At 32.8% G+C, this 128699-nt stretch overlaps 19 protein-coding genes across 42 annotated transcripts in view; 13 read left to right on the top strand and 6 right to left on the bottom strand.

Annotated features, from left to right (window-relative positions):
- LOC123005098 (putative cyclin-dependent serine/threonine-protein kinase DDB_G0272797/DDB_G0274007) overlaps positions 1-3259 on the top strand; it is a 4668-nt gene extending 1409 nt beyond the window's left edge. Inside the window, exon 2 of the mRNA XM_044398711.1 lies at positions 1820-3259. Within this exon, the coding sequence (XP_044254646.1) occupies positions 1820-2908 (1089 nt within the window). The 3' untranslated portion in view covers positions 2909-3259. The remainder of the gene's footprint in view (positions 1-1819) is intronic.
- Positions 3260-8041: 4782 nt separating this feature from the next.
- On the top strand, positions 8042-11796 carry LOC123004926. Its single transcript, XM_044398456.1, has 2 exons — positions 8042-8194; positions 10645-11796. The coding sequence occupies exons 1-2, from the start codon at positions 8192-8194 to the stop codon at positions 11545-11547; spliced, it is 906 nt and encodes a 301-aa protein (XP_044254391.1). The 5' UTR covers positions 8042-8191; the 3' UTR covers positions 11548-11796.
- Positions 11797-13655: 1859 nt separating this feature from the next.
- LOC123005004 (facilitated trehalose transporter Tret1-like) lies at positions 13656-16001 on the bottom strand. The gene is made up of 2 exons (XM_044398590.1): positions 15935-16001; positions 13656-15887 (listed from the first exon to the last, which is right to left on the bottom strand). Exons 1-2 carry the CDS (start codon positions 15984-15986, stop codon positions 14557-14559), a joined length of 1383 nt encoding a protein of 460 aa, XP_044254525.1. The 5' UTR covers positions 15987-16001; the 3' UTR covers positions 13656-14556.
- A 2138-nt stretch (positions 16002-18139) lies between these two features.
- On the bottom strand, positions 18140-19828 carry LOC123004693 (zinc finger protein 143-like). Its single transcript, XM_044398078.1, has 6 exons — positions 19671-19828; positions 19311-19607; positions 19149-19265; positions 18935-19101; positions 18694-18889; positions 18140-18636 (listed from the first exon to the last, which is right to left on the bottom strand). The coding sequence occupies exons 1-6, from the start codon at positions 19672-19674 to the stop codon at positions 18242-18244; spliced, it is 1176 nt and encodes a 391-aa protein (XP_044254013.1). The 5' UTR covers positions 19675-19828; the 3' UTR covers positions 18140-18241.
- LOC123004694 (soma ferritin-like) lies at positions 19691-20804 on the top strand. The gene is made up of 2 exons (XM_044398079.1): positions 19691-20363; positions 20411-20804. Exons 1-2 carry the CDS (start codon positions 19869-19871, stop codon positions 20648-20650), a joined length of 735 nt encoding a protein of 244 aa, XP_044254014.1. The 5' UTR covers positions 19691-19868; the 3' UTR covers positions 20651-20804.
- LOC123004695 (soma ferritin-like) lies at positions 20662-21875 on the bottom strand. Its single transcript, XM_044398080.1, has 3 exons — positions 21715-21875; positions 21221-21445; positions 20662-21165 (listed from the first exon to the last, which is right to left on the bottom strand). The coding sequence occupies exons 1-3, from the start codon at positions 21817-21819 to the stop codon at positions 20974-20976; spliced, it is 522 nt and encodes a 173-aa protein (XP_044254015.1). The 5' UTR covers positions 21820-21875; the 3' UTR covers positions 20662-20973.
- Positions 21876-21923: 48 nt separating this feature from the next.
- LOC123004692 (tetratricopeptide repeat protein 17) lies at positions 21924-28799 on the top strand. 2 transcript variants are annotated; one of them, XM_044398077.1, is made up of 9 exons: positions 21924-22086; positions 24858-25738; positions 25787-26314; positions 26365-26614; positions 26663-27197; positions 27309-27434; positions 27479-27635; positions 27687-28088; positions 28133-28799. In XM_044398077.1, exons 1-9 carry the CDS (start codon positions 21976-21978, stop codon positions 28383-28385), a joined length of 3243 nt encoding a protein of 1080 aa, XP_044254012.1. In that variant the 5' UTR covers positions 21924-21975; the 3' UTR covers positions 28386-28799. The 2 variants fall into 2 exon arrangements, with proteins under 2 accessions (XP_044254012.1, XP_044254011.1); XM_044398076.1 differs by having other exon boundaries at positions 27243-27434.
- Positions 28800-44225: 15426 nt separating this feature from the next.
- LOC123005734 (troponin I) lies at positions 44226-51300 on the top strand. Of its 14 annotated transcripts, none has more exons than XM_044399646.1 (13): positions 44241-44339; positions 44670-44706; positions 45469-45486; positions 45596-45724; positions 45775-45898; positions 47197-47297; positions 48492-48535; positions 48587-48728; positions 49575-49613; positions 50072-50408; positions 50467-50730; positions 50829-51122; positions 51201-51300. In XM_044399646.1, the coding sequence occupies exons 2-13, from the start codon at positions 44692-44694 to the stop codon at positions 51209-51211; spliced, it is 1518 nt and encodes a 505-aa protein (XP_044255581.1). In that variant the 5' UTR covers positions 44241-44339; positions 44670-44691; the 3' UTR covers positions 51212-51300. The 14 variants fall into 14 exon arrangements, with proteins under 14 accessions (XP_044255585.1, XP_044255587.1, XP_044255584.1 ...); XM_044399648.1 differs by lacking the exon at positions 47197-47297 and adding an exon at positions 46775-46875; XM_044399645.1 differs by lacking the exon at positions 47197-47297 and adding an exon at positions 46394-46494.
- Positions 51301-51427: 127 nt separating this feature from the next.
- On the top strand, positions 51428-64180 carry LOC123005736 (CD151 antigen-like). Of its 2 annotated transcripts, none has more exons than XM_044399660.1 (6): positions 51428-51598; positions 60052-60156; positions 62973-63164; positions 63214-63387; positions 63438-63593; positions 63643-64180. In XM_044399660.1, the coding sequence occupies exons 2-6, from the start codon at positions 60085-60087 to the stop codon at positions 63817-63819; spliced, it is 771 nt and encodes a 256-aa protein (XP_044255595.1). In that variant the 5' UTR covers positions 51428-51598; positions 60052-60084; the 3' UTR covers positions 63820-64180. The 2 variants fall into 2 exon arrangements, with proteins under 2 accessions (XP_044255595.1, XP_044255596.1); XM_044399661.1 differs by lacking the exon at positions 51428-51598 and adding an exon at positions 52445-52601.
- LOC123005733 (sorting nexin lst-4) lies at positions 54692-59798 on the top strand. The gene is made up of 3 exons (XM_044399644.1): positions 54692-55560; positions 58401-59126; positions 59171-59798. The coding sequence occupies exons 1-3, from the start codon at positions 55071-55073 to the stop codon at positions 59554-59556; spliced, it is 1602 nt and encodes a 533-aa protein (XP_044255579.1). The 5' UTR covers positions 54692-55070; the 3' UTR covers positions 59557-59798.
- On the bottom strand, positions 64067-66572 carry LOC123005735 (transmembrane protein 237). Its single transcript, XM_044399659.1, has 4 exons — positions 64923-66572; positions 64645-64881; positions 64428-64596; positions 64067-64381 (listed from the first exon to the last, which is right to left on the bottom strand). The coding sequence occupies exons 1-4, from the start codon at positions 65777-65779 to the stop codon at positions 64229-64231; spliced, it is 1416 nt and encodes a 471-aa protein (XP_044255594.1). The 5' UTR covers positions 65780-66572; the 3' UTR covers positions 64067-64228.
- Positions 66573-71830: 5258 nt separating this feature from the next.
- LOC123005820 (DNA-binding protein D-ETS-4) lies at positions 71831-77664 on the top strand. 2 transcript variants are annotated; one of them, XM_044399807.1, is made up of 5 exons: positions 71831-72079; positions 74016-74967; positions 75428-75582; positions 76132-76255; positions 76703-77664. In XM_044399807.1, the coding sequence occupies exons 1-5, from the start codon at positions 72044-72046 to the stop codon at positions 77044-77046; spliced, it is 1611 nt and encodes a 536-aa protein (XP_044255742.1). In that variant the 5' UTR covers positions 71831-72043; the 3' UTR covers positions 77047-77664. The 2 variants fall into 2 exon arrangements, with proteins under 2 accessions (XP_044255742.1, XP_044255743.1); XM_044399808.1 differs by lacking the exon at positions 71831-72079 and adding an exon at positions 73132-73231.
- Positions 77665-77693: 29 nt separating this feature from the next.
- LOC123005819 (mucin-2-like) lies at positions 77694-95701 on the bottom strand. 8 transcript variants are annotated; one of them, XM_044399806.1, is made up of 14 exons: positions 95458-95701; positions 86241-87911; positions 86066-86188; positions 85613-85918; positions 85426-85563; positions 84638-84778; positions 82655-84580; positions 81953-82303; positions 81794-81886; positions 80736-81602; positions 80634-80687; positions 79583-80581; positions 79368-79510; positions 77694-78150 (listed from the first exon to the last, which is right to left on the bottom strand). In XM_044399806.1, exons 1-13 carry the CDS (start codon positions 95521-95523, stop codon positions 79391-79393), a joined length of 6855 nt encoding a protein of 2284 aa, XP_044255741.1. In that variant the 5' UTR covers positions 95524-95701; the 3' UTR covers positions 77694-78150; positions 79368-79390. The 8 variants fall into 8 exon arrangements, with proteins under 8 accessions (XP_044255741.1, XP_044255738.1, XP_044255734.1 ...); XM_044399803.1 differs by lacking the exon at positions 81794-81886; XM_044399799.1 differs by lacking the exon at positions 81794-81886 and having other exon boundaries at positions 82655-84778; positions 95458-95584; positions 95634-95700.
- A 3189-nt stretch (positions 95702-98890) lies between these two features.
- LOC123005038 (E3 ubiquitin-protein ligase DZIP3-like) lies at positions 98891-103417 on the top strand. Its single transcript, XM_044398628.1, has 11 exons — positions 98891-99047; positions 100681-101036; positions 101086-101238; positions 101289-101553; positions 101601-101920; positions 101975-102131; positions 102181-102356; positions 102406-102449; positions 102505-102773; positions 102825-103121; positions 103173-103417. The coding sequence occupies exons 2-11, from the start codon at positions 100690-100692 to the stop codon at positions 103263-103265; spliced, it is 2121 nt and encodes a 706-aa protein (XP_044254563.1). The 5' UTR covers positions 98891-99047; positions 100681-100689; the 3' UTR covers positions 103266-103417.
- A 109-nt stretch (positions 103418-103526) lies between these two features.
- LOC123004652 (protein cornichon homolog 4) lies at positions 103527-104272 on the top strand. The gene is made up of 3 exons (XM_044398007.1): positions 103527-103716; positions 103789-104111; positions 104159-104272. The coding sequence occupies exons 1-3, from the start codon at positions 103639-103641 to the stop codon at positions 104223-104225; spliced, it is 468 nt and encodes a 155-aa protein (XP_044253942.1). The 5' UTR covers positions 103527-103638; the 3' UTR covers positions 104226-104272.
- LOC123004651 (elongation factor 1-gamma) lies at positions 104269-106402 on the bottom strand. Its single transcript, XM_044398006.1, has 6 exons — positions 106242-106402; positions 105974-106123; positions 105703-105918; positions 105210-105504; positions 104603-105060; positions 104269-104547 (listed from the first exon to the last, which is right to left on the bottom strand). The coding sequence occupies exons 1-6, from the start codon at positions 106251-106253 to the stop codon at positions 104392-104394; spliced, it is 1287 nt and encodes a 428-aa protein (XP_044253941.1). The 5' UTR covers positions 106254-106402; the 3' UTR covers positions 104269-104391.
- Positions 106403-107795: 1393 nt separating this feature from the next.
- LOC123004824 (cleft lip and palate transmembrane protein 1 homolog) lies at positions 107796-109978 on the top strand. Its single transcript, XM_044398275.1, has 2 exons — positions 107796-107986; positions 108036-109978. Exons 1-2 carry the CDS (start codon positions 107903-107905, stop codon positions 109725-109727), a joined length of 1776 nt encoding a protein of 591 aa, XP_044254210.1. The 5' UTR covers positions 107796-107902; the 3' UTR covers positions 109728-109978.
- Positions 109979-111035: 1057 nt separating this feature from the next.
- On the top strand, positions 111036-117406 carry LOC123004823 (glycogen phosphorylase). The gene is made up of 5 exons (XM_044398274.1): positions 111036-111642; positions 114639-115167; positions 115217-115847; positions 115899-116874; positions 116923-117406. Exons 1-5 carry the CDS (start codon positions 111400-111402, stop codon positions 117091-117093), a joined length of 2550 nt encoding a protein of 849 aa, XP_044254209.1. The 5' UTR covers positions 111036-111399; the 3' UTR covers positions 117094-117406.
- Positions 117407-120507: 3101 nt separating this feature from the next.
- LOC123005108 lies at positions 120508-121650 on the top strand. The gene is made up of 2 exons (XM_044398723.1): positions 120508-120919; positions 121002-121650. Exons 1-2 carry the CDS (start codon positions 120523-120525, stop codon positions 121475-121477), a joined length of 873 nt encoding a protein of 290 aa, XP_044254658.1. The 5' UTR covers positions 120508-120522; the 3' UTR covers positions 121478-121650.
- Positions 121651-128699: the final 7049 nt, after the last annotated feature.

Genomic DNA, 128699 nt, shown 5'->3' with positions numbered 1-128699 from the left:
AGAACTCAGAAACAATAAAATTTCGAAAAGTTTTATTTTTGATAAAACATCACTTTTTTATAGTACTTTATCTTTCATTAATTAGTTTTTCCAAAAAATAAACAGTTCCATACTTTTTAGTCACCTGATATTTTCAAACAAAAGTTGTATTAGAATTACATTGCATGTGCTTTTAACATTGCAAGCCTAAAACAGTGCAAATAATTTTTACAAGTAGACAGTTTATAAAAACTTATTTTCAACGTGAACTAGTGACTGAATAAATAAAGTTTTTAAAAATACGTAGGTAACAAATTAAGTAAAAAACTGTGCCAAAAGTAGCATGTAATGATTTACTTTCTAATATTACTCTTAAAAAATTAGGAGACAAAAGAATTAAGGCCAAAGAAATTTAAAAGCAAACGTTTTGCTATTCAGTAATATATTTTTTTAATTATGATAAAAAAATATATATATAAATTTTAATAAATGAGAATTGAGAATAATTAGGTATCCAATTCAATAATAAATTATATTCAATCGTTTACGAATTTATGATAATTGAATAATTTTACTTCTGTTAATAACGATGTACGAGTACATCTGACTATTTGAAATGTGTTGTTTCTATTAAAACTTTCACTGTTTCATCTTGTCATAACAATAATTAATTGGCGTACTTTTAGAAATAAATAATCATTTTATAAAAATATGTTCCAATCAAGTTGTCATAATGTAACCTGACATCTTAGTTATATAAAAATATATACTGCATATTTATTTTATTTTTACCTCTTCCAATTAATTATACATAGTAAGAACAAACATAATAAAAAATCACGATTAAAAAAATGTGTTTACAACAATAAATATAACGATTACAACAAGAACGAAATCAAAATAGTAAAAGTAATTTTAGTAATAATATTTTTAGAAAACGTTCATTTGAAAATCCTGTGAAAATTTGATATTTCATGGATTATTAATCAAATTTATGGAAGTGCTACTTTTACAAATCCCTGAAACAAAATAAATATTATTTGATATTTAATTTGATAACTTTTGCTTGATTACCATGAAAAACATATTTGTTTCTTAAATTTTTACATAATAATCATAATTTTATTTACGCGTAATTGATAAGAATTGTTGTTGCTCTTGATCTCTTATAATTCACTTAAGTAAAGCACCGGAAATAAGCCAATTACTTTACTCTTTACCATTAGAAACAAGAAATCAATTTATTCTCATCATTAAAATCCGTGTAATTTGAATTTAATTTAAACTAAAAGCTGTAATTTTCTTACTCAAACTTATTTTTTTAACAACAATGCATACAACCAGTAAAACATTCCGGTGGCGAAAGCAGAACTTTTGTTTATAATTTAGCGTTAAATTATTGCGTGAATTCATTATTTTTGGCAGCTGCAACAGAAAGTGTATTTGAAGTGAAAGTGATTCAGTCCAATTTACATTAACATCTGTACCTTCTCTTACCGCACCCAATATTTTTATTTTTATATTTATTGAAATGTTTCTTCCTATAATTATAAAAAATAGTACGCGCCTAGTTTGTCTAAACCGATAGAAATGTTAGTTGAAATGAATAAAAAATAATAATTTATTGCTTTAGATTTTTGAACAATTACGACAGGATTGCTGCCTCTTTCTAGACATTACCTATAATTTTGATGATAGTAAATTACATGTTTTCATGCCAAATCGCAAACAGATTATTACCTATGTGACATAAATTGCCTCCGGTAATTTAAATGTGTTTTATGTTTCATCTTCGTCACCTTAATTATAAATAAACCTAATATTTTTTTTCTTTTTTCAGGTCATCATTCCTTTAATTCTGTGCATCGTCCAAGCTAGCGCTGTAGACAAACAAGAAAAAGCAAAAACGACTTCATCTCCATCCAACACAATTCAATCCAACCAAAAATATGAAATGTTCTACCACCCCATAAAGTACCAACAACCAGTACAACAGTTCCAACAACTTCAACTCCAGCCAGACCAACAACCCATTCACCAATACCAACAGCTGCAACAACTCAATCAAAAAACCCAATACGTCCCTGTGCAAATAATCCAAAAACCTTTCTTCGTGCCACACTCCCAACCCCAAGCCATGATCATCATCGCTCAACCAGCCCTTGTGCCACAAAGTCTAGTATACAGCAACCCCACACAACAACTCCTCAACTACTTCCACAGTAACCCCCAAGCCAAATACCAACTCCTCCACGGAAACTACCAACAAACTCAAACCCAAACAGGTCAAGCACAAACCGTTCAACCGACTGCCACTTACATGCACCCGGTTTTGGCAACCCCATCTAACTACATCTTAACAGCAGCCCCCCAATACCAACAAGTGGCAACCCCTCAATACCAAACTTTGGCACCACAACAACAATTGGTTACCCAAACTAGCCCCATCCCCACTCCTGCTGTTCAATATTCGACTCAACAACAGTCAACTCAGTTGAGCCAATTGGCCCAACAATCTCAACAACAACACCAACATCCAGCTCAGTTGAGCCAATTGACCCAACAATCTCAACAACAGCACCAACAACCAACTCGGTTGAGCCATTTAGCCCATTTGGCACAGCTTGCAGCTCAACAGTACGTTTCAACTCAGATGAAAACGGCCCCTGCTATTGTCACTGGTTTCGAACATTTTACCCCTGAACAACAGGCCCAGATTAAGGCGCAGTTGAGTTCGCATTTAGGGACTAACTTCCATGCAGTCTCGAGCCCTAACCAATATTCTGCCAAATATGTCGCAGAGCAAGACAACAACAACAACAGCAATTTTGTGCCAAGTCCCCAGATTAAGTCTGAACCAGTTACGACAATCAGTTCACAAACAGGAGGAGATATTCTGAAGACGCGTTATGTCAAAGGAAAAAATTAAATATTTGTAAAAATCTTTCGTTTTTGGAACAGTGGCGTAGCTAGTCTTTGTAAAATAGAGGCACATTATTTATTAAATTTTCTGGATACGCCACCATTTTTTGGGAGTTAACTGTGGCTTAAGACTGATGGAGGTGGTAGTTACCTGGTAGCAACATGTTTAGCCCGTTGTTCGTAACACAAAGGGTGCGTTTACCTTACAATATTCAGATTTTCATTGTAAATAATTCAATCAGTATTCCATTCTCTTGTAAAATTTAATGAAAGGTAAATGCACGTAACTTGCACTTAGCTATTAAAATGCTTCTTAGATTATATTTTTATATTGCTGTTAATAAACTACTAAAATTTTGTTGTTTGTTTTTATTTATCTTGTCTTTAATTGAAAAAAAAAAAACTCGAACTTGTGTAATGTCTACTATTTATTGGTAATTTCCGTGCCTACACCTGTGGTGATGGTCAGAGCATTAGAAATTTAAAAGGGAATGGCCACCGGTTGCAATAAAAATATATTGAGAAATGTAGAGCTGAGAAGAAAGTTGATCATCTGTAAAAAAATAATAAAAACTGCCTCTTACTAGGCATGTTGACTATGTGAAACACGTAATCGTGGACGTTGCAAAATGCTTCAGTAACTTTTTTAATTGTTGATCTTCCAAATGTAATTATAAAAAGAGAACTTTCTAACTGCAGATTTTCCTACCCTTTAATCATTTCCAGTTATAATTAATTGCTACGGATGTGTAGCGAATTTCACTGTGATAAATGTTGAGGACGTTCATTGACACAGACAATTCCAAATAAGTAGGATTTCTAGTAATTTATTACTCATAAATGTAAATACTTTATTGATCTTCGGTGAGAAGTTGGCGAACGAATTTTATTACCAATCAGCAACTTGAAACATTATAAATAACGATTTTCATCTTTCATTTTCAAGATTGATTAGACCAGAAACAACATACTTAATATTGAAAGTACTTTCTTCTTTATAATGCGTTTTATTATAAAAATCTCGGTGCAACCTAACTTGGACTTTTACCAATTATTAAAAATTCTTTCCCTCAATGTTGCTTCCTTAATTAATGTCAAGGAGAGTGGTCGAAGGACATTTTAGTTGGCCATTTCATTGTCATTTATTTTATAGATTCTTGTCGACAATTAATGCAGAAAAAGAAAGGTGAAATATAGTCACAAATGTTCAGTTATTGCAATATCTTTAATTTAAGGTACATTTTAATGTGACGCCAGAATCTTGATGGAAAAAAAAATATTCATCGATTTAATCTTTATTGCATCCGCGTTCTATTAAGTGTGTTACAATTACTCGCAAAAAAACAGAACGAGAGATAAAAAGAATAGTCAAGATTACAGCGTGATACAGGAAATAACTTTCTCAGCCCAGCTAGTTATAGATTTTTTTTCTTTTCATATTGCACCCGTTACAAACAAATAGAGCACAACAGGATGTGCTTGTGGGAGAAATTACTACTTACTACACAAAAAAACCATCTAAATCACTTAAGAATTACGCAAATTGGTCTAATTGGCCAAATTTGAACATTTCTTCTTACACAAGCCATCAAATAATTGACAAGTAACAAATGCAACTTCCAAATAAGTGTAATGTAATGAAACCAGGAAATTGCTAGACCTTCATACAACCGTTTAGTTTCATTTTGTCACTAAAAGATTGATGATAAGTAGATGAAAGTGAAATGTTTGTGGGCATCATCCATTTCAGTAGTTGAATGGAAAAATTAAGGCTGCAGGTGATAAGATGACCTTTCTCTTATAGCCGCCGCGGGATACGACATGTCGATGGTCATCGGGAATATTTAATCTCAAGTGAATTACTTTTTTTTACTTTCTCGTATTCGTCACCAAATTACCCGTGAGATTCAAAACCGGACTTTGGATTTTTGTTAAAACGGAAATTGTAGACGTTTCATTTCATTACTTGTTATATAATCACTGTTTGTTATTAATATCGCGTGTTATATATAATCTCAACTTTCTTTTTTCCTTGTGTTATCATCAATATTTCAGAATTTTTTCTTTATAATTATGATAATTTAGTAAAACCAAGCCTTAATGTACTTCAGCATGTGGAGTGTGAATTCGTGATTTCAGTTAACACTTCTTATTTCAAACTAATGCAACTAATGGTAGGTAGTTGGGTTATTAATGATGGTCGCCTTTCTAAGTATTCCTTTAATTATAGTTTTCGGACATTCACTTGCATTTTCTCACAAATTGTAAAAAATATTGCTGTTATTATAAATTCAATTACAAATTTATTCAAAACAAACTTTGCTACTGATCTTTACTCGAAAACGAGGAAACTCCAAGTGGGTATTGCATCCAAAGGTTAATTATAAAAATGAAAGCTGATTTAATTATTACGAATTTTCATTAGTTGCAGTAACGAAAAGGTAGTTTTACAATGCGGAATGATTTTCCCTTCGATTTCCATATTCATTTCCTCATGAATATCTAATGAAGAGCGAAAAATTTTAATTCCTTGTTTACATCAATTTCGCTCGTATTAACTAAATGTTTTTAAATTTTGAAATATTTCATGGGATTTATTACCAAATAAAATGCAAATTAATTGCATTTCACAAGCGCAACAATTTTAGTTTTTAGTTCATTCAGTTTTTCTATTCAAAAATGTGCTGTGCTAATGGGTGAGCTAAAAGTAATTAGAAAATTATTCATTAGCAGGGCGTTGAAAACAATTTATTATGAAATTCAGGTTTTTATACTAATTATTTAGTATTATTTTTAATATTTTGTGCAATTTGTTGATATTATGACATAAATACAGAAAAATAATCGAATTTGAATTAGAATTAAAAGAGTGATACATTATAAAATTAAAAATTTACAAACATCTATCTACAAGGGTGTTATGTTAGGTAATAATAAAACATTAAAATACACAAAAAAAACATATTATTAAAAAAATATGATCATTCAAGATTTTTAGCTGGAAAGCTAAATCTAAAAAGCAGTTTTGACGAGTGAAGTATTTGAGGATAAAGAAGTGTTATTAGTTTAAAACAAAATTATATTAATTTTAAATTGTTCTGAATGTTGTGATTAAGAAAAAAAATTTAAATCAGTGTTATATTTTTCTGAAACGTTATTAAATATCAAATAATTTTTTTAATCCACCTGTTTCATGTTTCAAAAACCTGATTATATTTTATTTTTCTGAAGAATTCTATAGAATAGTATCCACATTTTACTCAAACAGGAAAATAGTCGCTACTTAAACTGTAATCAATTTTATGGCAGGTTAAATAGCTATCTTAAAACAAAATTCGAAATTAACAACTTAGATAAAAGTAGATGACTTCATAATTCTGCTAATTTACGACTCAAACTCAATAAGATTCTTCTGCAATGATACTGCTTTCACCAAGTCCACCAATAAACGAGAAAAGCTCCTCCCGCAGATAGCCACTAGAATATCCATTCTAAAACATTTAATTTGCATATTTTTAGTGTATATTGGCGTGTGTTATGATTTCCGATAAGCTGAGTTTTCTAGTTTTAAACATCTATAAATAAAATTTCTAGAATTAAAGTGACACGGGAGATTATAATATACCCATCTTAACATTTATGTAAATACCACGACTTTTTCTTATTTAAATAAAATTTGCTTTCTGATGTTTGAATCATTAATAATAGGGCATGATGAAAAGAGGAAAACCATCATACTCAAATTTCATAGAGTATGTAATTTAAGTCATTTTCGGCAACACCTATAATTAAAGAGGCTCCCAGCTAGATCATTTTAAACCTAGACTAAAGCACGAATAATTTTTTTTTGGAAAGACACACCCAAGGGCGTTTGTATGGACAATGGCACTGAACTTACAGAGAGAGTAATCTCCTACAGAAAAAGGATTTGAGTGGTGAATGGATAATCACAAGTGTCTTCATTAAAGACAAACATTAATGTAGTGCAATGGTAAAAGTAAAGGGAAATTGCTGATGACTATAGGATCATAACAGGATGCAACTTGCAAAAAAGAGCAATTTCCATAATTTCAATTAAGTGATTTACATCACTTTACGTAAACGGAGTTTCAGGATATTGGAAACATTTGAGACTGAAAGTTTTCATTAACGGGTCACTAATCATAATAATTATTTATTACTAGTTTGACGGTGGTTTCAAACATAAAATTAGTGATTAGGTGACAGCTAACCGCTTAATTTGCCAAAATTAAGGATTTTTAAGCTAAGTAGCTATTTCCGTTTTTTAATTGGTTTTATAGAAACCTGATTTAGTTTTAATTGTTGTCTAGAAATTTGGTCAACTTTTCGCATTAATAACATCATGAAGGCGCAATTTGTTAAGACAATTACAAGCACACTAAATGTTTCTGTTATGGTAAATTAACACAGGTTTTTTTGTAGAAACAAAGAAATTGTTAAAATTCAAAACAAACAAATATTGCAATTGACACAAGAGAACAAGACGTGGCTTTGTGTCGGACCTTGACATGACTTCTTGTAATAATTAATAGTGCACCTTGCCTTTCTACAATTTTTCTTCATGATGAGAGGCAAATAATAGAATCGATATCTTGTAGGTACACTCTCTTAATTATAGATTTTTCGCTGGCAAAAGGAAGATGATTCGAGAGAAAGGCAAAAAGCTGAAAATAAATAACGGTACTGGAATTCATCAATACCTTCAATACAAAACTAATAAGCGAATTAACACCTTCGGAATCATGATTACGCTGAAATGTAGAATCGTAAAATTTTGCGAAACTGCAAGTCATAAAGCTCTGTAGCCAGAAGCATCGACCATCTGTGGTGATCCAATTACGTAAGTGTAGGAAAAATGTGATTTCCACACTTGACCGGCGAATAATACAAACAGGAAGCGCATAAATGGAAGACTGAGATTTTCTGCGCTCCAGTTCAAGAATTTGTAAAATTAACTGTCTGACATTTTTTATCACTTTCTTCCTTTAGGTCAACGGACAATAATAAATATCGCGCAGACCCAACCTTCATTAATAAATCGCCGTCAGGAAATTTACTTTTGAAATGTTGTAGCTTAAGGCCATGGAATATGGGGAGATTACCGTGTGACATAAAAATACGTACCATCCGGTCATCCGAAGATTCCATGTAGCTTTTGGTAGGGTGGTCTCCGTTCACTTAAGAAAGTACAAATGGAAGTTCGTATGGTAGAGGATCATTATTTTGTGCCGATCCTTCCACCGAACTGTATCATTTCACTTTCGCAGACATGGTAAGTTACCGCTTTCATGTTTTTTCAAAAGTGACAATTGTGCCAGTGTTGTGATAATATACCAAGCAGTGATTACCTAGTTTTGAAATAAATTATAACCACTTGTGAAAATTATATTTTATATAATGTAATAAATGTGGCAGATATTAAGTGATGGAATTACTATAAACGTAATATTATTTTACTTCCACTCATTTGTGTTTCTAATGTTTATGGTTAAAATGTTACGTTAATTCTTTAGAATAATAGAATGACTTGTTTTTACTTCACTGGCCTATTGTTGCTTGATAAGCGCGTAATCCAACTTAATACAAAATTTCTGTTTCGACTAAAATTAACTTGGGTAATTTATTTTAAGAAAACTGATACTTATACTAGCCATAAATGGCTTAAAAATTAAAAATAAAGTTATGATAGAAAACTTCTATTTAAAGCAAAGTTTTTAACTCTTTTACTTACAAAATAACACGTTAAATACACGTAATAGAAATAGAGCTTGTAAATGATGTTTTCAAAAACAAACACAGAGTTGGTTTAATTTTTTTCAGTTCATAATCAATAACTCAATAACTACAAAAAAAGTGATAATTATTGCAAAATACAAATTGCAAAAACAGCAAATTAAAAAAATTAATAGCTATTAAGACAATTAGAGTTTTATAGACAGTTTGAAAATCGAGGTCGTAGTTTAAATTCGAGCGATCGGAGGGAGCTCAGATTTTTAAACTATAAAACTCGTGTTGTCTTCAAGATCTTTTGCAACACTTGAACCAGAAATTTTACTAAATTCAGAAATTATTATAAAAAAGTATGTCAAAATAATGTCAAAATTGATAAAAAAAATATGCATTAGCGTATTTTATAGACTTATAAGATACCTTGCTATTGACTTTATAAATGAAGCGTATTTTAACGGCAACATGAGAGGTAAGCACCATAGAAACAGTATAAGGAATTAGTATTGTAAAAAGAGATATAAATAAGCTTTGTATGTAAAATCTGATAAACAAACGTAAACTGACATAAATTATTGAGAGTATAAACTTTTATGATGTATGTTATGTTACGCTTTTACATATCCAATAGTTCCCACTGTTATAAAATTGCATTTTCTTCGTTTAAAAATTTACAACTAAAAATTCAGTCATCCACAGAAGCAAAAAACCGGAATTTAATTTTTTTCCATTGACTGGATTCACTATACACGCAAATTCAACCAATGAAACCAAATTTGCAATGCTGCATTTCTTCCTTTACACAAAACTATTTCGACATCCTACCACCTCTCTTTTCATATAGAAGGTATATTACCTCGTAATTAAAAATTCAATTTCAAATTATGATTTAATGTAAAAACAGTGAACATTTTTTCAATTGACAATTGGGCAAAAAGTTTACAGTCTTTTGATAGCACTTCTGTTTTGTTTAATAGGAGTGTGAGCACCTCTATGACACACTAAATAGGTATCTAAGCATCATAAATCGTTTTAATTTAAAAATTTTGAAGAAAAAATTAAAAATAAATATGCACTCCATTTTTTTTTATGAAACATGTTCAAGTTCCATGTAGAAAACGATTCAATTTTTCTTATAATGCACAAAAAATGTAAATATTCAATAAGTGGGACAAGTATGACTTATTAAGAGAAAATACATAAACCTTACAAATAAATAACTTCTAATGTAAAACTAGAGAAATTTTAGAATAAATGATTAAACCAATATTTCTTGAAATATCTTAAAGCCCCAAATTGCCTAGTTTTTTATTGGAAAACAGGTATACATATTTTATTTTGTTACCTTTCTATAAACATATGTATAATGAAGACAAAAAAAAGTTTTGAAACACAACATTGCGTGTTATATTTCATTCGGCCTCTCCCATAATCTGATCACCAGGTATCCTAATGTTTCCGACAAGACAATTATATTACAGAATCAGATATAAAAAATGGACGAGACACTTTCTCCTCGTATGCTCTTATTAAATTAACAATGATATCACGAGAAAGAATGTTATTTTTAGTGACACATTAGAATTAATACAAGATGACGAATGCAGAAATTACTAGTTGAATTAGATTTCTATTGTGTTGTATTTTGCATTAAAAAAGTTTTAGGTCATTAGTAAAGCTTGCAACTTTCGAAGCAGATTTTGTGCAATAAATTGCACCCACTTAATTTCTTGTAGAAAAACACGACATCACTAAATTATTCACACTTGTCCGACACGATGTAAATAGAAATTTACACAATAAACCCATTATTAAAATAGTGAATTTTAATAAATTTGCAAACTGAAATGTTTCATGTGTGTCCGGCTTCCTCTTTCATTATTCCAGATACACTTTCACCCGACAGATAACTGTATGAAGAAATATAATAGCCGCATTTAATTTCCCTCAAAATATGAATGCAGTTTTACCGGTCCGTGCCACTTTCTTTTGCAGAGATACTTCGTGGTACTTTGTTGTGTGTTGGCGTCGGTCGTGGGTAAAGAAAAGAAGATCAGTTTAGAAGACATCGAAAGGGACAACTTGAAAATAACCGGGAAAGTAGCGAGAGCACCCCCAAAAATCCCCGTTGCTTCCCCAACTGATTACGGTTTCGTACCCACTAAAACAGTGGCTGACTATGCAAGACAACAACCGAAGTATGTCCAGTACGTCCCTCAAACGTACTCTCAACCGGCTCAACAGTACACACCCCCTTCTCAACAGTACGCAACAGTACCTCAACAGTACTACTACCAACAACAGCAACCAGTCAACCACCAAAACCCTTACCAACAATACGAAAACGTGCAATACGTCACTGACAACAGCATAGCCCAAGCCCAACAGCAGTACTATACACCTCAATATGTGTACCTCCAACAGTATTCTGCTCCTAGTACTGCCATTCAAAGCGTGGTTGACCCCAAAGGAGGCATCCAGTACGTCATGTATGTCCCATCGTACGTACCAAAAGCCGAACAAACCCAAAATTACGAAAATGTGGTTTATACCAATGACCAACAAGCGTATGTCGTACCGGAAACTCAGTACGTCCAAACTCAACAAGTAACGCCTGCCATCAAGTACGCACCTCAGCCTCAGGCCGAAAAAACACAACAAGTGTTCACAAAGAGTGAACCCAAAAGTCTGTTGGATTCGTACGTGCCGTCGATTTTACAAGTCCAGTATTACAAGCAACAGCAATCACAAGCTAATGCTATTCAACAGTCGTTGAAAGATGTGAGTACTGTCATCGGCAAGAGTAGCTACAGACCGACGCAAATCAGTCACAATAGTGCGGAGAGTGTCATTAATTATAATTACCAACTCCCGAGTATCCAACAACAGCACAAATAAATTTCATTGTTAACATTTTATTAAATCGTGATTTTAGTTGTAGATTTATACTCTTCCTTATTTATGTTACTTCTTGCGTTTTCTTGCCTTACTTTTTTTCGTAGCAACTGTTTTAGAACTTTATTGGCCAGTTTCTTTTCTCTTCTATTTATTTTCCAATCTTTCTCATTAAAGTGTTATTCGTTTTTATGTACAATATATCAATAATTATGTACGATTGTAAAACAAATAAAAATATTTTTAAAAATCTGCATTCTGAACTCATTTCTATACCAAGTGAGTCAAGTTTTTTCCATATCATCCCAAAAACACTTCTTTTTAATTAAATTAAAGATGTAAAAAAACAGATTTTTTTTAAATAGAAGGACGCTTTTATCAAACAAATTAATTCATAGAATAAAAATTTTTACTATTGAGGTTACACATCAAATCAGTTACTTAGTTAGAAAGAGATGTTTAAGAAGTGTGTAGAAATATTAACTCATCTGTTACAATAAACCACTAATGTCATTTAAAAAAAAATAAATAAAACAAATAAACACTAAAAACATAATAGTAAATAATAGTAGATTATGTTATTAGGAGTAAAAGTGATTGTTTATGTGGCGAAGCTGCACGTTCATTTTGCCGAACGGAGTGAGGCAAATGGATTCAGCTAAGCCACATAAACTCACTTTTACTCCAAATAACATATACTATTTTATCTGCAAACGATTCAGATGGAGAGAAAAGAGTAACACACCCATAATCAAGTAAATCACCTCAATAATCAGGACGCTTTGGAATAAAATCATAACAAACGTCACGCGTCAGTTTCGGAATTTGTGTTGAGATTTCGAAAGTGTTGATTGATTTAATTGGTGAATAACTGGTGTAGTTTATAGTGCAAAATGTCGAATGCTGATAATCTACATTGTACCTTTCCAGGAAATGCTGAAAAAGCGAAAGAGACAACAGTGGTAAATGTCAAAGTAAGTGAAAACGCCTAGGCGTAAAAACAGTATTTTTACGCCATGTCTGAAAAGTAAAACTTTTACCTGTGTCATTAAATCATAAAAGTGGTCACTTTTGTGACGTTTGCGGATAAAAATAATTTAAACAAGTTAACAAAAAACTTAATTTAAATACAGTGTCCTTTTCTCAATTTATTTTCACAAGATCTACTAGAATAGGGTCAAAATAGTATGTTATATCACAAGGTAGATAAGAGATTTTTATAGCCGAGCTGTTTAGTTCCCGAGATGCGTAGCAACGAGAGAAATAATAAATGCGAGGCTATCTACCGTGTTTTATATAAAAAAATTTCACTACTAGGACATTTATTACCCAAAAAAACAACGGTGAAAAATATAACCCTATTTAATGGACATGTCTCAGATGTAAAATTTGGTAATTAACAACTACCTACTATTTTTGTTAATTTACTATTACTTACCTACAGTAAATACTTACCTTAGTTATTGACTTAAGTTGGAAGTATTATTTTTTTCTTACCGTAAATGAAGTTATGTCATTTTTGCAACTATTAAAGGAATTTCCTAACTTCATAATATAAAATATTTGTTAAAATAACAAAGAAACTGCAAAGAAAAGGGAAAAAGTGTAAAAATTTGCCTCACTACCGATAGTTTTGTAACCACAGAACATGGTAACACTGGTAACATGAAATAAAACGATTTGTTGTTTTTGACAGTTTTGACATAGACAGAAATATTAGAGTGGGGTTATTCTGATGTTTTTAATGAAAAAATGTAAGTCTTTTTTATTTAATTTTGCATTGATTTCATCTTGAAATACTTCCATTAGTACTTATTGTGATGGTAATAGTTTTCAATAATATTCTAGAAATATTTGTATCTATGTAATACCCTCCAACATCGGCATTTACCCACCTCTAATACATTATAACCCTTGGTTTAGAATGAAAATGATTATTGTCTACTAGGAGAGAAAATAAACTTCACAACCTCTCGACAAACTAAATAATGGTATCTTTTACAGCTAGTAGTGAAAAAACAAATATAAGTGTTTTTTAAACTTGACAGAACTTTGAAATTCAGGTAAAAAATAATAAACAAAATTAACTTTTTTTAAAATTTCATTTTTTATTCAATAGGTCAATACTAGGCAATTGAAAATGTGACCATGAGCGTATTTCAATCATATTTTTTAAATATAAGACCTGTAATTTAATAATATTTGATATCCTTAGATACGAGTACTTATTTGCCTTAATTTAAAAATAGATACCTACATAATGTTATTTTAATTTTGTTATTTCTTTGTTCTTTAATTTACAAAAATAAAAAGATTAAACTACTTGTTATCAGTCTGCTAGTTCATTTTATTTTTTTTATGTTTTCTCTATCTTTCTCTATCCTTTCATTTTAACAAAACTTAAGCGTTTGATAAAAAAAGTGTTTTACTTAGTAGGTACTACATATCATCAATTTTCAAGATTCTTTCATTTTGAGTATTTATACCCACTATCCTCTAAAAGCCGAACGTTAAAAAAGTAGATACATCTGTATTAACAACCTTGAGGTGCTCTATTAAAATTGCGGTTCCAAACGCCATTCTGTTACAGAATAATAATACTAATCACAATTTTAAGAGAAAGCACAAAGAGTATATTAATTTTATATCGTACGATGAAATATAAATTTGGAGTCAAGTCGACTTTGAAAAACAAAATTCAAGTCTGCTTGAAAAAAAAATTATGTACTGTCACTATTTTTGAAACTCAAATAAATTCTGACAAGTACCAAAAGACCTTTTTCAAAGATAAATTGTCACAAGCTGTGTTTTATTCGCATATAATTCAAAAACTTATAAAATCAAAGTTTTTATTGATTAATTTTAATTATTTTTTGTTTGACAAATGGTAACAGCACAAATTTTTAAAATCAAACAAACTCGAATTTGTTTGGCAGAGTAGACTTCGACCCTAAATTTATTTGTTCACTCGATATAATCACTATGGTTTATTACTGCTGTTCTGTCACGAGTTTAAAATCCCGTTTTTGTCTTTTTTACCCCTAGAGCAGCTTGAATTTCTTCCAAAGTTTTTCCCTTTGTTTCAGGTACAAAAAATATAACAAAAACTAAATTAACAGCTGAACAAAACGCAAATCCATAAAAAGGTAAATACATCCCGAACGAGTCTCGTAAAGTTTGAAATAGTTTAGAGACCAGAGAAGCTATGATACAAAAATACACTTCCGAAAAGCAGGACGCTAAAGCTTTAACATTTGTGGGGAAAAGCTCCCCTTGGATAAGTAGCGGGATCGGTTGGGCACCGATATTGAAAATAATTACATATCCTAACAGTGCTACAAGTGGTACAAAATTAAAAGAACTAATATCAATGTTGGTAAAGTCTTTGATGTAGAAATAAGTCCCTAGAACAAAAAGGGAGATTGCTGAACCGATCAAAGAAGCAATCAATAGAGGCCTTCGACCGGTTTTATCGATTAGTATCGAACATACAGCAGTCATGACACACTGAATGGTCACGTAAATTACAGTCGCAGTAAATGGTGATATAAAATCACCCGCTTCATTGAAAATTGACAAGGTATAGAAACTTATAGCAGCCACACCACTCATCTGTTGCGAATTTCGAACAATCGCCACGATTCCTAAAGCCTCCTGGTTGTTCCTCTTTCTGAATAAATCCCAAACACTTGCGTTCTTCTGATTCTGATTTTTGACAGCTTCTTGGAGTCTTGTTAGTTCATCCTCGACGTCGCTTCTTCCTTTAAATTTCCGCAAAGCGACCCTTGCTTTCTCTATATCGTGCTTCATTATCAAGTGGTATGGACTTTCAGGCATCCAAATAAACGTCAGAAGAAGCAGAATTGGAAACACTGAGCAGATTAAAGCCGTCGTTGAAATACTCAAATATGCTCCTACCACGTTGATAAACAACATTCCAGAGATCCACGAGACTGATATTCCCGCTGCTAGCAACCCCCTCATATTTGCTTCAGCAATTTCAGCAATGAATATTGGTATAGCAGTGAAAGCAATACCATCTGATACCCCAGCTAGGAGTCTTGCTGCACCCAACATCAGTGCAGAGTTGGCAAAAGCAATCATTAGCCATGCCAAAAAATACGGAATGGCAGATAACAAAATTGAGTTTTTTCGTCCAATTAAATCAATAATAAAAGCACCGAGAAAACACGACGGTATTGGAGAAATTAACTCCATTATAATAATCCAAGACCCTTCATCATTTGTAATTTGAAGAAAACTCGAATTGTTGGAAGTTAATTGTGGAAGTGATGGTGATGGCCACGCATAATGCATGCCACCTGTTAGAATCGTTAATAGTGCTAAAAAATTGGAATAATTGAAGTGGAATGATTGAAAATTAACTCACCGGTAACAGTTGTTAAATATTGATAAAAATACGTCGGTTTATACATTTTCATGCGTGCTTCTTTACATAACTGATTTCAAAACTTGTAGTTTACAATGTTTCTAACTTGATCTTTTAAATTAAACAAATTCAGTTAATCTTAAGTAAATGCTCTGGGTAATTGAAAATTTCCCTTAAATGTTTAAAATATAAGCACACAATGGGCATGACGTGTGTCGAATGAAACGTTATCAATAGCAATGAGTTTGTAACACTTCAATCGAATTTAAAAAATGTTTTAAAAACTAAATTCTTATTTTAAATGTTGCGGCAACAATGGTAATTGTAATTAGCAATTCCGTTGTTCCTAAAACGCTTTGTTACAAAATCACATGTGTGTGGACCTCTTACTGTGTAGCAGATTTTTCAATTATTATAATTAGAATTCATTATTTTGGTCGAGCGAGGGGCCACTAAACTGAACAATTAAATTTATACAGGGTTTATTCATAAATATGAAGCAATATTTGAACCTCAAAAATGGCCTATAAAATAATGTTAATTTAAATAAAATTCATGTCCTATCTCTACTGATAAGAATTTTACAACCTTCGGAATGTGGGTTTGGAAATTTGTTTTCTTTGTAATAACTTCGGAACCATTTGACCAAATATTATAAAATTTGGAATAGTTATACTTACTGGTATATACATTTTAAACTGGTAATCACGAAAACCGGATACATCTCCTCAGTTTTCAGTTGTAGCAGTTGCAGGTCATACAGGGTTATTCATAAATATGAAGCAATATTTGAACCTCAGAAATGACTTATAAAATGATGTTAATTTAAATAATAACTCGTGTCCGATCTCTATTGCTAAGAGTTTTACAGCCCTCGGAATGTGGGTATGGAAAGTTTTTATTTTTTTGTAATAACTTTGGAACCATTTGACCAAATATTATAAAATTTGGAATAGTTACTTGCGAGGACATACCCTTTAGGCTAGTAATTATAAAAACCGGATAAGTATACTCAATTTTTGACCATAAATTTTTGTGATTTTTTTATGAATTAAATGGTTTGAGATCCATTTGGATTTATTCTAAGTTATATATAGAGTCTGAGGTAAACTCTTTTGTTAAATATTTTCGATTAATCGTCTAATAATCGTCCAATCTGAAGTTGACAGATACCTGACAGCAAAATATGTGACCATGGTCACTTGTTGCCGTGGATATCACTCATTCAAAATTCATACTTTTTGCTTTCAGTGTTGTGTACTTCTCACTTTAAATTAAAATATCTTTAAAACGGTCCATTTTAGAGGTATTAAAGGTTATGCGTTTTTTATTCAAAATTGATTACTCTATTGTTTTGACCAAAAAAAAATAATGTTAAGAGGCAAAAAAACACAGAAAATATGTCCTGTAATGGATAGAACCGGAAATTGAGTAGATCTATCCAGTTTTCGTAATTACCAATTCAAAAGGTATGTTCTGGTAAGTAACTATTCCACATTTTATAATATTTGGTCAAATGGTTCCGAAGTTATTACAAAAAAAAAACAAATTTCCATACGGCTGTAAAATTCTTATCAGTAGAGATAGGACACGAGTTATTATTTAAATTAATATCATTTTAAAGGTCATTTTTGAGGTTCAAATAATGCTTCATATTTATGAATAATTGAGTATAAGACACCCTCAAACATGATTGGTGAGATCAAACAATTTCAGGAGAGGAATAAGTATGTAGTCGAATGTGCAAAAACTCGAACAATTTATAAACTAATGTATTTAGCAAAAAATTAGTGAATCAATAGCATATTATTCAACGAATATATATGTATAATGATGGCTATTATTCCCGAAGGTGAAGTTTAAAAAACGAGTCGGAGACTGGTATAAATACGCCGCCCTTTGATTTTTCGATTTGGTAAATCATTGTGTTTTTCGGCATCCATAAAATTGGGAGAATTCCGAAAAAAATGACAGTTTTTAAAATTGGAGAATCTTTCCAGAAACGGACCTTCGCATTTCTGGAAATAGCAATTGCCATTTTTCATTAAACTAATTTATTTTATTAAAGTTAATTAATAAAGATTGATAAGATGTCATAAAATAACGGCCGTGGCTGATAAATTTTAACGACCGTGATTGTTTTGATCCACATAGAGTTCTGATAAAGCACATTTAATAATATGGTATTATGAAAATTATTATACAAACAGTTATAACATATTGTATTTATTAGAGATACAAACGAATTAGTTATTTTCTACAATTGATAAATAGTACGTTTGACAAAAACAGAAATAAATTTTCTTACTATTCTATTTTCACAATAATTTCAGTACCGTCTTTAGTCACAACAACATTATGTTTCAACCTCTTATGCAAATTTAATGCCGATTCTTGTTTAAATCGCTGGCCACAAAAAATGCACATGTGTGGTCTTACAGGCATATGAACAGCATTGTGTTTGTAAAGCGATGAATATTCGGTAAAGCGTTTCCCACAGCCTTCCACTGTACAAACGTAAGGTTTTTCACCGGAATGTATCCTTAAATGATTTTTGTAATTAGTTGAAGACGTGAATGCTTTGCCACAATCGCAGATGTAAGGTCTTTCCCCAGTGTGTGACCTGATGTGGACTTTTCGGATGTTAGAAGTTGTAAATGACCTACCACATCCTTCAATTGGACATTCAAATGGTTTTTCGCCTACAATGAAAATAAAAATTGGGGTATTACACAATATTTCGTAACTATGTGAATTACCGGTGTGAATTCTCATATGTTTCTGTAAATCCCCCGAAGTTTTAAATTGTTTAGTACAGACAGAACATGCATATGGTTTTTCACCAGTGTGAGTCCTAATATGTGATTTAAGAGAGTAATTTGTTGAAAATTTTTTCTCACACCCGTCAATAGAACATGGGTAAGGTTTACAGTCAGTGTGGCTCCTCATATGGACCTTCAATATTAATTAATAAAAGAAAACACTAATAGATAAACGTACAGTAAGATGGTAAGAAGTGGCATAAACCTTGTCACAACCCTCAAACTGACACTGAAACTTTTTAACTTGTTTTGGAGGCTCTTCTTTTACTTCATCGCTTTTTATTTTATATAATGTGATAATTGCTTGAGAGCCGTCATCTAATTGAAGCAATTGATAATTTACATCTAAGAAAACGAGTTATTTAACTAAACTTTCTGTGTCGTAAATTTACCAGAATTGTCAACAGATTCTTCTTCGTTGGAAAGTTGACCAGATTCTGTTATTGTTTCAGTTTCTTCAGGCGTTTCCACAATCAATGACTGTGTTTGTAAACTTTCCAAATTATTATCTAGAAAAACAATTAAGCCAAAGTAAAAAATGAATTAGATGAAACCTGTAGTCACAAACATCCTCCCATCTCCAAGTGTTATAAGTTTAAAATCCGTGCCATTGAATGTGCTGGAAGAATCATTCATATTATCCATAACCCCACCTTGAAGAGAGTCGTCCGGATTGGGATCCTCTTGTACCAGTTCATTATTATCAAAAGTTAAATAAAATATTTCTTTGTTATTTATATTGTTATCCTCTGGTACTTCAGGTAAGTTCAATATATCGGAGATATTAACAAAAGTTTCCTCCTCATTTTTTAAAGTAAAATACTGAAAAGTGGCTTCTTCTTCTGCTTTGTCTACAAAAGTAAGATTTTTAAGGTTTCTATTTTGAAAATAAAGTAATGAAGTTGGGAAATTACCCATAATGAACCTGAAGAAGAGACCTCCATTTGCGTACACTACACACAAAGAGTTACACGCATGCGCAAATCTCTATTCAACAGGACCGGCTTTCAAATTTTTAAAGAGAACAAAGATAAAGTACTAAAAAAAAATGTCACCTGTTATTTTTTTATTCGTGTCAACGTTATATCAAATATGTGACAATTATTTTGGTTATGGCTTTTGAAAAATTATTAAATAATATCGCACGTACACTCATTTCATCCCAAATAAAACCGCAAATTTGTCGATTGCCCCTTTTGCAAAATCAATTCGTAAAATCACAATTTTCACGCTTTTACAGTTCTGATAAAAATAACAGTGGGAAAAAGCCGAATCATCGAGAAAACAAATCATTTCGTCACAATTATTCCGAAGAAGTTGAAGCTGCTGTTAATCATCAAATTTTATCAGAATTGAATGCTAGTATGGTCTACTTATCAATGTTTTGCTACTATGGGAGAACAGATATAGCCTTGCCTGGATGCCAGTCATATTTTAAAGCAATGTATCATGAAGAACAAGACCACGCACTTGAATTCGTTCAGTACCAACTTATGAGAGGTGGACAAGTAAGACTTTTTCCGATTACGGTACCTGAGGATGGTAATTGGACAGATATAACGATTGCTCTTGGTGTAGCACTTGGACTGGAGAAGAGGGTTAAAGAAGTAAGTGGAATATTTTTATTTCAATTTAGTATTTATAGAAATTATAGCAATTAGAGGATCTTGCGGAACTTGCAGAATGTCACAATGATAAACAACTAGTGGATTTACTGGATTCGAAGTTTATGAAAGAACAAAATGAATCAATTTGTGAACTGAGTCGTCTTTTGACGAAAGCGAAAAGACTGGTGGACACTGGCGGCGTCGGGAGACATATTTTCGACAAAGAAATTTTCAAATATGTGGCTAAAAAACACCCACATATTAAGCTCCCGTTTGATACTATATAAAAATTAAACAGTTGATAATTGACGTTTTATTCATCACATTTTAGAAGATTACATAAGCACTTATATACTGTGCTAAAAGTCATTTAAAAAATATTTCAGTGTAAGCATGAAATTCTATCAGTCCTCGGACTTGTTATTTCAATCAACATTCTCCATTATCACACCGTGGTAAACATCATAATATATTATTTTCTCTAGAAATATTTGCAAACTTACTTTAATTTTTTGCATATATCTCTGTAACATTTATAAATATAAGTACAGGTTGATTATACGATTCTAAACTATTGGAAACGTATAGGTGCTACCAAGCATTCAAAAAATCACTCATTGTCACCCAAAGTGCGGTCAAACATGTACACCCCTAGACCTTCCCCAACGCGCTTCAAGTTAGTCACATGATCTGCGATTTCTTTAATGGCATCCACTTGTTCTTGCAAGTAATGTGTCTCCAGGAAGTCACACAGATTGACATCCATGTGACCTGAAGCGGTACTGTGCAACACTAATAAGCTCTGAAACATATATTTTGTAATTATGTAGCAATCATTTTTTTGAATCTTATCATACTTCATTAACTTTTTTTTCAAGTTCTAGAGCCGAACACATTGCTTCTTGTGCTGTCCCCCAGTCCTGTTTTTCAGGAGCTGGAATCTCCGTCAAAACTATATGACCCCCTCTTTTATTCAAATACTCCATGAGTTTATAGGCATGGCCGCGTTCTTCGTCTGAACAATCCTTAAAATATTTATGCAGTCCTGGAAGGGCTACATCATCCTTTTGGAAATGATAAGCCTGAAAAAGCGCGAAATTTTAAACGACAAGCAACCTTGGTTTACAAAAAAATGATTATTATATTTATAAATAGAAGTTACGCAAGAGTAAACAAAATTTCAGGATGGAAATGTACCGGTTTATTTTACAAATTCCTGTCTAGACTCTAGATTAAACACATAAAAATGTTGCATTAAAAAAAATGTATTTCCTAATACGTAAATCAATAAATTTACACAATATGGTTTTTGACATGCTATTTATTGACTATAAATGTAAAAAGTGCTTACCATTGACAGATACGTGTAAAAAGCATTCAACTCGACGTTAATTTGTTTATTTATTGCATCTTCACAGTCTTTATGAAAATTTTGACGAATTTGCGAATGAGCCATTTTTTCGATGTCAGGCAACCACTTATACACTTATTTTATACCTGGTTAGTTGGCGTCGCGTCCGTCGGTTTCTTGTTCTTGCGCAACACATGTTGCATACTAGATCTGTCATGCGTTGAATTGTCACAACACATAAATGTCAAAAGATTTGTAAAAATGGTGATATTAAGGTTGTGGACGATTTTTTTTGTGTTTGTTAAATTTGTTTTTAAAAGTAATGGGGCCACGCATTGGGTTGTTACCGAAAAAGGAATGATTCAGTCACATGTAAGTTACGAAACGGGTTTTAATGAGAATTTTAGGTTATGTTGCGCTTGTTGTTCTGTTTTTATTCTATAATTTTGGCAATAATTCATAGATATTAATGTGAAATCGTGTTTTTATTGATATATTTTAACTCAAACGGCTTGGATTAACATAAAATGAATAATTCCCATATTTCCTTTTACTAACTGGCACACACTATGTACAATGATAAATTATCTAGATAACAAATTATATCAAAATAAATAAGATATTGTGTTTTGATTCTAGATAACTATTTCTGCAGTATTCAGTTAAATAAAATAGTTCCGAAAGGGTACAGAGTTTCACGTGCTATCTACAGTTTACATTTTTACATAACCAAACTATTATAGAGTTTAATCAAATTATACACATATTTAATGATTACAAGAGAAATTAAAAATTTTAGATGAGTTGTTTTTGAATACTTTTATTTCTAAAAACATTGTTTTTTTTGTTTGTTTATACTTTATTGTTTATTTTGTAGTTGAATTGCATTTTGGCGTCGGAAAATTTATCAAAAAAATGCAGTATAAAGAAAGTTTTCATTTTTTTTATACTTTATTTCAAAGCTTACATTGCTAATAATAAATTCTGTAGTATCTTTGCCAACAAAAAATTGATGCAAAATTGCTTTTGATAATTTTTTTAATGTGGGGACACTTTTTTTTTCTGTGCCTGTTGTTAATGTAATAGATTTTGAAAAACCTTTGAAAATCATAATTATTTGTTTACAGTTTGTTGGTGAAGTGGTTGCGTGCCTCTTTAAAATTTATTCGACCACTAAAACCTTCCATTGTGCCCCGGATAGATGAAATGACTCTTGTAAAAGATTATAAATTCTCGATTTAAACTTGTATTTTTTAGGGTTTAGTCTTGCTTGGATAAAGACTAATTTCTAACAATTTAGTTTTGAAAAATCTAGTATGGTATAAAGTTTCTTTTATGTAGCAAATACGACAAGAAATTATTAAGAAAAATTGTTTAGAATCAACATCTAGGCCTCTACACCAAATTTCAAAATCATCGGCCAATTATGATTTTTTATTTTCTTTTGAAGTAATAAAAAATTGTTAAAAATAAAATTCTTTGATTTGTGAAATAATAAACATAAAACACAAAGTGAAGTTAAAAGTTGTGCTGAAGTTAAAGGCTATGCCCTTTTAAGTTTATTCGACAAACAAAACTCTGTATCTCAAAAAACCAAATAGTATAAACATTCGGATAAGACAAAATGAGTTACTTTGAGCTCTACTATCACCTGTTAAAATATTTGCACATTATTTTAAGGTTAAAATCACTCTGTATACAAATATAGGGTGTTTTAATTAAGATTTTCTTGATGTTTGTGTAAACTTATCAGAGAATTTCAACTTCAAAAAACGCAATATCAAATGGAAATTTTATTTAGGATGCACTCATATTTCTTTAGCAAAATTTTTTGTAAAAAAAACTATTGACGTATGAAGCACATCTAATAAGTAATAAAGTAATTTTACAAAGATAAACGTCGAAAATAATTGCATTGTAAGAACTGGCAAGAATCTTTATATGCATATACATATTAGTTTTATTTTTAATTTTTTTGTTTTTAATTGTGAAACAAGGTTCTGTAAAAAAACTGCTTTAGGAAATTAACTAAAAAAACAAAATATTGTTATGGGACCATGGCGTAACTGCAATCTTTTTTTTGAAAATAATTCACTCTTAATTTTTTCCCTAAAACACAATAAATTTTACGATACGTTATCTTGTCCTATCATTTTAAAAGACCAAACACACACAAAGAACTTAAAACGTCAAAATTGTGAAATTTTCAGATGCAGTAGGCCAGCGAGAAACCATTCGTTGATTTTTTAGACTTAAATTTTATCAACGATTTTTTTAAAGTAAATCTTACCTAAAACTCTGTCAACAGTGTGAATTTTGTTTTCTGTTTACATACATTCTTTTACATTTTTACTTTTATGTACACTACTCCAAAAAATTAAAGAAACAAAAAAATTTCCTTATTTTGTTGGTGATTTTTGAAGGGCGGTAACCATTTTGAAGCTTTAAGTTTCTAGTTTTGAGATCTTTTGGCAAATATTTTTTCTGTGCTACGATTATTACGCAATTCTAAGTAATAGCGCGAGAAAAACAAAAATTTTTATGTTTTTGTTTTGTTTTTGTAAGATAATGACAATTATTTCAATTCGAGTAGGATGTAAAATGTTACTTCTGGACAAGGATATTTGGCATCTTAGAAAACATGGTAGAATCCTAGAAGTTTAGCTGTTTGTCCAAAAGCAAACAACTGAAAAAGGTGTAAAAGCTTTTAAAAAGCATTAATGTTTATGCACCCCAAAAGTACCCGAATATCTTAATTTTTTCCATAAAACATACAATAAATTTTACGATACGTTGCCTTGTCCTATCATTTTAAAAAAACAAACACACGACAAGAACTTAAAACGTCAAAATTGTGAAATTTTCAGATGCAGTGGGCCAGCGAGAAGCAATTCTTTGATTTTTTCGACTTAACTTTTATCAACGATTTTTCTTTTTTAAGTTAAACTTACCTAAAACTTTGTCAACAGTGTATTTAATCGTCAAAGTTTGAATTTTGTTTTGTATTTACATACTTTTACATGTATGTTTTGTATGTCGCTCTTTGACCGTTTTTTGAAAGTTTAAAAGTCGATGGTTAATTTTGTTAATGAGTTTTTTTTCCGTTATTTTGTTGTATGTCGTCGAGCCGTTTTTTTTTTCAGGTGGGGTCTCCTCTTGATCTCCGTCGTCCCTACGATTTGATCTCGCTTCTGGACCAAGAAAAGCGTTGGAATGAGGTCCAAACCGTTCTCCAAGAACTCATGACTCGTAAATCGACCATTGAAGAAAAATGGTCGAACTTGCAAGGAAATCCAAGCATGGAGTCAAAAGTGGCACTTAAAAATTCGGATTGTTTGATGAACGGCAAACTTTTAAACGCTATTGACATTTATAATATTGCAACAAACGGAAGTGAACGCGTTAAAGTTGATTTAACAATCGAGAAAGACGGTGTAACGAATTATCATATCCCTGATTGTAGTAAATACAGTAAAATCGAGTTTAGTATGCCGGATTATGAACGGTTTCCGTCTTTGCATAGTGATGATAATATCACCTTGGTTCCGGAAGATTCTCTGGAGAAGTTGATGCCGGTAACGTCGGTTAAACTTTTTGGCCATGAGATACATAAAGAATTAGTGAAGAATTCGAGCTCGTGGGTACATTACAATTTAGGAGCGTTGTTTTGGAGGATTAAAGGGAACGGACCTAAAGCTGTAGACTGTAGTAGAAGGGCACTTCATTACGTCCCTAAGATCTACAGAGATATCCCTTTACATAACTTAGCAGGCATTCTGCATAAAGCCGGCCGTTCAAAAGAAGCAACTTTGATGCTTCACACCGCACTTGAGACTGCATCTAAGCAAAACTTGCACTATCTTGCTTTAGGCAATATTTACTTCGCTATGGGAGATTATAACAATTCTCTTTTATACTACGACAAATTCCTTGAACTTGAACCTGAACATAACGAAGTTAACGTAATGAAACAAGCAACTCTTTGTTTCTCTAAACTCGAAACTCACTTAATCGACTTTCAAGAGTGAGTATTTGTAACTAGAAGACAACAACGATCGAGGAAATTTTTAAGGAATGTTTTAGGCTACCTTCAAGGTATTTTGTCTGATTTGCACGATTTTCATAGTCTACAACAGCACTGGTTGAGGCTGAGTAAACGGTTAATGTGGGAGCATTCTTCTTATGATGAGGAACTGGGAAATTTTCAGGATGATGTGTTTGATATTTCGAATTTCGGGAAAAAGAGTCAACGTTGCGTCAAAAAAATGTCGACAATATCGTGTGATCTTATCGACAGTCCAATTGCGGATTTCGACACGATGAATCTACAGAATTTATTTCAGTATGTCGAATCAGAAACACAGAAAATTAACGAACGAATGGCAAAAAGCAATCGATTAAATACTAACGAAAACAAAGACGTAAATACGCCACAAACGTATCCGAAATTTCCCACAACTATGTCAACATCCGGAGAAAAATATTTCGATGTTGCCGGGTGGCCGCAAGAAGAAGAGTGCAAAAAGTGGGACTTACCAATCAGTCAAAAAGAGGATTTAAAGTTACCGATTTTCTTGCCGCCGGAAAATAAAGGCTACGAGTAATTTTTTTCTTACTTTGTTATCAGTAAGTGATTGTTGCGTTTTCTAGTATAAATAAAATTTTGTCGGATTCGATCGGTTTGCCTAATGGTTCGGAACATAAATTACCTTGGTATCCACCAGTTTGTGACGATTCGAACGCTTTTGGGGAAAAATACGTTCAACAATCCGAACGTCATTTTCTTAACAATGAGATTAAAAGTAATCAGTTTTTGAGAAACCATTTTATTAAATATGTTAATAATGGTAAAGCCGACGAGGCTGAGATCGGTCAGAGGATTATAACAGCGATAGAAAAGGTTTGTTTTTAAAAAAAAATGACTCAACTTGAGTTTGGTTAATTGTAGAAAAGTGCTCCAAATTGGATTTTGTCAACTCTTGCCAGTCTGTATTGGCGAATTCGGGGCAACACTCGTAAATCTCTTGATTGTCTAGATCTAGCTCTAAAAACTGCACCGAAGGACCAGACTGATGTGATTCTAGTTTCAATTAGTTCGATAGTGCATCAATTAGGTTTAGTGAATCAAGCATTGAAGTATGCGAATTTGGCATTTAAGCTGAATTACGTAGAACCAAGTACAAATTTTTTACTTGCTCTTTTACACTATGAGAGTAATCCGTTAATGGCGATGTATTACATGAAGAATGTTTTACGTGTCGATCCGGAATATTACGACGGCCAGGCTGAATTGTTGCTCAAAATATGGGGCTGTCGTGTCAAAATGGGTACTTACAACACCGTAAAGAAACCAAACGAGAAGTTACCACAGGAGATTTGTTCGGAAAAGGAGTCGTTTAAGGGTCAAGGTATGATCTGTTCGGCCAATGGAGATGATTGCAAAACTGCTTCGATTCAGTGTTTCCATACGAAAAGTCTTGAAGGTGATTATATGTTTAATTAAAGCTTGTGTTAATGAATGTGTGTAGATGGTGTTGCCAAATTTAAAACAGGAGTTAAACACTCATTAATTTCTACTATCATTGCTGCTGAAGGTTCCGGTGATATTGAACCCGACCAGTCACAGTTAGAGCGGATAACAGATTCACCTCATCCATTCCACATGAGGATTTTACTAGGAGATGACCAAGTTACTCCCGGCCCTACACCGGAGTTTTACGGTAAGTTTCCCGGAGTCATCCTCCGCGCTAATAAAGCCGGTCAGTTGGTTTTAGCGATGATTCTACTTCCGAAACCGTTCTCCACGTCTATGACAAATCAGGAACTTACTCTTTATCGTCTCAAGGATGTAAGCAGATAATAGAGGCCGATTGGGTACACTTTACTTCAATGTGGCAATCAATCGCTGCTAGAAACTTGGAGTAAAAATTTCCCGTTTTTGTGTCACACTTTTAGTAAAGTGGAAGTTTCAGTATTGGACCCTACTTGAAACCGTTACCGAAAAATACAAAAAAGCGTAACACTAAACCATATTGCAGTGACGCCAGTTTCAGTGAAAGTGACAGTCTTTTGGTACAATTTACGAACAAAATTTTACGTAGCATATCTACCACTTCACCTGATAAGAGTTTAGCCGAATGGTTGGGTATCATGGCCGGTGACCAGAAAGCGTCAGTTGAGGAGTTGGGTGCGAAAATTGGGCTAGCCTTGCAAGAAAATACAACTTCCTGGCTTTTGGCTACCGCAGCTGCGATTTATTGGCGCGTTGTGGGCAATACTGAAGAAGCCATTGTGTGTTTGCGGCTAGCTCTTAATCATGTACCCGACGATATGAAAGATGTGCCATTAATAAACTTAGCAAATGTTTTGCAAAGGTTGTGGTCTTGTTGTTTTGGTTTGTTTTGAGGGTGTTTTCCAGGTTTGGGGTCAACGATGATGCATTGGATGTGGCTTATATGGCGCTGAAAAGTAATCCGAATTTTGTTGTTAATCATTTCACAGTTGGTAATATTTTGGCGTCCATGGGCGATTTGGAGGAAGCTATATCGTTTCATCGATCGGCTCTCGCCTTGGATTCGAATTTTGAACCAGCAAGGAATCGATTGCAGGCAATTTTATGTACACTGCTGTTTGACGAGTCTGGAACTTTGAGGAATATACCTGAAAATTAATATATATTTAATAAATAAAAGATACTATTTTTGCATGCCCTAAGGAATATATGTGTTGCCCATTCTAAAAATATAGATTGAATCCAGATTGTTTATCGAGTTGATTAGATGTTTAGGCCTTTGGTTCTTTCAACAAAAAATACATGTGATGAAATTTTCACAAGTGATATTTTTATATTTTTTATTTTAGTACTTAATTGCCAAAGATTTGGAAATGACTTGTGTTCATAATGCTAGAAGTAGGTTTTTTGCATACATTCCAGCTGGATGATTTCTGACTTAATTGCTATTTCATTTATTTACCAAGTTTTTGGTATGTTTTACTTAGTGACAAAAAATGAGAATCTCCTGTTTTGTTCCTATCATTTGTAAAATATTGTTATCACTGTTTAATTACAATGACTTTTAAATGAACTGTGTTTTACTACCTAACCTTTGAAACATAAGTATTTGTGTAGGCCACGGAAGTAGGAATTTCTGTGGAAAAAGATCAAAAGGAAGATACTTCATAAGAAAATGTCGGATTAAAAATAAATGTTACAAAAAAGTGTGAGCATTCGGGCGGAGCTATCTCCGCCTAACGTAGGATGCTCCGCCTACTCATTTAAGGACATTACGGAATCTATGATTTTCAGTGTTGTTGTAAGCTGATTTTTTTTCAAAAACGAATAGGTGTTTTGTTACAGACAATCTTAACATAAATAATAAGTACTTAAATAAGAAACTATTGATAAATAACTAGGGCTACAAGTACATACTCTAAGTAAAAAGTTAATGATAGGTCATTAGAAAAAATTGTACAAAAAATAGAAGCACAGTTTAATATTTGAGTTCACATAATGAATAAAAAATCGAAAGAAGCGTATGTTTTTCATTTGGATATTATACCTATTCACTGTCTGTTTTATAAAGATAATTTATTATTGTCATAAGCAACATTTCGTTTGTTTTCAATCACAATGTTCGTGTTTTTTTAAGTTATAGCTATTAAGACAACAAGAGTTTTATAGACAGTTTAAAAATAGAGCTTGTGCGAGCATTTAATAAACCGAAATTTTTAAACTATAAAACTAATTAAACCTTGGGATTTTTTAATTACCGCACTGACAACGTCACAACTGCGTTGTTTTGAGATGAATCATCACAAATATTTGATTTTTGTGTAAAAGAAGAATCTGTTTTACAAATGGACTTTCCTGGAAAATTTAAAGCCAAAAAGTTTCACTCTTTCATACAAAAAAGCCTTGTGAAAAGTACCAGATTGGCAATATAGAAAAGTCCCGAGATGTATCTTTTATTTTACTATAAAAGTTACTTCTTCTGTAAATGTATGTCCCCGGATTGAGTTTACAAGAGGAAAAAAAAATTAATTTTGATTTTACGTCAAAAAGGGAAGAACATTTTTTGCTTTACCTGAAACGAGCAAATCTGTAATTAAAACTTCATTATTCTAACTCTGTAGAAAGAAAAGTTCATTTTTTTCTTGATTTTGAACTTAAAATAGTTTTTTCTCTGCTTTTTAAGTCCTATCAGCCTATCACATTGGCGGTTTTATCATTTTGACAATTATGTCACTGAGACAAATGAGTTTACGCAAGTTAAATAACAAAAATGTTTGTGAAAAACATAATTTTAATAAATGGCAACTCAAGAAACAGCTTTAAGATAAGAAACAAAGTCACTTTTAACAAGAACTATCATTATTTAATTAATAAATTAATTATCACAGTGACATATAGTTGTCAAATAAAACCGCCAATGTGATAGGCCTTAAAAAGCAGATTTTTTTTTCTATTCACTGAATCAGAATATGAAGTTTTAAATACAGATTTGCTCGTTTTAGATGAAGCTAAAAATGTTTTTCCTTTGCAGTTTTGGCATAAAATCAAAGATAAAAAAGTTTTTCCTCTTGTAAACCCAATCCGGGGACATACTGTATACTTTGAAATTGAAACGCTTATTAAAAATTATAATTACTGTTAAAGTTCTTATCTGTGCTGTAGTTCTTTACACTATTTAGATACAGTTGTGGAATTAAAATTTTGGACAGTACTGTCATTTTCATAATGTATAAACTCTAAAACAACCTTTACATTAATAACCTCATTTTTTACTCTTGTCATGTTTATGTCATTTTGACTTAAAAAATAGCGTCACTGACAGAAAAGTTTAATTGTCAAATCTCAGTCATGATGACAATAAAAGATAGTTTACAGTGAACTTTTTGAAGTGAATGAATTTTAATATCGTAACTGTACCTTTTTTCGACATAATATTTTGATAAATTTTTTCTAAGTGGAACATTTCAAGTTTCCAAAATCCAGATTTTTGACCAACCTAAAACCGAGTGTGTTTCAGTTTTATGAGTCCAACACCTAATGTTTCTTATTATTATTAACAAGTGGACAAATTACAAAAGAATATGAAATTTTTTATTATTTTTGATCCAATTCGTAACAGCTTATACAGGAAAAATTATTTTCCAAGTTTTTTTGCTACAGGCTATTAGAAGAGGAAAGAAGGAAGTTGTATCCTAAATTGTAACTCTGTTTAATGTTATTTGTGGTTTTTATTGGCAAAATTTTTGTACCTAAATAATTATAAAAAAACATATACAAGATTATTAGCATTATTAAATAGATATAAAATAAATGTCAAAAGTCAAAAAAAATTGACAAAATTTTTTTACAGAATTTGTAACATTTTTTTTCTATTTTGCGTTTAGAATAAGTCTATTCCAGCACACAAATGACGCCATTTTAGTGCTTTAATAATTGAAATGTGAAAATAAGAATTACTTTGATTTTTTGCAGTCGCCTAAAATTATTCCACATAGATGTCGCCAACCGTCGCAAAATTCTCTAGAAAAAAAATTAAAAATTTCGTTTTTCAATTTATAAAATGATATAAAGTGGCAAAATAGAAAAAATAGTATAAAGCACTTGTTGTTCTTCAAGCACTCATTTGTTCCTCAATTTGCCGCTACGCGACTACGTTTCGGAATTTCAAATTTGTACTTTAATATACTATTTTATTTGAATACAATTGCCAAATTTGGATTTTTGCAGGAGAGAACAAAAATTGTCCTTCTTTTAAGAAATAATTTTAATTTTTTATAACAGTGTGAATAAATGTGAAAAAATATGTACAAACTGGACACAATTGGACACTACTTTTACGGCTGGAGTACTTAGGGATTTTACAAAAGAACTTTGAAAACCTTTATCTCAATTCACAAAAACATGGACAAACTGCATTTTGAAAGTTTTCTCCTCCTCAAATATTAAAATACTCCTATTTTAAATAAGTTATACAAAAATTATGGATATTAATCTTTTGCATCACCATAATGCAAATAACCATCTATTTAAGGACATTCTTGGAGAATTATTAATTGCTTTCAATCTAAAAATATAACTTTTCGATTGCTTTTGATTGAAGCAAAGTACTTCGTAACAATTCTTGTAAATAATGCAACTATTTACAACTTCGAATGAAGAGTCTCCACGTAGAGTGTGTTCGACTCATCAAAAATTAATTATAATTAGACAGTATGCAACGATTACTGTCTAGCGGCTACAAACAACATATTCGTGCCTGATAATTTTTCTCCGAAACATAATATTGTTTTCTTCAATTGTTGATTGTTGAATAGGAATACCCACAATAGCCGCTGTCACACGCACAAGAGTTCTAAAATATCTAATCTTGTGCAGCGTCCAGCAGCTGCAGTGAGATTCTGCCAAGTCTTCACAAAAAACAACTATCATTACAATTTCCAAAAAGTTTCAAGACTAAGAAATTATACGCTGCCTTCGTGACATGGTGGATGATATAAAAATTGTAACATGTAAGACGGGTAGACGTTGTTCATTATAAATTTTTTAATAAATTATGTAAAGACTTGAATATAAATCAATATTAGGGTCAGTTGAACGATATTCCTTCGTAATAATTATAAGGCTGTATCCTAGGGAAGAACAGATGGTTATAAAATATTTAAAACACACTTGTCCCCAACTAGCCGACACGCAATCCGTATTACCCCAGACACAATATTTTTTTGTCCGCCTATATATTACAATAAATAAGTAAGTACTTCTTGCACCTGAAGGAATACGTGGCGTTCAACCGTTCAATAACACAACAAAAAATAAGGATTTTCCTGCATGATTGACAAATAATACAATTAAATGATTATGATACCGTTCAAAAATTATCACTTGCCACCTTCGACTCTCGCACTGTCATCAAGTGATGTCAACTGAAGACTTTTATCAGGTTTCATCCCTTATATAGACGTTTACCCCCTCTCCAGTTACCGGTAAAGCCAATATCGTAATTATAGTTACTTATCTGTATTCAATACTCGAGTGGTGGCGTTTTTTCTTGCATTTTTCCCTCCGAGGAAAATCAAAACGGCTCAATCCCAATCATGGTCACTTTCCAAGTACTGAGGGCCAATCAAATCAAGATGATTTGTCTATAAATAAATTAAACAGGAAGGAACGGGGGAAAGTATCCCTTGTCTTCCGTTGTATGAAACCGCAAAAATGCAGTCTAGCCTTATACTTTTACAGGATTACTGCGAAACCTTTCAAAGTCCGCTAGTGTTGAAGTTCCGTGTGCAATATCCAGTTACAAACATTAATATTAATTACTTGTATCGTCGAAGGTTGGATGCGAAGGAGCGAACCCGTCACAGGCAGAAATTTTTCAAAGGTACAATTTCTGGCCTAGGACCGGCCGCGTCTCTCGCACCTGTTTAGTTCATTCAAATTTATCACTTGGAGAGTTTTTATTGCAATTATATGGTGTTGCAATCGATAGGCTGCATTCTGGTTCGCTGCGTGTTCTACCATTAAAGTTTCCAGCTTTAGCGACTGACGTCATTGCATTGCATTGACGTCATTCTTCTCTGTTCTAGTTGACTATGCAAAATTTGCGGATTATCTCGAAGATATTTCGGGCCAAACTGATTTTTTAATTACATTTAGTAACGACATTGAGTTGGAAACGTCGTAATTAGATTTGTTTAATGTTTAGGATAAATAATAGCTTTGCGATTTGTTGGGTTTGAGAGCTTATTCTATTATTAGATATACAGTATGATGAAAAAAAGGCGCCCGTGTTAACCCAAACGTTATAAGTGATCTTTTATTAAAGATGAATTCGAAGACCAAAATTGGATTTGTGCTCTTATCAGTAAGATATAGACTTTCCTTTTTAGAAAAGAGAAATCTATATAAGTAACAGTTTTAAAATAATTTCATTGTTAAAGTCTAGATTTTGATACTGTTGACGGTGTTCTTAAAAAAATGTGTAAAAAGTCTATTGAAATAAACTTTATTGAAGATGTTTGGATACCATTTTTTGGCTCCAAAGAAAATTTATCAATGTTGCAACATTGCAAATATCCTAGGATATAGAAAATGTCCAAGTAATATTCAATTATTGGAAACGGTAGCAACAAAAAAATCAATTTTCAATGTTGTTTGTTCTGTAAAATTTGAACGATTAAAGTCAAAAAGGTTCATAGATACGAAAAATACTTGAGTGAAATAGCTTTTTAGTAAAAGAAATTTGTGCAATATTGCCGCTTTGTGCTGTTAGACAAACTGTTTAAATTTTAAAAAGAATCTATTTAGACTATTTTTGGAATGATGGTCACAATGTTTCAATAAAAAAGGACACGCCTGTTTCAATCGTGGGCGCCTTTTTTTCATCACCCTGTATGTTTTTTTATATTCAAAATGTTATGGTAGCCGAAGGGGACATGTGAGTTGATTTATATAGCCACCAATTATTTTAATTTTTATTTATTATACAAAATAAAACATTAATTAAGTATTTAGTGTCTTATTTCTACAATTCTTGTTGTTACAAAAAAATCAAATAAACTTTGTATATACGTATTCTGTATACCTATAGATTTTATTTTTTTTTGATAATTTTTGTTTATTCCTAGGTACAACAAAAATAAATCTCTGTAAATTTATGTGTTAACACTACGAATTGCAAGCGTAGTTATTTTATTGATTTTTCTGTGTAACTGACATTTGTGTGGGCAGAGGTTCGTCTTTGTTGTTGCAGTTGTTGACAAACTGACGGTAATAATAACTATTAATAGTAATTAGAAGTAAGTTATTAATTCATTATTATTTTATTATACGACTTTCTGTGTGCTTTAGTCTTTGGTTAGTTGGTTTTGATTTGTTTTACCCGGATTTAATTATGCAGGGTGTGTCAGAACTCGCGCTCCAGAGAAAAGTTTCAAGTAAGATAAGATACCAGAAATATGGAAAAAATGTTTAAAAAATTTTGTCAAAAAATTTTGACATTAATTTTTTCATATTTGACATTCTTTTATGTCTAATTATTGATACTGATGATCTTGCGTATGTTTTTTTATAATTATTTATATCCTGCACCAAAAAAAAATATTTTTACAACAAAAATAAATAGTCAAAGTGTAAAATTTAAACTCTCCTAACTTCGAAATTTCTATAGACAGAATTTTTTTAACATTTTTTCAATGTTTTTGGCATCTAACCATACATGGCATTTTTCTCTGGGACTCGAGTTTTATATTTTTTTTAAATATTATATTTTGTACCACCAGGTGAATAAAAAGTATGGAACCAAACGTTTTTCCTTTAAACTACGAGTATGTATTTATTTTTTGAAAAAAACTAATTGTTGAATGAGTACTATACAAGTACAAATGACGTTTTATCAAGAATGAAAATTTTCCAATTTTTTGATTGTTTTTTGTTTTGCAAAATTTTTTTTTTTTAAATGGCAGCCTAATATAAAACCTTCTTTACAAAGGCTATGATCTAAGGATTACAACTCTCTACAATTTATTTAATTTTCATCGAATTGTTTTTTATTTTATAAGATTTTTATGAAATTTAATTTAAATTTAAATTTAGAACGTGGAAATTCAATCAGTATTGACAAAATTACCTCAAGATAAATAAATAAGGAGAAACTACCATGTATTATATTGTAAACCACTGAAAAATAGACCTATACAGAAAAAAATTAACTAAATCACTCGTCTGAATCAATGTTGACGTAATTTTTGAAAGAATTTTATTAAAGTTAACTCTAAAACAATAGCTTAACGTCTCCAATAAGTACCATTTTGTACAAGTCTGAAGACCTGTGGTAAATTAAGTTAGAAACCTTTAGAACTTTTAGAATCATTGATACCAATGGTGGTAGCACCTTTGAGCTTCTTTTCTTGTATTGAAATGCTTAGTACAATAAATGCAGTTCATTGTAGCCCGACAGTCATGGGTGATCAAAATTCGGTAATATTTTTTTGTAGCCGCCCATGGTTTTTCATCTTTATTCACTTTTAATCCAATTTTATATTTTTTCTTGTAAGCGTTAATTAAAATTGGTGGCATTTTTTCCAAAACACTTCGCTTTTTCTTAACTTTGATCAACATGTAAAATTTGATCATATCATGTGATAGAGCGCCTTGTAAAATACGATGACAGATTTAGATTTCTTGTAAGAAAGTGCCTCAAGAACGTCCAAGTTAAAAACGTCTAGGTTCTTTAGTTTTCGCTTGAAAAAATAAAAACGAATATTACAATTTTTCGTTTTTTTCCAATCATTCAAAAACTAAAAATGACACATTAAATTTTCTTTCAGATTATTGTTCAGCATGAAAATGCGCAACTTTGCCTTATTTAATCGACCTCGTATGTTTTATAATAACTCAGATCCTCATGGTGGAGCTCGAAAAACAAAAGACAAAAAATTTAAGAAGTTTGTTAAACGTTAATTACATAACAGATTTAAATAATTAATAAAAATATTAAATTATTAAATACAAAAACAAAAAATAGTGTGTTCTATTTAAATTTTTAAGTTATTTAACTTCTTTATTTTTATATCTTTATAAATACAATACACTAAAAAAATGTTATAGCTTTAAAGTTTATACTTGCACTAGTAAAAAATATGTTTAGCTGTCTCAGTTTTTGTGAAATAAATTTTCAGAAGCGTGTATACAAGGTTATTCACGAGATCGTTATTTCTGAAATTTTTTTTCCCGCAACGAACAATACCAATATCACTAACTGCTAAATTAAATATCTTTTTTCTTTTAAATTAGAAATCAAAGTAAGTTGGATAGATTTGCTGGAAATATCAGATTGACAGATAACCTATATTTAATCAAAATTTAACAAATAAATTAACAAGTTAAGTTAATGTAAAAAGTGTTTCTAAACATCCGCCTAGTCTGTTGGTAAACGATAATAAAACATGTCGCATCCTTGAGAGATGATTTTTTTACTTTAATGTCAAAGAGGCAAGACTAATAACAGATATCGATAATTATTTTCGATATTTGAAATCAAGAAATTGTTGCAATATGTATAATGGGTTGCGGCAATAAAAAGATTCAGAAATAACCCTCTCGTGAATAACCCTGTATGTAAAAACAACTTACTTTAAAAAATAAGCAAAAGCGGCTGAATAATTGAACTAACTTCAGACGGTTCACTAGATTAGTATTCACTAACTTTTTACTTTACTAACGCAAAGGTTACACTAAATTATTGTCGTTATTAGGATGTTTTACAAATAAGTAGGATAAGGATAGTCGTGTGATGTTTACACCAGATTTTTAAATATTTTTATAGCTATTAAGACAACAAGAGTTTTGAACTATAAAATTCGTGTTGTCTTCAAAATTTTTTCTAACATTAATAAAATTGAATCAGAACTTTTACTAAATTTAGAAGTTGTTATAAGGAAAGTTTTATAAGATGACCTATTGTCGCACGTAAGGGTTTGGGGCACGATAAGCGCAGCGAGGAGTGCTCCAAAGGATTAAGTGCGACAATAAGTCTTATAAAACAAGTGTGATACACGATTTTTTCTACTTTGCCTTCATTTTTTCAATAAAATTTATAAAATTGAAAAATCTTGCTTTTTTATTCATGTCATGCTGTACAGTTGGTTGCAATCAAAACGGAAAATCGAATTTTCCTTAGATTGAAACAATGTTGTCAATTTGTCATCTGTCACATTCAAATGTTTTTTTCTGCAATGCCGCACTTAAATGCCGAAAGCATCAAATGCAAATCAAGATAATCAATTAATTGAGTACTTACGTAAAAATCTAATGAGTAGTGAGTACTACAGATTAACTGCCAGTTCTAACTTAACCTTTTAGAATTAAGCCATGTTCATTTTCTTTTATAACCAAGTGTACCTACTGACAATTTAACTTAATATCATAACAATTAAAAAAATGTTGAATTTTTGGCTGTTGAAATGGAAATCGAAGGTAGATGCACTTCAGCGGAGCTGTAAAGGTGTCAGAGACCACTAAGAACTACTTGCTAAACTGTGTACCTACCTCCTGATAGACACCAAACAAACTACTTTAGTTTTTAGAACAGATAAATTGTTGCCGCTAAATACTGGAGTTTTTAAAAATACAAGACCATAAAAAGTGGTCGAGAACAGCGATAAACAAACTATTACAATTTTGAGGTTATATTAGTTTGTTAATTCATTGTGGTACGGGTTGAGTTACCAACCTTTGTTAATACAAAGTTGCGTATCATAATAAGCGTCTTTATGAAACGCAACAGGAATGCATGAAGTTGTTAGAGGCGCAAAGTAGAAAAAATACCTTGTGATTAAGAACGTACTTTATCGAAGAGCGTATATTGATGGCAACATGAGAGGTAAGCTTAAATGCATCATAGAAAGAGTATAAGATATATTAGTTTTGGAAAAAAATCTTAAAGCTCAATAATGGATTTTACCAACTTGCTGGGACACCCTGTATAAGAATCGACCAGCGTGATTTTTATTCAAGGGCTAGTTTTTACTATTGTCAGTGATCACGTCTTATTTAAAACTTTATAATGTAGTTAACATTTCCTATACTTTCTTTCTGTTTAATCATTTGTTTTGAAATACATTTCTGAAAAGTAAATAAAAACATGAAGGCATAGGTAAGATATACGCCGGTTATTGAATGACCCATTGAGCCAAAGCCCTCGCAGAGTCAAAGTGGGGGAGAGCTTTGACCTAGTTTTACATCTCTGTGCTACGCAGCCAAAATAAACAAACACCCTTGCTTTTTTCTTAAGTTCAAGTGACTAGAGATATAATAATTAAATAAAACAACAAATTCGGAAAAGTATTTGATTTTGATTAATTAATTGTTAATTTTGTGTTTGAGGTTGACGCTCTAAGTTCCTGTATTCCTATCCTATCCGCACCCGTGTCCTTTTTCCGTCTCTCTCCGCTACAGACTAATCCTGTGGCTATTATTAGATCGAGGACATGCTATTTTTAGCTCGATTATATAGGTTAGCTGGGGGGTGTGGCGCTTGCGCTCTACACTATGACGTCATAGATATTCCAGATCTGGATCGCCTCTCCTGGCGTACCGCTGGAATTGTTCATCCATTCAGATAAAAGGAAATATTGTCCAATTTAGTTACATCAAATTTTAATGGAAATTTATAATTGGATAAGGAAAAATTTCCAGCCACCCACCCGTTCTTGAAATCAAATCACTCGTAGTTCCAGACGCTATTATTGTAGCAAATCAAATAATGTTGGAAATTGCGTCCCTCGTTTTGTCAGAATATGACGGCGTTGCTAATTTACGTCGTTAACAAAATTTTGCACGAATTTACAAAAGCAACGAGACGAATACGTGGGCGGAATCGCTGACCTACAGCACTTGAAACGTGGGTGAAAGTTTAGAGGCGGAAAACCCATTGCTTCTATAACACCCACGCACCAGCTGGAGCGTTTCGTCACAGGAAAACTGACGCCACACGTGACTAACAAGTCTTCCCAAACATTAAACAAAATAATTGTTGCAAAATGGTGGATGCGCCGGGAAATTACCAAAAAATGGTGGAGGCGCCGGGTTAATAATTTAAAAAATTAAAATAATTTACTTACTTTTAATCGTCGACTTTGGAGTGGTGGTAGCTCTGCAGAGTGGCCAAATAATAAATTTTGGGGTGAAGTAAATTCACATTAGTTAACTAGCCAATTGTTTAAATAATTTTGTTGAGCGCATGGGTCGAGTGTTGCTTCCATTGAGGCTGCAAGCTAACTCTGAAACGTGTGCCGCGGTACTGAAGTAAGATGAATCTGTAACAGGCACGGTTGATGGCAGTGAATGGATCCACGCTGCGATTGGTCGGTTTTCCTCTGACGTCATTACATTGATTGTCAAATTTCACGTGTAGTTCAGACTGCAGGGTCATAATACTTGCAGGAATATTAGAATGGGACTAATGTTTCAGCAATTCTCGGATTGATAACCTTCTTTTAGAAGAAAATTATACACCGGACAATAGCATCAATTTCAAGACGAAAGTCTATTCTGGACACAATGCCAATTATGGACTGAAATGGCAGGTTTCTTACAATTAGGGGGATTTTTATGAGAAGTTTCTCTTACTAATGCCAGCCAGAGTTTAGATTTTCTATTTCTGTATCTTTGGACCGACTTGTATTATTCTTATATAAACTTCGTTGTTTTGTGTTTTGTTTTTTTTTTAGGAAAATGGTGGATGCGCTATTTATACAGAAATCTGAAAATAACCAAATTAATAGTTTTGAGAGCACTGACATTTTGTGCCTGTGTTGAAAATGGTGGAGGCGCTGTGCGAAAATGCATTCACTCAAATCTGTAAATACAAATCAATTATTTGTATTTTTCAATCTGTTTCTAATACATTGTAACGTTGACAATGTTCGTCCATTCAAAGTAACAAGTAGGTGTAGATGTTGTGGGTGTAGCATTTTGTGGCATTAGTGCCACATTTCGAAAATACGTCACAATTCAATTGAACTCAACTTCCTGCTTGAACAAATTTGATTAGATTGTAACATGAAAAATAGTTCAAATTAATATGAAAAGGTCAAGCGGTGCTAGAAAAAAGAATTATAATTGGGATATCTATTTCATATCAGTCGTAGAAATAGAATACGTTACCTAATCTACTTTGACCTTTTCCTAACAAACCTTTATTGCATAGTTTCAGGACAGTGCGATAAACATTTAATTAATTACGAGTTCTAGTTATTGAAGTGATTTTTGTTGTAAAAACATGTATGTTACTATGGATTATTATTATTATTATCAATAAGAAATGATGAATAAAACAGTATTAACGAAATCGAGTCAAAGTGAATCAATTGTTGCAATTGTTGGATTGCAACTAATTAAGCTTTTTATATTTTATAATCGAGTTTGATTAATTATAAACAAATTGGTACATTGATGCGAGAAGCAGTATATTGAACTGCAGGTCATAGACCTGGTTTGCACCCCTATATTGACCTATTTACCCCCCACTTTGACACACTTTGCAACAAGTATTGACGCAACCCTCCCCACCCTCCAATTGCTATGACGTCATTGCATCTCTTCACCCTGCTTCATTTAAAGCCCCAATGTTTGTTTATTGTTATCTTTATTTTCCAAACAGTGACCAATAGCTTTTTAAGTTTTCACTCATTGAGAAGCAACCTGCGAAAATGGTGGCTTTTTCAGACTGGATTTTTTAATTTTTGAAATACCGTTTCCTGATTAATTTGAGTGGATTTAGGGAGAGAAAAACAGCAAGGATTAGTGTCCTGATAAAGGCGAGTTAATTGCAGGAACAGCAATTCTGATATTTTAGAATGAAATTGTCCCACATTTGGAATGACGTCAGTCTGATGTCATTGATGTGGTGGGGCACAGGGAAAAGTGGGTCAAACAGGGTGCGATGCCCTGGATAGCAGGTTCGAGGACGCTGCACAGGATTCATTCTGGCTTTTGGGCGAATAGCTATCCTAGCGAGAAACGCGCTTCTCTTTCAAAGCCTCTCTCTCGCCTCAGCTCACCATTTTATGAATCAAATATCGGTTTTATGAATACATTTTCAATTATTACATATATACGACCTTATCTAAGCAGGGGTTTTGATGAATAGAACAACAAGAAAGGGTAACAATGTACACATGTTTAGGATTTAAGTGTAAACTGAGCTTTTGTAATCAAAGTTTCCAATTTCAGTTTATAAATGTTTTTGGTGATGATTTTGGAATTTGAAAAAACTTTGGATTTCTTTTAGTTGATGCATGAGCCAATGGTGTCAATCTAATGCTGCCATTAACCTGTTGGCATGACAACCACTATGACGTCATAGCCCAGTCACGGCTCTAAGGTTATATAGGTCAGCTATTTTGAGCTATCTGCACACTTTAAATATACCTGAAAATACTCAATGAACTCACATTTAATCAACCATACATTATTAAAAAATATTAGACTTAATTCTGTTAAGAAAAGTCAAATTAAACAACTAAAATTTTACTTCTGAAAAATTCGACATCTTCAAGCTTCTCTTAATAGTTGTTATGACAAAAATAAAATACTATTTTTTTTCTTTCTTTCATTTCACAAAATTGTTTTACATAAATCACTTATAAGTAATATAGAACTGCTTGTTGATTAGGAACATTTACTTTTCTTTTTTCTAGTCACATTTTAGTTCACATTCTGAATATTGTGAAAATTTTACGTAATCATGTTTTACACAATTTATTCAAATGAGAAATCCTATAAGATGTAATAAAACTGTATAGAACTGTGTAGAAAACTGTGATAATGCTCTTGAGAATGTTATTGTCAGTATTATACAGTAGGTCCCCGGATTGAGTTTACAAAAGAATTTTGGAATTGATTTTGGAATCATTTTTATCTGCTTTTTAAGTTCTATCACATTGGCGGTTTTATTTACTTGACAACTATATCTCACTTTGACAATAATTTTTTTAATTAAACAATGATAGCTTGTGAAGTGACATTGTTGTCAAAAAAATAAAACCGCCAGAGAAAAATTATAGTCCAAAATGAAAGGAAAAATCAACTTTTTTTCTACTGGGTTAGAATAATGAAGTTGTAATTACAGGTTTGCTCGTTTTAGGTAAAGCAAAAAATGTGTTTTCTTTGTAATTTTGGCGTAAAAAGTACTTCTCTCCTCTTTCTTCTCTCTGTTCTCTTTTTTCTTCTTCAAAAATTGTGTTTTTCCGTAGTTTTGTTTGAAAATAAAATTTACTTCACAAACGAATGAACAATTTTTTATACTCTCTATTTAAGACTTTTTTTTTCTTGTAAACTCAATCCGGGGACATACTGTATATGGAGGCCTTAAAAGCCAATCTATTTTTCCGAAAATGATTTATTTGGTTTAAATGACACTGTATTGTTAAATTTTTCATTTGGTAATGCACGTAAGGCATTACTTTAAAGTATAGCCAATTCTCTTTCAATAAAGATTTTGTTTTTCACCTTAGCAAGCTTTTTATATACTACAAAAAATTTAAAATGCTAAACTATCTCATTTTTAACATGATTTGATTTATATTAATTGGCTTCAGAACCCTCTATGTAACAGTAACAAAATTATGTTCAATTATCTAATGCTCTAATTTATTACGAGAAATTTACTTCAAAATTTTTAAAACTTGTAACAAATTGCATTTTGTTTATACCTGCGGTCATTCAACTGTTGTAAACAAAGAATAGTTCCGGCGTTTGCCGTTTCAGGAACGCATAAGCGGCTCTGAAAGCTGAAAGCTCGGTGATAATATCACAAACTGTTTCAGGAGTTTTCAGACCTCTACGAGGCCCTCTGTTAGAGAAAAGTGGTTTTAATCTATTATTACATTGAATTAAATTTATCCCTAGAATAGCAGACAATGTAAATACTAAAACGATATAAAAATATTCCAAGACTTTTGTTGAATTTTACGAATTAAAGATAAATTTATCTAAATTGTAATGGAAATATTAAAAAAATAAATGAATCGCAGATTTAATTAATTTGGTGTTTTATTTCTTGGTTCTATTAATTATATTTTTTTTGAATAATTTATTAATATAGGTACTAATAATAGTTATTTTCATTACAAGTACATACCTACATACAGTATTTGCAAACGAGTCGTTAGGTCGTAGCTGTTTTTAAAGCTCATTATTTTCGAGAACTTTTTTCTTTGATATTAATTATAAAAATAAGAGGTGTGAATGTGTTTTTGGAAGGTTTAACAGAAAAATATTGTTGGTAACACGTTTCTGCGGACTCATTTGCTATTCCAGATCCGGAAACAGCAACTATTAACTATTCGTTTGCAAAAACTGTTCTAGGTACTTGCAACAAAAGAAACTATTTTAAGTATTTTAAATGATTTAAATCAGTTCGTAAAGTTACTATTTTTGGGAACGTACAGAAATTTTTTTTTTGTTTTTAGTTAAAAAAAACGGTGTAGTTGTTTTAAACTACAATATGCTTTCAGTTTCGTTAATGTGATTGACGTTTTGGTACAACAAAAATAAAACTTCTATTTTTATTTTATTTCAAGTAAAAATTTAGGCTAACTATTTTTTGTATAAGTTCTATTAGGACATCTAAGTCAGTTTAATGCGTAAAAAATACATATAGTCTCTAATTTCTCCTTTAAATCTATTTATAAACTGAAAACAAACTGTATTCGCAATCGCTTAGAAACGTTGATCGAACAAGTTGTTTATCAAATAAGGATAAATATAGAAAATATAAATTGTATGCTCTAAAAGTTATTATCAAATAATATGTTTTTGCTAATATTTTTATTTACGAAGTGATCTGTCATCACTAAATACCTTGTATTATTCTACTTTTTCTCCAATAACATTCGAGAATAACTCGCTTTCTGCAGAAAGAGGTATCAGATCACCCCAAGTCTATTTTGGTGGCGAGGTAGTGGAACCTACCTAAATGGTCGACGAAGGGGGGCGTCGGGAATTTGGTGGGGACTTGACGATCTCGGCCAGAGTCCTTCAGGAAAATATCCAACAGTCACCACAGGGATCTCTTGTTGGCTGCTCACTGTTCCATCGTTTAACAAAGGTACGTTGATGATTATATAACTCGAAAGTGCGAAAAGTTGAGTGAAAGTGAACAAGTGAAATAAAAAAATACACTTTTAATCGCATATATTTTTTCTATTTCCAAATAAAAATACTAAATAAAGAAGAGTGCAGGTTATTTTGGGAGTAATTGGAGAAATGTGGAAGTTGTGGATGCCAAATTAGGCGCCCGGTCTGCGGCACAGTTATTTTCAAACCGAGCTATAAATAGATTGGCTTGAATTATGCGCACTTACGAGATCCCGTATAGAATTTTAATTTTTAAATTATTTTTTCAGTAATAACTAAAGAAAAATATTTCATTTTTTAGAACAACAAAACAACCCTTCACCATGGCGGACGATGAGGTTAGGTAAGTAGAACTGCAATTTCAAAAATGTATCCTATTTTGTAATTTATTACGTTACTTATTTTATTTATTTATTTTTTCATGTACTTTTTGGAATACTACAGTATGTCGATCGGATCTGCTGTTTTTAAAATAGCAGGTAAATATCATGCATGTCTACAGTGTGACACTAAAATTAATCTACTCAGTTTGACAAAGAGTAGAAATTTTCGCTTATAGTTAAAGTAAATACAGAAACAAATACACAATTCTACCTACAAGTAGCTTACAGTTTAGAGTGTTACTTTTTAAAGTTTTCTAAGAATACACTACTACGAACCAATGAACACTTGTAAACCACAATTAATTTTTGTAGAAGTAGTAGAGTAAGTAGCAGAGCTACGTGTAGGCTTTTAGTTTTTTTTTCTCCTATCTAGTTTAGTTGTAAAATAGTAGAAATTTGGAATGTCGTGGATTATGAGTAAGTTAGTTGCTTGTTGATTGTTGTGACTAACCACACATAAGTCTTAAAAACACATTATTTGTCCCTAATTTAGCACATTTCTGTGATTAATTTTCTTTAAATGCACTGAATCTAATATTCACAAAACATCGAGTTTAATGTTAAATTGTGAAACACCATTTTTGTCACTAAGCCATCAGTTTTTGCAATTTATTGCACTGCCCTTAATCTTCCAAATACGTCATATAAAGTTTGTCACTTAATTTTATGTGACGTCGGTTTCAATTCTTTTGCCTAATATTTTTGTTTCTTTTACAGAGAAAGAAACTGGAGGAGGCATGTAGAGAAAAACTTCAAAAAGGGAAAATTGAGTGTACAAAATAGCATAGACTATGCTATTCTGTATACTTCGGGTAGGTATGCTAATGTATTTTGGTAAAAACAGGAAAAGAAGAGGAAACAGGCGGAAATCGAGCGCAAAAGGGCCGAAGTCAGGGCTCGTATGGAAGAGGCCTCTAAAGCCAAGAAGGCCAAGAAAGGTTTTATGACCCCTGAGAGAAAGAAGAAACTTAGGGTACGTAATAGTTAATGTGTGAAACCAGAATTGTCAATTGTTGTTTACAGTTGCTGTTGAGAAAGAAAGCCGCTGAGGAATTGAAGAAGGAACAAGAACGCAAAGCCGCCGAAAGAAGACGCATTATTGAGGAGCGTTGTGGTAAACCCAAGATCATCGACGATGCTAATGAAGGTATGAGTTATTTGTGTTTGGTGTATTTTGGGCGTTCTCATCAGACAAAGTATTTTTGACGTCTGTGGTTGAATCTTCGCCAACGTAATCTGTATTTTATTTAGATGAGTTGCAAAGTATCTGCAAACAATATTACAACAAAATCCAAGATTTGGAGGGAAGCAAGTATGATTTGGAACGTATCGTTAGAATGAAAGATATTGAGGTTAGAGTAATTGCATACAGATGGTATTGTAACTCTATATGCATGTTTTAAACTGCAATTCGTAGGATTTTGCTTTTTGCCGGGACAAACGAATGCAGTTGGCTCTGTTTTTGAACGTATTTATACAGTGTACGTCATTTTTTTTCTACGCTATACTTGTCTCTTGTACGCCTTTATACTTAAGTAATAACACTTACATATACACCCATGAGAGGAAAGTGGATCCAGTCATTTTGGCTCGACGTTCCTTTTTTAACAACAGTTTAGTAGACACACATTATATATTCTAGGAAGCCTTAAGGGTATTTGCCAACAATATCATAAACGTATAGGAGAACTTGAAGTTCAGAAATATGATCTTGAAAAGGAGGTGGAATTCAGAGATTTTCAGGTAGAATGGGCACTTAGGAGGGCATGTACGCACATGCATAGAGAAAGTTCACTCACACACTGTAGAGCTTATGCACAGTTAATAGTTTTCGGATACGAGACGAAACAACTAGACATGAATTTTTGCAATTTTGTAAATACACAATATGTACCTACACATTTTTATATGTCGAAACCTTTGAGCTTCGCTTTTCCTTTCTACGTTCCTAGACCAAGAAATGTTATACTCTGTGCTCCACAAACCTGGTCCTTTGTTGTGATAACTGTGTTATTTCTTCTAGCTGAACTTCAAACTATTTGTCAAAGCTATCACCAAAGAATTGCGCAACTTGAAGGGGATAAATATGACTTGGAAATAATCGAAAAGCAAAAAGCCCGTGAGGTACAACTATACACGATACACAGGCCTTGCGATTTTTTAGTTATAAGAATGGCATTATGAGCGATACCAACTTAAAAAATCGTTTGGATTTTTTAGGTTGGTTGCTATTGCAATGTAAATATGTTGCCGAGCTATGTATTTAGGACTACAGTTGCTGTTCTCCTATGTTGACTTGGAGAATAAAATCCCAACCAACCAATCCTATCTACACAAGCACACACCTTGTTCCCTCGTGCATCATTCCGAATTTTCTGAATCATGCACATGGGCTCTCAGCGGTTGTGTATTTTTGCTGACTGCTGGTTCCCTTTCCGATTCTAGGCCAGCTGAAGAAGATTTGTAAAGAGTATTATGATCGAATGTACATTTGCGAGGAACAGAAGTGGGATTTGGAACGCGAAGTCCGAAAAAGAGATTGGGAGGTACCGACCACACTGTTTTACGCTTCACATCATTACATACAACGATATTTATTTCATCCTTTGTTTTGATCAATTTTAAACACTAGTCAGTGTTCAAAATTTGTCAAAATGTGTCAGTCCTGTGGTATTTCAATTGACCATAATTTACCTCCGTCAGAATACATGAAGTGTTAAGCCGTATGATCCTCTCCTGCGTAACACCACCGTTTTAACTAACTCTACTAATATCGAGTAAACCCAGGGCTGCTCTCATTCTACAAAATTCATACATTTGTATATACTCAGATTTAATTTAATCCGTTGCAAATATGTTTTCAACAAATTTGTAACAACTGCTGGTCCTGAAACAACCAACGCTTTTTCCTCCTCCTTAGAGGCTCATTCAAAACGCTTTTTAACATAACAAAGCTTCCAACCTGGCAACTTCGTCTCCTCAAACGGCATGGCTCTTCATGCTTTGTTTTAAACCGTGTTTATTACGTTCCAAATCGCCAGTTTCATGACAGGAAGGAATCGGAACCTACGGGAAGTGCCATGCTCACTCCTTTTTTCCAATCCTTCAGGCGTTTCAGGATCGGTTTAACTTGTAAATAATATTATTAGGTTTTGGTCAGGACAACACGGCTGTGCTGTTCTGAACATTTAGTAGCTAGCTTTCGGAAACCCTGAGTATGACCAGATTTCACTATAGTCGACTATCCCTCCGGACTCATCATCGTAACTTCAATTTTTCAATGTTTTGTAGTGTTTTTATTACAGATTTTGCAACGAAGTTACGTTCCCCTACCTCACCCTTATTTTCTCTGAGAAATAATTTTGTATTTTGAGATTTCTCATGGCTGTATATTGTGTATATTTTTGTAGTAGATGATTTTGTTAATTACAGGCGGTATCCCCACATTTTTACCCCACCTGTTTGTCTAGTCGTCTTGGTATCTTGCCTAGCTTTTCACTCGTGCCTAATTTTCCTTTAGTCACTAACAGTATATGTCGATTTTTGCAACATTTCGTTTTCTCGTTTGATCTTCAGCGAGTGATTTTGTTTAATTGCACCGCATTACTAATTTTTGTCAGTGCCAATGTTGTTCCATCTGTTTCACAAAATATCAGTCACTGTATAATAAATCATCTGACAGAACAACATTGACTATCATATCATTTATCAGCACAATATTCAAAAATTTTCATGTCTAGATCTCCGACCTCAACAGTCAAGTCAACGACCTTAGGGGCAAATTGTAAGTGTAGTACACATATTCTCTACTTTTAATAAAAAATGCCGTTACTAGCGTCAAACCAACCTTGAAGAAGGTTTCCAAATATGAGAACAAATTCGCCAAATTACAGAAGAAGGCCGCTGAATTCAACTTCAGGAACCAACTCAAAGTTGTGAAGAAGAAGGAGTTCACTCTTGAAGAAGAAGACAAAGAGGTGAGAAAAATATTTTAAAATTTTCCACAAATATCAATTTAAATAGGTTCTTGTTTTTGCAAAATTATCTAGACACAAAAAATAAGTGGTCATGATTGCATTATCTGATCCTGACCACTTTCTGTATTAAAAACGTATTCGAATATAAATTTATTTTCGCAGCCCAAGAAATCTGAAAAGGCCGAATGGCAGAAGAAGTAAATTAACGAGCCGTCATCATTTTTACCATGATCTAACGATATTTTAAACACAAATTATTAATAAAGTATACACAATTACACAACTTTGCAATTATTTTCTTTTCTCGCCTTTTTTACAATTTCTTCTTTTTTTAATATTCTAAATTTTTTATTGCACTAATTTTTCGTGCATTGATTTTTGAAAGCTTTTTCCTTCTGGAAAATGAATAAAAGGTGAGCTATTGGCTTTGCTAATTTTCGTTGCCTACGCATCTAAATTTGTCGCTAAATTGCTCTTGTTTGTTGTTCAATTCTCAATTTCTGTGAAAACTTGTTTGAAATGTTTAAAATTGTCGCTAAACTGCTTTAAATAACTTTTCAGAACGCTTCAAAAGCTGAACATGCGCCTAAGGTAAACACCTACCTAATTACACAGCACTCCTGTAGTATTGCAATTACCTTTCGAATTTCTGTTTTTCTTGCAGCATTTTTGCTCTTTACACATATTTACCCTATAGGTGTGGTAAACTACGTTTTTCGATGTTTTTTATTTTTTATTAGATGTTATAGCACTCCTAGCATATATTGCTGCATACTTCGCAATATTTGCTCTTTTTTCACACAATTTACTATTTATACAATTTTCATTTATTTTTTAAAATTGCAGAAAAAACCAGATTGGTCCAAGAAGGGAGAGGAAAAGAAGGTACAAGAAGTCGAAGCATGAATCCCTTAACTCCTTTCAACCTTTTATGGGATTTTTATTACCAAAATATATTTTCTCTAACCACCAACACTATGTTTGTGTCTTAAGGATGTAACTGTCCTATTGTCAAAATATGTATTTGTAAACCTAAGTTATTAAAAAACTTTCGTCTTAAATGTGTTGTCTTGTTCCTTGTTCTACTTTTGTCTACAACATCCTTGTCTTTTTGTTTTGAATTTTTGTGTCTAATACAGAAAACTATTCCATAATAAAAAACTATAAAAAAACACAATTTTAAAAACACATTATTTAATGTATTACATTGTATCTACATCTCCAATTTATGTCTTGTTATGATTTATTCGTTTCAAGTTGACGTTGAATGTATAAAAAACCTTATTTGTGTTTATGTCATTTTAATAAAACAAATACTTACCGTAAACGATAAAAAATCTAAGGAAAATGGGGAAGAAGGTGAAGCTCCTAGCGCCGAAGCCGCACCTGCAGAGGGACAACCGCCAGAAGCAGGCGGTGCTGCTCCTGAAGGAGCACCTCCTTCTGAAGGTGCTCCGCCAACAGAGGGCGCCCCGGCTCCTGAAGGAGCCCCACCGGTTGAAGGCGCTTCTCCCGCTGAAGGTGCTCCTCCTGCAGAAAGTGCTCCACCAGCTGAAGGCGCGCCACCTACAGAAGATGCCCCACCTGCTGAAGGTGCCCCACCTGCTGAAGGTGCACCACCTACAGAAGGCGCTCCACCCGCAGAAGGTGAAGCCCCTCAACCTGAAGAACCAACAGGCGGTGAGTATCTAAGGTGACACCGGTCACCTTACAACAATGATGTTGCTGCTCATTTCAGGATTCGAGACTTTTAAACAACTTGTAATACACGAAAATTACGATATAATTGCTTTACCTGAAACAGTCCTAGCCCCCACTGAAAACAAAGAAGTAGTTTCTATCCCCAATTATTCTTTAGTAGAGAATCGTAAGGGTAGTGGCGATGGCGTGGTTTTGTACATAAAAAATTCACTTAAATATAAAGTTGTTGATTTGACGAGTGATAACCCGGAAGAGCCTCAGTTGAGTTTAGATCAACTCTTGGATAAACTGAAACAGAGTGGTAAGTGCTTCATGATCACGTCATCATCAAGCACTCCACGATCGTCTCCCATGCGAAACTCTGTCAATTCCAGTTAATTATTCATATTTTATATGTAGCTGCAGCAGCCCCAACGGCGGAAGGTGAAGCACCAGCGGCTCCTGCTGGAGAAGCTCCTGCTGAAGGAGCTCCTGCGGAAGCGCCCCCTGCAGCCGAACCAGCGGAAACACCAGCAGTGCCAGCAGAAACACCAGCTGAAGCACCACCGGCTGAAGTACCACCAGCTGAAGCTTCGTCTGCTGAAACTGCACCTGTTGCTGAAGCCGCTCCTGCAGAAACTGCATCTGAGCCTCCCGCTGAAACTGTAACTGAGGTGCCGCCAGTTGAAACACCAGCAACTCCCATTATAGAAGGTACAAATCGATAATTTTGCTTATCAGTATCGAATAAACTGTTATCAGTTATCACATTTATATTATATTTTTTTACAGCTGCCGCTTGAAAACGAAGCTGTATCAATGCTATCGCCATTGTTCCATTTTGTTTTATTTTATTGTAGTTTTGCAGAAATAAAATATTTTTAAGACTTTATCAATTTTTTTTTTGGCGGAAGTATCCGAAAATCACTCCCATCCCATGGTCATAAACCCATTGTTGCGCTTGGTCCTACCCATCAACTACCAAGTCACGTGATGTAAGAGCACGCGTACGTTAGAAATTTAATCCGTTCCTCCGTCAGTCGCAACTGACAAGCTAAAGTGGGATATTTTGTGCTGTGTTGCTTGAAAGAAACATCGTGGGTTGAAATATTAACATAAATTTCTTATATGCTTAAAATTGTGGCAATGTAATATTACAACGTCTTTGAATTACAAAAAAATCGTATCAAGTAAGTTGTAATAATTTTTCCTTTTTTTAACAAATCATTCAACAATTAGATGATTAATATGAAATGCTTAATTTAAGTTCTGTATTGGTTTGTTGAGGTAGCAATAATTGCTTGTCTTGCCAGGTTTTTATTTCACCAAGGTTAAACGATGTATAGTACATTTAAATTTATGCAAAACCTTTTTTTAACAATTTTTTTGTCAATGAAAAATAAACAAAATGTAAAGCAGACGGTTAAGTCACAAGAAAATATTGCATTTGTATTTAACTTACTTTTATTTATCAAAGGTTATAAATTATCGTTGATAAAAGGTCGATTGTGACGTAGCGACATAAATTTCTATTATTAATAATCTTTTAAAGTTAATAAAATTTTAGTATTAATTAAGTTGGCAAATTGCAATAGTTACTCACTTCTGAAAAATGTAAAAAAAAGAAAAAAAGTAACACTTTCTTATTCATAATAATTTAATTTACATGATGACACTCTTACTAGTATTTGTTGAGCCTCCACCTTGAGTAAAGATATTTTTTATTTATTTTAAAAATTCCTTCCCATTATGAAACAGGAAAATATGACAAGTTTTCTAATTTTAACACATACGTGAAAATTAAGAAATTGCTTTTTGATAATGTATCTCCAAACATAGTTAATAAGTTCATGTCTGAAACTAAACTATTTCGATGTTCAAGATTTAAAATTATCCCCTGTATTGAGTTGCATTTTGTAATAATTTTATTTCTGTATGCGAAGCCAGTGGAGAGGATATAATCTTAACTGGCAACTTTGAAAATCTATTGGACGTCCAAATTTACTAGCGCTAAAATTGTGCCAAGTAGCAAAATGATAAAAGGTTTCAATGCTTTCCTGCACGCGAAATAAATTGTATTTCAACGAGTGCAAGTCGGATTAAAGAACGCCTAATAAGGTTTCCTTACATCGTTAAAAATCTTAACCAGAACTCGACTTCGTGGTTTTATAAATTTCTACTGTATAACCGCTGGTATGTCCGTTTTATTTAAATCAAACTAATTATTTTGTAAAATTTGATGAAAAGTTTTCCGCGTACTGCAACAAACAGGAGTTGAAATTTGTTTATGTTGAGATTTTGGTTTTTCCAGTGATACAAGATAAGTCATACATTGTTTTTATGTTAATTTTAGTCGCTTTTTTGGATGTCTGCCATTTAAATTTTAAAATGCTTGAACGACGAAATTCGTAGTTGTGACATTTAATATTCATATTACACTGAATTGAAGATCCTAAATCAAGCATTTAAAATGTATATACCAAGGTGAATGAAAATTATGGAACCAAATATTTTTTACTTAAAATATTTACTTTTCAAAAACAATATTTAGTGCCTTTTAAAGTATTTACTACAAAAATGTTTTTTTAAGAATAAAATACAAAATAATATACTGCTATAAATTTAGATCTATGTATGTTTTTGAAAATATTTACTTTAATTTGGGATAAAAATAATTTCTGGTATTGATTTTCAAAGTCAGAGGATTTCGATTGATGACAAACATTTATTTTGGTGCCAGGTTGTATTAATTTATTCTCTCAAATAATTACTAAAAAAACTAATTGATGAATGGTGAAGTACTATTAAAATGTGACGTTTCTCAAAAATATTTTTTTGTATTTCTTTTGTTTTGTTTTTGAGTTCTCAATTTTTAATTTTTTCAAATGACAACCTAATATAAATCTTGCGCCTTTATATGTCTCTATAGAAGTGGCCTTTTTTGTAACCGAAGTTGAAATAGGTACTTCAAGTCCTAATAGTTGAAATGTCCACAGGAGGCTGGACCGAGTCAAATATGAGGTCATTTGGAACATTTTACACAGTGAAATCACGACTCACTTCTACTCTTAGTGACATAATCTACTATTTCTTAGATAGGCTACGATCTAAGGATTACAAGTATCAACACTTTTTTCAATTTTTATCGAAAAAAATTTCATACAAGTTGCTATTTTAAAAACATCGCATAACTAAAAACAAAACAGAATTTCATTCTCAAAACACTATGAAATTTTTATAGGACTTTAATTTATATTATTTATTATTTTCTGAAGGCAAAATAAACGCTTGGTTTCATACTTTCTTTTCCATTCTTTCAATTTGGTGTTAATAATTTGGTAACGGATCTATCATTCTGAGAACAAATCAAATTTGATAACTATAACAACAAAATAAATTATATAAACAATTAATCTTGAGTGTAAAAATTAAAAAAGTGTACTAAATCTTTTGAAATTTGGTATATTCTTAAGTACTACAATTAACAATAGAAGTAAAAAATGTTTTCACACTATAGATACACTTTTTCTCTGCTTATCAACCTAAAAAAACTTTCTTATCACTGGTTTATTGACAAAAGATTATCAAATTTAGTATTTTGTCAGACATATTTTTTATTTTGATTTTTTATAAAATTATTACTGTTTTGAGTTTTTATGCTTTGTAAAAATTAATACAAATAATTGAATTATGAATGTTTAAAATATTTGTTTATTTATTTTGTGCTAAATTTTTGACATTTTTTTGCATAACGATGATATTAAATTTAAGTATGGAAGAATTATTTTAATCTTGTACCTAGCAGGCTTTAAAAAGTCGCATTTATAATTTCTGTGTTTGGAAGACACAAATATATGTTTTTTTTTGAATAATTGAATCGACTTTTTATAATAATTCAGGTCATTATGAAATGTCTGAAGCTTATAATTATTTTAATCAGATATACTAAGATTGAATTATTAAAATCAATATGATAAAAAGACCATCGAACAGGTGGTACTCCTTAAGTAGTCTGTAGTGCATTTTTTATCAATCAATCACTTCTTAATGTTTTATTCATGTGAATAGAAGAGGCGTACATAATTATTTGTGAACAAACCAAGTCCGCTCAATCTGATCTCTGATGTAAATGTTTATAACTGAAAATATATGCAGCAGTAAATAGTTCTCGACTATTTCAATAGCCAAATAAGCAGATGGTCCATAAAACACTCCGATTAAGCAAGATAAAACTAAAAGGCGGCACCGCTTATTTTTTCATTGCATTTATTTAGTTTTTATTGAACGAAATATGACTCAACAACCTGTCCATTACAATCCGACCTCGAATACACAAACTGCGAAATTAATGTTGATGTGTAGTGTACTCCCGCCGTTGTTAGTGGCGCCCCCACACGTGCCTCGCAGTAACCACCTGCATTTGACAGGAAAGTGATGACGATCGCTAAAGATAAATAAATCCGCCTAATTCGTCCTGTATTTTCCACTTTCCTGGAAAAATCGAGCTTAAATTTACAATCCGCAGCGCGACAAGTGCCTTAAACCTAAGTGTAGTGTTGTGTGTTCAACTGTCAATTTATAGGTTATCCAAGTGTCATCGTGAAAGTTCAAAGCCTCCCACTTAATGCCATTATTTGACATTTTCGAGTGAATCCCTCCGTAATGGCCCTATTCAAAGTCCAAGCCCTTTACGACTTCGTCGGCGAGTCCAACTCCGCTGAGCTCTCAATTACGGCCGGTGAAGTACTGACGGTTACGAGAATCGACATCGGCGAAGGATGGTGGGAAGGGCTGAACTCCCGTGGCAAGTCGGGGCTCTTCCCCGAGGCCTATGTTGTTAAAATGGAGGAGGCAGCGCCGCCGAGTATGCCGCCCCCAGCCCTGCCGCCGCAGAACGACTGGACAGGGGCGCAACAAGACGACGATTGGGATGACGAGTGGGATAATGATGACACATACAGCGAGATTGCTAATAATGCACAAAGGGAGTCCCATTACACTAACGAGCCCAACCAGAATCAGTTCGCGTATGGGAGTGGACAAGTGGATAATATTTCAGAAAGTAGTTATAATGTGGATAATAGAGTCACCAAGAAGAGTTTAAATATTTTCTCGTCCTATGTCAAAAGTGGATTAGAAAGCTATATTTTCGGTAATATTTGTTCAGCTAGGAAGTTGCGTTAGTTTTGTTGGTCTTACTCTACTGGGGCATTAATTATACCATTTATTATGCTTAAGGCTCCTTTGGTATGCAAAAGATCAATATTTGTTTTGCTCTTGAGATATAAATAAGATAAGAATTGAATGTTTTACTGAGTTTGATAATTGATTATGAATAATCTTAAATTGAGCGGTTTTACACGGTCAATATTTAACAAAACACAAAACAGCTTAAAGAAATCCTTCAACAATTTTTTTCATGAATAATAGTAAACAGTGTTTAACAATACCTAAAACTTATGATACAATGTGGCACTTTTTTCTTGAATGTTTCTTTACAGCTGCAATAATCTACTAAAGAAAGAGACCAATTTTTTTTAAAGAAAGAAAATCTTTAATTAATCGACAGCGGTAAATATTTTTTAAATTGGCTCACATTGTTCCGTTACAACTAAAAAATTTGCTTTCTTTTATGAGTAAGTTTCAGAACTCCAGAATGTTTTTTTATGAAACTCGATTATCCATTCTATTACCAATAAAGTTTTATCTGCACACCCCAAAACACTTTTTAATTAAATAAACCAAAATTAATAATAAAATTACTACACTAAATTAATATCTAATCTTGCTAGGATTAATTATCTATTTATTTGTTCCCTCAAACTTAAAAAAAGTGATGTTACCAAAAAATCGCATTACCTGTCTTTTACATGATTAAAAATGCGTAACCGAATCAAAATCTGCAAAAATTTAAATTTTATTTAAAAAAAAAATACTTTGAAACAAAAAAAAATTAACTTTAAATTATAATTACTTAAGCAAATGTCATTAAACCAAGTGTACAAGTGCCTAAACATTTTAAAATTATTTTTCTGATTCCGAAAATTACCTAAATAATTACCTGTTTAATCAGAATAAGGGGTTTATCGGGGTGCGAATACAACTTGAATCACAGGAAAAGAGAAAAATTCTGTCAAGAAATTTTGACATTTATTTGTTTGACATTTGACATTTTTTATGTCTATTTAGTGTTACGAATGATTTGCAAATGCAAATTTTGAAATAATTTTTTTGTTTCAAAAATCACCAAATTTTTTTTTAATTAGAATAAGGGTTTTATCGGGGTGCGAATGGAATTTGAATCACAGGAAAAAAAGATTCTGTCAAAAAAATTTCACATTTATTTTTTTGACATTTGACATTTTTTTTATGTCTATTTAGTGTTTCTAATGATTTGCATATGTGTCTAAACATTTTAAAATTATTTTTCTGTTCACCTAATCACCTAATTTTTTAAATTAGAATAAGGAGTTTATCGGGGTGCGAATAGAACTTGAAACATGCAGGAAAAGAGAAAAATTCTGTGAAAAAATTTTGACATATTTTTGACATTTGACATTTTTTTTATGGCTAGTGTTACTAATGATTTGCATATGTTTTTTCATAATTATTTAGTAAAGGTATAAAAATTTTGCCAATAAAACTCACAAAATAACGTTAAACATAGTTATGTGCAGTTGCGGAATTAAAATTTCGGGCAGTATTGTCATTTTCATAATGTAAACTCTAAAGCAACCTTTACATTAATAACCTCATTTTTTACTCTTGTCAAGTTTATGTCAATTTGACTTATTTACTTTCGAAAATAGTGATTTGTGACATAATAACGGGTAGGTAGCAGATCAAAAAAAAAAGATTTAATTACACTTAGTTCAATTAATAAATTTCCTAAGATAGACAAACTGTTTAATTAACAATTTTAATAACAAAAAAAAAGTTTAATTGTCAAATGTCAGTCATGATGACAGTAAAAGGTAGTTTACAGTGAACTTCTGAAAGTGACAGAAAAATACTGCCCGAAATTTTAATTCCCCAACTGTACTTACAATTTAGGGTACAACATCCGTGTTTCTTCTTCCAATAGTCTGCAGCAATTAAACATGGAAAATTATTCCAACAGAAATAAATAGAGTCAATGTGCAAAATTTAAGTTCTCATAACTTCGAAATTTTTAGAGACAGAATTTTTTAAATATTTTTTCTATGTTCCTGGTATCTTACCTCATATTAAGTGTCATTTTTCTCTGGGCCGCGAGTTCTGAAACACCCTGGATTTAGTACACCATACGATTCAAATTTTTTTAGGCAAGAGTACAACTGCTTAGAAAAGGTATGGCGTACTTTATTCACTCGGTAGAAGTTACTTATTATAACAAAGAATACAACAGTTGAACTAAATTTTTTTATAATTTTTTTTTCAAAGTAGGTAAAATTTCTAGCTGGCGTTTTATTTTTTCCAATGGAACATTTTAAATAAAGTCCTTTTTGTAATTTTCAAAATGGGATGCTATATGATTTTTTATTTGAAATACTCTAGGATTTTATAAGTGTTTTTTTATTATTGTTTTTTTTTTCAAATTAAATGGGCAGCTTTTTAAATTAAATGGGAATATTTTTATCCGTCTATTTTACTCTACCTCTGAGTGTTTTTTAGACAGGATAAATGTGTCAGTGTGTATTGTTTTGTGAATTCTAAAGTAACAAAATTCAAATTTAATGTTAATTTATACACTCGCTTGTTATATGTACATATATTTTAATTAAGGACTGTTAGCTTAAATTTAAACATAAATTGGTTAGTGTCCATATTATTAACCAATCAACAGTTGTGAAACATAAATACATAAATTTGAATAGGATATTTTGAGCTTTACTCTTTTCTGATTGTTTTTGCTAATTAATTTGTTTTTTATATTTCGGAGAGCAAAAAATCTACAAATCTTTTTTATACCGAGGCGCGAACGTCGGCCCTCATCGATCAATCGCTTTTCAGGCACCTTGAAAGACATCCCATCCCACACAAAAATTCGAATCTTTCGCGAAAACGACAACGTGTTTCGATGGGAACTGATCCCGGATCCTTACACAGTCCAAGTAACCTCACCAAAAAAGGCATCAAAAATGGGGGGCCTCAAGTCATTCATCGCATACCAATTAACACCATCGTTCACCGGAATCGAAGTATCACGGCGTTACAAACATTTCGATTGGCTACACGACAGACTCTCCGAGAAGTTCAACATAATCGCGATTCCCCCGTTGCCGGATAAACAAATCTCGGGCCGCTACGAGGAGCATTTCATCGAGCATCGGAGAGTGCAGCTGCAGGAGTTTGTCAATTATGTGTGTCGACATCCGGTGTTGTCCACCTGTGACGTTTGGAAGCATTTTCTCACCTGCACGAATGAGAAACAGTGGAAGGAAGGGAAGAGAAAAGCGGAAAGAGATCAGCTAGTCGGAGCGAATTTTTGTCTGTGTATCGAAGCCCCAGAGAAGGATTTATTAGCGTCCACTATTGAAAGTAAAATTGAGAGTAGCATATCGTACATTACCCAAATGGACCAGTGCATAAAAGGCCTGATGCAGACGGCGTCCGATCAGCAGAAAAAATGCGAGAATTTGTATAAAAGAGAGCACACCAAAGTTGGGGAAAGTTTTTTCCAACTAGGGGTCGCGTTTGAGAATCGAGAAGGTGGATTATTCTCCGATTTGGCCACAGGTACTGCATTGATTTGGAGACTTGGAATAATTCGATTGTTTCAGATGTGAAGAAGATTGGGACCACTTATATTGAAATCGCAAAGTTGTGCGAAGATCAGGCTAAAATCGACTGGCAGCCTTTAACCGATAAGCTGTATTTATACAGAGGGATCACGAGTTCGTATCCTGATATTTTCTCGATGCAAAAACATGCCGAACAAAAGAAGAAAGAGTGTGAAAGAAGTACGCAATTCTCACATTTACAAATCACTGAAGTTAGGAAACGCACTGATGTTTTAACTTACTCGGTTTTTGCCGAACTTGATCATTTTCAGACTGAGATGAATACCGAATTTAGGTCAGCCATGAGGTCATTTTTAAAAGAACAGGTTAATTATTATAAAAATATAGTGAGTAGATTGGAAGACACTTTGAGAAAGTTCGAGTAGTTTTTCTTGCCTTGTTATACATCTATCGTGTTTATTTCCAAGCCAAAACAATTGTGATTTAACTTTTTATTATATTCTGTTATGTTTACTCGTACGTGCTGTGTATACTACGGAAATTCCAATATTTACATTAATTTTTATTTTATAAAAAATCTCCGAGACATTTTGTATATGATGTGAAATGTAATTGTATATTTCTATATATTTTGTTAAGTCAGATGTAATAAATGTGCTTACACGAATTGTTTTATTCTTGTCGCGAGACAAAAGATCATTACTCTCCGTCAATTGGAAATCGTGACCTTAAACCACTTAAGGAAAACGGAAAGGACGCTTCTGTAATCATCAATAAAAACGACCAGCTTTGACCATATGAGGAATTAGAAATTGACCTGACGTTCATTCATGCTATTTTCAGGATGAATCTGGCAGGATTAGCTATAAAATTTTACGACCCAAACAATTCCTATAAATAACGAAAAATATTTTTCACAGATGGAGGCGAAACGGCATTAACCTACCATCGAAATGGGCAGCAGAGAATGCTGCGGCTTGAACGTTATCAAAAACGTTTTAAACTTCTTCAATATAATCTTTTTGGTAAGTGTGATAATGGTCGTTCAACTTTTCGTAAAGTCACGCCCACATTAGTTCCTTATTTGTGAATGGGTGCATTCTGCATTTTAATTATCAATTATTAAATTCGATGAGATTCTCACAGTAAAAAGGCACTCCTTTATACTCATCGATGGCCCTTATTATATAAGTACACCTACAGACGGCACGCAAACTCCTCCAAATTATATGTCTACAGAGCCGCCATACGTATTAAATTCCTCTCAGACGTTATCTGAGCTGTTTATTCACTTTTATTGTACCTTATTTCGAAAAATGTTTACTTTTAACTCGGTAATAGCAGCTGGTGCTACCATTGAACCCACGACGAAATCAAACAATAAAACTTTCATACCTACCTATCCAATCATAACATTTTTGTCGGGATTAGGCCACCCACCGACAATCTCGAAAATGAAACAATCTGTTATTGTTTCCTTGCAAAAAGAATTTGTTTTAATATTCGAATAGTTAACATTTATGCTTATTAATTTATGCTAACTGGGCCGTGAGGTTTTAATTGTTGCAGGCCCGTAGCTAAAAACAATTCAGGTAGGGCGCCCAAAATTATTAGTGGGGCTAGAACAGTTCTGCAGTTTTCTATAGTACACATTTATTTCTAAAGGTTCCAAATTTCGATATAAAAAAACAAAAAAAGCAGCACATTGAATCAAATTTAAAAAAGATAATGATTTTTAAATTGTAATTGTAAATAATATGAATCTTCTATATTCTTTTTCATATTAATGTGCATCAATTAGGTTGTAGAAATCTAAATGCATCTTTAATTTAAAGGCCGGTTCACACAAAAGTGTCATTAATGTCATTCAGAACAAATTTAATCACATTAATAATGGCAAAAATCTTTGTTTGCTACTCTATGTTAATTACGTTGTTAATTTTATTTATTTTTGCTATCTGGGGTACACATTTATTTAAGAAAAAATAATTTTTAGAGAAGTTGATGTTAGGATTGTTTGAATTTTCGCATGGTTGCCACCTCAAATTGTTCCTTTTCAACGACTACTTTGATGCACATAATATGAAAACGAGTATATTTTCGTTTATCAATTTCAAAACGAACAAAAGTTTGCTTAAAAATCAAAATAGGTACATTTTTTTGTTTTAACGCCGTGATCGAGAATGCTTCACTTCACCTTCAAAAATTTATAGTTTATTATTATCAATCTAGACTGAAGATGGGACTAGTTAGCGCCCGAAACATGTTTCAACTAATATAAGCTTTAATTTTTGTGTAAGAAGACTTTATTTCCTGTACCTCCTTCGAACATTTTTTAAGCCTGAATTTTATTCAATTGCTAATTGCTAATACAGACTGAACCAAAAGTTAAGCACAAAATTCATATCTTTGTTAGCGGTCGTTTTACAAAAAAATCTTTTTCTTTTTGTTGTTGCCTTATTTTATAAAGGGCAATTATTTTTTGTGTATTTTTTAAAATAATTAGCATGAAAACACTTAATATGAAACCTAAACACAAAAAAATAAAAACAAAAAACAATTACCCCTTATAAAATAAAGCAAGAACATGGTACAGGTGTCCCACGAGTAATAATGAGCCTGATTTTTTTTTTGAAGCAACCAACATTACATTTCAAAGATAACATGGATATTAAAATATCTAGTTTTAATAAATTAAACATAGTGACCAAACAGCACACTTCAACTTTGATTTATAAAAAAAACAAACCTTGAAGAATTTTGTGAGAATTATTAAAATGTTGCCGAAAAGACCAACAAGATTCTCATTTGTGAAGAATGTTTGAAAACGCTTAAAAATACGATTACTATGTTTAACTAATTAAAACGATATACCAGGTGAATAAAAAGTATGGAACCAAACGTTTTTTGCTTAAACTATTTATTTTTTGAAAAAACTAATTGATGAGTGCTAAAGTACTATAAAAATGTGATGATTTAACAAGCATAAAATTTTTCGAAATTTCCTTTTATTTTTGAGTTCTACAAAAAAAATAATTTTTTGAAATGGCAACCCACTATAAAATCATTTTTTTTATAAAAGCTATACTCTAAAGATTACAACTATCTGCTTTATATTTAATTTTCTCAAAAAATTTTTTTCACATAAATTGCAATTTTGACAAAATAAAATCGCATAACTCAAAAACAAAACAAAATTTCGTTATGAAATTATGATCACATTTTTTATATTACTTTAATTTATATTAATTATTATTTTCCGGAGGCAAATGATTAAAAATAAAACCGCTTGGTTCCATTCTTTATATTCAGCCTGTATATTAATATCCACGTTATCTATGAAATGTAATGTTGGTTGCTTCAAAAAAAAATCAGGCTTTTTATTACTCGTAAGACATCCTGTATAAAAATTTCCATAACGTTTTGTTTTTTTATTTTATTCTTTTTTTGCATTTTTTTTCCTTTATTTTTTTGAATTATTTTATGCTTACCAGATAGATAACGATATATACTGTCTAAAACAGTAACAAAAATGTCGGTTGACATAAAAAAAAATAAAATGATGTCATTACTCGAGCCATATATGTCACTATAGTGTGAAGATGTACTCGTAGCATTTAAAAAAATAAAATCGACCTGTTTGAGGATTTTTTTGAAAAGTGACTCAACCAATGATATGAATTTTGCGCGTTACTTTTGGTTCGTCTGTATAATAATTTGATGCGTTATTATTTCTAAAGAATGTTGTTAAAAAAGGTAAAGTTTTAAACTAGGGCTCAGAATATTTTCCCTCCTAGCTACGGATCTGATTTGTTGACAATTTGTAGTAATTATTTTTTAGCTTGCAGGTTTTGGGGTCGTTGGAGTCGCAGTATGGACGATGATCGACCGATACCAATATGTAACCCTTCTAGCATCTCTAACTTACCCCATCATCGTATATTTCCTTCTGGCAGCAGGAGGTCTAGTCATTTTTGTCGCAATTATGGGCTGCTATGCCGTGCTTAAAAACAACCGACTTTTATTAGTTTTTGTACGATTTAAGAGAAACCAAATTTCCAATTTTTACAATTTTTTTTCAGTACATTTTTTCACTTGTACTTATTTTTCTAATCGAAGCCATGGTCGGCGTCGTGGCTTACATTTACGAGGAGAACGTGCAAACCGAATTAGAGATGAGTTTAAATAACACACTCCTCAGCACGTACAAAATCTCAGATGATAAAACCGAAGCTGTGGATTTTTTGCAGGAAAATGTATATTTCCACATTCCATTGTTTGAAATTTTAACCGAAATAAATTTCAGTTTCGCTGCTGCGGCGCTGTGAGTTTTACAGATTGGCAGTACAGTGAGTGGTTACAGACTGATCACGAAACTGAAAATGTTGTTCCTGATTCCTGCTGTAAAACTGTCTCGAAGGGGTGCGGTAGCAGTGACCATCCCTCTAACATTAATTATTCGGTAACTTCTATTTTTATTTAATTTAATTAATTTAACTGTTTTTTTTAAGGGGTGCCTCGACTTGATGGCTCTTCACATGGAAAACCATTTATTTATTCTAAGTGTCGTAGGACTTGGAATTTGTGTTGTGCAGATTTTTGGAATTATTTTTGGATGCAAGTTGTACTTTAAATTGAAGAATTTGGACGCTGTGGAGGGTCCGACTGATAGGACGACGTTTCTTTAGACTTTTGTAGCTTTATTCTGCGTCTCTTTGTGATAATTAACTTAGATTTGTACTCAGGTTACTATTTATTTACTTATAAAACGTTTTTAACATTTTTACTATACGCACAATTCAGTGAATATTTAGAAAAAGGTGTGTAATGTTGAATCAGTTGAAACGAAGCACACCAAATATAAACAATTTTAATGGACTTCCGTTGAAACCCTTCTTGGCGTCTATTGTGACATAGTTTACGTCAACATTTTTAAATGTTGGTTGTAATTTTTTAACTCTAGCTCGATGTTTGAAAAATTAATTTTTTATTAATGCAAGTTGTTATAATTCTTTATTAACTAGTCAATAAATGGTACAGTCTTCTTTATTTATTTTTTATCACATCGTAGACTGACGAGGAAAGAACATTCAAGTATCATTTTTGTGGAAGATACTTTTCCATATTTTTAAGATTTATATAAAACATATTTTCTTGTGGGGATAAGCCAACAATAATCCAAGCAAGAAAAGCTAAAATCGAACGCCAGAGCGATAAATGGTTCCATTGAGTAAGCTCACTTCTTGTTATCTGAAAACAACTATGAAATTTTTGTAAACAATTACTGAAAACTTACATTTGATATGGTGTCGTTGTCATATGATACTAAACCTAATTTATAGTCTATTCGGGCAGCTGAGAGGTGCACAACCAGACAGGTGAAGTAGATGAGTATCACTGAAGAACTCTTCTTAAGTTTGAATAAATTTTTAAATTGAGCTCCTTCAAAATGAGCAAAATCGATTCTGGAAATGTAAAATTTAACTCCAGTTACAAACTTGATTTTTTCTTACTTCTCAAATACGGATATGAGGCAGATGACACAAAGGAAATAAAAGCACGATACGTAAGTATCACTAAAGTGGGAGTAGTGCGAAATAAATTCGCTATCTTGATTGTAAATATTGCTAATAATATACAACCAATGGCCTAAAGCCAGCCCCCCTAATAAACCGTGACAAAACGTAGTTAACCGCATCCAATATTCCTGAAATGGGATGGCCAACTCCAACGGGTGATATGTCTGAAATCTAAAACCAATTTTTGCAGATTTTGATTTCAAAAGTCTTACTTTTTCCCAGATATGTCTTCCTCAAGCTCGTAGGCGCTTTGCCGGTTTAGATTACTTGGTTTGGTCACAGCTTCGAACTTATTTTTCTTTTGGACGTAAATCTTGTCGGACTTTTTCGGACTCTTTTTGATTTTTTCGACTTTGAACTCTTCATTATTTTCGAAGACGTCATCTTGGAGCTCTTCTAGTGCCACAGTAATGTCGTTCTTCGGCTCGAAATCATCATCTCGTTTTTTGTGTTTGCGTTTGGCAGTTGGTGAAGATTCCCGTTTCTTTTTCTTGCTTTTCTTCTTCTCTTTCGGGATCATCATTTCTCTGCTGTCACCGATTCCGGTTTCTGAGTCCCCGTGTCGTTTTTTTCGCGATTTTGACTTTTTCGTAGATGATATGATTTCATCTCCGTCTCGACTGTTGTACAAATCTTGAATCACATTATAAGCGTTCATTTCGTCCATGTCCATTTGGCCGTACTCTCGCCGTCTCTTATAATGTTTTCTTTCTTCAGGACTTAACAATTCTAGATTACCTGAGAGCTCCTCTGGCACTTTTTCGTCCTCGTAGAAGCTCAAACTTTGGGGCCTGGAATCGGTAAAGTGTGAGTGTTTGTTGGCATCTCGTTTCATTTCACTTTCAATGAGCGAGAGAATTTTTGAATTGATTTGGGACTCCTCATCAACGGAGATTTCCCGACTTGGTGTATTAGTGCTATAGTTGTCATTTTTATCTTCGTTTAGTTTAGTCTTTTCATCGGAACTTGTCTCAGATTTGACTGTTTTATGTACTTGGACCACAGTTTCTTGCTTCATATCGTCTTTGTGCTTGTGTTTACGAGGACGTGTTGACATTTTCGAACTCATTTTGAACGATCGATTTTTCCGCGCTCGCGCGGAGTGTAATGTTTGTATTAAAACAGCCCCAAAGACACAACTTGTAACGTTTTGAAACACATTATTTTCACTCTTCACATTTGTGTTTAATTTGATTAAGTTGTCACAACTTAAAACTATCCATTATGGGTTTCAGAATAAGGGAGGATTGGTGTCTTGTGGGGTGTCCGCGCAAGACTGAAACACATTTTCAGCTTCTGCGTCCTTTGAGTCATTTTCTGTGACCTGTTGAACTTTACGTTTCCGAAAATAAATATACATTTTGATTGTTTGACCGTGTGGGTGTTTGATTATTAATAATTAAATTTGCAATTGTATTACTGGTTGCCTACCGTTGTTGTGGGTGGCCTAACTTTGTTTAACATTATTTTATTTGTATTAAATTAACAGTTTTACAAGTTTATGAGAACCTGGACGGCCTTGTCGAACCGGTTCGCTTACCGCACGATATAACAAAATGTTGATCTGCTTTCATATATCCATTCTCGCTTCATTTTATTTTCCGGTATTTTTTCTATGATAGGTACAACCTTGAAAGTTTCTATAACTAAATAAAATCAATCGATTTTAACCGCAATTCGTAATAGTAATTACAACGAATTCTAAATTTAGTTTGATGAATGGTAAAATGGAGGTATTGTCATGGGAGGTGCCAGTGATACGTCCTCATTACGTGTATAATACTTTTTAGCACATGGGGATTAACATAATTCTTTGCAAACCGCAAAGTTTGACGTTGTGAAATGACATAAGAAATTAAAACGATCCTAATATTTGAAATGAAAGTAGTCGTATATTTTTTAGTTTTTGGAATATGTGAAAGTTATGATTTACTTGATTGGTATTCAAGACATATTTTTAAACGCATGTTGTTTTTAAACACACTTTGATTCATACATATTACAAATAACGTGGAATTTAATTTAAAATAACGAGAAAATTATTTTATAAAAGTTTGTAAATATTCAAGGTTTATTATGTACCATATAAAGATGATGAATATTTAAAGTAAGTAGTTGAACTTTACGTACTGTACATTTCTCATATTAATTGCAGAAGATTGCTGATATTTTGTTACTGCCATTTTCAATCATGGATAAAATTAATAATTAATAAACATTAGTAGGTACCTATACGTAAAACGTTTTTTGACTTTTTTTAATATCAATTTTTTATTGCGTATAACTTAAATGTTACTTCGCATATTATGATAAATTATTCATTGTTTTGACTAAATGGATTAAGTAATTGAATAGAGATAATTAATTATTTAAATAATGAAGCAAAACAATATTATTTGTCTTGCAATAAATTTCCAGATAAAGTCTTGTGTATAATTTATTATGGCTTTTATTTTTTTATTCACAGTGACTATAATATTATGCCCATCTTTAATGGTCCAGAAACGCGTCGTTCCATCCCTTGATTGGGAAATGATTTATTTAGGACTGACAACCTTGAGAGCCTATAGAATTTATATTAAATGACGGTTTAATTTTTATTAAAAGTCACGTTTTTATTTTCTATAGTAATTGATGTCTTAATAAGAGCAAGTAATAAGGATTAGGTAATTAAGGGATGTTTTATATCTCGTAAATTACATATCGGGTGAATAAAAAGTGCGGAACCAGGCATTTTTACATAAACTAATTTAAAAAAATAATAATTAGTGTTGTTTAAAGTACCTACTATAAAAATCTGGTCGTTTTTCAACAATATAATTTTTCGAATTTTTTTTTAGTTTTCGAGTTTTGCAATTTTTTTTAAATGGCAACCCTCTAACTTAATAAAATTGTTTTTTAACAGGATTTTTTTTAATACAGGGTGGCCCAGAGAAAAATATTAAGTTAGATAAGATACCAGGAACATGAAAAAAATGTTTAAACACATCTCTTTCAATTTTTTGCCATTTATTTTTGACATTTGACATTTTTTATGTCTATTTAATGATACTGATGATCTTGTATATGTTTTTTTATAATTATTTGGTAAAGGTACAAAAATTTTGTCAATAAAAGCTACAAAAAACGTTAAACATAGTTATAAATTATAATTTAGGATATAGCTTCCTTGTTTCCTCTTCTAATAGCCTGTAGCAAAAAAACTTGGAAAATTATTTTTCCAACAGAAATAAATAGAGTCAAAGTGCAAAATTTAAACTCTCATAACTTCGAAATTTTTATAGGTAGAATTTTTTTAACATTTGTTTTCATATTCCTGGTATCTTATCTTACATGGCATTTTTCTCTGGGGCGCGAGTTCTAAACAACGCAACATTTTTTACGTAGAAATTAATTCGGAACAAGCATTTTTTGGCAAAATGATGAAACATTATTTTGGCAATTTTTTTGCAAATGTGGAAAATGGAAAACTGATGTTAGTAAAAATAAGCTCAATTAACTAAGCACTAATATCAAAATAAATGATACATTGCAAACGTTTGATAATTTGCGATTTGATTGTGAAATAAGATTGCGAAACAAAGATGTGATCTCTGCAATTTTTACACGTGGAGTGATAAGTTTGGTCACAAAGCGTGAACTTTATGATTTCCAATACCATATCTTAAAACAATTTGAAATAATAAAAGGGATAAGATTTATTATTTCTATCTGACTCATGCATTTTGCTTTACATAACATGATAGTAAGATACCGAAAGACCCTGAAGATACAACAGAAATTAATTATTACAGACCTTCGCAACGAAAAAATGTACCCTATATAAAGACTAGTGCTAATTCTCATACCGTGTTAAGGCAGTCCAGTTCCTTGTCTAATGACATTTAAAAATTTGTGTAATTTTTACGGATAATAAATTTTTATCCATTATGCATTTAGTACCACACAGCGCCATCAACAGCTTTCTTTTCACCATGTCGAGCATATTGCATTAGCTTTCTCATTACTTTTTACAAGTTTGACGTCACATCACAATACCTAATTCATACCACATGTTGCTTACGAGCATCAATTCATAGTTTTTTATTTGCACTGCTACATATTTACTAACGTCATGATAATTGCCGTGATAATTATCAAATGACGACGGTTTAAATTTTATTAAAAGTCACGTTTTTATTTTCTATTCAAATTAATACATTGTCAAGATGAATTATTGAATTCTTATACGGCTGGTAGTTACTGTTAAGTAAATACCACAATAAATTTCAACAATCAAAATGCGGAACTGGATCGGTTTTTAAATAAATCAGTGCGTGATTAATTGGAATCGCATTTTACTACATATTTTTATTTGCGTAGTACGTGCATAAACAATTAACATAATGACATAATAGGGCATTCCAAGACACAAACAATAGTTTTAATTAGATTCAGAAACAATAGTCATTGGTAAAACCAACATTACAGATGCATCTTGGACATGTTGGGAAATTAAATACACAGCAGGTAATGTGAATTTCCACAAGGAATCGAAAAAGTACCACATTATTATCACCATAAGAAATTATTTAACTTTGGTGGTCAAAGTACAAAAATATCTGCTAAAATCTGTGATAACTTTGTTTAGTCTTTTTTTTTTTTGGTTTGATTATTTGAAATGTGCAATTATTGTATTGGAAAAATATCTCGGCTGATAACCAATCACATTCAGAGAATTTGGCTACCAATCACAAATGGTTGGCATTTCCGTGCCCTTGACTTGTATTCGAGTTTTTTTCGATTTGAGTTCCATATCGTTGTAAATGGTTCACACTTCCTTCTAACAGCTAATTATACCTGTACCAATTATAAATTTATTGTGATGTTATTGTCTTTGATATTTTTTTGTTTGCTGGGTGTGAAATAAGTTGCTTATTTGATCGTTGTAGCTATGGCATAATCAAAGAAAACGAAGGTTTGTTTTGTTCAACACCATAATTTGGAATTTAAATAATTTAATACTGTTTGTTTTTTATTCTACTAAATAATTAAATGAATCTATGGTTTGTTTGATTTTTTACACTTTAAAGTAATCCTTTTACGCTTTATCATAGTAATGCTGCAGAAAATTTACCTAGGTATGAGAAAACGAGTAAACTAAATTAATTTTTCAGGCAATCCATTTTTTTGCACACAACAACATTTAGGCATAGTTTGTTTTGAACAACTAGAAATATGTAATACAATTTTGTTTCAGCGGATTAATATAAATTACTTACCTAATATTTACTATAACGCATATTAGAAAAAATCTAAAATAAATTATACATACACAATTTTTTAATGGCAAACGCTGATTTTTCTAATTACGTTATTGTGGTCTTATACATTTTTGAATGTATGACTTTAAGTTATTTCTTTACATTATTTTCTTAATTTCTTATGTTTTTGTAATTTTAATTACATTTTCGAAAGTTGCTTTGCGACACTTTAAAAAAATTTACAAGTTTAAAAAGAATGTAAAATATTTAGTAATAGTAGGTATGGACCAAAACAAAACATGGCCGCATATACAGGGTGTGTCAGAACTCGCGCCCAGTGAAAAATTTCAAGTAGATTAGATACCAGGAACATGGAAAAAATATTTAAAAAATTCTATTTCTCAAAAAATTTTGACATTTATTTTTCAACATTTGACATTTTTTTATGTCTATTTAATAATACTGATGATCTTGTATATGTTTTTTTATAATTATTTAGTAAAGGTACAAAAATTTTGCCAATAAAAGCCACAAATAACCTTAAACAGAGTTACAATTTAGGATACAGCTTCCTTGTTTCCACTTCTAATAGCCGTAGCAAAAAAACTTGGAAAATTATTTTTCCAACAGAAATAAATACAGTCAAATTTAAACTCTTATAACTTCGAAATTTTAATAGATAATTTTTTATAACATTTTTTCCATGTTTCTGGTGTCCTATTTTATATGGCATTTTGCTCTGGGGCGCGAGTTCTGGCGCACCCTGTATAGGTATAGATCTATAATCTATCCAAAGCAGAAATTTTGCAAACATAATTTTTATTACATAGATTATTTTATATTACTTTTAAAAAATATCTTATAGTAATAGAATTTTGAAGTTGCGAGTAAATCGTCGTGTATCAATCGTCATTTACTCATATTTTGCTATATAAAAATTTACCTTTAAAATGTTATTAAAAACATTTGAATAACTTTAATCTTTAAGCTTTAAATTTTTAGCAAGCGTTTGTTTCACTTAGTATAATGTTTTTTTTTAATTCTGATTTATTAGGAATTTCGATGAACTCCGAATATTTTAATAATTTAACTTTAAAATTTTGCGAACTGATTAGCTTAGGTTTAATCTTTAAAATGTGTTAATAAGAAGTACTATTTTTAAATTTACCTACGGTAAATTTATGAAATTAATATTTTTTATTCAATGAAAATCCAGTCACTCAATGTATGTCACAAGAACTGTTAGATACAACAAAAATGTCTAATACCTTTGTGTTGTATATTTGCTCGTTTATAAGAATAGATTTATTACTCATTCCTAAATTTTTTCTTTTGATCTGTTCTAGATACAATATACCTTGCTACAATTATTAAAGTTTGCAACAGCAGTAAAATTAAATCATGCATAAAATTGAACGAATCACAATCTAAAACCTCTGATTTTATGTCTCTATATTAGTGAGCTTTTATGATTTTTTCTATTCACATAAGTTACAAAGAAATTAATAAAATCTTGTGTATTAATTTGGTGTAATAAATTAGCTGATGGAAACTTTTAATCGATGATATTTATATTACCTCCAGTTTTTTCCTGAATAACAACAAATTAGTCCACGTTTTTGGAATATTTGATATTTAATTAAATTTTAGTTATAGGCAATGGTCACAAAAGTCAGATCGAAAGAATTTTTAAATAATTCAATATGTTTAATTAGGTAATAAAGTCACAAAAGTCAGGTTGAAAGAATTTCCAAATGAGCAACCACCGAAAGGGCAAACCGCAACCACAATCTATGCAGCCACATAACAATTATCTCAGACATGATAATAGCTAAGGGAGCTAGTCAAGTTGCTTACACACTTAAATCTTTCATTTGTTTCTTGGAGGAGAGAAGCAAAGTAGGCCGTGAAGAGCACTGCCAACATTGAGTCGATAGCAATCGTAGAGTACGGTACGTTTCGCGCTTGCTTCACTTTTTTGACTCTACTGTTAAAAAATTTCGCTGAAACGTTTTTTTTTAAATAAAATCTGGATCTTGTCGATGGATACAAACTTTGTTTAAACATTTGTGCAATTTGTGCTAAACAATATGGTTCTATTACGGAAAACTGACATGAAAGACACGGTAAGTGGATTTTTACGCTTTAGAGTTAAGTCGCTTATCACACGAAGAAGCCCCAGAGGTCGAATTGAGTAAAAATTATCAACGGATTCCTCGGCTACAATGATAATTATTATTCTGTTGCTATGTATTTAAGATTTTCACGGCGCTATCGCGGGTAAATAATGTGCGAATTAATGGGGGTTTTCCCTAATGGTCTCTTCCGTTTTGCTACGCATCAGTTGGTCACTTTTGACCAAATTTCGGCCCAATATTCACACGTGAAGGTTACAAACAATGGAATATTCCAACATTTTGTTAATTTTTCTAACACTCGTTTAAAATGTAAATTGCTTAGCAGAACCATAAATACCACTAGTTATACCGCCGAGAGATAATAGCCATATTTATTACTTCATGCAAATAATTTTTTTTTTTAATTGGAACAATAGATTACGTAACAGGTACCCACCGGTATCCTAAATCTTTCTATAAAAGTGATTCACCGAAAATTCCATTAATTGTGAAATTGAAAAAAGAAAAGTAAAATTCTTGGGGCCACTTTCTCCAAAGTGACTCATGTGCTTTGGTCACTAAAGACGAAGTCATGGTCGTTGACTGCGTCTAAACGGCGCAATTATCGATTTTAATAATGCATCTGGTACTATCGAACGGTTCTTCATCTCAAGGAGTGGCCTTTGCAATTTCCTGTCAATCCTGAGCGAATTCCAAAATGTTGCGAAATCTCACGATCACGTTCGGATTTGGAAAAACCGATACAACGTAACATTTCGGTTTTTCCCCGGAGAAAGTCTCATTAATGCATCCAAAATTTTCAATTCGCGGAAATTAAATTTGCGGTGATGTAATAAAAAACAAGCAATCAAATTTCCGAGTAACAAAGGTAGCAGATACGTCTAGCCGTGATCCCAAAAAGGATAAAAGAGTGACGTAGCACCTTCCTTGACAATGCAGTGAATCGAGGATATTTTGACCAAGGTGAACCAAAAGATAGAAAGAGAGGGAGCGTTTCAAATTTTTAGATGTTAGACTAAGAAGGAAGAATTAGTTGGGTTCGTGGTTCGGTTTTGTGCACATCTTGGGTGCGTTTGGTGCGTGAGGTGTGATTTTTTCCCAAAGGAGCTCACACGACGTGAACAATGAGGTGCCATTATGGTAATTTCAGATTTTGGCCTGTTTTGTTTGCCCGAAAGGAAGGCCATCTTTGTAATCCATTCATGTAGAACATTTGCAAATTTACCAAAAATATTCCACAAGAAATCATCAGTCTAGTCAGAGTCGTCACGCTCTTAAACCCTTAGAGTCATCGACATGTTAGCGTCTCTAGACAGTTTAAACAACATTTTTGTCAAAGTAACACCTTACTTGGGTATGTACCCAAAAATTATATTTCAAAGTTGTAACAGGTGCCTAAAAATTCGCTGTTTATTATTCCAGTGTTCATCAACAATAATTTTATGAAAATGTGGGCAACAATCTAAATTTAACTTGCTTGCGCATAAATATAAAGTAAAATAAACAATAGCAGATGGCTTTAACGTCAATGTAAGAAAAATTTCATGACTAAGAATAATTCATTTTGATCAAGAATCTTGGAACATTACGCAGTCGTGTATTTTTGTGGCGAGGTATTTTGTTTGTGGTCCTTGGTAATTTTCATAAAGAATCAGGATGTGACATTTTTACGATATTTATCGCAGATTTATTAATTAAAACGTAAAATTTGCGAGTTCAGTGATTCATATCCAATTAAGATGAGTAAAGACATCTAACTATGAGGAAATAGTATAATCGACCTCGACCAAACTAAACCTTAAGCATATAGTAGATAAAGAGAAGAGATCACCGGCCTCGGTAATTGTTAATGTCATATCTATTTTTGGGTACCGTTCGCCAATTAACCTGTGGGTGCGTGAATAAGTACGAATTGTTGTTTCAGATGCCACAAACCGTTCCTTCTGCCGGGTTCACCCCACCATGTGACTATACGAATTTCGCTGAAAGTTTCGATTTGTCCCTTCTCCCCGGTGGTGAACAAGTCGAGTTCACACAGTCGCCGCCACCGTCGGAAAAGCCCCAACCGAAAATCTACACCACGTTCTACCCTAACTCGCCTGAGAACGATTTTCGTCCAGATTTCCAGACTTTGTTAGTACCAGACGCCGAGAAACCCCAGACGAACGTTTTCCTGGAAGTACCACCAATCCTATCGCCGAATTCCTACCGCCAATCGAGCGAAGCTAACTTCTACCCCAGTTCGCCGGAGTTGTCTCTTTACACACCCTCCCCGAATTCCCTCTACTCCCAATCACCAGTCGATGATTTTTTCCAATACGTCAAAAAAGAAGCTTACCCGCCATCTCCGTACAATTACAGAGTCAAAGAGGAGAATTTCCTGTCCCCTTGTGGCTTTTCATCGCCGACCAGTCCTGCCACCAGCTACTCCAGTTTGTCGTCACCAGAACAAATAAACACTCAACAATCGGAGAACACCGACGTATTGGAGTTACTGGAAAACACCGTCTTGGATAAACAAATCAAGCAAGAGAGTACAGTCGATTTTGGTAACCTCTTGAGTACTTTCCAAGATTCAGAAAGCTTGAGACGTTTGCTGGAACACGACTTTAAAGAAGCCCAACCCCAGACGGTACCTTCCAAACCGAAAGATCATCAACTGTTGAGAGAAGTTTTGAGGGATACCAGCTTTCAGAAGAAATATAATATCAAACCGATCGATTTTGGATTTATCGGTGATATTAAAATGGAAGAACCGGATGAAAACGCTCAGAGAGACCTGATGAGGGAAAACATCGAGCCTGTTTTAAGTCTAGCGATCGAACAGATGAGGAAAGATGTAGATACGACATGTGCCGCGCTTGGTATATCTCCCGGTGAGTTTTCTTGCAATTAGTGACTCCACCCAAGCGAACAATAGTTTATTTATCACAACGAACTAGTGACCTTGCGATTACCACACCTAACATTCTAAAAGAAGTTCAGATGCTTGATAATTTGTATAAACGTAATGCATGACGTTGGGTTACTGTTGTGTGGGTGACTGTGGGATAGTAATTCCGTCTTACCACCCGAAGGTTACCATTGTTTTAAGGAGTGTCAAACCGGTCTAATTTGACAATTCGTGATTGAAAACTGTTAATCGTCATTTTTTCTATTTTCGACTCTTATTACATTCCATTCTATTTTTAATCATTCCTCTTATAAACAAGAGAAATCTAAATACCGTTTCCACAAGCTTTGATTTTTCTCACTTCGTGAAAGTAAATATTGATCTGAATGCATTTATTAGACGGTTTTTTGAACGTACTTGGCCTTAATTGAGTCGTTTTGCAGATCCCACGCAATGGAGCGCTGCAGATGTGTTGTCTTGGTTGCAGTGGACATCCAGACAGTTCGGTTTAACCGAACCGGTTCCAGATCACTGGGACATGAACGGCTCGAGTTTGGCCGCCTTGTCCGAGGAAGACTTTTCAAGACGCGCACCTCAGGTAGGTGCTTCTAATTTACGGTTTTACTTTCAGTGTTGAAAAATTCAGGTCGATTTAAGGTGAACATAACGGGTTTTGCGACGCGACAATTGGAATTTTTCAGTCAATAAGACGATTTTTGCGTAATTATGCCATTATCTTAGTCACAACAGTGTGGGAACTTAATGTGTCATTGAGTGACTTCACCTCTAATCTATTGCAATAATTAAAAATGTTGTACAAGAAGTCAAGCCATCCTGGGGCAATGTCAGCGGACGTCCTTTGCATCTAATAGGGGGCATACGAGGGGGGGCTTTGCTATTCACCGCCCGAGAGAAAGTCTTTCCAAAGTGACCTACTTAACCATGTAAAAAAACATGGAATGTGTTTTAATGGATGCTTGTACAATAATTACACTGTTATTAATTCGGCCGTTCTACCTGGCATCGTTATAAAGCCTGTTTACTCATTCGTATTCTTATTATTCTTACTAGCATTGACCTTTCGATCTTAGAATTTCAAGACGAGACTCGAATATTTTATTGACAATGTTTATTATTACTCTTTCAGGGAGGAATGATTCTTCATGCACAGCTTGAAATATGGAAAGCTGCATGTTCTGATGAAGATTTAAGTATGAAATGGCAGCCTGAAACTACTTCCAGTAATGCCTCAAGTGGAGACATGTCGGATGGTGAGTAGTTTTTTAAACAAGTTAGCAACTGATTGTTCGAGGTCAAAAGCGAGGCCACTAAGATTTTAACTCAAAACATTGAAACGGAATTTCCACTAAAACAAACTGAACCGAGCGAAAAATTCAAACATTTTACTTTTATAAATGTAACATCCTGCTACTAATCATTTTTTTGCAAGTTGGCATTCTCTCAAAAATTCGACAATGAGTTGGTCGAAAACTCGCTAAACAAGAATTCCGACTTAATGATCTAACCTAATAATAACATGAGATTTTTCCAAAAATGTCTTATCCAATAATCACTGCATCAACGCGTGACCCTTGCAAAGAATGTGAAAGGTTAAAAAAGGTCACGCACGTTTCTTGCCATATTTATCCTGAATTTGTAATAAAATCATATCGATTAAAAGCCGTCGCCCTTGAGTTAATCGTTCCTTTTACTTGCAGAAGACGACGACGAAGCGTCTTCGTCGCAGACAGATCCAAGTCGGCCTACGACCTCGCGATCGGGGGGTTCGCACATCCACTTGTGGCAGTTCTTGAAGGAACTGTTGGCTTCGCCACAAACTTACGGCTCTTGCATTCGGTGGTTGGATCGCACGAAGGGGATTTTCAAGATTGAGGATTCCGTCAAAGTGGCCAGGTTGTGGGGGAAGAGGAAGAATCGGCCAGCGATGAACTACGATAAGTTGAGCAGGTCGATAAGACAGTATTACAAAAAGGGAATTATGAAGAAAACAGAGCGGTCGCAAAGACTCGTCTACCAGTTTTGCCACCCTTACAACTTGTAGTTGTACATTATTTATTTATTTTTATTTTACTTAGGGGTTTACGTCGGGCTGGTGTGGGTTTTCGTTGGCGTTTTGAAGTTATCAAAATGCAAATGAATTTTTGGCCATTTCGTAGGGTATTACTACGAAATTTTTAAATTTGTAAATATTTATTCAAAGGAAGGTAATTTCCAAATATTTCGATATAATTTAAGTAAAATATTTGCCGATAAGTAGAAATTTTGTGGAGAGTTTACTGGTGTTCAATCTTTGTGACAGTTTGGTGCTCGAGCTTATGCTTTTGAGCTCATTAGTCACTTAAGGTTAACATTGGTCTTCCAAAATTTCGAAATTCGGTGATTTTGGTCCCATATATCTATGATATATTAAGTAAGTAAGTTCTATGAACACAATTATACTTTTTAAGATTTAATAAAATACTCATGGACATATCCAGATTCGCACACAGTGTACAGTAAGTGCTATAGCTGTGGCTAAGATAAATATAATACATGTTAATCTTAATTTATTGTTATTTGTTTAACAAATGTCTTTTATTGTATGTTATTTTTAGACGTTGATAGCTTTAAGCAGTTATTGCTTGTATAAATATATTTTTAATAAAATTTATTTCTATTACCAAAATGTTTTTTTTACGAAAACACCAATTTTCTCGTCTTGTATTTTATTAATGATAATTGCTACAATTTATTTACAAATTAATGTTAAAATTAAAACCGTACTAACTAATATAACAATAATAATTTACAACACTTTCTATATACACAAAAAGCGAAAATAAAATGTTTTTCCGAGTATTTGCCATCAGCTGGTTTTCTAAAATTATGACTAAGTAGTACACCTAAATAAAAAACAATAGGAAATAAAATTTTATCACGTCGAATCAGTTGACTAATAACATTCCCATCAATCTTAAAATGTCGTTTGTGCAATTATAACAAATCAAGTGAACAAGTTACATGCAAATTAATACAATAAATAACAGTTAAGTATAGCACGTATTCTTCATCCTGGTCTTGAAGAAGCATTTGAAGAAACTTGCATTAAAGATCCCACTGCACGAGATCCGGAACCCAACAAGGACTGGAATCCAGTGGCAGCACCCTATAAAAATATAAATTAAAGCACCTTTTACCACAGTGTTAACGAAACGAATTGTGATACACTACTCCAAAAAATTAAAGGGAATTTTTAAAAGGTTATATCTCATCGAAAAATGGTCGTATCTAGATTAAAAAAAAAAAAGATTTTGGGGTTTTAAGTTTCTAGTTTTGAGATCTTCTGGCAAATTTTTTCTGTGCTACGCAATCCTAAGTAATAGCGCGAGAAAAAAATCAAAATTTTTTTTGTTTTTGTCTTTGGTGTACCGACGTGTTTTTTTTTAGTTAAATCAATGCATGAATAGCATGTTTATTCACCTTTTTTTTACGTCAATTTTTCGCTGAGATATCTGACTTTAAATGAAAAAAGGATCCTTTTGTCTTTGATAATTGATATCTCAGCAACATATGACCAGACAGAGAATATAAGGGTAATAAAAAGCTAAAAAAAAATCGTTGTTCTTATTTTGACAAGAATTAGACAATGTTCAGAAACAATATGTACAATAATTGTTCCTTTAATTCTTTTGCAAAAATTTGATCAATCGGTCCGAGAAAACAGTTCGATGAATCGATTTAAAAATTAACGGGACTATCTTGGATACATTAAGCTGTAAAAACTCCTAAAAACATTAGTCTCCTCATCAAGTGAATACGCGGTAGATTTACTAAAACAACGCAAAAAGCAACATTTTTTTTTCTTTTCTTTAAATCAATATTGAGAGTGAAAAAAAATATATATTTTTCAAAAAAATCACAAAAGGTCTCAACGAAAAATTGACGTAAATAGAATATAAAAAAAGCATATTAAATGTAAATAAACTTGCTATCCGGCCTATGCATTGACTTAACTAAAAAAAATTCCCCCACGTCCGTGGGCAAAAAACAAAAACAAAAAAAAATAGATTTTTTCCCTCGCGCTATCTATTACTTAGGATTGCGTGGTAGCAGTAGCACAGAAAAAAATTTGCCAGAAGATCTCAAAACTAGAAACTTAAGGCTTCAAAATGTTTTTTTTTCAATCTAGATACGTCCATTTTTCGATGAGATACAGCCTTTCAAAAATCACGAAAAAATGTAATTTTTTGGAATAGTGTATAATGTTGTGATTATTTTTGGTCTCTATGAATGTGCGTTAAGATGGTAGTCAGTCAATGAAAGGAGAATGAGGTTTAATAAGTTATAAAACTGACAAAATGCTCCATGCGACGAAGAATTTACCATTTTTAGAAATATGAAACATCCTAAACACTACTAGCCGCGGTAAAATTTGAAACGTTCGCTAAAACCGAACTAGAGCCCAAATAATCTCTGAAATTTGCAGACCCGTTTGCAAATAGTCTCGAAACTTGTTGGGCTGCATCCTGTAAAACATTTTTTCCAGTAGAATCAAGTTCTTATTAGATTCACAATTCTGTAATCAGATTTTGATTTACCTGTAAAGCCGTTCCTAGGAACGACGAAATAGCCCTTGTGACGTTCACTGCAGCTGTAATTAATTGGCCTCGCACCATGGTATCACCATCTTCAATTCCAGGAACAGGTCGTAGTCTCACAGGGGGTAGTGAAACCCTCGACCTTGTTGTAGTTGTCGAAACAAATTCTTCATCATCTGCAATACTATTACTGACACTCAAAGGTACAGCTGTTGTCGATTTGGCCACCCGCCCTTTGCTTTTGCGTTTTGCGGTGGTAAGAGGTGTTGTATTTGGCCGTGAAGTGGCTCCCGTACTTCCCGAAGATGTCACTTGTACCCCTTCGTCAGAATTTAGCAACGCTTGAAGACTCTTAATTTGCGAAAAGTCTAACTCTTGCGAGTTTGCTGGATCTTTCTGGATATTTTCAAGCTGTCGAATTAATTTTTGAATGTCTTGTTGTGACAATGAACTGACGAGGTTTCGACGCGGTGCTGCTGTCACTACAGGTGTGATGTGTGTGGGTTGGTGAGTTAATATTTCGTCAGGTTTCGATTGGGGTTTGGGTTTAGGTTTAGGTTTTGGTTTAGACTTTGTTTTAGGTTTTGGTCTTTTAGTGGTAGTGGTAGTTGTAGTTGTTGGTTGAGGGGCGAGAACGTTGAGTAGCCAATTTAAGCTTTGCATGAGGGGGCCTGGTGGACGTGTTGTAGGTTTGGGACGTTTGGTTGTTGTTGTTGTATGACTGTATACATCTTCGAGAACTTTAGGAGTTGTAGGACCAATTCCTTGTTCTTTAAGTAGAGCAGCTATGATAGCGTCATTGCTTTTACCGTATTCTGTGGTGATTGGTGAAGGGGTTACAATATTAAATTGTTTCACTATTTCTTCAAGTGATTGATCACTAGAAACGCTAATTTTTTTGGCTTCACGTTTTGATTCAGCGGTTGTAATCTCAGGAGATAGTGTTGTTGTTGTTGGTTTTGGTCGGTCCTTGTCTCGTTCAACTGCCAAAGCAACAATCTACAAACAGGAAATTACTTAATTGACACCACGTACGAATAACATTCCTTACCCTTTTAGCTAAATCAGTTCTGTCTGTTGTGGTCCTTGTATTACCACCAATATTCTAAAAAAAATAAAATTAATTAAAAAAAAATAATTACATAATAATTACCAAATTAGTAAGGAAGGCAAGTTGTCTAAGAATTGCAGCTTGTTCTCTTTCAAGTTGAGCTATGGCTTCCAAATCTTTCCTTTGTTGTTCCGTTAACTGTCTAAGTCTTTTTGTGGCATTCGTAGTCGTAGTTGTTGCCTCTGTTGTGGTACCACGTCTTGCATTTCTCTGACTTGTCATCCTTGTTGTTGGCGGATTTGTGGTCGTTGTCGTTGTCAGAATTGTGGTTGTGGTTGGAATTGTAGTAGTAGTACCTCGTCTTCTACTTCTAACTGTAGTACTAATAGGTACCGTGAAAGGCAAAGTTGTAGGTACTGTTGTTGTAGTAACTCTTCGAGTAGTACCAGTTGTTAAATCAACAGCAGTGGGTCGTCTAGTACTTCCAGCTGTAGTTAAATCAAACCCATTGGTATTTATGTCAACTCTTGGACTTGTGACAGGTTGAATTCTGTTTGAAATTGGTGTCACAATTGTAATTGGCGCTTCTGTTGTTGATACCCTCCTTGGACGAATAGTTGAGAACAAAGTGGTCAAAAATTGCGGGAAGAAAGTACTCGTCGGAAAACCTGCAGTTGTTTGGAATGAACTAGTTACAGGTTGAGTGAAAGGAGGTATCGTTGTTGGTCTTCTCGTTTGTATGGGTGTTGTAGTAGGAGGCATTGTTGTTGTTGTGAAAACTGGAGTTGTTGTTGGGACTGATGTTGTTGTTGGGGTTGTTGTTAATCGAATTGTTGGTGGCAACATCGTTGGTGGCATTGTTGTTAATCGAATTGTAGGTGGCAACGTCATTGGAGGCATTGTTGACGGATTGTCTAAAATTCGATTTGAGAGAGTTGGCGATGGAGGAGTGGTCGACATAAAATCGGTCTGCAAGAAATCTCTATTAGTTACCAATACTTATTGACTTTGTTATAACTTTAGTACGAAATGCTAAATGTATTTAGAGTTTTCAGTAGACACATTAGAATGAAATGTTTAGATAATTCAGAAAGTACTAAGCTAAGTGAGAAAAGTTTAGTTTCGGTTTCGGTCAGTGTTGTCATTTTTATGATCCTTGCCTGAAACATGTACGTTGAACTTGTCACTGGTTTCCATCGAAAAATAACGCCAGTTATATTTTTTAACTCGTCGGCATTTAAAACCCGATTTGTCTGATAAAAATAGTGTGTCATGTAGCAAATTATGTTGTTTAAGGCAATTTTATATCCTTTACTTACCTTCGGATCGACTTTAAGCGTCTCGACTTTAGTTAGATCGGAGATATTTATGATACTATTGAAAGCTTTTCCGGTTCTTCCCGTTAAAATTTCCGTCAGAGTTGGCAAAGTTGCAGCAGAAGTTGTGCTAGATGTTGTAGTAGCGGAAGTCGTAGAAACAGGCGCTGGTCTACTAGTACTAGTGCTTCTAGAAGTGCTACTTTCAGTTGTGCTGGTACTACTACTACTACTAATTGATAATGGATTTGCTTGAACGGTACTACTAGGTGTAGTTCCGGTGGTTGGTGGATTATTAACAGTACTTATAGACAATGGATTTGCCTCTATAGGTGGTATTGTATTTTGTTCAACCTACAAAAAGAAAGTACTGATTTTTCAGAATTTGAGGTGATTCGTCAAACCCTGCTTTGATGGTAAAGTATTAATAGCAAAATGTGTACTGTTAGGAAATCAAAGACAAAAATAAAGAACTGAGTTTTGGATGAGGTGACAGTTCTTTATTTTTATAGTCACCTGAACTTAAACTATAGGAATTAGTGGTGCATTATCTACATTACAAGCGTGCACAAATTACAACATTCAAAAGCTGTGGTATGTACATACATACAACATAAATACAACAGTTGAGATCAGGTGACCTGTAGGGAGAGATGAAAGAAGCGGCGAAAGCCCTAGCACCGAAAAGTTATTGACAATGAATACCGTTTGAAGATTTTTATTATCCGGTCGGCTGCCTTGGTCGGGGGTTACTTGGTTACTGGTTATTTCCGGTAAGGGTGGAGGGTTTTCGCGTGTATCGAATCCGCTTACCCTTATAACAGGTTCCATTGGAACAAAGGAACCATTGGGGAATTTTCTCACTATGGTGTTGTTAGGGTACACACCGACAATAAGGAAGGGTGTTTCTTTATTTGGGAATCTACTTGGTCGTTTGCGCAAGACAGTATTGTTATTTAACACGGCGAAAATGTAGTAATCTTTGTCTCGACTGGTCGTATTTTCGATGGAATTTTGTACAGAGTCTTGAACTACGTTCAAAAGGCGGCCGGAACGACCCGACGTTCTCGAAGTGATATTAGTCAGAGGAATGACAGTGCTAGTATTAGATTTCTCGGGGGAGCCTGTTGTATCAATAACGTTAGAGGAAATGTCTTGAGATGAAGTATTAGTGACAGCCATTGTGGTAGTACTACTATCAGTAGTAGTCGGATTCTGCGTTGTAGTACTCGGCGCCTCTGTGGCGCTAGGAACTGTCGTACTCATAGGAGTAGTACTAGGATCAGTTGAAGCAATACGACTGTTTAAAGTGACACTAGTTTGCGTTTTTGCGTTACTATCAGCAGAATTAGGAAAAGGAGTAGTAGTTTGAATAGGAGTTGTGACATCAGTACTCGTTTGAGTTGTTATGTCAGTTTCTGGAAGATTAGTTCTGCCTGGAATAGTTACTGTGGTACTAGGACCATCTTCTGGTGTTATTACATTAGACAAATCATTAGCAGAGAAGATAGACACGCTGCCTGGACTTACTTCAAAATTTACTAATGCTGGTAATGTTGAAGGAAACACAAAACCTGTTTCAGTATCGATAGATGATTCAGTGCTTGGTAAAGTAGTACTGATTGATAAAGAAGAATCAGTAGTAGTAGACGGTGTGGTACTACCACCCGTTTCGAACGAAAGAGGAAGAGCTCCAATTTCATTTGAAATATCTTTAGGAGTCATTGTTGTTGGAACTGCTTCAGTTCGAGAAAGTGTTGTGAGCGAGTTCATTGTGGTCGTAGGCGGCATTAGAGTAGACAATGTAGTATATGTTGGTGTTGTTGTGTATCTCATGGTGGTCGATTCTGGAGGTTTTGCTCTTGAATTTATAGACACGCCACCTGGACTCGGCGATGTAAAAAGTTGATTAGAAGTTGTTGTGGTAGTGGTAGTAGTACTTGTTGTCGTAGGTTCAGTTGTTGTGGTTGTTGTTATAGTTGAGCTTAGTATAGGTTCGATAGTTGTGGATGTAGCAATGGCCGATGTGGGTACAACACTAGTGCCAACTACATAGTTCGTGGCTTTCGGCGTAACAACAACTAATTGTGTGGGACGTGAACGTGGCGTCGTCGAAGTTAAAGTGTTGAGAAGAGCTAATAATTTACCTATGGTGCGTTTTTGCAAAGTTTGTTCATTTGAAATTTCATCTAATACAGTCAAAGGATTCACAGTGGTGCTGTATTGTGCAGAAAGCGTAGATTTAGTCACTCTAGTGATAGGTGTGGTGGACGGAGAACTAATGGTATTAAAATTGCTACCTACTTGTTTCGATTTGAATTTTTTTGTGTCCGTGGTGTTATCAGCTTGAATAGCTGACAAAGAACTTAGAATTCTTTCGATGATGGTTGTAGGTTTTTCACTAGTCACTGTCACAACAGGAATTATTTGGGTGGTTTGTGTCTTGTCAAGTTTTGTCGGTTTTTTGGTTGCCAGTTTTAAAATGGCGGATTGTTTTGTCGGATCATCAGTCGAAAATGTTAGTTTTGTTGGGTCGGGTGCTTCGGTAGTGGAAATAGCAGTTATGGAATTTATTATACTCTCGATAATTGAAAAGGGTTTTTCGGTGGTCTTGGTTTGGGATGCCGATACCTTTAGGAAGAGATTTTTTTCAGTTTCGGTTTTGAACTTGTTGTTTTGCCAATTTACCAAGGGACTAGTTAGGTGACTTTCAGTCGAGGAAGCGAGGTATTCTCCGCTAACTAGATTTGCTGAGGGTACCGTATTCACAGGGTCATCGAAACTGATTACCTCCACTCCCAAATCTTTATCTCGGTAGGACGATTTTACCTGCAAACGTTTCGAGATTAAACCCACGGCTGGGGAAAACACCTTGGTCCATAAGGTTATTTATCAGCAAACAGCGTGCGTATCTTCATATTTACAAAACTTGAATAAAAACAAACAATCCTGTTTGTGATGCTTTTTATTAGAAAATATCGTGTATAAAAATATAAAAATAAAATAGTACACCTCTTCTTAAAACTATCTTAAATAGAAATGATACAAGATACTTGTATTATATTTATACTTTATTACTGGCTGTTTAGAACTGGTGTTTGAAAGAGGTAGTTGAGGGAGAATTCAAATAATAAACTGGGATGCCAGTCAAGTATAAATATCCGTACATGTACTTACTGTTAACTTAGAACCGACACCAGTGATATATATTTATCTAGTGTTATAAGTAATGTAGAAGAGGAGTGGAAGCAGGTGATGAAGCAGTGAAGACACTTCTCAGTTTAAGCGTGAGAAAGACCAACTGTATTCAATATTTTCTTCTTCAGGCCAAACATATTCCTTAAGCAAAGATAAAGTTGTTAGAATGGGTGCCAAAAGTTGATTAATCGATTTGATTTAAGTCAAGGTGTACTATTTCAATACAAAAGTGACCAGCTTGACTTGTCAAGGATCACTTCACTTATCAACTAACTTACCAAAGTCGTTGGTGGAGTGATAGTCGGTATAGTAGGTAAGTAAGCTGGGGCATTCGTACTGGTTCGAATAGCACCTCTCGCAGCAGCGTCGTTGCGATATCTCGAACTGTATCGATTCGATTTTTTCGGCGTTGGAATCTGGAGCAATTTTTATATTGTTGTGCATTTATGCAAGTTTCACTTTTACCTGTCCTGATGGACTTTTATTTTTCGTATAACTTTCCTTCGTTTTTCTGCTGCTATATAATCCACGAGGAGGTTTCGGCGGCAAACTCCTCGCCGATTTCACTGGATTACTAGTCGTGGCTTCTGGTTCGGTGTTAAATTTAGCATGGAATCTGTGCTCTCTTGTAGATGTTGATGGCGCAATTGTGGTCGAGCGAACAACTTTACTTTTTCTCGTTGGCCTAGTGGCTTTTTCGGTGGTTTGAGTAAACCGGCGTCCTGGTTGCACTTTCCGAGGAACTAACTCATTTTCGGATTCTTCCAGCTGCTAATTAGAAATAAAAAACTGTCGCAATATGGTGCATATTTGTGTGCTAATCAAGCGTATATTTGTACTAAACTAGTTTTATCAAAAACCACTTTCTCTTTTTCAAAGTTGTTTCGTTACAACTACACAATTGTTAATTTCATTTACCTGGCGGCTTGCTTCCGATGCAATGACTGGCGTTGTTGAGCTCGGAGAAGAGTTCACGACCTTCTCTGTTGTCTTCGTGACTGCTGGAGCCGCAGTAACAAGACGATGTTGCGACCTTGACTCCTAAAACATCACCAGGTCATTGTTATACTATTATTATCCAAACAATGCTTACTTTTTTCTGTTTCTTAGCTTGTAACAATGCTTTGAATTGTTCAGGATAATTATCAGAATCGTCGATCTCTTCCTCTGAACTTGTCACACTTGATTTATTTTTTACCACGTTTGTCAACTTTATCTCAGACTTTTTCGTACCTCTTTGGACAAATTTAGGAGTTTCGGTTTTAGCCCTCGCTAATTTATTTTGTCTAGATACAGTCCGTTTTGAGGTCACTTCCGACACTTCAGAAATCACAGATTCTTTAACTACAGGTTTACGAGTTGCAATTGTCGGTTTAGGGGTCTGAACTGTGGGTTTACTTGTTTGTACCGTTGGTTTACTAGTCGATGATCTACGAGATACTTTACTAATAATTTTCCTTCGCTTGATTGTAGATTCAGTTCTGGTTGCAACAACCACGGATTCTTTAGGTGGTTTTGGGGCGATTTTTATATCATTTTCGGTAGCACTGGTTTCAACTTCTTCGGCAGAATTTATATTACGACGTCTACTATTCCTTAAGGGTTTTACAGTTTTGCTTTCTCGTTCAAAGAGAGGTAAAACTTCCAACTTTTGTTCATCTATGATTGGGGGAATATCCCTAGAACGTGTTCTAGTTCGACTTCTAAACGTTGTCGTTTCAACACTTTTTCTACTACCCAACCTACGAGATTGGGGGAGGTCGAGGGTTACTTTTTCCGGTACTGTCACTTCTTCATTTCTTCTAGCAGCAGTTCCGGGGGTTCGCCTACCGTTTCGTGATCGTGTTGGTGTTTCCACGGTTTCAGCAGTTTGTATTACTGAAGGTCCTCTAGTTCTAGATTCAACAGAAGAAGGTTCATTTCGACGTCTTGCTCCTCTATGAACTGTTCTACCGGCAGTGGGAGTAGAACTTGGTTCTTCTGGTCTTCTAGTAGCTCTAGTTCTTGAACGAACTCTGGACGCAACAGTAGGACTCGCTGTGTTACTTCTAGCTCGTCCATTACTTCGTCTCGTGGTTCTTGAAGTTATCGGAGTAGTAGTTTCAGGTTGAGTTCGACTGATATCATTATCAGGTTTAGTTATCTCACTTGCAGTTATTTCAGATGACAAAGATTCTAAACTAGAGGGAAGAGTCGATGATAAAGACACAGACGAGGAAGTTGTGTCTAAACCTTCACCGATACTTTTTATTATTTCATCTAAATTTTCGGTAGTGGATGGTTGAAACAAAGCATTGGAAGTGGGCGCATTTTGAGCTTCGTATTTAGTTTCTGTTAAAACTCTTGATTTGGTTGGTCGTCTTAAAGACTCTGGAGTTTCGTGAAACTTTGCTTCAGTGTACAATTTTGCACTACTAGGTCTCCGGATTGATTCGACTGGAAATTCCTCGAATTTAGCTTCAGTATACGATTTTGCACTGCTATGTTTTCGGACTGATTCGACTGGTGTTTCAACAAATAATTTCGATTTAGGTCTTCGTAATGTTTCTAGAGGCGTTTCATCAACGATTTCTTCGACTTCGTAACTTTTATTTATCTTAACAGGAGTTGTCTCTGGTCTTCTGCGTGAACTTAATCTCCGACTAGGTACTTCCGGTCGTTTCGGTTCTTCGATTTGAGGAGTTTCCGAAGTTAGAGTAAATCTAGCTCGTCCTCGTCTCGCTGTTTTTGGTTGCGGTTCATTTTCGGATAGTAATTCAGACTTCTGTAATAATAGGTTTTACTTCAACGAATTCTTGTAAATTCAATCAAACAAGGTCATATTAGCAAAGTCTTAGTAAACATTTTTGTTACGGTAAATGGTTGTTCAAAGTCCATTAATTCTCTATTGTAGAAAAGAAAGTTAATAAAGTAATTTAATTTAAATTTTTGTTGAGACGGCATATATTTTCTTTAAACAATGATAGTGAGGTTGGGTGAGCACTCAATACCCATGTCGGATATGTAACGCCTACGTGACACATCGTGATTCTAATAAAATTGAGGACGTCAAATAGGCGATTTAAACTCTTCCGAATTATGAGTAATGAAGTTAATTAATTAACAACCTTGGTTTAATTTCTACTAAGTGCACTTAATAGGGATCTATTTGCGAAATCAAATCAATTTAGTGACTACTACAAGTGGAAAAAATAGAGCTCAAGCGAAAGACCTTGTATCTGTCCGGATTCAAATGTCAACAAGTTTTGTGTTTACGATTCCGGTAAGATTTAAATTGTGAGACAAAAAACTGGAATTTTCGTTTCTTGAGAGCAGTGTTACAATTTTTACACGGCATTGAGATAGTAAGAGGCGAGAACAAAAGAGACGTATTATTATTCATCAGAAAGCATAAAATTGGTAATTTTAAAAATACACGCTAACCACTTGGCGAACCACTGCGTGAAACCGTTGAAAATTCTCTTTCGCAAACTCAAATCTATTCGGATTTTCGCTGTCTCAAAATATTTAAAAGATAGCCATCAGAAGTCGTACAGATCAAGGCCAAATTCTGGTAAATTACTACATTACACTGATTCTTCTAATTACCGCAATTTGTACGTAATAACTTCCAACTTTAATTGAAGATAACCGCAAGCCACATGCTTGCGTATTGTGAAAGTCTCAGTTTTTGTTCAAAGCTCCAAACATCATTCTAATCGGTTTCATTGTGCAAGTGATGATTTTTGAAACAAGCTTTATGCTAAATCAAATTTCCTTAATTAAAATTATCGACGGGTTACGTAACTAAGTATCGGGCGGTTTAAAGATAATTAAGTCACTTTCTATGCGTTGAATCAAATTTATATTTAGAACTTTCGAAGATTTTTATAATTTTCTTCTCGGTGGAAAGTCTATATTCTCATACAGATTTATTTTTAAAAATAGTAAAACAATTTGAAACGCTTTCTTCGTTACACAATATCAAAACATTTTTAAATTATTTAATTCTTGGGCGTAATTAAAATAGTATTATTATTATTATTATTATATAATGCAGAAAATCTACAATACTTTTTCGAGAAATCCTACTGTAATTAGATATGATACAGAATAATTGCTGTCTAATAACAAAGCGGAGATAATTTCTGTAATATAGCCAATTAATTGAAAGTGGGATTTTTTCAAAATGAAAAATGCCAAGGATCGCCAAATAAAACATTAGTGTGATTCACTAAAAGTGGGTGATAATCTGCATAAATCGACATTTGCATGTATGGCGAACTACATTTTGATGCATCTCCGTGTTTTTAATTAAAAAATTAAAAATTAAATATTGACCGCATTTGTCGGAAAGTGAAAGTAGCAATATTCGCTTAAAAATTAAATATAAATCATGTTCCAGTCGTACAAACCGACATAATATTCGTTCAAAATTTTTCAAGTTGCAGAAAAATTAACACAAGGATGTTTAAATGTTCTTTTGGTATTCACCAAATTAATTACTGCATGTTATGTATGTACGTGGTGTTACGAGATAATTAAGTTGGACTAACTGTAAAAGTCAGGTCGACTAATGTGCGACTGAGCGAAACACGAGGTTATGGAGAATAGAAGGTAAATTGCATTAATTTTAAAATCAATAGAAAATGTTCTTTAAGAACTCGAGATGAGGAATTAGCAAAAAGACTAATTAGAAACTGCAAATTGATTTACAGTAGTAATGCTACAAGTTGTTTTATTTGCTTGTAGGAAATTATGAAACAACACCATGCTGAAAAATTGTGCCTCTTTATCATGTAATGAAATGGTGATTTATTATTCAAGTAATAGTAAAACTGTAATTACATTGTAGGACAATCAAAGTATAATCGAATATAAAATATCTCTTTAATGGTTTTATGGATTAAAAGGAAATTTTATTGTGAAGGATATAAACGTAATGTCTTTGTTGACATTAACTCGATTCGCGTTGGTTAAAAATCAGTAAGAATGTTATTTATTTGAAATTTTAATTAGAATGTAGGTGATCGGACAAAATAGGAAAGCAATTGACGTCATCTAAAATTAAAAGATACAGTAGAGGAATTTTCTTCAATAATAACAGTGAAAGTGTCAAAAATATTCCTATACCACATGCTAACTTTATTTTTAATTTTAATTATCACAAGAAATTTAAAGTGACCGTTAAATTGCACAAATGTTGCAAGTCACCTTGTATATTGCAAAATTCCACGTTATTATTGACCCTATTTCCAAAATTTTAGGAAGTGAATAGTTTATACATTGTATAAATAAGGTTTTATTATTTAGCCATAATTTTAAATAAATGCCATTATTTTTACGACTCGACTATTTTCGTTAATACAACTTTATTGCACATAAACCTAAACATTAAAATGTACTTTCAAAATAAATAACCTTTCTGAATCAACAATGAATTATTCAGATCATACAGTTACTCTTTTGACCCACATTAGACAATTTATTATTTGAAATAAAGTAATGCCTTAGGAATATCTAATTTAAAAAAGATTGTTACCAAAGATTAAGTAAGAAACTGCCTGCAAGGATATGATATTCTAAATCAAAACGTTGCAGAATATTTAATAAAAATAAATATGACGGGTCATATATTTTACTCTTTTACTAGAAATTTTTAATTATAAGAATGTCAGAAAACACCTCTGTTGTTTTACGCACTTCCTGCGTAAATCACTATTATCGACTCTCCCAACGAAACCTATAGTCACTCAAAAATTACAGTTTTGAGCATAATTGCATTAAATCTTTGATTGTTAATAAAAAATCAAGTAATCGTTTAATATTACTGAAAATTGCTCAAGGTCTGAATTTTGGTAATAACATTGTTTATTCAAAGAAAAATTTTCTTATTGTTTTTGTGTTTTGGGACCTACATGAGCCTTGTAACTCAAAAAACAATTTTTATGAGTTACTATAGTTTTCGTTAGGAGAGTCGTTATAATGTGTTTTTTTTTTAACAATGATTTTAAAATATGCTAGTATTTTTTTTTTAAATTGTTCAATAAAATGTGCATGAAAAGTCTTTGTTCAATATGTAGACCTTTAACCTTTCTAAATTAAATTGCTACATAAAGTGTAGTAAAATTATCGACCTACAACTCAATGAAACGGTCAGTTGGCATTATGATATAATTCATATTCGCAGCAATTTACTAATGATTTATGTGATTTTTGTAGTCAGAGTGATTCCACGCTGTTACGAAATCGTAGAATTCAAAGATAGGTATTTCCAATTCTTAATTAATTAATTAGTGCAAAAATTTTAATTTAATAAATTTTCAAGATTTAGGAAACGATTCAACTCTTCCATTTTAGCATTAAAATTTATAATTTTTTTCGTCGTTATGAATGTATTATTTTATTATATAATTGCTTTACATCCTTATAGTCGATGCAGAATTTTATTAGATGTTTGCCAATATCGCGTTTGACATTTTAAAATTGTCAAGCCAGTTCATGATTCATTAAACCAACATGAAAATATACTAAATTTCATATTAAAAAATTTGAAAGTATAATAAAGTTTGTCTACTTAATTATCCCAAAAGAAAAAATCAATTTGCATAGGTCAATCTGTCAGAGAAATCCCTAATACCACATTGTTCTCGTATGCAAATCTTTGCGACAAAGATTTACAAAACTGTACAACCTTCAGTTCAATTTAATACCGGTCACGACAACGCCCTTTCTTGATAAAAATTCCGTAATTACATCTGGTAATAATTATAGATTAACACTGCGATAATTTCCCACAATTTTCTAAAGCTCACCGCTCCATTGCTTGGACTAAAAATTGCCATTTTGGTTCCATCGAATGATTTTTAGTGAAAACAGTCTCATCGGCCCGATTGTCATCTGACAATTGTTACAATTACGTGTGTTCTAATATGACAATTAAGTTTCTGCACTGTTTATTGTGGGCAAATGAAATCGAGTCTTGGAAAAATTCACAGCTCTAGGTTTGTTTTCAAGGCTATCGATTAGAATGCATGCCTTTCATTATAAGCAATATTTATGTCGATTTTGTGATAGAAATGGAGAAAAAAATCTTGTATGCGAGGGCTGAACTATGTCGGATTTCTAAAAATTCCAATAAGTTATTCCACATCCGGACACCGGATTGCATATCGTTTTGCCCAGATTAAATCAGGAGGCTCCGTCATTTAAGAAATCGGTGAAAGTTATTTATTCTTATTTAAAATTGTAGCAAGAAGCAATAACCCAAGTGTAAACTTTTAATAAATGTGTCTTGGATTTGTATCACTCGGACCCCGCCTTTCATTCGTCCTTCAGATTAAATTTATGTAAACCTAGTGCAACCAGTTTTATCACCGATGATAAAAATCGCGAGTGAACTTTAAACGAAAGTGAATTTCAGTGGTGGCATGATCAGGAAAAATCATTGGAGAAACGAGGAGAAATTCGCTGATGTTAATATGATTTTACTAAAATGCGTGCTAATGGTAATCATAAACAACGGAAATGCTGTTAACTAAGAAAGTAATAAAATGTCATAATTTGGCTGACATAATTTATTCAAATTAACTTTTTTCTAATTTTCTTTAATTTAGATACAGATCTGTTTCGGAAATTGGCTGAAAATTTGTTACGACATGTGCTTAGAGACATTTGTTGAACCTAATTCAACTTTAATGGAGATTTCGTGTCTCAGGTGCGTGTTTGCAAAAAGATGCTATTAATTAATAAAACAGTCAAAAACTTCAAACGATGTTTTAGCGTTTCGTAAAGAATTTAAAGTTTATATAATAGTAGAATGGACAACGTAATTTTTGCACGCTACTCAGGCTACAATAATCGGAATCAGTTCATTTAAACCGTGTTTTTCCTCGCATTTTTACACATTATATTTGAATAAATTAATAAAAGTTTATATTAATAAATAAAAAAATTATAAACATGTAGAATTCCAGCATTATTAATGATAAATTCCGTGTAATCCGGCTCAAAGTTCAGGGAGTTGCCCTCTTATCAATTTGATATAATTCAGAGTGTCATTGGTTTCTTTAACAAAATTGGCAATTCCACTTTCACTGATATTATTTTTAATGAGTCATTAATTTGTTATCGTTAACACAAAGGCGTTAATTTGGCATTTAGTACTCCCACAAACAAATATTTTGTGTTCAAATATCTAAACGAAAGTTTTGAAATAAATAAAATTGCTGAAAGGAAAATCTAGAACTATTAACAAATTAATAAAACGTGCATACAAGAGACTTTTAACCTTTTAAATTAGATTGCAATGTAAACTGCGATTAAAGATTGGAATAAATCGCCGACAAAGCTGACTGTCAATACTTTCTATATGTTTAATAAAATCATTATTTTATTATTTGTTTCTTAAATTAAAGATTTTATTTTTAAAAGTTTTTTTATTAATAGTAAAAAAAATTTACAAAATTTACAAAAAAAAATATTTTTTTTTATAAATTACATTTTTTTACAAAAAGAATAAAAACCATAGTTGACGATAATTTTAAAATTTTGTATAAGAACTTATGATTTTAGACAAATTTTTTTAATAATAACTTTTTGTCGAATTTGGCACTTTACTCTACAGTTTCCAAGGCATATTTAATTTTTCAAAATTAAAATTATGTAAGAAAAAAAAAAGTACCCTAACCATTTTGGCTGTTGGTTCTTGCCATTTTCAGCTACAGAATTCTAAATTACATAGTTTTTTACAAAAAAGAGGTTTCTTGCGTTTTTTCGACACAACTTACCGTTTTTGAGTAAAATCAGTTTACAATTTGTCTTACAGACTATAAAGAGAATAAAAATCAAAAATTAAATTTGTTTCACCATTTAAGACGCCCGTTATTAAAAATTTCGACAACTGATCTTTGAATTCGTTCAGATGTTATCAACTTTCGTAATTTTATTTATTCTGCAACAGTGAGAAAAAGCTATTTAAAAAGGCATCTCTTTCAGGGTTGTAGCTCGCTTACGTAACACTTTTTGATACATGTTCATAGGAAACTATTGTCTTAAAATTGAATATTCTATCACTTGTTTAAATTTGTAACAATGAAAACGGAACACCCTGTATAATTACATATTAATTACAATGTTTACAATATTTTTTGCAACTACTTCTAAATAAAATTGATGAATTCGTTTATTTGAATTGTAATAAAATTTTGCATATATTATAGTCCTTCGTATGGTGTAGGTAGCCTTGCAAACTATAACTGTTACTGCGGTTATTTCCAGTTTTCAAATGTAGTAACAGTATACAAACTGCATAAATTATAAATTAAAAACATAGTTTTAATTTTCAATTTATTACACGGTAAACCATAAGTTTTTCTTGCAAAGAAAGCTATTTGTGCAAAAACCATTCTAAAAAAATAAACATAATTGCCAGGTCTTCCAGAAAGATAAAAAAAACTGTTTTTACTGCAAAGTTGGTACTTTCATTATAAAGACATAACGTTCAAGTTATTTAAGCAAAAAGACTAGTTTAAGGTAAAAAACTTGTGAAAACAACAAATTTGAAACAATTTCGTATAATAATAATAGTTGAAATTTAAATTTAGTTAATCCGCAGACCATTTTTCCAACTAACAAGGACTGTTGAATAAATAATATCAGCATAATAAATTCTTTGAAACATTAATTAATAGTAGTAAAAGTGTTATGGTTTTATTTATCATGCAATTAACGTGAAACGTAATAAACAAAGTCGTAGTGCTTGCATTTGAGATAATATCATTACGACTAGCTGTTACATTATTTTTTAAATTAATTATGGTCTCTGAAGCAATTAGTTCAATGTTATGTATTAGGAAAATCTCTAGTTTTACTTTACACCTTGGATAAATGACTTATTTTGTAACGTTACTAAGATAATTGTGGTTACATTGCAATTTTCTGATAATCACAACTCAGATTATGTAAATTATCTGTTGCACGAAACACACATTTGCTCCACTTTAGTAAGTTGCGTGACCTAGACGTTACCTGAAACCTTCCTCAAAAGCCATTTATCCAAGAAATTCAACTCTCCGATCAAGTTCAAAGAACCGATGTGAATGGCCATATGTTTAAAATGTCAGTCGAAAGTGAAATTGTAAGATATTAGAAATTATACTTGATTGAAAGTATGAACATATCCACTAGTGGCTTAGAAATTCAGCAACTTAACGGCCAGTTGATTTTATCACAATACCGAAATTATGCAGAATTATTCTTTTGAGTTTAATCTCGTAAACAATAAAAGTTTACATAACCCGCGATAAGTACATTTCCAGTTTTTAACTCACCACCGATCTCCTCTGCGCGTCTACACTAAGAAGATAGATGAAGAAAAGCAAATAAGAAAATTTCATCGTGCACAATTATTGTCACTTATCAACACAATTTCCCCACATATGGCATTCTACTAAGATCCTGAAAATGCACAGTTAAAAATGGTGGATGCGCCAATTAACTAGCCCACCATATCGTATCCTCGCACTAGAACATCGCGCCAAGACGCCGAATAACGCACTGAAACGCTGAATGAGTAAAAATTTGTTGAAAGAACCTGAAAAAAACTGTATCAGTTTCCCTCTCACCTGCTGGTGGCCAGCAACGGCCTTTCTCCTTCTGCAAAGGCTGCGGACACCTCTCCCCCCTAGTTTGTCGCGTTCACTTGCTCTGCATGCTACTTCGAAAATACACGCCAAGACTATGTTAAATTGCAGGAAATTATGAAGATGATCCAGGCGATTGCCCGAATATCCGGAACGTACAAGTGCGAGGAAATTCCTCAGAAGCAAATGCTAATTAAAAATGTGCAGGAAATTGGAAAACTAGAACAGAAGTGAGATTACTAGGAAATGACAGAGGATATAAGAGATTAAAGAAAATTGATTAAGCACTCATTTTCCTGATTGAGTAAGTACACTACAGGATTCGAGACGAAAAAATCAGAATGAGACGCAAATGGAATAAAGTGAAATCTTAACAATGTACTTAATGTTTGATTTTATTTTTGTTGAAAACTGACAGCATTCTCCGATATCTAACTTTCAAATTTGATACTTTTGAAATTTTATGTAACCGAGTGCATAGCTGGTTCTGACAAAGCTGATTTATTTTACATATTTACTGCTTCTATTCATAACAGTTTTTGCTTTGCATTTTTAATTTTCTTGTTTATTTGCCATTAAATCAAAATGTAAAACTTATTTAGAACACACTATTAAGTAATAATCCACCAGACACAATCGCATAATAATTAGATTACCAGAATTTATGTCCTGTTCAATCTCTTTGTAAATTTTTAATTGTTAGCATTGACATTTTAGAATATGTCGACAACTTTAAATTATTTATACTCAATTATATGACAGGCCAAAATTTACTATATAGGTCATGGGTTACATTTTATAATTTCCTGCTACCAATATTGTGGACACGCAATATGAATTCTTCAGATCTTGTTTTTATGACAACAATCTAGCATCAAACAAAATTTAGAAGACAACCCACTAATTCTACCACTACAAAAAATTCAAAAAACCGCTTTTTGAAAAAAATACCTAAAAACGGAAGAGCTGTTAACAAAGTTTTTAATAAATTCTTTGCTCCAAAAATTCACTCTTATTTAGAGTAAGGAGCTAAATAGGTGTGTTAGTTAATCATCCTGATTGGTCCTACCAACACAGTGTGTAATTTTTTTGAGATTTTCATTTGCAGCGAAAACAAAGTATCTTTCAAGTTAAAGTTTTTTTTGTCGTCATTGTGAAAAAATTCAACTGACAGGAGAAATACTTAAAACTCGCTTATAATGACAAAATTAACTATTAATTTTGCTTGAATAGATTTTTTGTTTTTACACAAAAAACAGAAACATCCTACCTTTTGGGTTCTGGAATAAATTTGTTATACATAATTATTTTTATTAATGTCCTGATTTTGAATTTTTGAAATTTGTCACCTTAATGTTAGTCATTAACAAAACATTAACAACTGTGTTGAAACTATTAAAAATTATTTACTTAATAAAACCGATTTAATCTAAAGATATCTTAATTAAAAGTTTTATTTAAAATGTGGCTATTTCAAAAGCAATTTAGTATACTTACCTAATACATGCCAAAACATTTTTTTTTTTATTAAAAAGCTTTCTAAACTTGTTTTGTCAAAAGTGATTTTTTTAAGTTTCTTTTGTAAAATCTTGTTTTCTAGAGTTGAAACCCAAAAATATAATTGCTTTTGTTTAGTAATAACAAAGATATTAATCGAAAAAACTTTTGCATAGAATTTCTCATATTGCATGTCGCTTCAAAATAACTTTTTAACTTAATAAATTTCGTTATAACTTTTTAAATATTGCCACTTGAATAATAAACTGCATTAATAAACTTTTTGGTGTTTATTGTAATTGTTATCTCGGAAGTTTGAAATCATTTTCTCCAATAATAGAAACAGATGATGGATAAACATATTGTCCAACATATTACTCTTAATGAGGATATTAGCAATGAATTTTTTTTGTTATTTTCCTTTCACTGTTGCTTTAATTGATTTTGTCTGAAGGCATTTCTTAATTGACCAGTTTTTGCCACAGCACGTTGGTATATGCATAATTTTAACTTTTCGACCGAAATTATAAAAAATAGACTCAAATCCAGATAAATCATTGCCTCGCAAAACTATAATTATTATTGCTGTTGGCCTTGATCTGTCAGTTTATTTCTCGAAAAGTTTTAATATAATGTGATAGTAAAAAATTTGCATAATAGAGTCGGAAGATGGGAACAATGCTCGAAATTTTGTTTGGAGATTGTCTTTAAGGAAGTGCTCAAAACAACACTTATTTAGAATCAATTTTATGGGAACTTTTTGATCTTTGCTTCTTTATAATTTGAGATACCATCTTTTAATGGTCAGGTTACATCACACATATTGTAAAAGTAAAACAGCTTAAAACCTCTGATCTTTGCAAGTTTTGACGGGTGTGTTGAGTGAAAATTTGAAACGGGTTTTGAATGGTGTAGGTCAATTAATTTTGTTTATGAGCAAGTGCATATTTTCAAATAAAAGTTTCTACAAGATTTCCCTATTAGGTCTTAAAACAATTTATCTGAAACTAAAATTTAATGTTTGTAATTACGCAAATACATTTAAAGGTAGTTACAACTATCAGGACCCTATGATATGAGCAATTTATTACATCCGTTTGCTGTTCATTTAACTTCCTGGTTTAGAATTTAACTTAAAATTGCGAGATTGTTTAAAGTTGCATAATCATCAATCAATTATAAAGGTTTATAATTATGAACTTTCGATTTTAAAATAATTGCATCCAACTTAAGTAGAAATGTATCAGACATGTACAAGTTGAGAAATTAATATTATTGAAGGATTTTTATTATTAACATGCTTGACAAAGAGAATGTCCGGTCTCTTACTGTTAAATCCAAGACATTTAGGTCAATTGAATGAAACTGAAAGTGGACTAAAATGTAAATGAACTGGATATTTGCAATTTAAGTTTGGTAGAAATGCGCTTATTTTGCTAAACTCTTGCAAAAAAAAGGAAATAAATTTATAATTCTAATAACATTGCAACAGGAATAGTGCAATTGAAAGTTTGAAAAATGCGCAAAATGCATCACGTTTAGCGCCATCTGTCAATCGTATCAACGTTACAAGCAGAAACCTGTACCGAAAAGCCACTTAACAAATTTTCCATTTCTTATCATTTAGTACTTAGCTTTGTCTACATCACATGTTTTTGACATATTTTTGGTCATATTAATTGACGGTCGTCCCTTGTTTACGTTGTACATTAGTGGAATTTAAAGAAAGTTTAAATTTGATATCAAATAGTCAAAATTCTTTCTATAAAACTGAATAAGTGGTGAGTGAATCTTAACCTTTTTATTTTTACCGAATTTCTGATCGAAAAATCGTTGGTTACACCTTAAAACATACTGCTGTGCTCAAGTAATTGCTTAAAACCAACGATTATTTCTAGGTTTTATCTCAAACCATAGAATTAATTTGGGGACGTGGCATTTTAGTCCCCAATTTTGACAGAGAGATGACGAAACCGTTGGAAAAATGTCTCAATCACTTATTAAATACTTGATAGCGTTGATAGCACAACTTCCTTAATGTAGATACGACTCAAGCAATGTGTAAAAAAAGTAATCGTGAATTAAGAAAATCAGAAATTCCTAAGCGAAGTGGCCCATGATTTACAAATTAAGTTGGTAACACCTAGAAAATAGAAAATATAAGATTTTTCATATCTACTGTCTATAATTTTCAGTCTAGCCAACTTAATTTCAAAGCCATAGGCCACTTTAAGTCATTTGAAATTTAATTATCTGATCTTAGCTTAGCAAATCAATAAAACTCGATTTGCAATTTTTATAAAAGAGTGAAAAATTATTTCAAAAAATCGTTATTTGAGGCAAAAGTACATATCATATTTTCCTCAAACTTTCCTATTGCTTTTTACATGTATGTATTAATCAGCATCTCTGTTTTTTTTCGCAATGTGGGAAAAATAGAAAAATAAATAATGAAGCTCATTATTTTTATTATAAGGTGTGTTTTAAATTGATTGTTGTTTTATTTTTTGTAAAATCTGCTACATTTTTTTTGCGTGGCGATATAGTATCTATGATATAAGTACAGTTGGAGACAAAATACTTTGGTCGTCACTGTCACTTGAGTAACATTAAATTGTAAAGCATGCTTTAGGACTGTTAACCTTATTTTTAGCTACTGTCAATTATAGTTGACAAGTTGTATGTACATATTTTTGATAGGAAAATATAATAGCTGTTATTAATTTGAAATTGTTATTCATTTTAACGTTAAAGCTTGAATTACATTAAAGTGTCAGAAAAGTGACGACCAAAGTATTTTGTCTCTAACTGTACCTACATAAATTGGTACATATCTACATATATCGTTTCTGTTAAAGCATAGTTTGCTAGTATTATCGTTTATCAGCACAATACAAAGTGCTCTTCAAATATCGTTACTCAATAAGTCAATAATACGAAGGAAAATAAGTCATGTTAAACTTGAAAATAAGAAAATTTATTACTTGTTATTTGCTGCTTTAGGGGCCGTTTGAACAGGTTAATAAAACACAATTTTCTTGCCGACGTTTCGCTGATTTTAATGTTTTTCAGCTTCATCAGGACATTATGCTGTAATTTATTGGGTCGGGGAATTGCATTATACCACCATTGATAAATTCAGTGTTCTGATGTATGAAGCTAAAAAAGATAAAATCAGCGAAAGATCGACAAGAAAATTGTTTTTTATTTTATTAATATGTCCAAACTCACCCGAAAACAACAAATCAATAAATTAGACGAGAACTAAATATGTATAAAGATTTTTTTACGTTTACGAAATAAAGAACCTACGTATTATCTTATCAGTCTTATCACCAACTTGTTAATAAAAAAATTACATAATAGCTAACAGTAATATTTTCTAAAATGCTAAGTTTGTGTTTCTTTTTTTAGCAAGAAAAAATGGAGTTAGCCATTTTAAAGGGTCCCAGCGAACTTTTAGCATCCCGAGTGAAAGCTTTCAAAAATTGCCTCGCCTTGGCCACTGAATGTCTGTCAAATAAAGATTACTCACACGCTGAAATGATCTACGGGGGTATTTTGGCTGATTTGCATAAAGACTGCATTGTTGAAGTTTTGAATTTGAATGATCTTGAGCTTTTCTCCTTGCATATTTGCTTTGCTTATTCCTCCGTTGGAGCTAACTACAAATCTGAACAAGCTTTGACCATTTTGAACTCTATACACGATCCTATAAAGCTTCCATTAGTGCCTTATCTAAAAGCGTTTATTCATATCTCACATGATAGGTGATTTTTATTATTTGTTTGTGCGATAAATTCTAGTTTTGTGTTACAGAGTGTCGTTTGCCCATGACGAATTGCAGTTTTGCAATAATTTGTTAAAAGATGGTTACAATTTCAAGTCTAATAGTATTTTGAATGAAAAAATTGTACCTGAAATAAATGATGAATTTTTGAAGTTGAAAATAAATGGAATAAATTTTATTTGGTAAGTTTTTAATTTTTATTTGTTTGTTTTTAATTTTGGTGTACTTATAGTGATTTATTGTCGGTTAAGGAAGATAACGATGAATTGAAGAAATGTTTTAAAGATACTGGGTTGAAAATTGGTACTCTTTGTGAATCAGATTTTGCAACTTTAATCAAGGGTACGAAAGAAAGCCCAAAAGAGGAAAAAGTCACAAAGAAAACCAAAAAACAAACTGGGGCAATCAAGAAAACCGAGAAATCAGTTCAAAATAATAAAAGTCCTTTCACGAACATGTCTACTCAGACAGTGTCCCAAAAAGGGATAAACGTTTCTGTATGTACTTATCCAGTTATCAGATTGTTGTTATCACACAATTGCAGGTCCAAACAATGGAAAAAGACACCGATAAACAACTATTGGCAGCTGTACTTGAAATTAAAAATAGAATGAACAATATACAAAACAAAAAAGATAACGAAATAAAGCAACTCCAGAAGAAAAATAGCGAACTTAACGTAAAACTTCTTGCTAAAAGTAGCACCGTGGAAGAAAAGTCCCCGGAATTTGAATTTATAAAAGGCCAATATCTTGCTCTTGAGAAAAAATTTGAGCAAACTCAAAAACTTAACGAACTTTTGCAAAAATTGCTCATTGAACAAATGCAACAAAGATATCAAATGCAGAAAAATATTTATCAAATGTTCGTTTTTTTTTTCACATTGAGTCAGCAAGAAATAAAATTATAGTGTTGTAGGTTTGAAGAAAAATGTGCCTATAAGTTTTCATACCTGAGTGATCTTTACCAATATTTGTACCCTAGTGACAAACCAACGCCAGAAGAATGTAAGCAAGAAGCATTCTTGTGGAAAAATACACAAGATAAACTTTCAGAAGCAAAAAAACTATTTGAGGTGATTGAAATTTTTGAATGAATGAGCAAATAATAATGCTTGGTTTAAGGCGTATTATAAAACAGTTGATGACCTAATAATTGCAAAAGAATATTCTGATATCAAAACAGGCGACTGGCCGGGAATACCAAATATTCCAAATGATATACAGGATGTTATTTATCGGAGTTTTAAGAGTTTGATTCAGTACAATAAAAGTATGTACAGTGTCACACATCCACAACAGTGAGTTCTATTCAACTTAGTTGAACTTTTTTAATATTTAATTTTTTAGATATTTGGCTGCAATGAATAATTATGGGAACTTTAAAGAATACGGTATTCTAAATACTTTGCCTTATTCATAAACTGATGATAATTCGATTTATTTCAGTTCGTAAATCTAACAACTACGCAAATAACTATAACATGTGCAATCAAGATGGAAGGACTACAGGATCCCCCTCGTATTCGCAAACCCCACCTCCTCCTCCTCCATCTACTAATAGATACCATCCACCTCCATCAACCAATGGATATCAACCACAGCCACCTATCGGTAGAAAACAAGTCTCACCCTCTAGAAATAATTCAACTAATGTGTATCTCCCACCCCCTTCACCCTCTACAAATAATTCAACTAATGTGTATCAATCAGAACAAGTAATAATTTATCAATTATAGTAAATTCTTTTTAACATGCTAATTCTATAGGAATTGCTCAAGTTTCTTCAAGTCACTTTTGATGGCATTGAGGAAATCGAATTACTAGAAGCAATTTACCAAGTCCGTGACAAGAACGGTGGTAATCTAATAGATTTTCCAAAACAACTGCTAGTTACTGAAATAAAAAAAGTTTTGAAAATGAAAAGCGTAAAAAATGCCTGGAATAATGTGTCTCAACCTGTATGGCACAACGATCATAGCGAACACAAATGTTGTATTTGTTTTGAAGATTTTAATTCTAGCAACAGCCATATGCTTTCATGTCAGCATGAATTTCATAAAAAGGTAATTTTCTATTTTTATTTTTTTAATCAAGGGTTTGAATTTTGTTTTCAGTGCATTATGAATTGGCTGAAACGACAAAGTGCGTGTCCAGTGTGTCGAGTCTATGCTGTTATTGATAAAGAGTTCCCTCCATTGAAACCATAAATTTTGTTACAGCAGGATTTCCATTGGGTTTTTTCTTTAATATTATTATCATTATCGTTCTTTTGATGTTAAAAAACTATGTAGGGTATTAATTAGTCCTAATTTTGGTAGCTAATAAACAGTATTTACAATAAAAGTATTTTCAGCATAAATTTTAAGGGTCGTTTTTTAATTGTTTACTTAAAACCATATCATAAAAACATGTTATAAAAATTCTTTAAAAAAATTTATTGCATACGCATGCGCAATATGGCTATTGATCTTTCAAAATTGTTATGACATATATCTAACCTCAAAAATGCACCGTTTCAAAACGCAAAAAAGTTGAAAAACCTCTCATAGAATTTAAAATACTCGTCAAAAAGCCAATATCATGATATTTTCAGATCCACTACTTTTTGCATTTTCTCTTTTAAACACCGGAGCAGTATTGTTTCTTCTGGTCTATTTTGTATCCTTTTTTGTCTTTTTACTCAACTGTAGTATTACCCAAAGCGTATGAGTTCTTTAATTTGTGGCACAGGTCATTACTTTGTCGGATTTAGAATGCGATTATTTAAATGCTCAAGAATGTTGCTCGAAACTGAACCAATGGAGTCTCCCCAAACTAATTGTTCATGGTTTTTTATCGTTTCTGTTTTTAATTCACGGCCATTGGATTCTAGCATTGCTAAATTTGCCAATGGCATTTTGGATGGTCTATGAGCTAGCGTCAGTGCCAAGTGGAAATCTGGGTATTTATGATCCCACAGAAATTCACAATAGAGGTCAATTAAAGAAACACATGAGGGACTGTATGATTCATTTAGGGTATTATTTATTATTCTTCTTTGCGTATTTATACTGGTGAGCTTTGCCCCTGTAAATTCATTATGTAACTTATTTATTTTTAGCATGATTGTGGCATTGTTGAAAAGCGACCCAATCAATAGAGATGACCAGTTTGAAGTGGACTCCTAACTGTGTATTACTAATCTTAGGTTTATTTAAATAAAACACAAACTATCCTCAAAGCGTTTTATTGAAAGAAAAAAAACAGTTAGGGTTAAACAACTGACAAACGATGGATTTAAATTAAATTATCAAAAGGACATGGTTGTAAAAAAAATATATTACTCCCGGGATTTTACTTAAAGATTTTGCCCTGGTTAAACTTCCTTCCCTTCTTGTCTGCCCCAGTCCATGAAAAGTATTGGGCAACTAATTTTTTAGTCTCTTCTGATTTTGGATCCATTTTTTTCCAATCATATGACTCATAGTCAATTTGCCAGTCAGGACTCAACTAGAACAAATCAATGAAAATAAATGAAAATTTTCAAAGCACTGAATCAACATACAGTGAAAGCGAGGTCCTGTCCTCTCCACACCCAAATTCCTGAGATTGAACTGTTATTGTCTTCACCAAAAAGACAAACTGAGGCAAAAGCTTGTTTGCGCATTTTGTCCAATCTTTGATACATTCCCGTGATCAAATTACAGCTCATGAAAATCTTAGTGAGCTCTTCAGGGTATTTGTATTCCCCGTACCAAATTGAGTAATTTTCAGGATCGAATTTCTCCCAGAAATAAGGAATAGATTTGGCTTCATCTTCATTAGAATAAAATCTCTTGAAATCGTCCATATTGAACGTCCCTTTGGGCATGGAATCAAAGGGATCCTTTGATTTGGGTTCAGCAGCAAGGGCTTCTTCAGCGGCATCCATTTCTTCAGCCGGCTCTTTCTCTTTTTTTGGTGTCTCTTTCTTGGGTTGCTGCTGTTTCTTGTCTTTCTTGTCATCTTTCTTTTTATTCTTACCTATGAAAGAAAATCATAGTAAATAAAATGAAAAACCTAAACTTAACTTACTCTTTTTTTTATTATTTTTCTCCGCAACAATACTGTTAGTGTTAGCAGCTTGTAAAATTATTTTTGGGTTAAGGGATTTAAAAAATAGTTCGACTTACCTTCACCTCCGTGTGCGCCGGTAAAAGGTTGGGCAAATTTGTCTAAAAATTGCACCTGACCCAAAACGGCCTTAAATTGAGGTTGATTTATTAATGTTGTGAACCATCTATTAACGTTAATAAATGGCTTTCTGAAGTCGGGGTCAAACGCATATTTGTATAAATTTGAAAGATTGCAAGCTACAACGATATCAGCTAAAGTGATGCGTTCTCCAACTAGATAAGTACGGGTAAGCAAATGGCTGTCTAGGATTGCTAAAGCAGCCTTCATATCCTCCTTGGCTCTGGCGTATCCCTAGAATTAGAATAACTAATCACTCTAGTGACGAAAATACTACAAAAATTATTTGTTACAATAACATAACTTAACCAAGAGCCCCTGAGACTCTCAGCAATGGGCAATTGTCTCAATCTCCCTCCTTGAGTTACAAATCAACCAATAGAATTGATTAATTTGCCTTTGAAGGAGGGTGCGGTCAAAAAAATGACTCACCTCTTCAGTGGCGGCATTCTTCTTGACGACTCCCAAAATGGGGAACACCCAGGCACAACCAGCTGGAAGAATTTCCGACTCTCCAAAACCCACCCATTGCAAAACTTGGGCTTTTTCATACTCCGACTTGCCTCTCAATTGTTCATTAGCGACGTAATAAGCAATTGCGTTGCTGTCTTGCAGATATTTGCCATCGTTTGACTCGAATGCTGGCACCTATACAACTGTCCAGTGTGACTTAACCTCAATTTTAAACCGCTTCCAGACTCACCTTTCCACTGGGAAATTTCTTTAAGAATTCTTTCGACTTGTTGGTTTCACCGAACACAAAGTTTGGACTTACTTTTACGTTGGCTTTTGAGTACTGGGCTGCGATTAAAGCCTTAGCAGCACGGAAATTGTCGGAATAGGTGTAGAGTGTCTGAAAAAATAAAGACAAATCTGTCAAAAACAATACCGGATTTGGGTAATTCGATGGTTTTCCGCAGATGATTATGTCATAATTGTGAGATATTTGTTGAAATTACGAAAATACTTACTCCTGCAGCCATTGCTCGTCCAATTTCTCACAGAAAAGGACTTGAAGAGTTTGACAGCTGCATAGGGAATTTTGGGTTGGACGTCTGGTGACGTGTCGAGTTTAGAATTATTTTTTCGATTTTTACATATTTGCTTTCAGAGGCCGTGTTTTATCATATTTGTGTAAAAGCCAGCACTAAATTGCAATAAATTGTCACGAGTTTTGCGAAATTTATTTATTTTTTTGAAAAAAGCCACTAAAAAATAACAGATCCGTACTTTAATATTTGTGTCCTGTAGAATTTAGTGTTGGAAGTTTCTGGTCTAATTTCAACAAGATAAGCGATAAGCTCGTACATGTAAAACTGGCCTTATGTTGCAACTAACATCACTTTCAATTTTTATAATTTGTGTCCCGACAGCTAGAGAAAAAAAATGACAACACATCAAAATAATTTATATTGAACTAGATAATGTTATTATAATGACAATAAAATTTGGTTTATTGATATTTTTTGAACGGACATAAATTTGATGTCTAAAATTTCGTGTACGGAATTGTACAGTGCGATCAAAAAGTCTTTCTATCAAGTAGGCGTCCTGGTTGAGAACGTATATTGCATGACCGTTCGTATGTTATCTAGATGTCAAAAAATTATTTTATAAAAATTAAAACATTGAGCTAATTAAATTGAATTACTCTATGAAACGTCTCAAAACAAACTAAAATAAGATTTTGTTGGTGTTTATTCATAAAAATCGTTCACCACGGTTTCCTGTCATAATTTTCATAAAAAATATTTTGACTTTTCTCATTTGTCATTGTGACATTTTATCTTCCACAGACATACGTTTTAAATTTCTACGCTTGCTTGATAGACAGACTTTTTGATCTCACTGTATATCTCCTCTTATTCTATGATCGCACTGTACTTTATTATAATTATCACTGTCGGTTTCTTTTGTAGGTTTTTCAAAGTTTAACTTAATGTTAATTAAATATTCATTTTTAAAGTCGTTTTAAAAAATGATATTCTGTTTCAGTGAATTTTCAAAAAGTGTTAAAAACCCGATATTCTTTGTTAAAAAAACTCAAAATGCCAAAAGTATTAAAATCAAGTTCAAAGTTGTAAAAAGATGGCATTCTGCAATGGTACCATGGCGAGCATTAAATTTTTGAAACTTATAATTTTTTGTCAAAAAAAGTAGTTAAACCTCCTGTGTATTTTTGTCTGATGCTGTCTACCATCTTAAAAAAATTAATATAAATGTCAAAATACCACGCCAAAAACTATATAACACATATTTTATTGTGTCGCCAGTCTCTTATTTCACCAAAAGAAGTGAAAATAATTATTATGTTAGAGAGAGAATTTTTTGAAGCTCGTAAAAAGTTCCGTCAGTTTCAAGACATCTATTAATTACTTTTTGATTGACATATTTGTGTTGGTTAATTTGTTTTAAGTGAAATTATTAGAGTATTTGAGGTATTAAAGAATTTTAAAAATGTTTTAAAATCCGGTGAGTCCGGGTCTGTGCTATTTTTGCGTTGGCGAACCTGTTATAACCTCTGATCATCGCCAATACCAACATCAGAAAATTCAAAACGAAAAGTCATTTCGTTCATGTGATGTGGTCAACGATTAATTAAATATCAAAATAATTAAGAAATTGACACGAAATGGCTGATCCTCAAGCCGAAAATAATCCATCAGCCAACGGCCAAGTTGCGAAACCAAACGAAACCCAACCGACCCAAAATGCTGTAAGTAAATCAATAAAATCGCAGATCTTCCTAAGCCCCTCATTTTTAGCAACAGCAACCGCAACATCAACCAACTCGAATGGAGTCATTTTTCGCAATCACAAAATCGTTAATAATTCGTGCTTTGATAATCTACTTCATCACGTCTTTCTTCCGTAAACCAGCACCACCTCAAACCAACAACACTGGGGTTGCAACACCGTCATTCGCTGCAAAGAATATGTTCACCGAGGGTACCCCTCTCAGTTTACATGTTTACATAACTGAAAATGAAGAGTTGAGCGATTTTAACCCGTCTAATCTATTCTGGTACAAAGACAACCTTGTGTATGGTGACTGGACGTCAGGCCCCAACAAGGACGGAACCTACTTTATTGAAAAAAACATCACGATTACGGACCACATCCGAAATAACGGCTCTTTGTATTTGCACGCATTTGTGACGCGACAAGGCGAAAGCCCTAATCCTAAAGCCAGTAATCACGGCAAACAACTTACACACGTTACAAAACAGTTAAATAAATACAAAAAGTTAAAAGCCAGCGGTACTAAAAATCTCTTGACGGGAACAAGTGAAAAGGCGGAAGTCGAAGATGGGAAAATTGTGTCTCATTGGCATCCCAACTACACCTTAAATCTTGTTACGGACCAGACGGCGTGGACTTACGGGGCCGTCCCTGCGCCCCTTGACCAGTTCATTAAATTCACCCCTGATGGTAAATTCTACAAGCCCGTCTTGTACGCTAATGATTTTTGGAATATGGCGCGTGATTACAAGCCGTTGAATGAAACACTGTCGTTGCGCATTTTGTATCAGCCTTTGAGTCTTTTCAAATGGCAGTTGTACGCCGCTCAGAGTATGAGGCAAATGTGGAATGTCTGGGGCGAGAAGGAGGGGGAGTCGGATGAGGAGCAAGACACTCTGAAGGAGACTCTCATGGATACGAATCCTTATCTCTTGGGGATCACTATCTGTGTGTCCATTCTTCACTCCATCTTCGAATTGCTCGCATTTAAAAATGATATCCAGTTTTGGAACAATCGGAATTCCTTAGAGGGTCTTTCTGTCCGGTCTGTATTTTTCGGAGTGTTTCAATCTCTAGTCGTTCTGCTTTACGTCCTTGATAACGAGACGAATACTTTAGTCCGAATTAGTTGTTTCATTGGTCTCGGAATCGAGGTTTGGAAAATATATAAAGTCGTAGACATTAAGTTTGAAAATGGCCGTCTCATTTTCAAAGATAAAGGCTCATACGTCGAAAGTAGTACCAAAGTGTACGATAATTTGGCATTTAAGTATTTATCGTGGGTGTGTTTCCCGCTATTAGTCGGCTACAGTATTTACGCGTTGTTGTATCTGGAGCACAAAGGCTGGTATTCGTTTGTTTTGGATTTGTTGTATGGTTATTTGTTAACTTTCGGGTTTATAATGATGACACCTCAACTTTTTATCAATTATAAACTTAAATCCGTCGCACATTTACCGTGGCGTATGTTGACTTATAAATTTTTAAACACTTTCATAGACGATATGTTCGCCTTTGTTATTAAAATGCCAACAATGTACAGAATAGGATGTTTTAGAGATGATATTGTTTTTCTTATATTTTTGTACCAGCGATGGATTTATCCCGTTGATAAAAGGAGGAAGAATGAATTCGGGTACAGTGCCGAGGCAGAAGAAAAAGTACAGGAAGAAAACACTGTTGCAAACATACAAGAAACTAAGAAAGATAAATGAAAAAGCGTTTTGTACAAACCAATCTTTAGTTATTTATTTTTCAATTGTTTTTTATTGTTTTAAAGTGCTGTCTTTCAGTAGCTGTTAGTTGTGCAGGTGTAAAAATATTTTCTCTTGGACTGTAGACACGTGTGAGTATGCGTTAAATCTATAGACTGAGAAAAGTATTCTTGTCATAAGCCTGTAAGTTATACATACATGTTGTGAATATATTTGAAAAAACATCTGATGAATAGAAACCAGAAGATAAAGGAAGTTTTATTCGTTTTTCAATCGTCTCTTAATGATTTCCAGTTATTTTGTTGTCGCACATAGTGATAATACTGATAATCATTGTTATTGAAGAAATTATTAAGAAATTTAATTCGAATTTTTATTGTTTTACAAACATAAAATAATCGATCGTTGTTTGTTTTTGGGAACAAATTAAATGCACAGTAAAGATAATAAATAAATAAATGTCTAGCCAAACTAATTAATTTACAAACAGAATGTTTCAGAATATCGCAAAACGTTGAAAAACAAAATTGTAGTGTCAGGAGCTCACTAGCAGTGCAAAGAGTGGCGTACGCTGGCTGATTAGACTGATTACTATTTGTGCACAGTTTCCAGCTCTTGCTAAAATCATTCTTACGCAGGGGTCCTTGCTAATACATATACTACCCTCCAGTAATAATAAATATTCGGTAATATAAAAATAAGTACCAATAATAAATAACAATCTTGCGGAAGGGGCAAACATTATTATGTAACCAAGACTGAAAATTCTTTAAATTTTATGTTGTTTTACTAATTTTGATTAAAGTTACTGAGCGTTTATTATTTTTACTGTGCAAAATATATTATTCTGATAATAGTGATAATTTTTATTTTTTTACTGTGCAAAAATTAATAAAATAAATACTGATCATTTATCATTATATACTGATCAAATTTGTATTATCTACTGATCGCTTTATTACGACCCTTTGTTTTTTTGTGACATTGGGAATATTGTATTGCTGTTTTACAGTAGGTACCTAGGTATTTTATTAAGTAATATTGCAATTATATTTTTTATGTAGTACGTTTTCGTATTTAAAAAACAAAATTAAGACAAATTATGGTGCTAATTGTTTTAGAGTTTTGTATTTTTGTTGATTTTTAGTGACTCATTTTAAGATTTTTTTTGAAAAATTTTAATTCTTTAAATTCTTAAAAAAAATATAACAAAATTACAGTACTCATAAAAGATATTAAAAAAGTTGTACACTACGTTTTATAATTTTTTAAACCATTTAAATATTATGATTAAGGCTGGGTTTGCTRGATTAATTTTAAATGAAAACACTTAAGTTCTGGAAACGCCCAAGTTAGTACAAAAATAGAATATGTCAGTGTTATAGCTCGTTGGTTTATTTTCACTCTTTGTGCTTAGACATTAAAAAAACAGGTAAAAGCACTCTGCAATCATTCCGCAAACACAACCACGTGTTGCGTGGAAAATTGGTGGCAACCACGGAAGGGGCCTAATTGCACGCCATCGCCAGATGTTTTATGTTTACAAACTTGAGTTTGTTTGTTTACTACATGTACAATTTCACAAGGTGACCTTTACACTTAAATTTAGCATTGTTAAGCCGGCGAAGCSACAACTTCTTCATTACAATTCGGTCGTTTACAAGATATCAACATGCCCACCCCACAATCGGACTTCGAAAGAAGGAAACAAATCAGTGTCCGAGGGATCGCCCAGTTAGGGGAYGTCAACGAGCTCAAGAAGACCTTCAACAGGCATCTTCACTACACCCTCGTCAAGGACAGGAATGTTGCCACCGCAAGAGATTACTACTTCGCTTTGGCACATACAGTGAAGGACCAAATGGTCTCGAGATGGATCAGGACGCAGCAGTATTACTACGAGAAGGATCCCAAGGTGAGTTTATTTTTGTACGAAAGGGTTTCGGTGTTTCGGACTTCCGGAGCGGAGTGGAGAAATGGATACGAAAGAATGCAATAAGTTTATAGAGACAATTGTTTTTCTTACACTTCGTTTAGTTTTTTCCGAAGTGAATGAACTTTTTAATTGTATGTATTAACATCAATCAGATCAGTTATTATTTAAACTGTTTCATTCATCAAAAAGTCGAATAAGAATAAGGTCAAAAAATTTCCAAATGAATGAGTCCCTTGATGCTTTAGAATTGTTCTAAAAATATTTGTCATACAAACATGAAATAATTTATTTCTTTTGGCCTAGTACCAATTACGTCTTTTTTTTCGAATACACATCACCGTTTTTGCTTTGTTTCCAGTTATAGTCATAAAAAATAAATTCTCGCCTAAATTGTTATTGTTTATTATTATTATTCTTATTAGGAATATATAAAAAGAAATGCTTATACAGAGTGCGCCAGAACTCGCGCCCCAGAGGAAAATGCCATGTAAGATAAGATACCAGGAACATGTAAAAAATATTAAAAATATTCCATCTATAAAAATTACGAAGTTATGAGAGCTTAAATTTTGCACTTTGACTCTATTTATTTCTGTTGGAAAAATATTTTTCCAAGTTTTTTCGCTACAGGCTATTAGAAGAGGAAACAAGAAAGCTGTATCCTGAACTGTAACTCTGTTTAATGTTATTTGTGGTATTTATTGGCAAAATTTTTGTAGCTTTACTAAATAGTTATTAAAAAACATATACAAGATCATCAGTATCATTAAATAGACATAAAAAAATGTCAAATGTCAAAAAATTTTGACAGATAGAATTTTTTAAACATTTTTTCCATGTTCCTGATATCCTATTTTACTTGAAATTTTTCTCTGGGGCGTGAGTTCTGGCGCATCCTGTATAAATACTTATTTGTTTTTGTTATTGAGTATAAATTGTTTTTATAATGATAATGAAGGCGCTTATCATAATTCTGGTAGTTCATTCAGACTCAACAAAATTGTTTCTTGAGCAGTTATCATTTTTTGTCAAAATTTGATTCATAAAGTATGGAACCAAGCGTTTTTTTCATAAACGAAAAAAATAATTAGTGTAGCGTAAAGTACAATTAAAATGTGACCGTTTATCAAGAATAACATTTTTCGAAATTCAGTTTAGTTTTCGAGTTTTGCAAAAAACATTTTTTTACTGTTACATTAAGGGCTATGACTAAAAAATACTAATGAAATAAAGTTATTCTTTAACCAGTAGTTTTTTTTAAATAAATTCATAAAGTTGCGAAAATTTTCCGATCTTAAATTTTTACAAAACTTGAAAACTAAAAGGAATTTCGAAATAGCTATTTAAGTACTCAAATGAGTCCCTAAAACAGCTGCTTTTAGCAATTTTCGTACAGTATTTAGTTTACGAGAAAAAGCTTGGTTCCATACTTTTTATTCACCGTGTAGGTATGTATTTAGTTGAAACAGATTGACTTTTTAACAATTGACTAAAAATCTTTACTAATAATTTGTGAATTCCGTAGAAATAATTAAACAATAATTATTTTAACTCCCTACCTAAGAAAAATAAATGAGCGGTAGAATTTTAAAGGTTGACCTCTTTAAAATAAAAATAGGTAAGTAAAGCCTTTATTTTTATCTAAGTAATTTTTATTGTCAGCCGGAGATATTTTTGTGGTTTTCATAAAAAGTTAGTTCATTTCTTACTGCTTTGTTATGTATGTTGTTTTTAACTTCAAAATACATAATTTTAATTCTTTTGATTTTCTGTATTTAGGTACATATTTTTTTTGTTATTAAATTAAAACTACCTGCTGTTACCTAAGTTTTCGAATTTAAAATGTAACAGTAGCGCTACAAATGTGTTTAGTTTTACTTCAAGGTAAAAAATCTTGGTAAATCGGTGTGAAAATTTATAAAAGAAAATTTATAAAAAAAACTTAATCTGGCACTGCCGGAAATGCATATAAATGCAATAAAAAAATCCCAGAGAACTCGGAATTTATCATTTAACATCGAGCTATTTAAATAACAGTAATTTAAGTAATTACTTATGTAAACCAGTCATCTTTAATAATTGAAAGTCTTGTCGTAGATTATTATTAATTACCTAAATAAACTTCACTCCTCGATTTTGTATGAAAGTGAGTTTAATTTTGTTGCAAGTCGAGCCAATATATGTACATACAGTTCTTCTAGAAAGAAGTGAGAGTGCTTTATGGATGTAATTATCCTTGGTAAACCCACAAACGACTACCGGCGGTTTTAACCCCCAATAAAAATATCTCCGAACTTCACTGGGCTGGTTTCCAGGGCCGTATTCACTTTATGCAAAGCTTTGTGTATGTAAACCAGGCTATTCAGTAGCTAATTTTAAATGCTACGGTTTTTTTCCTTGTAGCCTTTTAATAATAATGTTTTTTTAATGGTTATAGCGTTTTTTTTTTTTGGAAATGACAGTTTTTTCGACAACAATTTTCTGAGTCCGCCTCTGCTTGCAAGAAATCGCAACATTTTGTCCTGCTGCAACGGATTTTAAACAGTTTATGGCTAGGAATTGATACCTAGCTGTTAGAGTGCAATATAGCAATTGACTCTGTTGTCACTTATTTCTATAAGAACTATACCTAGCATTTTGTTGAAAATCCATGAAGCAACATTATTATTTGTATGCAGTACAGAAGTTAAACTTAATCTTGACTTTGTATTCTTCTGTATACTTTTCAATGCTACTTTTAATGACACAGAGATTATAAAATGCAGTTGCAAAATAGCTCTGTTTACAATCTGGCTATACTGCATTTCATAAAAACTATAATTTATATTTTCTAAGAGTTTTTAATCTTACAGATATTTATTGCCGAAAACAAGTTTTAACTATGATTCGCAGTTAGTCTCCTTGAACTAAATTTGAATAATTGTTATTGCACTTTCTGCAACACAATATAGATTAGCACCTTTAATTTTTTGTAGAGAGTTTACTACCTCTCGTTAGAATTCTACATGGGCCGATCTCTCACCAACACAATGATCAATTTAGGAAACCAAAATTCAGTAGACGAAGCTCTCTATCAGTTAGGTTTAGACATCGAACAATTAGAAGAGTTGGAGGAAGATGCCGGTTTGGGTAACGGCGGCCTCGGTCGTCTTGCYGCTTGTTTCCTTGATTCTATGGCAACTTTGGGTATGGCAGCCTATGGCTAYGGCATCCGTTACGAATATGGAATTTTCGCCCAAAAAATCATAAATGGAGAGCAGCAGGAAGAACCCGATGATTGGCTCCGATTCGGCAACCCGTGGGAAAAAGCCCGACCTGAGTACATGATCCCTGTCAATTTCTACGGTAACGTTATTGACACTCCAAATGGAAAAAAATGGGTCAATACACAGGTCGTTTTTGCCTTGCCATACGACAGCCCCATCCCCGGCTACAATAATAATGTTGTCAATACGTTGCGATTATGGTCCGCGAAATCCCCCGTAGATTTTAACCTYAAATTCTGTAAGTTTGTAGGTTTTCGCATTGRTATYCTTTAATTAACCGGTTTTAGTCAACGATGGTGATTACATTCAAGCCGTCCTCGACCGCAATTTAGCTGAAAATATCTCTCGAGTTCTATATCCCAACGATAATAATTTCGGAGGGAAAGAATTGCGTCTAAAACAGGAATATTTCATGTGTGCTGCAACTCTYCAAGACATTATTCGACGTTTCAAAGCCGCCAAATTTGGCACYCGCGAGTATATAAGAACTGATTTTGACTTGTTACCCGATAAGGTTGCGATTCAACTGAATGATACTCATCCCTCTTTGGCCATTCCCGAGTTGATGAGGATTTTGGTAGATATTGAGGGACTCCCCTGGGACAAAGCATGGGATATTACTRTYAAAACTTGTGCTTATACCAATCACACTGTATTACCTGAAGCTTTAGAGCGTTGGAGTGTCGAAATGCTCCAAAATCTTTTACCRAGACATTTGGAGATTATCTATMAGATTAATCACAWCCATCTTGAGAWSGTTTTRAAAAAATGGCCCGGGGACCTCGACAGGATGCGGAGGATGTCTCTGATTGAAGAAGAAGGCGGGAAACGTGTAAATATGGCWYATTTATCGATTGTTGGGTCACAYGCTGTCAACGGAGTCGCAAGAATYCATTCAGAGATCATMAWAGGTGACTTGTAAGTTATTTTTGGCTYGTTKTCGGYATAAATTAATTGTCTTATTTTRAGGTTCAAGGATTTCTACGAAATGACTCCCGAAAAGTTYCAGAATAAAACTAACGGAATCACCCCTCGCCGGTGGCTTCTTATGTGTAATCCCGGTTTGAGTGATCTAATTTCAGATAAGATCGGYGAAGATTGGATCGTTCACCTCGACCAGCTCTCTAAATTAARACAATGGGCAAAAGACCCCAAYTTCCAAAGGGCTGTGATGAAAGTCAAGCAGGAAAATAAGTTAAAACTYGCCCAAATTCTGGAAAATGACTACGGCGTAAAAATCAATCCAGGATCGATGTTTGATATTCACGTCAAACGRATACACGAATACAAGAGGCAACTTTTGAATTGTCTCCACATTATCACTCTGTATAACAGGATTAAGCGGAATCCTACRGCTAAAGTCACCCCAAGGACGATTATGATTGGTGGAAAAGCCGCGCCGGGTTATTACACGGCGAAAAAAATTATCAAACTGATCAATTGTGTCGCCAATGTTGTTAACAACGATCCTATGGTTGGAGATAAGTTGAAAGTGATTTTCTTGGAGAATTATCGCGTTTCACTTGCCGAGAAAATTATTCCTGCGGCTGATTTAAGTGARCAGATTTCRACTGCGGGAACAGAAGSTTCAGGGACTGGCAATATGAAATTCCAGTTAAATGGAGCCTTGACTATTGGTACTTTAGACGGGGCKAATGTCGAAATGGCCGAAGAGATGGGTAGRGAGAATATCTTCATTTTTGGGATGACRGTTGATGAAGTTGAGGARTTGAAGAGGAAGGGTTATAATGCGTATGATTATTACAACGCCAACCCGGAACTGAAGCTTGTTGTTGATCAGATTCAGAACGGATTTTTCACACCGAATAATCCCGATGAGTTTAAAGACTTAGCGGATATTTTGCTGAAGTATGATAGGTTCTTCTTATTGGCCGACTATGATGCCTATATTAAAAAACAAGAAGAGGCTAGCAATATCTATCAGGTTACTTCTGGAAAGTCTATTTGAGTTTTTAGTAATTATTTGTTTTAGAATCAAGCTAAATGGGTTGAAATGGCCATTTACAACATCGCGTCATCGGGGAAATTCTCTAGCGATCGGACCATTATTGAATATGGCCGCGAAATTTGGGGTGTTGAACCTAGTTATGAAAAACTCCCAGCTCCGCATGAACCTCGCGAACTGACTTTAAAGGACAACTAAATTTGATAGTTTATTATACATTGTTCTATGCGGAAACGTTTGATATTGTTACTTTGTAGTAAACAAAAAAGAGTATTTATATATTGTATAAAATCATTGTTTATTAATGCAGTGCCARAATTATTATTATTGAGCTGTTTTGCTGCTACCACCGTTTTTTTCATGCCTTTGCTTTTGACACTTTTTATTGCTCTCATATTATTTCTAATTTCGATTATTATTATGATTGTATGTATAAAAAATAATTGGTTTAAGCATTTTATAAATAAAGTCAATTGTGTCGTATTATTTTATGGCACTGTGTTCAGTTTAAGTTGTTTTATTCATTTTCCTCGAATCGTGTCTCAAATTAAATAAAAACTATCCATTTATGTTTTGGTTGATGAACTTTATTGAATCTATGGGGAAATCACATTTTTTTGAGTGCGCTATGTGATTTTTTTATTAAGAGGAGAAATACCTGTAATAATAGCTGGGACGTTCCCGGGAATTTTTAATTTCTCATAATAACATAATAAAAGTTTRTTGAGTTACGGCATTAGTAATATGTACTTTCTGAATTAAATTCGGAGGTTTTTCATTTTTTTATAAGTTAATAACTGACAGCTAATTATTTTGGGATTTTTTCCTTAGATACCTATTAATAAAATTATTCCTTTCTTGCAATGATAACCTTAGAAGAAATTTGTCAATTATAATGAAACAATTTTTTTAATAACGCAAAAATACGACAGAAGAGAATAAAAAAAGGTTTTCGTTTGTTTTACTAACAATGAGAATGAAACGTAATAATTTGTCGCCTAAAAGACTAAAGACGAAAATACTCCTTGGGGTTTGTTTTATTCATTAATGCATTACAACGCCATCTCGTCCACAAAAGCAACTTAACGTGAAATTCTTTATCAGTTTTCTTTCGAGTGGAACGAATTTAATTACCGTGGATTCGTAAAGATGACAAGATATGTACTTTACATCTGTAAAGTGCATATAATAAAGTGTTATTTTTGTTACAGTTAGGGAGGTAGGTAAGCACAACATATACCTAAAATACAGTTTTTGCGGACGAATTATCGCTGCATCCGGACGAGGCAAAGCCGCAAAAACGTTTTAGGTGCGTATTAAAAACAACATTTTTTTGTTAAAGCTCCCAAAAAACGAATTCACACCTCTTATTAAATAAAAAAATTCTGCCACCATAACAACCAAATTGACTTTTTCGTCCGGAAAAACTGTTTTTGGTGACTGAGTACTTAAAATAACCATTTTACTTACTTTTTATTGAGTCCCTAAAATAGCTATTTTCGGGTGCGTATACAAAAAAAAAACTATTTGTGTTTTTGGATATCCATAGTGTTTATATCTATAGTGACTTGTTAAGAAAATTATGTGCATCACTTATTTTGAGATATAAATAAAAAATTAAGCTCAGTACATTGCGTAGAGTAACTCGCAGGTGCTGTTAATAATAATGCGCGACGTATGGGGTAATGAGACTTATGGAAAATGCTGTATCTAGTGTAGAAAACAAAATTATAAAGCATTTTTAAACAAATTTAATTTAAATTTAGAAATACAACAACAATAATAAAATTATTAAATTAACGATAATCAATTCTTTTTTTAATAAAAAAATTAAACCTATTTATAAAAAATATATAAAAAATACTTGGGCACATGCGTCCAATTACTCTGCAGTACCTAAGTTATTTTAAAATTTATCAAAAGTTAAATTTCTATCAAGCAACTTAATGGAAGCCGAAACATAAAATAAAGAACAACATTTGTAAAGACCTAAGGTAACTTAGCCAAATATAGCCCATTTAATTTTTATGATTATTTATATATTTTGTGAAATATGCAAAGGTTTTGATTTACGAGTATTATCAAAATTGTTATTTGAACTTTTGTTTAACAATGTGTAACACAAAAATGCCTATTTTGTTAATTTGTTTACATGTTCTTATTATAAACATAAAATACTACAAAGGACCTTTTTTGTAACCTCCTAGTCCCACCATCGACATTAGATAAGGCCCATATTTGTAGTTCTGAGCATAATAGTATTAACTCAAGTTTTTCCGGTTTCTGAATATTTTGAATATAACAGACACCTAAACAAAATTTAGTTTTAAAAGTGCTCTCCTGAAAAATTTGTGTGAGGTACAGATATTTAAAACTTGGGATAGAATCTTTCAATAATCGTATTAACATAAGTTAAGGAAAAAAATCTTTAAAACCTAAACAAAAAAAAAAACAACATAAAAAGAACAAAAAAAATTAAAGAAACTTCAAAACAACTATTAATTTGTAATTAGAAATATTTAATTTTAACATCCAACACGTATGAACATCAGTTTAGAATCCATTTCACCATTTTCAGTCAACTAAAAGACGTATCTGGGAGTAACTTGTATGACTGATAATAGATGGCTGGAGGTCCGACGCAGGTTAGGTGGTTTAATTTTCTTTACAAATTAGACAGAAAAATTAACGGTGGGCCTTTTTTGGCTTAGGTACCTTGCAATTTGGTGATGTAAATTACTTTTTGCACTTTCATCACCTATTTTCTACGATGTGAAAATCACAACGTAAGAGGCGTAAGACGTTTTTAGACAGTCAATGGTCAGTAGTGAGAATTTGAAAGTGCAGAAACCTATCTAAACACTACTATAATGTGTAAAACTAAATGGCAGCATAAATAATTTTGTTTAAAAGGATTTTGGAAAAGCTACAGAAAGCTGCGCACGATTACCCACTGTGCACAATAAACCCACTCTCCTCTAATACCAATACTCATATTTACAATGAAATTAAAAGACAGCAGAATATTTGCTATTCATTTATTATCTACTAAAATTCAAATAAAAGATCGAGCAAAAAAGTGGGAGGAAAATTAAAAAGATTTAATAAATATAATATACGTATACAAGAAATGGAAAAAACAATGAAATTTATAAAAAATGTAAAAATATTGGACAGTTTCTAACAAGATTTATTTATTTTTTAACAAATTACAGATAATAATAACAATATAAATTATTTATTTATTAACAAATATTCTCTGGTTTTGTATAAAGTAATGTTACAATTTAGAAAATAGTGATTTTTACCCGCAGCATTGACCAGGAAAGCCATTTGGAACAGCGTGATGTTTCCTATGAAATTGTAAAACAAGTTTTGTAGATGGATGCAATTACACAAACGTATTCACGAATTTCCGATTATGATAAGATTGTGCAACAGTTCCATCCTTGACCGGTCCACAAACTTCCGTTCCAACTACTTATTACCAATAAATCGTACTACAATACTCTCCCGACCTTGTCAAATGAGTCACATCGCTTCTTCAAAAATCTCGGTTATTGAGGCAACGTCCTGTCATACGTATTTCCCCCGTTTACACAAATTCTTTTTTTCTTATCGTTTGTAATGACGCCTATATTAACAAAACATTGGCATGATGAACTTCAGTCGCTTCTGGAACATCGATACGATATGTTCTTGGTTTTTCTAATCGCGCTCTTCACTTGTGTCAACAGTGTCGACTTGCCTGAACCAAAGTTTCAAGTCCTCACTCCAGATGAGTTGATGGTAGAAGTGCCACATTATGACGAGGCTAAGTTGGTCATGTTTCGAATAGGTGTTAGACGGAAAGACCAAAGTAAGGAATATTTGGAATTGGGGGAAAACGACGTCAGCAATCACCGGATTTTCATTTATGACCAGAGGCTCAACTTGCAGAAGGACGATGTCGTCAATTACTTACTTGCATTTAGGGATAAAAAGGGTTATATGGCACGAACAGGAAACTACGTTTTTGATGGAGGTTAGAACTTGTTATTTTTATGAATCCGAGCTAATTGCACAACCATGAATTAAACATGAGATTTAATTTGTTTTTATTACAGTTTATTGCAAGAAGCCTCGCCGCCACCGCTTCCGTCGCTCAATTTCATCCACGACTATCAAAGCCGAGTTTAATCTCGACGGCCCAGATCCTGACACTGAGGAAGTCCTCCCTGTGGAACCCCGCTTTGGACATCATCCCCATCGGGGCGGAGGTTGGCCGAACCACGGCCCCCATCACGGTTTCAACCCTTTCGGACCTCACCGGCCCCAGTATCCACCATTTTCACCCTATCCCAACCAACCACCGCCTTTTGGACCTCCTCCGAATTTTGGAGGTGATTGTAGTGACCATCGACACGACAGGTGTCATGGACGCGATACTGAAAGGATTGAGGGCCTCACTGAGGCTAATGTAGATTACCACTGCAAAATGTGTAAAAACCGAAGTCCTGAAAAAGGGACTTCCACTACGACTGTCTCGAGTACGACAGCTGAAGACTCACCTGAAATAGACATTAGGTTCTCTGATGATTAAAATCTCGTATTGTCACTTTCTAACAAATGTTTTTTAATGAATGTCAAGGTTTGTGTAATCATTCCGCTGAAGTTGTGTTGGTAAATCACAAAATCATGAATTATACATTTGGTTTTGTTTCTTCAGATGATATTGAATTATGTTTTTTTAATAAAAGTGTTTACTTTTCTGCACATATGAATATTTACACCTCAAAAGAATTAAAATTGTGTTACAAAATCTAAATAGATTTTCTGCGTAATAGCGTTTGAATCTTGCAATTCAAGAACTCGATGTTTTGATTGGTTTAATAAAACTGAAACTTGAATACCCTTGTTTAGTTTTGTTTCAGCTCTTGTTTCAGTCGTTTCTCGATTATTGGATAAGGGATTTATGTAATCAAGAGAGTAATGACGTAAGGTTTGAATACGCCACTTGGTAGTAGACCAATTGTTCAATCTTTATTTTGAAAGTTTTGACGTGTCTTGAATTTAAACAAATTAATACTCAAGTAAATTATACACATCCATTAAACAAAATCAATACAGCTTAATGGTTTTGTTGTCAATGGTTAGGAAAACATTACTGGTTTCGCTTGCAATAACAATTGAATATTTAATTATTTACAAGTTAGCAATTATCTTATTTTCTGTGATGATGAGGTTATCATATTTTTTGAAGGTTAAAGAAGCAATCAAGCTTCATCAATTAACAATATGTTGTTGGTTTTCAACTTTTAGAGCAAATTTTCAACAAATTTTGTAAAATTTGGTCTGGATTATTATAACACTGCATTACATCAGAGCAATGCCGTACTGAGCTTTTATTATTTATTTACACCAGGTTTAAATATAAAATAAAAAGTATGAAACCAAACGTGTTTTGCTTACACTATTTATTCTTTGGAAAAATTAATTGATGAATGATAAAGTTATATGAAAATGTGATGTTTTATCAAGAATAATTTTTTTTAATTTTTCTTTGGTTTTTGAGGTCTACAGAAAATTTTTTTTTTACATGGCAACCCACTATAAAGCCATTTTAGGTGATGATCTAAAGATTACAACTATCTACTTTATATTTAATAAAAAAATACATAAATTTTGACAAAAAAAAAAATTGCATAGCTGCAAAACAAAACAAAAGGTCGTTCTCAAAATATGATCGAATTTTTATATTAGTTATTATTTTCTGGAGACAAATGATTAAAAAAACCGTTTGGTTCCATACTTTATATTCACCCTGTATAAGAATAATAACTTGTAAAATAATATAAAAAGATTTACTAAAATTTAAAATAATTAGAATAAATTAATAAATATGCCTATTCAATATACAGGATGTTCCGGCTAAACCCCACATTAGAAGTTGGTTAATTTAATCGAAAGATAGTTTTTTATTGCGTTTTGGATTCTCCGAATTATTCTATGAGAGTTATCATCGATCTTCTTTATACCAAAGTTTGATTTTTTTAGACTTTTTGAAAACATTTAAACTTGAACCTTCCTCTCCGAAAATCTATCTAACTCTGCAATTTTTAACTATTATGAAAACGTATTTTGGCATTTAAAAGAGAAATGATCGATCTTTCTTTCGATGGATTCATAACTGAAAAAAAAATTAACGTTACGCTTGGGGAAAGTCAAATACTCATAAGTCAATTTTTTTAATGAAAGGCTCCAATTTTTTTTTCATCAAGTGGAGGAGAATTTAATTCTGCTTAACATTTTCTGTAGCTATGAGCTCAAGCAGACATAACAATTTTTTAGTCATCAGAACGTAATTTTAACAGCTAATATAAAAAAAATAATTTTGGACTTTCTTAAATTTGTAATTAGGCATCGGAAAGGGTCCGAGCCCGTTCTGATATATCAGTGGAAAATTTTGTTATTATTTTTATTCCGAAAGTCGAATATTGCGGTTTGATTTTGTTGTGTAGGTAGATACGGCATTGTTACAGTCTTTTATTTAAAAATATTTATTATTGTATTGTTTTCTTCTCAACTCAGCATTTTATCTGAATAAATGGCTATTCTTCTATTTGGGAATGTCTATTTACCCCTATCTCTGCACACTTTGTCTGCTCCTGACACCGTCTATCTCTTTTTACTCCCTCCTTCTGCAGTCTATTTTTAGAACCTCTACCCCTTGCCGAATTTCATTCAAGGGTCACAGAGGGATGAGTTACATCCCCAATACCGCCAGTAACTGAATCATCCCCACTTTTCCAATAAGTTTCGTCTTCTTTGAAATTTGCTTCATTTGACATTTCTGAGAAATCTTCACATAAATTAGCCCACGTTTCATGTGTGGCTTGTAAAATCTATGACGCACGAATAACAGTTTCCTCCCGCAATAAAAAAATTGAATAGAGGAGATAGTAAACTCGAGATTCATGCCACCATTCAGACAAGTGTGGGCGCCTGCCGCCGCGCGGGCCATGAAAAGGCTCCAGGCAGTCGCGTCGCTGCACAAATTCGGAGGTGCTTCATCTCCCCTGGAATTACCTAATTGATTGAAAGAATTCCGCCGGCATCGAGCGGTTTTCTCATGAAATTTTAACAAGATCCACAGGTATTTACGAGGAATCGATACAAACTCGGACCAAGACGAGTGAACTTTAACCTTTCGGCGAAAAGCCGGCTTAAAGTGGTCAAAGTGCATTGCTCTGCATCTGGCTCAGTTCCAATTTTTGGACATTTCAACTGCTTTTGATGCTGTTTTTGAAGGGAGACAGTGAAACTGGAAAGACCGCAGTGGTGTCTGGCCCGCCTCTGCCTATCGAGCAGGCCCGGGATTGCGGGGGCGTCAGCTATGTCTGGGGCTCCCCGCAATGCTGCTATGCCCTTTGAGTCCGCTTTTGCCCAAATCTTGCAAGCGTGTGGGCGATTACTTAGAATTTATACATTGGTAAGTTGAGACGCAGAGACCCGGCGCATCCACCATTCTGGGTTAGAGAAATTCGCTTTTGTACTGATCGACGAAATATTCTAGTAAACCAACATTGTGGTTTATCGTAGTGTTTAAAAACACTTTTTTCGGTAAATATTTGTGAAGTGTAATCACTGAAGATTACTAAAATAAAAACAAGCCTTTTTATATATGACTGAAGTAAATATTTCAAAAGATTTTGCCAAAGAAACTTTACATATTCTAATTGGTTTACATTCTATTTGTTGAATAAATCTATAGCAGGAGTGCCGCCAGCTTTTAGTGTATCAGTTTTAATTCATTCTCCTGGCAAAAAATTAAATATATATTTTTTTAGATAAAAAAAATTTTTTGTTTGTGTTCTTTGACAACCTTTATCTTAAAATGATAATGTTGATTTTTGACCACAATTTATACAAAAAATCCTCTTCATCGTATTATGTACTTGTATGTGCACTCGTCTGACGTATAGTGTACATTTTTATTATAAAATAATAACAAATATTTCAATAGAATGTATTTTTTTAAATTATTGGGTACTCGTACAAAAATTCATATAATAAAACTTTTTGCTAGAATAAAGATTGTTAGTCAAAATTGCCCCCAAATAAATATTTTAATAAATTTTATCAACTCAATGATAAAAAGAGTGCTTTTATCAACTAATTTCAGTACATAAAAGAGTCTTTTATCATCAACTGAAATAAAGTAATTTTTATCTACTGTTTATATTTTATCAACTAATTTTAGTAGATAAAGTAGTCTTTTATCGTCGAGTGAAATAAAGTAATTCTTATCTACTGTTTATATTCAAAAAATTCTGGTAGGTGAGTACAAAATAAAACGAAATATTATACACAATAAAGATTGTGACTTCGTCACTCGTAAACTTAACCTTTTCACTCGTCGATAAACAATTTCTTTATCGTCTTGTATAATATATAACTAAAATTTTATTCTCTTCTTAATATTTTATGAAAAAAAAAAAGATTGTTGCCGTAAGATCTGTTGAGTTAAAGACTGTTTGTTGTAAAATTTTGACACTAATTGAAGCCCGCCAAATTTTTTTTATTAAAAATGACACAACAAAAAAGTCTGCAAACAAATGCTCGTATGCAGAAATTGCTAATGCGGCTAAAATACAATTATAACTTGAGGGGAGAACAAATAAATAACAATTAATTAAAGTTAATGTTCAATTTTTTTGGTTTGTGAGGGCAAATTATCACTTTATTAATTTTAGGCTAAGCAATAACAAATAAAATAGTTTTAATAAATTAACTTGCTAATAAAAGCAAACACTTTACACTTGCCCATTGGACAATGAAAAATATGACTAAAAGTAAAAACATCCTCTGTAAGAAATTAAAGAAGGATCTTCATTGGAAAATAACTGTTACTCAATATTTAAATTAACACTCAACCTTCTAAATATTTTTTGTCTGGCAAAAAAATAACATAGAGAGAACGGTTTTAAAAACTACTAGCCAGATTTACACAAATATGCTCGAATATTTTTCCTAATGAATTTTTGTAGTGGTAATTTACTGGCGTTTGTTAAAGGAAAAGTTGGTGTGCTATATAAGAAGAGTTAGGACACTGAATGTCAATATTCTATTGCTGATGTATATAACAATAAAATTGGATATAAATCATTGGCGTTTCATTTAAATTTAAGATAAAGTCAAATAAATTGTGCTGTGCCCTGTTGTCTTAACACAGAAAATAAAACTGTGAACTGTTTTTTGTGCCATATTGCCTCGATGCACAAGACAAGTGGAGATCTCTTTAAAACTAGCCAACTGAAGAATCTAAAATATTTCTTAGTAACATAAGGTTGGTAAAAGTAAAAAATAAATTAATCCATTACAAAATTTTTATTTAACGAAATTTTAAAATAAAATTAAATCTTTTTTGGGTGAAGATCAAATTAAAAAAGACCACAAGAGAGATATGTGATATGTGGAACGTGTTTGTGACGGATTTATCAATTTATTTATCAAAGTTGAAGCTTTCACATAATCAAGAACTGTTTGGTTGTTAAGAGTATTTTATTTTTCCTACGACCCTTACAGAAAGTAAGTTTTTCCACCCCAATTTCAGAGAGAAAAGTGTCCAATTACCTCACTCCTTTGTGATAATTACAATAAAAATATGTATACAAGGTGTCCCAATGAAAACGAGCCACCCAGAATATCTCATAAACTAAAAAGACTTTGCAAAAACGCCGAAACAGGTCAATTTTGTTTCCAAGAGGGACATTTCTTGACGTAATTTTTAAAGCACCCTGACTCTTACACATCCCAACTTGATAAGTTTAAATGACACTACCCCACTTGTGTCAAATTTGTAAAATTTTTAAAGTTGGGATGCGTGAGGGTTGGGAGTACTGGGGGTGCTTTAAAAATAACGTCACAAAATGTCCCCCTCGAAAACAAATTGAACTGTTTCGGCGTTTTTGCAAAGACTTTTTAGTTTTTGAGATATTCGGGGTGGCTCGTTTTCGTTTTGACACTCTGTATGCAATCTCTCAGAGAGGCAAAGTTTTACCTGGGATATCCAGAAAAATGGTTAGTTCTGAAATTTTTCTTGCTAGATCGTATGAAAAATTATATGTATTACACTGGAGGAAAGTGTTTTTCCTCCTTGGGTGGTTACTGGTCGAGATTTGTTGACTTCCACTTGTGGCAAGAAAAGATACACTTTCCTCCCTTGTAATACAAATAATCTACAAATTATAGTTATAGGGTAAGTGTTGTAAATCTCTAAAATTTTACAAACTCTTTGTACATCCGAAAAGCCGCTGCTGCAATGCTTTTCTTATGGGACATATCTTGACTTCACGTTTGGCGCAATGATATGATTTGTTCAGTTTTTGAAACGCGTCCATTGGTATAAAAAATATCAAATTTGTGTGGTTCATATAAAGTATGCCTTGCAAGTGGGGCTATAACTATGCATCCTAATTAATTTTTTGCTTTTAATAACTATTTTTAAAAATTCTTCTTAACTTTACGCTGTTTCAACTGCAACTAATTTTAAATTTTATATTAAAAAAAAACTATTTAAAGTGATTTAAACACAAAGTGAGTGTCATAGGTTCACAGTAATTCTTTTCTCTGATGACGAACAAAAGAGTTTGGGTTTCGAATATCCATCATCAATATTATAAGCTTTGACAGCTCTTTCCAAGCAGGTGTGTTATTTTAAGAATTTTGTACATTACTTCAGAGTCAAGGGTAAGTGTGGTGACGTCAATGGCGTACGTCCGTTGAATGTTGATCCAGGATTTTTATTAAAATTACAAGACGTGGTGGGTATTCGAGTCATGTCACAAAAAGGATCGAATTTTGCCATGAATGAAACAATACACGCCCCTCTGTGTACTACAGTTGAATACCACACCTGGAATTTCCGGGAAAGGCGAGCTTAATTACTGGATTGTCAGGCTTTATTTATTCATAAAAGCATAATGCGTCATTTGTTGTGTAATATCAAAGGGAAGGGAGGGAAACTTCGGTGTTTGTATTGCGATCAATTCGATCAAACGACTGGCTTACGTAAGTGTTTTCGTAACAATTGATTAATATCGGTATTTGTGTAAATGTCAGTGCTTTGAAAAATCGAGCTTTCGACTATTTCCACTCGTCTCGAAAATGTATATTTGTGTGTGGGAGAGACATTCGACACATAATTGTCTGTGAAATTCTCGAAAGTTTTAGTTCAGACCAGATTTACGCTCATTAGTTGTTCCAAAATTGATCAAAACCATTAATAATCTGTAAAATGTTGTAGACAAAGCGATATCTGTCGCACACCAACCTATCGGAATTTTCCGCCCCACATGCTGTTCACTGTCTGATCTGATAAATTCACAGGTAACTTCCACACCACTTAACTTTAGTTAATTTGAGGGATTTTCAACACGAGTGTTTAACGAAAAACAACAAGAGCAAAGATTTAATCAGAATATTTGCTTCACAAATTGTTCTGGAAGCATCTACACTATTACCCTTTAACCTTCAGAACAGAACAGTTTCAAGCTCATGTTTTATCTTATAATAAAGCTCTAGCACTCGAATAAAATTATTTATTTAAAATCGTCTCCTCTCAAGAGTACTAATTCTGCAGTTGTTTCACAATTATCCGGAAGCTTTATTGTTCAATGAAATTCCTGACGACACTTCCAAATGAGAATATCGCTTTAGAGAACCAAGCAAAAGGATCACAAGTAATGAGCTAAATATAAACCCATTTAATACTTACTTGTAACTCAACGGACCTAAAATGAAGTGACAACATTTTTTAAGAA

This window comes from Tribolium madens, unplaced genomic scaffold (genome assembly GCF_015345945.1).
Source record: "Tribolium madens isolate multiple individuals breed KSU strain unplaced genomic scaffold, Tmad_KSU_1.1 Scaffold_20;HRSCAF=117;Tcas5.2_LG4, whole genome shotgun sequence".
Lineage (NCBI taxonomy): Eukaryota > Metazoa > Arthropoda > Insecta > Coleoptera > Tenebrionidae > Tribolium > Tribolium madens.
The sequence above is the reverse complement of the archived record's forward strand: the minus strand, read 5'-3'. Positions and strand labels throughout refer to the sequence as shown.

What these genes read in the sequence shown, in the direction of transcription:
- LOC123005004 (XM_044398590.1), bottom strand. Translation starts at nt 15,986, where the DNA reads ATGAAAATGTATAAACCGACGTATTTTTATCAATATTTAACAACTGTT. An exon ending in ATATTTAACAACTGTTACCG is followed by an intron (nt 15,888 to 15,934) that starts GTGAGTTAATTT and finishes CCAATTTTTTAG; the next exon opens with CACTATTAACGATTCTAACA.
- LOC123004693 (XM_044398078.1), bottom strand. An exon ending in GAGGATGTTTGTGACTACAG is followed by an intron (nt 19,266 to 19,310) that starts GTTTCATCTAAT and finishes TTGTTTTTCTAG; the next exon opens with ATAATAATTTGGAAAGTTTA. An exon ending in CCACTTCTTACCATCTTACT is followed by an intron (nt 18,890 to 18,934) that starts GTACGTTTATCT and finishes TTAATATTGAAG; the next exon opens with GTCCATATGAGGAGCCACAC.
- LOC123004694 (XM_044398079.1), top strand. Translation starts at nt 19,869, where the DNA reads ATGGCTTTTGAAAAATTATTAAATAATATCGCACGTACACTCATTTCA. An exon ending in TGGAGAAGAGGGTTAAAGAA is followed by an intron (nt 20,364 to 20,410) that starts GTAAGTGGAATA and finishes TAGAAATTATAG; the next exon opens with CAATTAGAGGATCTTGCGGA.
- LOC123004695 (XM_044398080.1), bottom strand. Translation starts at nt 21,819, where the DNA reads ATGGCTCATTCGCAAATTCGTCAAAATTTTCATAAAGACTGTGAAGAT. An exon ending in TTTACACGTATCTGTCAATG is followed by an intron (nt 21,446 to 21,714) that starts GTAAGCACTTTT and finishes GCGCTTTTTCAG; the next exon opens with GCTTATCATTTCCAAAAGGA. An exon ending in TTGAAAAAAAAGTTAATGAA is followed by an intron (nt 21,166 to 21,220) that starts GTATGATAAGAT and finishes TATATGTTTCAG; the next exon opens with AGCTTATTAGTGTTGCACAG.
- LOC123004692 (XM_044398076.1), top strand. Translation starts at nt 21,976, where the DNA reads ATGGTGATATTAAGGTTGTGGACGATTTTTTTTGTGTTTGTTAAATTT. An exon ending in CCATACGAAAAGTCTTGAAG is followed by an intron (nt 27,198 to 27,242) that starts GTGATTATATGT and finishes GAATGTGTGTAG; the next exon opens with ATGGTGTTGCCAAATTTAAA. An exon ending in TTAGCAAATGTTTTGCAAAG is followed by an intron (nt 28,089 to 28,132) that starts GTTGTGGTCTTG and finishes GGTGTTTTCCAG; the next exon opens with GTTTGGGGTCAACGATGATG.
- LOC123005734 (XM_044399646.1), top strand. An exon ending in CATCGACGATGCTAATGAAG is followed by an intron (nt 45,899 to 47,196) that starts GTATGAGTTATT and finishes TTCCGATTCTAG; the next exon opens with GCCAGCTGAAGAAGATTTGT. An exon ending in TTGAAGAAGAAGACAAAGAG is followed by an intron (nt 48,729 to 49,574) that starts GTGAGAAAAATA and finishes TTAAAATTGCAG; the next exon opens with AAAAAACCAGATTGGTCCAA.
- LOC123005733 (XM_044399644.1), top strand. Translation starts at nt 55,071, where the DNA reads ATGGCCCTATTCAAAGTCCAAGCCCTTTACGACTTCGTCGGCGAGTCC. An exon ending in ATTAGAAAGCTATATTTTCG is followed by an intron (nt 55,561 to 58,400) that starts GTAATATTTGTT and finishes ATCGCTTTTCAG; the next exon opens with GCACCTTGAAAGACATCCCA. An exon ending in ATTCTCCGATTTGGCCACAG is followed by an intron (nt 59,127 to 59,170) that starts GTACTGCATTGA and finishes CGATTGTTTCAG; the next exon opens with ATGTGAAGAAGATTGGGACC.
- LOC123005736 (XM_044399660.1), top strand. Translation starts at nt 60,085, where the DNA reads ATGGGCAGCAGAGAATGCTGCGGCTTGAACGTTATCAAAAACGTTTTA. An exon ending in TGGATTTTTTGCAGGAAAAT is followed by an intron (nt 63,388 to 63,437) that starts GTATATTTCCAC and finishes AATAAATTTCAG; the next exon opens with TTTCGCTGCTGCGGCGCTGT. An exon ending in CCTCTAACATTAATTATTCG is followed by an intron (nt 63,594 to 63,642) that starts GTAACTTCTATT and finishes GTTTTTTTTAAG; the next exon opens with GGGTGCCTCGACTTGATGGC.
- LOC123005735 (XM_044399659.1), bottom strand. Translation starts at nt 65,779, where the DNA reads ATGAGTTCGAAAATGTCAACACGTCCTCGTAAACACAAGCACAAAGAC. An exon ending in GAAGACATATCTGGGAAAAA is followed by an intron (nt 64,882 to 64,922) that starts GTAAGACTTTTG and finishes AATTGGTTTTAG; the next exon opens with ATTTCAGACATATCACCCGT. An exon ending in CTCATATCCGTATTTGAGAA is followed by an intron (nt 64,597 to 64,644) that starts GTAAGAAAAAAT and finishes TTACATTTCCAG; the next exon opens with AATCGATTTTGCTCATTTTG.
- LOC123005820 (XM_044399807.1), top strand. Translation starts at nt 72,044, where the DNA reads ATGGTTCTATTACGGAAAACTGACATGAAAGACACG. An exon ending in AAACTGACATGAAAGACACG is followed by an intron (nt 72,080 to 74,015) that starts GTAAGTGGATTT and finishes TTGTTGTTTCAG; the next exon opens with ATGCCACAAACCGTTCCTTC. An exon ending in CGCGCTTGGTATATCTCCCG is followed by an intron (nt 74,968 to 75,427) that starts GTGAGTTTTCTT and finishes GTCGTTTTGCAG; the next exon opens with ATCCCACGCAATGGAGCGCT.
- LOC123005819 (XM_044399806.1), bottom strand. Translation starts at nt 95,523, where the DNA reads ATGAAATTTTCTTATTTGCTTTTCTTCATCTATCTTCTTAGTGTAGAC. An exon ending in ATAATAAAAATCTTCAAACG is followed by an intron (nt 82,304 to 82,654) that starts GTATTCATTGTC and finishes TTCTTTTTGTAG; the next exon opens with GTTGAACAAAATACAATACC. An exon ending in TCCTAGGAACGGCTTTACAG is followed by an intron (nt 79,511 to 79,582) that starts GTAAATCAAAAT and finishes AATGTTTTACAG; the next exon opens with GATGCAGCCCAACAAGTTTC.
- LOC123005038 (XM_044398628.1), top strand. Translation starts at nt 100,690, where the DNA reads ATGGAGTTAGCCATTTTAAAGGGTCCCAGCGAACTTTTAGCATCCCGA. An exon ending in ATGTGTATCAATCAGAACAA is followed by an intron (nt 102,774 to 102,824) that starts GTAATAATTTAT and finishes CTAATTCTATAG; the next exon opens with GAATTGCTCAAGTTTCTTCA. An exon ending in AGCATGAATTTCATAAAAAG is followed by an intron (nt 103,122 to 103,172) that starts GTAATTTTCTAT and finishes TTTTGTTTTCAG; the next exon opens with TGCATTATGAATTGGCTGAA.
- LOC123004652 (XM_044398007.1), top strand. Translation starts at nt 103,639, where the DNA reads ATGATATTTTCAGATCCACTACTTTTTGCATTTTCTCTTTTAAACACC. An exon ending in TGTTTCTTCTGGTCTATTTT is followed by an intron (nt 103,717 to 103,788) that starts GTATCCTTTTTT and finishes TTTGTGGCACAG; the next exon opens with GTCATTACTTTGTCGGATTT. An exon ending in TTCTTTGCGTATTTATACTG is followed by an intron (nt 104,112 to 104,158) that starts GTGAGCTTTGCC and finishes ATTTATTTTTAG; the next exon opens with CATGATTGTGGCATTGTTGA.
- LOC123004651 (XM_044398006.1), bottom strand. An exon ending in AGAAATTTCCCAGTGGAAAG is followed by an intron (nt 105,919 to 105,973) that starts GTGAGTCTGGAA and finishes ACAGTTGTATAG; the next exon opens with GTGCCAGCATTCGAGTCAAA. An exon ending in AGAATGCCGCCACTGAAGAG is followed by an intron (nt 105,505 to 105,702) that starts GTGAGTCATTTT and finishes TTCTAATTCTAG; the next exon opens with GGATACGCCAGAGCCAAGGA.
- LOC123004824 (XM_044398275.1), top strand. Translation starts at nt 107,903, where the DNA reads ATGGCTGATCCTCAAGCCGAAAATAATCCATCAGCCAACGGCCAAGTT. An exon ending in CCCAACCGACCCAAAATGCT is followed by an intron (nt 107,987 to 108,035) that starts GTAAGTAAATCA and finishes CCTCATTTTTAG; the next exon opens with CAACAGCAACCGCAACATCA.
- LOC123005108 (XM_044398723.1), top strand. Translation starts at nt 120,523, where the DNA reads ATGACGCCTATATTAACAAAACATTGGCATGATGAACTTCAGTCGCTT. An exon ending in AAACTACGTTTTTGATGGAG is followed by an intron (nt 120,920 to 121,001) that starts GTTAGAACTTGT and finishes TTTTTATTACAG; the next exon opens with TTTATTGCAAGAAGCCTCGC.